This window comes from Neovison vison, chromosome 3 (genome assembly GCF_020171115.1).
Source record: "Neovison vison isolate M4711 chromosome 3, ASM_NN_V1, whole genome shotgun sequence".
Classification (NCBI taxonomy): domain Eukaryota; kingdom Metazoa; phylum Chordata; class Mammalia; order Carnivora; family Mustelidae; genus Neogale; species Neogale vison.
In genome coordinates this window covers 198,767,512-198,891,389 of record NC_058093.1, presented here as the reverse complement: position 1 = coordinate 198,891,389, position 123,878 = coordinate 198,767,512, and the positions used below count along the sequence as shown (strand labels likewise).

The following is a 123,878-nucleotide window of genomic DNA, read 5'->3' as shown; positions in this document are numbered from 1 at the left end:
GATATTTAATGACTGAGCCGCCCAGCCATCATCCTAATTTTTTAAAAAAGATTTTATTTATTTGCCAGAGAGAGCAAGCAAGCACAAGCAGGGGGAGCGGCAGGCAGGAGGGAAGCAGGCAGGGGAGAAGCAGGCTCCCCGCTGAGCAAGGAGTCCAATGTGGGACTCCATCCCAAGACCCTGGGATCATGACCTGGGCCAAAGGTGTACACTTAACTGACTGAGCCACCCAGGCACCTCTACAGTTTTAAAAAGAATGTGTGACTACCAGTTACTATCGGGGATCCTATATTTAGCAAATATAGGTATCCACTTAATTAAAATTTATTGACCCCTCTACTGTATCAGAATGTTTCTAGTAATAGAAAACCACTGGCCTAAATCATAGGGAAATACTAAATATTATTTATTTATTTAGTTAGTTTCACATTTTTATTCAAACTCTAGTTAGTTAACATATAGGGCAATATTGATTTCAGGAGTAGAATTCAGTGATTCATCACTTACAACACCGGGTGCTCATCATAACAAGTGGTCTCCTTAACGCCCATCCCCCACCTAGCCCACCTCCCCCACCCACCTCCCTCCATCGACCCTGTTCCGGTTGTTGTTCCGGAGTCTCTTGTGGTTTGCCTCCCTCTCTCCCTCTCTTTGTTTCCTTCCCATACGTTCATCTGTTTTGTCTCTTTTTTAAAATTTTTATTTTTTTAAAGATTTTATTTATTTATTTGAGAGAGAGCATGAGAGGGGAGAAGGTCAAAGGGAGAAGCAGACTCCCCGCGGAGCAGATGCAGGACTTCGGCATCATGACCTGAGCTGAAGGCAGTCGCTCAACCAACTGAGCCACCCAGCCGCCCCATCTGTTTTGTTTCTTAAGTTCCACCCATGAGTCAGATCATATGATATTGTCTTTCTCTGACTGACTTATTTCACTTAACATAATACACTCTAGTTCCATCCATGCTGTTGCAAATGGCAAGATTTCATTCTTTTTGATGGCTGAGTCATATTCCATTGTACGTACATATCACATCTTTTTGTAAAAGATTTTATTTATTTGAGAGAGAGTGTGTGAGTGAGGGGAGGAGCAGAGGGAGAGGGACAAGCAAATTCTGTTGCTGAGCACAGAGCTCGACCCAGGGCTCCATCTCATGCCCCTGAGTCCATAATCTGAGCTGAAACCAAGAGTTGGATGCCTCACTCACTGAGCCACCCAGGTGGCCCAATACCACATCTTTATCCATTCATCAGTCAATGGATGTTTGGGCTCTTTTCATAGTTTGAATATACGTTTTCTTTATAACAAGATACTCAGAGCTAGGGTTCTGGCCTCTTCCGTGTGGTCTTTTTTGGGAGCGTCATCAGCAAGATGGCTGAGCAGTTCCACACATCACATACAGATCTGACAATGTCCAGAGGAAGAAAGAGTGGCATCTCATTCCTGTGACTCTCTTTAGGAGCAAAGAAACACACACACACACACACACACGCACACACACACCTCTCCTGGAAGTCTCCACAGCCGACTTGCCTTCATTGTCCAGAGCAGGGCTACATGCTCATTCATTTTATTGCTGCTGAAACTGCTGAATCTATTTTTTAATTTTTTGGTTGTTCTTACTGCTTTTCTTCCTCTTACCCTTAGAATATAGGTGTCTTTTTTTTTTAAAAGATTTGATTTATTGGGGCGCCTGGGTGGCTCAGTGGGTTAAAGCCTCTGCCTTTGGCTCCAGTCATGATCCCATGGTCCTGGGATCGAGCCCTGCATCGGGCTCTCTGCTCGGCAGGGAGCCTGCTTCCTCCTCTCTCTGCCTGCCTCTCTGCCTACTTGTGATCTCTGTCTGTCAAATAAATAAATAAATAAAACTTAAAAAAAATAAAGATTTCATTTATTTATTTTTGAGATATATATATAGAGAGATCACAAGTAGACAGAGAGGCAGGGAGAGGGAGAAGCAGACTCCCCGCTGAGTAGGGAGCCGATGCAGGGCTTGATTCCAAGACCCTAGGATCATGACCTGAGCCAAAGGCAAACGCTTAACTAACTGAACTACCCAGGCTCCCTCTTTTTTTTTTTTTTAAGATTTTATTTATTTGTCAGAGAGAGAGAGAGAGAGAGGGCACAAGCAGGGGAAGCAGCAGAGGGAGAGAGAGAAGCAGACTTCCCGCTGAGCAGTGAGCCTGAGCCTGTTTAATACTTGGTTGTGGCATCCGAAGTAAAAATGTCTAGAGCCTTCAAAGAGCTTAAGAGGCCCTGTTCTTGTTTTTCTTTTATTAAAAAAATATTCGATAGGTGCCTGGGTGGCTCAGTCAGTTAAGCGTCTACCTTCTGCTCAGGTCATGATCCCAAGGTTCTGGGATCCAGTTCACATCGGGCTCCCTGCTCAGCGGGGAGCCTGCTTCTCCCTCTCCCTCTGCTCCTCCCCACTGCTCTGCTCTCTCTCCCCACCCCACACTCAAATAAGTAAATAAATAGTCTTAATTTAAAAAATAAAAAAAATTTGAAAACAGATTAGACTTTTTTCCACCAAGCCTTCCCTGCTACAAGAGAATCCTGGAAGTTTCGGGATAAATCATTTACGGCATCTACATGGAAAGTTTAGGCTGAAGGGAAGAAAAGTAATTACTGGATGAACAGATCACTGCGGGGCCTACTGTCTCCCTAGGACACCGACAGAGTTATAGAGATGAAATGCATTCTTTCATGGGCTCTTCATTAGTACTTCCCCGAAATAAGACAGCTCTAGAAGTGCTTGAATGACCCCTACTGGGTCTCCTAATTTGCCTGAAAAGAAAACTGAATCAAGAACCAGGTTCTGGGGGCACCTGGGTGGCTCCGTGGGTTAAAACATCTGCCTTCGGCTCAGGTCATGATCCCAGGGTCCTGGGATCAAGCCCCACATCGCTCTCTGCTCAGCAGGAAGCCTGCTTCCCCCTCTCTCTCTGCCTGCCTCTCTGCCTACTTGTGGTATCTGTCAAATAAATAAATAAAATCTTTAAAAAAAAAAAAAAAAGAACCAGGTTCTGGGGGCGCCTGGGTGGCTCAACCAGTTAAGCCGCAGCCTTCAGCTTGGGTCACGGTTCCAGGGTCCTGGGACCAAGCTTCACGCTCCCCCTGCTTGTGCACGCTCTTTCTCACTCTCTGACAAATAAATAAAATCTTAAAAAAAGAAAAAAAAACCACACACAAAGTAAAGAAAATTTTAAAAATGAAAATAATAAAGAATACAAAATAAATAGTAATACCAGACAGCAGTGAGCCGCTAGCGTCCAGCCCACCTCCAAGGCAGGGAGGAGGAGGTTTCTGTCTTAGTGCGGACAGGTCAGGACTTGGGGAGCCTTCGCTTCCCTATGTAAGCCATCCCTCCCCTCCACGGGCTCCCGCAGAAACACGTAACTCTTTACTGTGCAGAAGAGAAGCGTGGGGGGCCCTAACAGAGCCAAGATCGCCGAAACCGCGTTGGTCTGCCCACTAGACCTAGACTCAGCAAGAGCGCGAGGAGTGTTTTGGGCCATAGGAAACAGAAAGAACAAATTGAGGAGGATTAAATAAAGCGGTGCTGATTTTGTCATCCAGCAAGAAGTCTGGATGTGCATCGCAAGGGCCTGACCAGGGGTTCTGGGAGCTCCCCGGGCCACAGCTCCGGACACCACATCTGTACTCAGAGCAGGAAGGGGGAGGAGTGGGCTCAGGCACAGCCACATCTTTTTTTTTTTTTTTAGATTTATTTATTTATTTATTTGAGGGGGAGAGAGAGAGAGAGAGAATGAGCGGGAGGGACGGGCAGAGGGAGAAGCAGGCTCCCTGCTGGGCAGGGAGACCGATGTGGGACTGGATCCCAGGACCCTGGGATCATGATCTGAGCCTAAGTCAGAGGCTTTACCCACTGAGCCACCCAGGCGTCCCCCATATCTGCATCCTTTACGAAGAAAATAAATGTTTTCACGGACCCATCCTCAGGTCTCAGTGATCAGAAAGGCCAGGCTGGTCGTAGAGCACAGGTTCTCGATCTCAGTACTACAGACCTTAGGCCTCGGTCGTTCTCTGGTGTGGCGGCCGCCTGGACCCCTCTAGGGGGTTCAGCAGCCTCCCTGGCTTCTACTTACCAGATGCCAGCAGCCGAGAAGGTCACCAGGCATTTCCAAAGTGCACCACCCCTCCTCCACTCGAGAACCACTGGATTTGACCAAATCATGAGACCTTAGGCCAGCTCTGTTGCCACCTTAAAAAAAACAAAAATCACAATGAGCAAAGGATGATGGTTGTAGACATAGGGGTAGGAGCTAAAAACAGTGATGATGAAACCTGACACTTATTCTTTATATCATCTTTTTTTTTTTTAAGATTTTATTTATTTGACAGACAGAGTTCACAAGTAAGCAGAGAGAGAGGAGGAAGCAGGCTCTAGCAGAGAGCCTGATGCGGGACTCAATCCCAGGACCCTGAGATCATGACCTGAGCCGAAGGCAGAGGCTTAACCCACTGAGCCTTCCAGGCCTGAGATCATGACCTGAGCCGAAGGCAGAGGCTTAACCCACTGAGCCACCCAGACGCTCCTATTCTTTATATCATCTTGATAAAGATCAGTGTTACACAGGTGGAGACTGGTGGTTCTTAAAATGTGTGCAAGAGGACACCACCAGACTGGTTGAAAGTGCACTCCCTCGGCCCTAGCCTAGAGGCTCTGAATCAGTGGGGCTGGGAACCTGCACTTTTAGTCAAACCTGTGAAGATTCTGGATTTTTTGAAGATTTTATTTATTTGACCGAGAGAGACACAGCGAGAGAGGGAACACAAGCAGGGGGAGTGGGAGAAGGAGAAGGAGGCTCCCTGCTGAGCAGGGAGCCTGATGTGGGCCTCGATTCCAGGACCCTGGAATCAGGACCTGAGACAAAGGTAGACATTTAATGACTAAGCCACCCAGGTGCCCTGAAAATACTTAAAAAAAAAAAAAAAAAAGCCAAACAGATTTTATTTTATTTTAATTTAATTTTTTAAAAATGATTTTATTTATTTATTTATTTGACAGACAGAGATTACAAGTAGACAGAGAGGCAGACAGAGAGAGGAAGGGAAGCAGGCTCCCCGCTGAGCAGAGAGGCCGACGTGGGGCTTGATCCCAGGACCCTGGGATCATGACCCGAGCCGAAAGCAGAGACTTTAACCCACTGAGCCACCCAGGCGCCCCAAACAGATTTTATTTTTTAAAAATAATCTCTACCCCCCCCAGCATGGGGCTTGAACCTACAACCCCGAGATTAAGAGTCACACCACTGACTGAGCCAGCCAGGCACCTCAGAAGTACTTTTTTGGGATCAGTACATACAGATCCCCCTTTCCTGTTTCCAGTTGCAAAATATTCCTTTGTGTAGTTTTGCCCTAATATCACAGCCACTAGTCACACATGGCTATTTACATCTAAAATAGTGTAAATTTAACAGAATTAGTTCCTCAATGGCACTAGCCACATTTTGAGCGCTCCATAGAAAGATCTGTCGGTACTAACGTTCTGGGCAACATAGACAGAGACAGGGTCCAGCATCACGGGATGGCCCATCATTTCGTTAGGCAATCCCCTACCGTTGGGCATTCACGTAGCTCCCAATATTTTTTTTTCCAATATTTAACTTCTATGTAATCTGTGTGACAAAGGCTATTCTCATATGGAGACCTTTGCCCACACGGGCGGGTGTATCTGAAAGACAAACTTCTCAAAGGAAATTGCTGGGTCAAAGGGCACATGTGTTCAGAATTTAGACAGGCTTTGCCAGATCCCCCTCCAAAGAGCTATCCGGGGGCCTGAGTGGCTCAGTCCTTAGGCGTCTACCTTTGGCTTGGGTCTGGGGTCTAGCCCCGCATGGGGCTCCCTGCTCAGTGGGAAGCCTGCTTCTCCCTCTCCCACTCCCCCTGCTCGTGTTCCCTCTCTCGCTATCTCTCTCTGTCAAATAAATAAATAAAATCTTATTAAAAAAACCAGGAGCTTATACAAATTTACACTTCTGCCAACGGTAGCCAACCATGCCTGGTTCCCCACATCCAAACCAGCCCCGGACTTCTCAAACTTTGGTCTTGGCTGGTTGAATAAAGGGATCTTAGAGCTGTTTTCACTTAAGCATTACTTGAAGTTTCCCCCAACATCAGAAGGACCTCGTTCAGTGTTCCACTGGAACAAATCCACTTTCAGTGCGAAAAACATTACTTGAAGCCCTTTGTGCATCAGTTGGGGACTTTGCCCTTCAGGAGGGCGTGGGATGTTTATACTGATTGCCTCACGGTGTCGTTAGGTGTTGAACTGTGTGCTAGTTATTAGCTCTAGTGAATCGGGGGCAGGGAGAGGCAAAGTGAGATCCGGGATGCCCAAAGCTATGACAGACTGTGAGGGTGTATGGCTGTCACTTTTTAAGAAATGTGATGTTTCTCATTGAAGGCTTAGTTATCAGGTATCTGAGCAAGCAAAGGTCTGTCACCTGGTCCTTGTCCTTAGAGACTGGCTGAGGGACTGGTTCTTGGAACCCAAGATTTGCACAACCGCAGTTACACAGGACCTTTGACTTAGCTAAACTGTGTGACATTTTATTTTTAAAAGATTTTATTTGTTTATTTGACAGAGATAGACATAGTAAGAGAGGGAACACAAGCGGGGGGAGTTAGAGAGGGAGAAGCAGGCTTCCTGCTGAGCAGGGATCCCAAAGCGGGGCTCGATCCCAGGACCCCGGAATCATGACCTGAGCAGAAGGCAGACGCTTAACAACTGAGCCACCCAGGCACCTCTCATGGTGTGACATTTTAAAAATAATTATGTACACTCGTGTTTATACTAGCACTATTCCAGCAGCCAAAAGGTGGAAACAACCCACATGTCTGTCAGGGGATGAGCAGATAAACAAAGCTCCATCTGTCCCTACGGTGGCATGGTTACAGACACGAAGGGGAAAAGAGACCGTGACTCCTGCTACAACATGCGTGACCGTGGAGGACGGGACGCCGGGTGAAATACTCCGGGTACAAAGGACAGTGACTGTATGATTTCACTGAAATGAGGTCCCCAGAGGAGTCAAGTCCATAGAGACAAAAAGTAGAAGGGGGGGATACTGGGGACTGGGGAGGAGGAACGGGATTCAGTGTTTCGGGGGACAGAGTCTCAGTTTGGGAAGATGAGACAAGTTCTGGAGACGGATGGTGGTGGTGGTCACTCTTCCTGCCGTGAACTGTACCCTTCCAAATGGCTCAAGTGATTAAAAAAAAAAGAAGAAAAGAAAAGTGTATGTGCACAAAGGCAAGACGTGGACCAGAGGCCAAGAAACAGGTGGAGGAACAGAATAGTCATAGAGACTTTCATTCGGGAAGATTTTTTAAAAAAAGTTTATTTATTTATTTATTTGAACAGATAGAGATCGCAAGTAGGCAAAGAGGCAGGCAGAGAGAGAGGAGGAAGCAGGCTCCCCGCTGAGCAGAAAGCCTGATGTGGGGCTCCATCCCAGGACCCTAAGATCATGACCCAAGCCAAAGGCAGAGGCTTTAACCCACTGAGCCACCCAGGCACCCCACCCCTGGGAAGATTTTTAAATGTTGTCTAAAAGAGGAACCATCTGGGGCACCTGGGTGGCTCGTGGGTTAAAGCCTCTGCCTTCAGCTCAGGTGGTGATCTCAGGGTCCTGGGTTAGGGTTAGGGTTAGGGTCAGCAGGAAGCCTGCTTCCTCCTCTCTCTCTGCCTGCCTCTCTGCCTACTTGTGATTGCTCTGTCAAATAAATAAATAAAATCTAAAAAATAAAAAATAAATAAAAGAGGAACCTCCTGCCTTCGGTGCACAGCGTGCAAGGGCAAGCCGGTGCATCAGGTGTTTGAAAAAGGCCAGGTGTACCCTGCCCAGCGGGCGTCCATGACGAAGGACTGTCCCCAAGACACTCCCAACAGCTTCAGTAACCACAAGGGGGCGCAACGAGCGGCTGGACACCCCGAAGGGGTGTGAGAGAGGGCTGTCTCTGTCTCTCTCCCTTCCCTCTCCCCTTCCCTCTTTTCCTCCCTCCTGGCATTTCCTTCTTGTCCTCCTTTAAAAAAAATTTTTTTTAATAGACCTTATTTTTTAGAGCAGTTTCAGATTCACAGCAAAACGGAGGGGGTGTACAGAGAGTTCCCATATAGCCTTGCCCTCCCCACTGCACGGACCCCCCCCCTGTTGTTAGTGTCCCTCACCAGAGTGGCATCCTTCCCTTCTTCAAATTGTGGTGGCATTCACATAACATAAAATGCCCCCTTTGCAGCGTTTCAGAGCGCACCATGCAGCGGCGTCCTGTACATGTGCCACGTTGTGCAACTGTCCCCTCTACCTCGCTCCAGAACATTTCATCAGTCCAAAAGGAAACTTCGTACCAGCTAAGCGGTCGCCCCTACTGCCCCTCCCCCAGCTCCTGGCAGCGCCTATCTATGCTTTCTGTCGCTGCAGATGTACCTGTTCCAGACGTTTCTTGAACGTGGAGTCACATGTGGTGTGGCCTTCTGTGCCTGGCTGCCCCTCACCCGCACCCTGTCTTCAAGGTTTGTGCACAGCATAGCTGTGTGTGTGCCCTCCTCCTTCCTCTTTGTGTCTCAATCATTCTCCATCGTGGGGATGGACCCCATTCTGTGTATCCATGCCTCTGTTGACGGACACTTGAGTTGTTTCTCCAAAGGTTTAAAGCGGTGAATTTTTCAAAAAGATTTTATTTATTTATTTGAGAGAGAGATTGAGTGCATGTGCATGAGCGTTGGGGTCCTGGGGAGAGGGAGAAGCAGACTCCCACCTGAGCAGAGAGCCCGATGCGGGGCTTGATCCCAAGACCCCAGGATCATGACCCGAGCCAAAGGCAGATGCTTCACTGACTGAGCCACCCAGGCGCCCCGAAGATCTTATTTTTACGTCCTCTCTACACCCTGTGGGGCTTGAACTTACAAGATCAAGAGTCACATACTCCAACGACTGAGCCAGCCAGGTGCCCCAATACTGCATTTCTTAAAAACCAGCAGAGACATAAAGGCCATGACGTGGTGCACGGTCCCAAGTATATGAAATGTCCAGAATCGGTCAGTCTAGAGAAACAGGAAATGGAGAGCTGGTTGACAGGGGCCGGGGGAGGAGGTGGAATGGGTAGTAATGTTAATGGGGCCGGGGTTTCATTTTGGGGTGATGAAAATGCTTTGGAACCCGACTGAGATCTAGGCCATCGTGGTTGGACCAAATACCACTGCAGTGTTTTCCAGGAGGTCAGTGTTCTTTCATCTCAGTCAAAAAAAAAAAAAAAAAAAAGAAGCCAGTCCCCCAAAAGCCAGATACTGTATGATTGCAGTCAAATTCACTGAAACAGAAAGTAGGATCCTGGTTGCCAGGGGCTGTGGAGGGAGGAAGCTGGGGGGATGTTGTTTACCGGGACAGAGTTTTGCTTTTGCAAGATGCAGAAGTTCTGAGGCAAGATGGCAAATTTTATGTTGGTTTTTTTTTTTTGAACCTCATTAAAAATTTCTTTAAGTCTCTTCAAAAACGAGGCAGAAAGAAACATGTCATGCTATTAAGATTAGCTCTAAGCTGGACGCTGGGCATATGGCGTTCATGATATTATTCTCTGGACTTTTAGGATATTCCACCATCAGGAAAAAAAAAATCTGAGAAGACTTCCTTGGGATACATGGGCGAAAAACTGATCAAGAATTTTTTTTTTTAGCTTTTGTGCATACTTTTAGAATTTAAAAGCCACAGTCAGGCTTTAATTATGGTTTAAATTTTATTTCTAATTAATATTTAATTATCTTTTAAATTATATTTCTAAAGACCTTTTTTTCCCAAAGATTTTATTTATTTATTTGACAGACAGAGATCACAAGTAGGCAGAGAGGCAGGCAGAGAGAGAGGAGGAAGCAGGCTCCCTGCTGAGCAGAAAGCCTGATGTGAGGCTTAATCCCAGGACCCCTGGAACATGATCCAAGAGGAAGGCAGATGTTTAAACGACTGAACCACCCAGGTACCCTTCCCAATCTTAACCATTTGTTTTTTAAAGATTTTATTCATTTATTTGACAGGCAGAGATCATAAGCAGGCAGAGAGGCAGGCAGAGAGAGACGGGGAAGCAGACGCCCTGCTGAGCAGAGAGCCCCATGTAGGGCTCGATGCGGGGTTTGATCCCAGGCACGATTCCAGGATCCTCAGATCCTGTCTTGAGCCAAAGGCAGAGGCTTAACCCACTGAACCACCCAGGCGCCCCCGATCTTAACCATTTTTAAGAGTGTAGTTCAGGGGGCACTTGGGTGGCTCAGTAGGTTAAAGCCTCTGCCTCTGGGTCAGGTCATGATCTCAGGGTCCTGGGATCCAGTCCCAGATCAAACTCTCTGCTCAGCAGGGAGCCTGCTTCCTCCTCTCTCTCTGCCTGCCTTTCTGCCTACTTGTGATCTCTGCCTGTCAAATAAATGAATAAAACCTTAAAAAAAAAAAGTGTAGTTCTGTGGTGTGAAATATCTACACATTGCTGTGCTCAGATCTCTAGAACTTGTTCATCTGGCAAAACTGAACCTCATCAAACACTAACTCTCCGTTCTCTGAGCCACTCCCCGCCCCCCGGACCCTGGCGACCACCATCTGACTGTCTATGAATCTGACCACTCTAGGTCCCTCACGTAACTGAAATCTGTGTTCGACTTTTGTATCTGATAAGCTTATTTCACTTTAGCGTGTTCACAAGTCTCATCCATGTCGTAGCATGTGACGAACTTCGTTCCTAATTTTTAAGGCTGAATAATATCCCGTTGTAGGGATAGACCACGTTTTGTTGTGCATTCATCCATCAGTGGACATTTCGGTTGCTTCTACCGTTTGGCCATTGTGAATAACGCTGCCATGAATATGAGTGCGAATATCTCTTTGAGATCCTGCTTTGAATTCTTCCGGGTGTGTACTCGGAAGTGGGATTGCTGGATCGTATGGTATTTCCATTTCTAATTTTTTGAGGAGCCGCCATATTGTTTTCCATCCTGGCGGTGCCATTTTACATTCCCACCAACAGGGCACAAAGGTTCCAATGTTCCCACATCCTTGCCCATACCTGTTATTGTCTGTTTTTTGGGTAGTAGCCATCCTAATGGGTGTGAGGGGATATGTCACCGATTTGCATTTCGCTGATAATTAGTGATGTTGAGACTCTTTTCAGATGTTTGTTGGCCATATATCATTTTTGGAGAGATTTCTATCCAAGCCCTTGGTTCATTTTTTAATTGGGTTATTTATTTATTTTTATTCTTTATGTAAATTCAATTAACATATAAAGTATTACTGGTTTCAGAGGTAAAGTGATTCAGTGATTCATCAGTCTTCTATAATACCCAGTGCTCGTTACATCATGTGCCCTCTTTAATGCCCATTAGTCAGTTACCTCATACTCTCACCTCCCTTCCCTCCAGCAACCCTGAGTTTGTTTCCTTTTTTTCCCCCTCAGTTTGTTTCCTATGATTAAGAGCCTCCTAATCTTTGTCTCTCTTTCTGATTTTATCTTCTTTTATTTTTTTCCTCTTTTCCCCTATGATCCTGTTTTGTTCCTGAAATTCCATATATGAGATCATATGAAAATTGTCTTTCTCTGTCTGATTGACTTATTTCATTTAGCATAATACCCTCTACTTCCATCCACAACATTGCAAATGGCAAGATTTCATTTTTAATGGCTGCATAATATTCTATTGTATACATATCTATACCACATCTTCTTTATCCACTCATCTGTCAATGAACATCTAGGTTCCTTCCATAGTTTGGCTATTGTGGATGTTGCTGCTATAAACATTCGGGTGCATGTGCCCCTTGGGAGCACTACATTTGTATCTTTAGGGTAAATACCCAGTAGTGTGATTGCTGGGTCATAGGGTATAATTGCTATATTATCAACTTTTTGAGGAATCTCCATACTGTTTTCCAGAGTGGCTGCACCAGCTTGCATTCCCACCAACAGTGTAAGAGGATCCCCTTTCTCCGCATCCTGACTTGTTAATTTTAGCCATTCTGACTGGTGTGAGGTGGTATCTCACTGCGGTTTTGATTTGTAGTTCCCTGATGCCGAGTGATGTGGAGCACTTTTTCATGTGTCCGTTGGCCATCTGGATGTCTTCTTTGCAGAAATGTCTGTTCATGTCCTCTGCCCATTTCTTGATTGGATTATTTGTTCTTTGGGTGTTGAGTTTGATAAGTTCTTTGCAGATTTTGGATACTAGCCCTTTATCTGATATGTCATTTGCAAATATCTTCTCCCATTCTGTCAGTTGTCTTTTGGTTTTGTGGACCATTTCCTTTGTTGTGCAAAAGCCTTTTATCTTGATGAAGTCCCAGTAGTTCCTTTTTATAATTGGGTTATTTGATTTTGTTGTTGTTGAGGTGTAGGAGTTTTTAAAATGTATTCTAGGTATTAACCCCTTATCAGATATCTGACTTAACAAATATTTCCTTCCATGCTGTAGGTTGGTTGCCTTTTCACTCTGTTGACTGTGTCCTTTGATACATACTAGGGCTTGCTTCACTTTTTATGGAGAATTGTCCAAGAATTCACAGATAAGGCTTTAAGCCACACAAGTGTAAAAGGGTTTGGCAGAAAGTATGTCTTGTTCTGCACCATCCCTCCCCCAAACCCCACCTCTCAGAGACAACTTCTATCACCAGGGTCTGATGTGGCTTTCCAGATTTTCTCTGAGGCTTTGAGATGCACAGTTTCCATAGAAATGTGCAGAGTTTGTCTTTATACAAAATGAACCACAAAGCAAGTCTTCTGTGACAGGGCCCTGGGAACCTCGTGGTCCCCAGTTGTGATCTGAGTGGGTGATTTGGAGGGACCTTCCAGCCCTCTCACTTTCTGGGGAACCTCCCTCTCTTGCTTTCTTCATAAGGTTTATGGAGTTTGTGTCTTAATTTCTTTTCTTTTCTTTCTTTCTTTTTTAAGATTTTATTTATTGGGAGGCCTGAGTCGCTCAGTTGTTAAGTGTCTGCCTTCAGCTCAGGTCATGATCCAGGGTCCTGGGGTTGAGCCCACATCGGTCTCCCTACTCGGCAGGAAGCTTGCTTCTCCCTCTCCCTCTGCCCCTCCTTGTGTTCCCCTCTCTCACTGTCTCTCTCTGTTAAATAAATAAAGTAATTTTTTAAAGATTTTATTTATTTATTTGACAGACAGAGATCACAAACAGGCAGAGAGAGAGGGGGAAGCAGGCTCCCCACTGAGCAGAGAGCCCGATGCGGGCCTTGATCCCAGGATCCCAAGGTCCTTCCCCCAGTGTCCTGGGATCATGACCTGAGCTGAAGGCAGAGGCTTAACCCACTGAGCCACCCAGGCGCCTCCTAAATAAATAAAGTCTTTTGAAAAAAAGATTTTATTTATTTATTTGAGAGAGAGAGCATGAGTGAGGTGGGGGGGGCAGAGGGAGAAGGAGAAGCAGACACCCCGCTGAGAGGGGAACTGAAGCAGGGAGGGTCCCTCCCCCCACACCCCTGCAACCAGGCAAGATCATGACCTGAGCCAAAGTCAGATATTCAAGGGACTGAGCCACCCAGGGGGCCCTTGGAAGGTGTTTTCTTAAAGAAGAAAAGTGTTGGCTCCCAACAGTATCTGAGTTCGGGTCTTCTGCAGGAAGATGAGTTCCTGTTTTGTTTTACTTAAACAAGAACTGCGTTCCTGTCATCAGCTCCCTGTGGGGCAAAGCTCTGATTTCAGTTCTTTATTTTTCAGACATTCCAAGGAACGTGAAATGTGGAAACAAGATGAAAACAGAACTGGTGGGATCGCGGTCGGGGGGTAGGCGGTGTGGAAGGGGAGAGCGCGGGGAGGAGTTCGGGTCACACACCCCCCCATTACCACGTGCCCGCCTTTCCCCGTTAGCTTTGGAGAGCTGGCGTTTCAGGGGGCATCCGGCCACCCAGCTAGAGAGGGTGTATCACAACAGACATTATTCTCCCTCAGCTCTGGAGGCCAAAAGTGGAAAACCAAGGTGTGGGCAGGACCGTGCTTCTTCGGAAGCCTGTAGGGAAGGAGCCCTCCTCGCCCGTCCAGCTCCCAGCTTCTGGCTCCCTCTTCATGTGGCCGGCTTCCGTTGTGTGTCTGTGGCCTCTCTTCTGTATTGTATTGTATTTGTTATTATAATTTATTATTTATAAATTATTTATTATTATATTATAATTTTTTATATTTTATTAACATATAATTAACATATAATGTATTATTAGCCCCAGGGGTACACACTAGCCGCCAGGTTTACACACTTCACAGCACTCACCGTGGCACATACCTTCCCCAACGTCCGCAACCCACCACCCTCTCCCTACCCTCCACCCCCCAGCAACCCTCAGTTTTGTGAGACTGAGAGTCTCTTATGGTTTACCTCTTGTATTTTTTAGAAAGATTTTATTTATTTGACAGAGAGACAGCGAGAGAGTAACACAAGCAGGGGGAGTGGCAGGGGGAGAAGCAGGTTCCCCGCTGAACGGGGAGCCCCATGCAGGACTCCATCCCAGGACCCTGAGATCATGACCTGAGCCGAAGGCAGACTCCTAACAACTCAGCCACCCAGGAGCCCCCGTGTCCTCTCTTCTGACAAGGACACTTGTCGTGGATTTAGGGCCCCCCTGCCCTCATGCAGTACGACCTCACCTGAGCATGATCGCATTGGGGAAGGCCCAATTCCCAAGTAATGTCGCCCTCACAGGTCCTGAGAGTTGGGCCTGAACCTATCTTTTCAGGGGGACACAATTCTGAAACCACTCCCGATAGAGAGAAGTGAAAGAATTCAAGAACTATCAGGACAAGAGAACAGATTCAAGGAGGGGGAGTGGAAGTGGATGGAGGAGGGAAAGGCCCCACCCCCCACCTCCCCTCCCCTTCCCTTCCCACCTCCCCCCAACCCATGTGGCCGTTACCTGCCCATGTGGCCGGTGGCGTAGGTGTCCACTTCCTTGGGAGGCTCATGTTGCAGGAACCGGGTTCCCATATCTTGGGGCCCACAGACTAGTTGCTGAAACAAACACCTTCTGCCCTGACAACCTTTCTCCCTTGCTGGTAGGGCAGGACGGTGGGGCAGGACGGGGCCAGGGGAGGGCGCAGAGAAGAGCCCTTCTCCCATGGAGCCTGTCGATGACGCTGATGGGGCCAGGCGACAGCACGAGAGTCAACATGAAGCCGGAGATCAGGTGAAGCCGTCCTAGATCTCGGCCTCCTCAGGGAAAGGGTGGAGTGGGTCCCAGCCTCAGGCCAGGGAGAGGGAGCTAGAGAAGAGGTCAGCATGGGAGTCCCTCCCTCCCTCCCATTACAGGCATGGGTCATAGCATTTGCCGTCTGGGCTCCCTCCTCCCGCAGCCTATCTTGAGTGAGTATCGGAATCCTCTGGAAGGCATGTGAAAAAACAGATCCCTGGACCTCACCTGATCCGGCAGGTCTGGGATCCGAACCAAGAATTTGCATTTCCGTCACATTCCAAGGTGCTGCGGCTCCTGAAAATGCCTGGGGAGCTGCAGCCCGAGATGAGTGGCTCCCAGCCCTGGCTGCGCGCGAGGTTGGCACGGGAAGGCAGAAATGACCTCAAGGGTTGTGCCGGACCCCGGACCAGAGACTCTCCGAGGTTGGGGCCCAAACTCACCTGCGGCATCGCCCCCAGGATTCTGGGGGTCAGCCAGATTTGAGGTGAACAGCCCAGTTCGTCTTTGTCCATCAGATGGCAACTCAGAAAGCCTTCCCTGACTTCCCCCAGTGGGGTAAGTGCCCCTCTTCACCCATCCATTCGTCCATTCCTCCAGCCACCATGCCCCTTGCAGGCTGTGGGTCCTGCTGTGAGGAAAGGCAAGGCCTTTGTCCTCATGCTGCTTTCATACCAGTGGAGGAGACAGACAGTAACCGTCAGCCTGGATAACATCATGGAAATAAAACGGGATGGTGTGATAAGGAGTGCTTTTCTAGATACGCTCGCCAGGGGAGGCCTCTCTTAGGAGGTGACATTGGAGCTGGACCTCGAGGGAGCTGCCATGGAGAGCAGTTGAAAGCAGGGAGCCCAGCACATGCCAAGGTCCTGTGGCAGCACAAGTCGAACACATCAGAAGATCCACAAGAGGCTAGGATGGCTACAACTCAGGGCTGAAGGGTGAGGAGAAGTAAGAGATGGGAGCTGGCTCTGGGCCTTGTGGGCCCCAGGGAGGGGTCTGGGCTTCATGCCCGTGCAATGGGAAGCTAGTGCAGGATTTAGACAGGAAGTAACTCGATCCTGTTTGCTTTGAAAATGGGCCCCTCCGTGGCCTCTGTAATACACCCTCAGCAGAGCAGATTCCTTTCCCTGAGAGCATTTCTCTTAAGTGCCAGTATAGACTCAATGGTGTGAGAGTAATATGTTTGTCCCTGCAGGTCTGGAACCTGCATGGGGCTGGGGCTGTCACCCCCACCCCCGCCATGCCCACAGGAAACATAGTCAAACCAACGGCCCTGTGAGTGTCTGGTGATCTCCCTCAGCACCACCCTGTCGCCAGCCCAAAGCCATTTCAGCTGCTGTCAGCTGTGTCCACAGTGGGGTCGGCATTCATTGCTTGTCAGATAATGTTTTTGGAATCTGCTTCTACCTGGGTTTCAGCCCCCTCCACTGTACCCCTCAGTCTGGTGGCCAGGAATAATTCCCCCGCTCAGGAAAGCAACAGGCAACTTTGCTGGTCTACAGATGAGTGAATTTTATTTTTTTTTAAAGATTTTATTTATTTATTGGACAGACAGAGATCACAAGTAGTCAGAGAGGCAGGCAGAGAGAGGGGGAAAGCAGGCTCCCTGCTGAGCAGAGAGCCCGATGTGGGGCTCCATCCCAGGACGCTGGGATGATGACCTGAGTTGAAGGCAGAGGCTTTAACCCACTGAGCCACCCAGGCGCCCCAAGATGAGTGAATTTTAAAAAATATGTCAGGGCCTTTCTCTAGCCTCAAGGATTCTTTGTCCTGACATCGACAAGCTCCTGCCCCCCTGCACCTATGGCCAGCCTCTTGCCCTGATGCTGTGGACCACATTCCCATGCCCCACTGGGCCCCATGCGGTGGAGGTGGGTACTGAAAAGGGTACTCAGGCCAGACAAACAGCGAAACAGACGGGGACTTGCTGCAGATGAATTGTTTAGTTCAGCTGAAGCACAAAAACTTGGCTTTCATTGGAAAACCCAGTGCGGTGTCAGGCCCACACATGGTGAGAGGTTAAGTGGTTCTCTTAAGTTAAAAAGAGGAGCCTGAAAATTCAGCCCAGATTTCAACAAACGAGCGCTCATACACTTTGGACCTGGGAACAAAAGCTCTGAGAGAGAGAGCGAGAGAGAAAAAGAAAGGGAGGGGAAGGAGGGAGGGAGGAAAAAAGGGAGGAGAGAAACTTGGACTATGAGCCTTTTGTGCACTTCCAGATGCTCCCCCGAAAAGCTACTGCCATAGCCATGCTATCCTCACACTCCACCTTTCACTTCCTTGACCACACAAAGTTTGCTCTCACCTCAGGGCCTTTGCACTTGCTATGCCCTCTGCCTGGAATCCCTTCCCTGGGTCTCCACGTGGTTGGCTCTTCTTTATTCAGTTCTTTGCTCAGATACCACCTTCTCAGAGAAGCCCTACCCTCACTCTCTCTATTCAGTATTTGTTTCTTTCTGTTTTGTTTCTTTCTCAGTATTTAGCATGATCTGAAATTATTTTGCTTATTTACGAACTTGCTTTTGTATCTGGCCCCACCCTCTGGAATGCACCTCTAGGAGAGAACAGACCTCTCTCATGATCTCCAGTGCCCAGAACTGTCCTGAGACATAGAAGACACTCAGTAAACATTCCGTGAATGAATGGATCAATAAAGCTGTTGGTTGTGGCTGCTGGATGCCAGCCAGAGGGTTTCATATCTGTATTCATTGAGATGCTTTTGGCTGAAAGTACTAGAAAGCGCCAACCCAAACAGTTTAACAATGAAGACATTTATTATTCCCATATGGGGGAAGTCCTGCGATGCCCTCTGGTGAGGACATTTGGACTTCTCAGTTTCAGCGGTCAAGGATGGCCATCACTCAGGACCCAGGTCCTTCCAGTGTCCCTTCTCCAGCATTTTCTACAGAGCAGGATGGCTGCCTCCCACCCAGGCATCTCACCCAGATGGGATAACACCCAGCAGAAGGGATGCAGAAACCATCTCCTCTTGGAGCCCTTTTGAGACGACTTTTTTGAAGTCCGCCCAGCGCACCACTCCCTTGTCTTATTGGCCAGTATTTGGTCACGTGTCCACCCCCCTAAGCCAATCAGATGGGGCGTGTGGTGTTACCAAGACTGGCTTAGTTAGCATCTTCAGCAGCATCCCTTCCTGAGGAGGGCTGGGTGGGGGGCGGGTTCCTGCTTTTGGAACATTTGTGGCCTCTTGGAGGAAGGTGGGCACTTCGCCGTCAGTAGAGAAGGGGGTGGGAGAGAATGAGTTTTGGGAAGGTGGCCCATAGTGTCTATTACACATGAATTCAATGTATAATTTCCTTGTCACAATAATCATCGACCCTTGAGTGGGTCATTTAAAAAAATTTATTTGTTTATTCATTTAACACAGAGAGAGAGATCACAAGTAGGCAGAGAGGCAGGCAGAGAGAGAGGGAGAAGCAGGCTCCCTGCTGAGCAGAGAGCCCGATGTCGGGGCTCGATCCCAGGACCCTGGGATCATGACCTGAGCTGAAGGCAGAGGCTTTAACCCACTGAGCCACCCAGGTGCCCCAACACATCCACTTCAAACAACAATTATTTTCAGTAAGAATAATTATTTTCTGGATTCCTTCTTTAGTTTTGTTTTTTATTTTATTATTCCTTTTTAGGATTTTATTTATTTTTTTAAGCAATCTCTGCACACAATGTGAGGCTTGAGGTCACAACCCCAAGATCAGGAGTTGCATGTTCTATCAACTGGGCCAGCCAGGTGCCCCTTCCTTCTTTAGTTTTTAAACAATCAAAAAGAAGAAATACATGTCTATTTTTGAAGATATTTATTAAGATATTTCGGTGTGTGTGTGTGGCATCTGGAATTCTTTAAATTATATTTCATGAAGAATACAGTATTTGTTAGAGGTTAAGTAATACAAACATGCCAATTCGAAGCTTATGTACATATTATTAAAATGCAACAGTAACACGGCAACTGTTTAGTACAGGAATTGGCAAGCTTTTTTCTTTTTTTCTTTTCTTTTTTTTAAGATTTATTAATTTATTTGACAGAGATCACAAGTAGGCAGAGAGGCAGGCAGAGAGAGAGGAAGGGAAGCAGGCTCCTTGCCAAGCATAGAGCCTGATGTGGGGCTTGATCCAAGCACCCTGGGATCATGACCTGAGTTGAAGGCAGAGGCTTTAACCCACTGAGCCACCCAGGTGCTCTGGCAAGCTTTTTTTCTGTAAAGGGTCAGATGTGTGTGTTAGGCTTTTTGGGCCATAGGGTCTCTGTCACAACTACTCACCTCTGCCATGGAAGCAAGGAGGCAGATGTAAATGACATGTAGTGAATGGGCTTGGCTGTGTTCCAATAAAACTTTATTTGCGAAAACCGGCTGGGGGCCAGATTTGGCTTGTGGGCTCTAGGTTGACAATGTGGTTTAGAAAACTAAGGCTAATATAGAATTTTTTTCAGAGGGAGTATTTCATCACTGGCTTTTTTTTTTTTAAGATTTTATTTATTTATTTGACAGAGACCACAAGTAGGCAGAGAGGCAGACAGAGAGAGGAAGGGAATCAGGCTCCTTGCCAAGCAGAGAGCCCGACGTGGGGCTTGATCCCAGGACCCTGGGATCATGACCTGAGCTGAAGGCAGAGGCTTAACCCACTGAGCCACCCAGGCACCCCAACTGGCTTTTTTTTTTTAGAGTGACTGCTGGAGGGTGATAATAAGAAGCAGACTGAGTTTGAGTGGATTTTATTATGGTTTTTAAATTATCTGGAGGCAATGCATTATGAGGGCACTGAGCCCTCTGTTGCAGCCTTGGTACACCTCCGACTTTTGTTTTATAAAGAGGACATGTGGGTCTCAGAAGGGGCACCCATGGCTCAGAGGGGATTCCTGGAAAGCAGGGGATCACTGGCGTGTGTCCCCTTCCTGCCCCCTGCATGGCGGGGTCCTCTTTCTGGGACAGACCCTGTGTGGGTGTGTGTTGTTCAGGGAAACCAGTGGATTGCCCCACTCAGGCTTGGCGGCACTTCTCCTTCTGGCCCAGGATGGGTCCAGGAAGGAAAAAGTCCCTCCAGAATGGGCTTAGGGACAGTCTGGAAGCCCCCAGCCCCTCACTTCCCTCTTCTGGAGGCTGCAGAGAACTCTCCAGAAGGTCCACCAGACCTGCTTTTCCTCCCCAAGCCTTCCCTGCCCATATCTTATGTGTTGCCTCCCTCTCCAGTTCTTTTTTTTTTTTTTTTTAAGATTTTATTTATTTGACAGAGAGATCACAAGCAGGCAGGGCAAGGGGGAAGCAGGCTCTCTGCTCAGCAGAGAGCTTGATGTGGGGCTCGATTCCAAGACCCTGAGATTATGGCCTGAGCTAAAGGCAGAGGCTTAACCCACTGAGCCACCCAGGCTACCCCCCACCCCAACCCCCATCCCAGTTCTTGATCAAAGACCGACTCTCTGGTTCTCTCCAGCTCATCTTCCGGCCAGCCTCCTGCCTGCACTTCCTGGGGGTTCTTCTTCTATCCTTGTGATGCTCAGACTTTTATCATTGAGTGGATATCAGCCCTTTGAACGTGTGCCATCTGTGCAGGTAGCCGTCACCACCGTCCAGCCTCCCAACCCGAGACTCTGCCCCCAGGAATCACCAGCGCCCCAGCCCCCTCCCCCGGCCCCTGGCGCCCCCATCCTGGATCCTGTCTCTATGATGGGGACTCAGCAACTCCTCTGGCAGCCTCATGTTTTTGGAATCCTGCCGTATGTGTGCCTTAATGTGCATGACGTTGGCCTTCAGGTTTTCTTCTCATTCCTTCCTCCTTCCTTCCTTCCATTTTCTCTCTCTCTCTCTCTTTCTTTCTTTTAGTTTGCTTCTTGCCCAATGTGGGGCTTGAACTCCCAACCCCAAGACCAAGAGTTGCACGCCCTACTGACTGGGCCAGCCAGGTGCCCCCTGCCTCAGTCTTTGAAAGCCTTGTCCGGGTCCAGAGCCATCCTCCTGTGTCCAGCAGGCGGAAAACGAGGGAAACAAATAGAGGCTTCCATCCTCTTTTGAGCCGGCAGAAATGGAGCAGAGTTCTTAGCTCACGGCTGCCCTCGGAGTTCTCCCCACACCTCCACCTTTGTCCTGGAAAGTGATTTTGTGTTGGAGGCTTAGCCCTTGTCAGAGAGGTACTATCTCAAGTACTAAGAGCCAGGGGCAAAGGTAAGGTTCGGTTGCCAGCTCTTAGAAAAGGAAGGTGGCAGGAGGTTCACAAAGTGTCTGGTGATTCTGCAGAAAGCTGGGATTTCTTGGGCCAAGCTGAGTCTCCTGGGAGATGTCTGGGGGCTCTGGAGACCTCCATTAATATTTACTGTATCGTAGGGACACTTTTGCCCATTGAAGGAAAACAGCTCCTAAGATGTCATTTACATCAGTTATCAGAAATCAAATCTTCATTAAAATCTATCCTGGAGGGCGCCTGGGTGACTCAGTGGGTTAAAGCCTCTGCCTTTGGCTCAGGTCATGATCCCGGGGTCCTGGGATCGAGCCTCGCATCTGGCTTTCTGCTCAGCAGGGAGTCTGCTTCCCTTCCTCTCTCTCTGCCTGCCTCTCTGCCTACTTGTGATCTCTGTCTGTCAAATAAATAAATTAAAAAAAAATCTTAAAAACAAAAACAAAAAAAAAACAACTATCCAGGGATCCTTCTGCCTCAGGGCCTTTGCACTGGCTGTTCCCTCTGCCTGGGAATCTCCTCCTTAGAGATCTGTGTGGCTCCTTCCTGCACTTTCTTTAGGTCTTCATCCATTGTCACCTTCTCACAGAGGCCCTTCCAGCAACCCCCCCTTTGAATCACGTGCTCCCTCCCCACTGGTGGCACTTACCCTGCTCTCTTATTTCCCCTATTAAAGCATGGATCATTTTCTTTTCCCCCTCAAGGCCCCCTCCTTGGTCTGGATCATTCTTTAATACAGTGCTGTTCAAAAGAAATGCAATGAGAACCACATCTGCAATCAAAAAAGTTTTTAGTAGCTGCATTTTCCTCCCTAAAGACTTGTGGGACAGAGGGAGAGGCAGTGAGAATCTCAAGCAGACTCCTTGCTGAGAGGGAGACCCACGTGAGGCTGGATCCCAGGACTCCGAGACCAAGGCCTGAGCTGAAATCAAGAGCTGGCCACTCAACCAACTGAGTCACCCAGGCACTCCTGCATTTTGTAAAAAGGATTTTATTTTTAAACAATCTCTACACCCGGGGCTGGGCTTGAACTCACAATCCCAAGATCAAGAGTTGCATGCTCTACCGACTGAGCCAGCTAGGCCCCCTTGCATTTTATTTTATTTTATTTTAAAATTTTTTTTTTTTTAAAGATTTTATTTATTTATTTGACAGAGAGAAATCACAAGTAGATGGAGAGGCAGGCAGAGAGAGAGAGGGAAGCAGGCTCCCTGCTGAGCAGAGAGCCCGATGCGGGACTCGATCCCAGGACCCCGAGATCATGACCTGAGCCGAAGGCAGAGGCTTAACCCACTGAGCCACCCAGGTGCCCCTAAAATTTTGTTTATTTATTTGACAGACAGAGATCACAAGTAGGCAGAGAGGCAGGCAGAGAGAGAGGAGGAAGCAGGCTCCCTGCTGAGCAGAGAGCCCGATGCGGGGCTCCATCCCAGAACTTTGGGATCATGACCTGAGCTGAAGGGCAAAGGCTTTAACCCACTGGGCCTCCCAGGCGCCCCTCCCCTTGCATTTTAAAGAAGTAAAAAGAAAGAGGTGAAATTAAAATTTTTTAAAGATTTTATTTATTCATTTGACACAGAGCAAGTGAGCGAGAGCACCAGAAGGGGGAGCGGGCAGAGGGAAAGGAAGAGGCGGGCTTCCCGCTGAGCAGGGAGCCCGATGAGGGGCTCGATCCCAGGACCCTGGATCATAACCTGAGCCAAAGGCAGCCGCTTCATCGACAGCCCCCAGGAAGCCCTGAAATTAATTTTAAGCGTGTATTTTATTTCACCCAACGTACCTGACTGTTGTCATTTCAGCGTGTGTTCAGTATAAAGATACTGAGATATTTTTTTCTTTCTTTCACGCTAAGTGTGTATGACGCAGCCCCTCTCCCTTGGGATGAACCCATTTCCGGTCCTGAGGAGCCACATGTGGCTAGCGGCTACCATACTAGACATCGCAGCTCTGACATGTTGTAAAATTTACCAGTATTATGTTTATCAGTTATTGATCTCGCTTATCTGCTGGAAGGTCAAATTCTTAAGGTCAGGGAGCTTTGTCCGGTTCACTGCCAGGTGGCTGGCATGTTATGGAGTGCCCGGCATGTAGCAGATGCTCAGTTACCATTGGATGGATGGGGCCGCCTGGGTGGCTCAGTCAGTGAGCATCTGCCTTCGGCTCAGATCACGATCCCTGGGTCCTGGGATCGAGCCCCGCATTAGGCTCCCTGCTCCTCAGGAAGCCTGCTTTTTCCTCTCCTACTCCCCCTGCTTGTGTTCCTTCTCTCGTTGTCTCTCTCTCTCTGTTGAATAAATAAATAAAATCCTTAAACAACAACAACAACAACAACAACAAAACAAAACATTGGATGGAAGAAAACCACAGGCAAACGTGAACTCTGGCTCTGCCCTTGCCTGAGCAGCAACCAAGGTGGCAGACACAGCCAAACACGACTGTCTCCTCAGCCACTAACCGGCTGTGACTCTTTTTAATCAGATCGTTTCTATACATGCACTAATCTGGTTCTGTGGCCCTGAGGATAGCACTGGGTCCTCCCGGCTCGGGTGAGGCCCACAGCATGTGCCTGCCTGTCCCGAGCCGTGATTCCATCTCACGCTGGCACTTTGCTAAGTGTGTAATCAGCATTAACTTGTTTAATCCCCATGACTACCCCCACGGAGGCGGGCATAGTTGAGATCATGCCTATTGCACAGGGAAGGAAGCCAGAGCATGGAGAGCGTAAGCTTCTTGCCAGAGGTCACCCCGGTGAGTGCAGCCTCACTGAAAAGGCAGATTTTTTTCTTTTAAAGATTTTATTTATTTATTTGAGAGACAGAATATGAGAGATGGAGAGCATGAGAGGGGGGAGGGTCAGAGGGAGAAGCAGATTCCCCACTGAGCAGGGAGCCCAATGCAGGACTCAATCCCAGGATCCTGGGATCATGGCTTGAGCCAAAGGCAGGCGCGTAATCGACTGAGCCCCCCAGGCTTCCCAAAGGCAGATTTTTAATCACTGGGCTCTGGTAGTGATGGTTCCTCAGTTATGGTTCCATGAAGGATCTGGCACTGTGTGCCAGGCACTGTTCTAGGAGTCGGGGACACAGTCATGGGCAAAACAGATTCCTGCCCTTATGGAGCTTTTCCATTCGAGAAGGAGAGCCAAGGCATTACGTAGTGTGCAGGGGGAGAAAGCAAAGTAGGGCAGGGAGGGACGCCTGGGTGGCTCAGTTGGTTGAGCAGCTGCCTTCGGCTCGGGTCATGATCCCAGCGTCCTGGAATCGAGTCCCACATCGGCTCCCTGCTTGGTGGGGAGCCTGCTTCTCCCTCTGCCTCTGCCTGCCATTCTGTCTGCCTGTGCTCGTGCTCGCTCGCTCTCTCTCTCTCTCTCTCTGAAAAAAAAATAAGTAGGGAAGGGAGACAGGAAGTTTTGTGGGGGTGTGGATAGGAAGGAAGTTCTCACCAAGACGGAGTTAGGACAAGAACGTGAAGGGAGGGAGGGTGAGCTCCATGGGGTTTGAGAGAAGAGTTAAAGGGACTGAGGGGTGCAAAGGCCCTGAGGCAGGAGAAAGGTGGCAGGTTTGAGAAACACCCAGGAGCTAATGCAGGTGGGATGGGGGTGGGGCGGCGGGGGGGGGAGAGGAACACGAGGTCGGGGGATGATGGTCACCTTGTGGGTCGTGGTGAGGACTTTGGCTCTTCGGATGAGAGAGGTGGGGGCCAGAAGAACATTCTGATTTTCCCAGTGACGGTTTATTGACAGGTAGTTTGTAGAGCCTATAGTGCAGTCTTTTGATGGGTACAATTTACTGGATTTTAGTCTATTCCCAGGGTTGTGTCACCACCACCAGGATAGTTTCATCAAGAGAAGCCTTGTACCCCTTAGCTCCGGATTCTCCCCTGTCGCTCCCCTGACCCTCCCCAAGCCAGGCAACCTTCCGGTCTCATGGATTTGCCCCTTCTGGACATTTCCTATTAATGGAATCATACACCATGTGATCTTTTCTTTTTAAAATATTTATTTATTTTACAGAGAGGGGAAGGGCACAGAGAGAGATCTTCAGGCAGACTCCCCCCACCAACCCGAAGCACAGAGGCTGGTGCGGGGCTTGATCCCAAGACCCTGTGATCCTGTCCTAAGCCGAAATCACCGGTCAGATGCTCAACCAACTGAGCCACCCAGATGTCCCTGTGTGGTCTTTTCTAAGTTTCACTCGGGGTAAAGTCTTCAAAGTTCACACACGCCGTGGTACGTAGCAGGACTTCTCTCCTTCTCAAGCCAAATAACGTTCCGCTGTGTGATAGTCCGTATTCTATTTGCTTCTTCATCATCTGGGCTGTAACACCTTTTCGCTACTGTGCACAGGGCTGTAATGACCCCTGGTGCACACATTTTTGCATGGACAGAGTTTTCATTTCTCTCGTCTGTGCCCCAGACTGGGATGGCTGGATTCCCCACTCAGTCCATGCTTGGACTTTCTAGTTTCCCCCGTCGCTGCCTCATTTTACAAACCCCCCCCCACCCCCCACCCCGGCAGTGTCTGAGGGTTCCGGTGTCCCCCACGTCTTTGCCCGCACTCACCATCTGTCTTTTGATCGGGGTAGACGTTTGAGCTGAGAAGGAACGTCATCTGACTTGGTTCCTTCGGGATCCGTCCGGCACCCAGGTTGAGAATATCTTACTCTGAACTCATCTCTTCTTTCCCTCTGCGTTTTTCTCAGCTCTCCTTACCCCGGCCAGGCCTCTCTCTAAAGCATGACGAAGTCTTTTCTCAGCACCCCCCACCTGATCCTTGCCCCCGCCCCAGCCCGTCGGAAATGACTCCCCTCAGTGAGCTCAAGGCTGGTCACGTGTCTCAGACAGCCTTTCATCTCTGTTGTGTCTCTTGTCAGGCGATCGCCCTGGTCTGACGCGGGGACCCTCCTGCCATGTCCTTGAGGCTCTCTTGGGTAAGCACCACGCACATTTGGACCTTGAAGACTTCGTAATGAATAACAGTTACATTGGGTGAGAGGGTCAAGGTGAATGGGCCTCTTTGGGGGAAGACGGGTGCAGGGAGGGGGGGCGGGCATTGGGACAGGGTAGACCCCAGGTTCATTGGTTAGTTCAGTTGGTTAGTTCCCAAGAACAGCGAAGTCATGGGGATAAGACAATCCCCATAGCTGATGGCTGTTGAAAACCTTGAGGCATTCAATGAAATATGTTAATTGATTGACTAATTGACTTGATTGATTAATGCCTCAGTGAGCTAATTGATCACCTGAAGACTTAAGGGCATAGGTAACATGTGCCAGGAACTGCCCAAGGTGCTGGGGATATATCATCAGCAAAACCAGACCGGCTCGTTGCTTGGGAGCTGGGGGAGACAAAAGTAAAGAAACCAGTAAGACTATTTCAGATAAAATGGGGATGATTTGGTACAGTGACTGGTAGGTTGGGGTTCCCATTTTGGGTACTGGGCAGTGAAGGCCTCTGCAGAGAGTGAGTGCTGAGCTGGAGTCTGGAGCAGAAGTGAGCTCTGGAAGGATCTGGGGGAAGAGTGTTCTGAGCACAACGTACAGCAAATGCAAAGGCCCTGGGCAGGAGAAAGCTGGGGCTGTTCAAGGAACAGAAAGAAAGCCCAGGAGGCTGGGAGTACAGTTAGCAAGGGGAGAGGCTGGGAGATGGGGCAGAAAAGGTGGGCGAGAGCCAGGTCGTGCAGGTCTTGGGACAACACCGGCCTCAGCCATGCTCCCATGTTGCGGGAGCTGATCTAAGTAAGCCCTGCCACTGTTTTCCAATGCAGTTAAGCCTCACGACAGCCCTTGGGGAGAGGCTCTTATTGTCCCCACTGGACAAGTGAGAAAACTGAGGCCAAGAGTGGGCCAAGTGCCTTGCTCTGGGACTCTGCTGCAGGAAACCCCGGAGCATGGTTTCCCCGGACTCGTTCCGGTCTGACACCGCAGCCCTGTCCTGGCACCCCTATCTAGGTCAGGGGTTGGGCTCCTCCTGCATGCACCCGGGGCAAGGTCAGGTCTGCTGTGGGGGACAGTGGCAGGCAAGGCTCTCTGGCCGGCATGGAGTGGCTGCTGTACACAAATACTGCTTCGGCCAGATCATGCTGCTTTCTTCCACAGCTGAAGGAGAGTTTCCGAAGGCCTCCTCCCGAGCCAGCAGGGACCGGCCTGCCTTCGCCAGGCGCTGAGGACACTGCGTCCCATCCCGTGTAACCCTCAACCAGTCCCTTGTCCTCTCAGTAGTCCGATCTAGAGAATGAGGGGCTCAAAGCTCAAGGTCACCTGCAGGCTGGGGAGCCATAGGGGAGCACCTGCTGTGCTTTCTCGGAGCACCTGTTACCTGCAATTAAGCATCCTTTCTTTGCTCACTGGCTCATCATATCTCCCTCTTCATTAGAAAGCAGACACTAAGGTGTGTTCATGTCACCTCCCTGTGCCTGCTTCCTCACCTGGAAAATGGAGCCATTCTGGGCAAGGTGCTAAGCCCAGGGGGCCCAGCATTACCTGCCAGGCAGAGTGCTAGCTGCGAAAGACAAGGCAGGGGCTCAGAGAGACCAAGAGTCTGCCCGCAGCATTCTAGCTGGGGGGCTGGTCAGAATGCAAAGGACGAATGACTGTGGAACATGCCAGGTGGTTCTCAGCGATAAGGGGGACGGGGAGAGCTGGCGCTATTTTGTTTTACACGAGGTGGCGGGTGGAAGGCCTTTCTGATAAGGTGGCCGAGTGGTCATGAAGGAAGGAGCCGGGCAGATATCTAGGGGAACAGAATGCCAAGGGGGGTGGGTTGTGTGTAACAGGCACTGAGGCGGGAGTCTGCAAGGCTGGTGCCAGCGAGAGCGAGGCTAGAACGGAATGTGAGCGTGGTTGGGGGCTTGGGGGATGGCAATGAGGTCGCAGAAGGGCGGATGGGGGCTCCGGTGTTTCTGATGAGTTGGGAAACTCCTACTAAGTGTGCCCATGACGCCGGTCATGACAGAGGAAGTGGGAGAGGAGGAGGGGCAGGGGCGAAGGAGGGGGAGCAGGAGGGTGGGGGGGGCGCTGCGGGAGGACCGGGAGAGAGAAGAGGAGAGGGAGCGGGTGATGGGAGGAGGAGGAGCAGGGAAAGGGAGAGGCGGGGAGGAGCGGGGAAGAGGAGGCAGAGGGGGAGCCAAACCTCCCCGACGCCCCTGCACCCCGCACACGAGGATCCCCGCGCGGTCTCCCGCGGAAACGGAAGCGAGGGCGTGGGGCGGCAGACTACCCCCCGCGGGGCGTGTCCTCCAGACCGTCCGATCCGCGCCCCGCCCCTGCCCCGCCCCCGACCCCGCCCCGACCCGGCGCAGCCCCCGCCCCCCGCCCCCGCCCGTAGGCTCCCGCCCGAATCCTGGTGCCCAGGGCGTCCCGGGGGCGGTCCGGCTGCGCAGGCGATGGCGCATAAAACCGCCGGCCACCTGCCGGGGCGCTCCTCCGTGCGCCGCGGTCTGGGCCCCGCCGTGCCGCTGCGGCCCGCCTGCCCTAGAGTCGCCGCCTGTGTCGCCTGTGTCTCGGTCCCCGTCCCCCCAGGCGCGGAGCCACGCGAGGGCCGGGCGGGAGCCAGGGCGCGCAGACATGGGCAGCCGCGCCAGAACGCGCCGCGCGGTCGCGGTGCTGGGCTTCGCTGGGCTGCTGTGCGCCGTGCTGGGAGCCGTCATGATCGTGGTGGTGCCCACGCTCATCAAGCAGCAGGTCCTCAAGGTGGGTGAGGGGCGCCGGTCGGGGCCCGCGCGGCGTCGGGGCTGGAGGCCACAGGGCGCGGAGGAGCGCGCGCAGTCAGAGGACGGGCGAGCCAGAGCCGGGATCGACGCCCTGGGTCAGGGCCCCGGAGCAACGGGAGCCCGGAGCGCATCGCGAGGGGCCGCTGGCTGCCCCCGCAGTACCCTCCCCGACCCAGGCCGAGGCTGGGGGGCGCAGGGGCATCTGGGGGCTCTCCTGGAGGCGCAAGTCCAGGGTTGGGGAGGCCTGAATGAGAGACCTCACCCTAAGCAGTCTGGCGCCCAGGCCAGGCTGGAGTGTGAGCCCATTATGGTGTTACTTTCTCGCCTCTTGACTACAGCAGCCTGAGGCCCTATCTGCTAAAATTAGGGCTGCACTTTGCCTGTTTCCTGTGAACCCAGGACGACAGGAACCTTCCATTCATGTGCTTCTGTGAGACTCACATGGGTCCCCGGGCCTCGATAGTAGTGCAGAGCACTCTGCTGTCCAGAAGCTCCCCCTTAGAAAGCCCTTCTCAGAGACCCAGGGCTCCGTCCTCCCCCAACACTGCCTTCCTGATGCCCACTGGAAATGGTAAGCAGCTTTCCCCTTAGATTCCCACAGAAGCAGGAGCCCAAGGCTGCATTAGTGGAGGGCTTTCCTCTGATCTTAACTTTCCGCACGATTGCCCTTTCAACGGTGGAGACAAATTTGCTGGCCTCAGACCATCAGACTCTGCCCTGGGTGTCTGGACAGCCTGTTTAAATGAGCTGGTGTTGAGAAAGGCAAGGGTCACAGCATTTCAGAGCCTTGATGCCAGAGAGAGCCCGGCAGTGTGGGGAGGGGAAACTGAGGCTCATCTTGCCCAGACACTGAGCAAGCGTCCATAAAGATGTGGGTAATGTCACTTGCCGGTTGACTTCTCTTTTCCCCTTAGCCTGCTCCTTTAGGTGGGTTTTTTGAGTATGGGACTTGTCCACGTTTCCTATCTGTGCCTCCTGCCCAGTACGGGATGCCTGGGGATGAATGGATCATGGGATGAATGTGGTCTACAGCCTGCTTACACCTGAGCCGCTCCTCTCTGGGACCTGGCCATCGTTAACCATGAGGCGAGGACTGGCTTTTCTCAAGGTCTCTGGGAGTCATGTTGGGCACACGGTGTCTTTTTGTTGGTTTGTTTGTTTGTAGATCTTGTCCCAGTAAGCCCTGTAGTCTGATTCCGAGGAGGTCCTGGCCACTGGTGCCCCTGAGCCCCGAGTTCCTCTTGTGTTTTTTTGGCCTCTGGGGGTGGCCAGACAGATGTGTGTGGGGTCACCTCAGTGCGTTCGAACTGCTTTGTTCTCTCTCATGGTGGCTGAGGGGTTACACTGTTCAGAAGAGCCGTGTGAGCTTTCTCTCAGGGAGAGCCCCCGGTGGTGTCATCCAGGTGCTGTAAACATGGGAGCCATCAGGACCCTGTGCAGACAGCCTCTTGCTTTGGGGGTGCGAGAGTTGGTGGGGTTTATAGTTGAAACATCTTGTCGGCCCCATCATTCCTGGGTGAATGAATTTCGGGGTGATTTCTTCTCCTTTTCTCTCCCCTTTTTAAAAGATTTTATTTATTTGAGAGAGAGAGAGCGCACACTAGCAGGGGTGAGGGACAGAGGGAAGGGGAGAAGCAGACTCTCCCGCTGAGCAGGGAGCCCAATGCAGGGCTCGATCCCAGGACCTTTGGATCCATAACCTGAGCCAAAGGCAGACGCTTAACTGACAGAGCCACCCAGACATCCCCCGGGGTGGTTCTTTCTAGGGATGTCAGTCAGTTCTGTGCACACGGGTTCCCACGCAGGTGCCCCCCTCATTCCCCTACTCTAACTCTGGGTTTCCAGAGTGGAGACCGCCATCATCCTCAGCTGTCCTGGACCGAGAATTTCCAGGCTTAAGGTGGAGTGAGAGCCGCCCCGCATCCTCCGTGAATCTCCCGAAGATGATTGGTTTGGGTCCGAGTGGCGTGAAGGCAGGAAGGCAAGCCCAGCCCACGACAGCCACGTCTTGGGCAGCCCAGGCTGAGTCCCAGCCAAGTCCCTTCCCGTGGAAGAAGGATGTGTGTGTTCAGGGGACCGAGTGGGTGGGACGTGAAGAGAGAGGGAGGGACTGCCTGCCGGTGTTTTCTTTGGCTGCGCGTGTCCATGGGCAGCGTGAATGGGAGGCCTTGTACTTTGCTATTTTCTTATGCTTTTTGGTTAACTAAAGAAGTCTGCCTATAAGACATGAATTCTGGCTTGGAAAAAAATAAAAAATTCAAACGGAGGGGAAAAGAGATTTTATTCCCATTCTCAGATAAAAATCTCCACCGTTGTTGGCAGGTGCGTATCTTTCTAGACCTTTATCGGTGCCTACATCATAAGTATGTATTTACACACATTACTGCGTATTTTTTACATACATGGAACTACACTACGTATAAATATTCTGCAGTTTGCTTTTCAATTCGCGGATATCTCTTAAAAATGTTTCCAGGTCACAACAGATAAATCGATCATTTTTTCCCCCCTTTCTGCATGGTATTGCTTTAAATCGCTATCCCCTTGATGAGTTCCTGGGTTCTCTACTGACTGGTGATTTTCTCCGTCTCAAGCATCTGAACCGTGAGTGTCCTGGTCCATACCCCTCGGCCTACATGTTACGAATACCCGCACAGGGCAGATTTTCAGAACAGAAACCTGTAGACCACGAAGCCTGTTTTGTTTGAATTTTGACAGTTACCGCCAAATCGCCTTTCTGGAAAGCTCCAGCATTTAGGCGCCCGCCAAGAGCGTGAAAGCCCCACTCACCCTGCATGTCTGCCATCATTATACTTGACGCTGGTCCTTTTGTTGTTGTTGTGGATCTGATGGGTTTGATTTACGTTTCTCAGGCTGCTGATGGGGCTGAGTGGGGAGGTGATGCATTCTGAAACCCGAGTCAGTTTCCGGAGCCCGGGGCTGCCGAGTTGGCTGGGCCCTTTGCTAGCTGGGGACATCACGCCACTCACTTCACCTCCGAGGCACAGTTTTTTTCTTCAGCTCTGAGACGGGTCAGGTGTAGTTTGCCTGCCAGCAAGATTATGCACTACAAAGGCAGTTACGTATGTGTGCAAATACTTTGGACATGTCTCGTGTTTCTTGTTTGACTCTGACCACCGCCTTGAGAGGTAGGGTGAGGTGGTGCTTTGGTTCCCTCCTACAGGTAAGGAAACTGAGGCATAGCAGAGATCCGGGGCTTGCTGGCATCTGTACAGCTCGTGGCAGTGGAGGGCCAGAGCCACAGTCCCGAGGTGGGGTCTACGTGTCAGCCAGGGTCTAGGAAATAAGGTGGGAGTGGGAGCCGGAGCCCTCATCCGATAGATTTCTAGGCAAAAGTTAGAAAGGAGGGACTCAATGTGTATGCTTTAGCACAGAGAGTTGGCAAAATAGAGAAGTCGTTGAGATAAAACTCAGGTCACAAAGCAATAACCTGTATTTCCAGTGGGGGACCGTGCACGTTCAATCAGAAAAGGGGTGGACTGAGAGAGTGCTCACTCTCGGGGCAACGGGGGAGGCGCGGGCTGTGGCCGAGGGAAACATATTTTATCTGTAATTCTTTTTTAAAATTTATTTAGATTTAATTTATTTAAATTTATCATAATTTACTTATTTGAGAGAGAGAGAGAGTGTGAGCAGAGGGAGGAGCAGGCAGAGGGAGAGGGAGAAGCAGACTCTCTGCTGAGCAAGGAGCCCGCCGCGGGACTCAAACCTTCCATCCCAGGCCCCGCAGATCGTGACCTGAGCTGAAGGCAGACGCTACACCGACTGAGCCACCCAGGCGCCCCTGCTTTTTTTTTAAAAAGGAGAATATTCATGTGTTACGTGTTTAATTAAAAACTAGTAACCAATCCAAGATTTCCCCAGAGAGTGGTTGAACGTGCCTCCCACTGTGGGCGGCACACAGCGGAACAGCCTCGTGGGCTGAGGTTGCTGGGAGAGGTCCAGGGAAAGAAGTGAGACTCATCCCTTCTACTTTCCCTCAGTAGGTGGGAGTGGACAGGAGGTGTCCAGCCGGAATGCACTAAGGAGAGCAGTCGCCAATTCCCGTGGGCCAGGCAGTGTTCAGGACATCTTGGTGAATGCTGTCTTGTTTAGTCCTGGGACAGTTCTGGGACGTTTCTCATTACCGTCCTTGACAGATAGGGAAACGAAGCTTTGGAGAGTAATTGCCCCAGGTAACCTTCCTGGTGTGTGTGTGTGTGTGTGTGTAAATACCCTGGAGGAAAATGCCAGGAGAATGGGGACTCTTTTTTTTTTTAAAGATTTTTATTTATTTATTTGACAGACAGAGATCACAAGTAGGCAGAGAGAGAGAGAGAGAGGAAAGCAGGCTCTCCGCTCAGCGGAGAGCCCGATGCGGGACTCGATCCCAGGACCCTGGGACCATGACCTGAGCCGAAGGCAGCGGCTTAACCCACTGAGCCACCCAGGCGCCCCTAAATATAGATTTTATTTATTTATTTGACAGACAGAGATCACAGGTAGGCAGAGAGGCAGGCAGAGAGAGAGGATGCAGGCTCCCTGCTGAACAGAGAGCCCGATGCGGGGCTCGATCCCAGGACCCTGGGATCATGACCTGAGCCGAAGGCAGAGGCTTTAACCCACTGAGCCACCCAGGAGCCCCAAGAATGGGGACTCTTGTCTCCACTGCCTAGGACTGAGCCTGGCATGCATGGCCCTCCCTGTTCAAATGGATGAGGAATGCTCGCTCCAGGTCCCTGGCAGTGTGTTTCCAAGTTACCAGGTGTCTCTGGTCTGACAGGGAAGGCCCGGCAGTATGAGAAGCCCCTTGCTGCAGCTGGGCTGCAGGGGAAGGTGCTTGTATGCTGGGCCACTATGAGTCGGTGGGCCTCCAAGCCTCCTCCACATCCAGGAGGGGAGCTGGGTCCCCTCCGCCATCTCTGAGTTGATTTTCTGATTGAAATCAGTCTCAAGGGCTTTATCCACTCATTTTTTCAGCTGCTGAAGGCTTCCCCAGCTTGTGTTTCCATCTCAATAAATGACACCTCCATTTGCTCCCCCAAGTGTAGAGGTGAAGATCTTGGGTCATCCTTCATATGGTCTATCAGCAGATCCTATCGGCTTATCTTCAAAGTGTATCTGGATTTCAACCCCTCTTCTCAGCATCACCATGGCGGCCTTCTCCATCCACTGCTTGGACTGGTGCAGTAGTCTCATCTCTGGTCTTCATAGACAGCCAGAGGGATCCTGATAAAACACTCGTCAGATCATGTGTCCCCTCAGCTGACAACCCTTCAAGGTTCCCTATGTTACTGTGAGTGAGTATCAAGGTCGTCTCAGTGGCCTGAAGGCCCCCACAGTCTGGCCCTCCTTCCCTCTCTTACCTCACCGTCTCTTGGCCTCCCTGCTGACCTACCACGCTATCTCCTTGACGTCCTTGAGGCTGCCAGCCTGGTCCTACCACAGAGTCTCTGGCTTGCATTCCCCTCTGTCTGGAAGGCTCACCCCCAGATATCTGTGTAGCTTGCCCCTCATGTCCCTCATAGTAGTCTCTTATGTTACATGTTTATTTGTGCGGCTTCTTTCTCCCTCCTGAGCCTCGACGTCTGCTGGGGCAGGGCCTGCATTGCCGCTCTCACTGCAGTGCCTCCGAGGGCCAGAGCAGCCCTTGCGTTCCTGCACGGATGGTGGAATAGCGAGGTGGTCTGTGTTTTGAGGTCGGGTTGTTTCCTTATCCTCTCTCCCTGCCTGAGATTTGGACTCAGACTAGTTCTTCCCTCAGCGAGGGCCACCCAGAGAGCCTCAGGACTGTCCTCCCATGCCCCTGGGTGGCTTCGGGCCCCCTGGCAAATCTCCTCCGCCCATCAGTTCGAAGGTGGGGGTTGATGACAGAGAAGTGTTAATGAGCGCTTCTTACTGGCCAGCCGCGGTCCTAATCATCCTAAGTGTGTTAGGTGTATTACATCATCTCGTTGAGCATCCAGGGAGCTCCTGTTGCCTCTCTTTTACCCAGGAAATGGGGGAAGCACAGCGCCGTGAAGTCACTTGCCCCGGGTCACACGGCTGACGTGGCAGGGCCAGGATTTGAATCCCGAGCCCGCTGCCCCTGTAGACCCTGTCCTTCCCACTCTCTGTTTCTAATCTTTGGCAGGAGGGCAGGCCCTTCCTGTGCTCTGTTTGGATGGAGCTCCCCTTCTGCTTGCCCTGCATGGCCAGCGGGCAGCGGGCTCCCCTGCAGCCAGGGGTGTATGAGAGAGTGTGTGTGTGTGTGTGTGTGTGTGTGTGTGTTCTGGAATCGCAGACGCCAAGGGAAGCGGGGAAGGGCGGCCTTTCCAGCCCTGCTCCCGAAGCTCTGGGAAGACCCCGGGGTCCCAGCCTGGCCACTCCTGAGCTCCGGACAGCTGCGGGGGTGTGTGTGTCCTGCCTCTGGCCCCGGGGGGCCAGGCCGTGGAACTGGCGGGTGCTGGTGGGTGGAAGGCGCTCCGTTCTCGGGACCCTGGGATCGCAGGTGCATGCCCGCTCCGGGTTGTTTTGCTTCCTCTTTCCCACAGGGGGACTTCCTGGTCCTCCCGGCCTGTGGGAGGTCATTTCATCTCACTCCACGGTGACAGCTGGAAACCACGGCTATTTTTAGCGTCCCTGAGTTGGATTTAGTTTTGTTTTCCTCTCTGGTTTCCTGAGGGGGCGTGTGTGCTCACGCGAGCATTGTCGCGTGTGCCGACGGTGCGTACACGACGGGCAAACGCATGTTGACATGGGCACACGCACATGTGCGACCACAGGCTGGAGCACGTGCACATGCGTGTGGATGCGTGTAACCGGGGAGCACGGTGTCGCCGTGTGGGCGGACACGTGGACACGCGGGCGTGCATGCACACAGATTGCTGTGTGCCCGCGTGTGGCATGGGACGCGTGGTCCTCCTGTGTTGGCACGCGTATGTGTGTGTGTGGGCTCACGCGCCAGTGCTGACGTGGGCACACATGTCACCACACATGGTCACACACAGGCACACTGGTCGGTGTGCCCGGTCACATACGTGAGCACACGCGGGCACACACATCCGTGCATGTCCGTGCGTGTTGGGTGCGTGTGTAAGTGTGTGGTGACACGCCCCAGCACCGTCTGGCCTTCCGCTGGCCTGGCAGCGCCGGTATATTCCGGGTGCCCGGCTCTTCCCGTTCCATGTTCCCGGTGCCTTCCTGGAATGACTAATACCTGCCGTGCCTCCACTCGGTGATTCAACGTGATTAGCTAGAACTGGTTAAGCTCAGTTACCTGGAATCACCTTGTGCTGGCCTTCCCCTAGCAGCGAATGACACAGAGTGAGTCACGCGTTGGTGTCATCAAACCCTCGCTCGGTAAAGTGTCCCCACGTCCTGGCACTGGCCTGTCTGCGCCGTCGTTGTCTGCCGGGCGTGCTGGTGGTCACTGGTGCCCAGAAGGGGGATCTCGTGTCGCAGGGGACGGCCGCCTGGCTCATAGGGCACCCCCAGGGCTGGCTTCTGGCACGAGGCTGATGCAGACAGACTTTTCTGGTTGGTGATCTGAGAGCCAGAGGGCTGGGCGGAGGAGTGTTGGGCCCCTGCTCTTCTCCACGGAGAAAGATCTAGTAACTTTGGTCCCACCAACACATGTACTGTGTGGAGAATTCGATTGTGTGCCTAGGCCAAACATTCAAAACAAAACAAAACAAAACAAAAGGAGACCTTCTTTTATGTACCTCATTTCCCTCCCCCTTGTCAAACGTGACCTTGGCCTCTCCTGGCTCTGGGAGTGGCTGGCAGGAGCAGAAATGCAAAGAGAAGCAAAACAACACAAACAGACCATTCTTGGCTTTGGAGCCACGTAGGGCTCAGCAGCTGGGCACAGGGCGTCCGGGGTGATTCTGAGCCTGATTTGAAGCTACTGTGTGCCTAGATCATCCCTGAACCCAGAGGTCCCCGGTGGCCCGGTGGGACCCCGGTGGCCCGAGGCCCAGCTGTGGGTTTCTCACCTCCTTCCTCTTCCCCCCACCGCACTGTGTCTTCCTCTTTGCCAACAGCCTCATGCTGGGGACGGGGAAGGAACAGGAGTGGCCTGACCCTTGTTTGCTTCCTGGCATTTTGGGTGAAGTTCCTTCCACCTTTTCTGGAAGGTCCTAGAAGGACTCTTGAGACACGTCTCAAGAAATGTCTGTTCTCTTGGTTTTTTTCCTACCTCCCTGGCTGGCTGCTCTTGGTCTCCTGTGTTCGTGCCTCCTTATCTCCCTGACCCCTCGCCTACTGGCGAGTCCCAGGGCTCAGCCTTGGACATCCTTTCTGGGTCGTGCATTCCCTGGGTGAGCTCTGGGAGCCTCGGGCCGTGAGTGGCACCTTTGTCTCGGGTTCCCGGCTGATATCCCAGGCCGAGATCTTCCTCCTGAGTTCCAGCCCCCGGCATCCAGGGGCCCGCTCTGTATCTCAGTTCCGGTGGTGGAAGGCTGCTTGCACACCCCGGCCTGTGCCCGGCCCCTCTCCCCGCCCCAGGCCCCGATCCTATCTCTGTCCCTCTTCCAGGCTCTGCATTTCCATCTCCGTCTGTGGCTTTTGCGGCCTCTAACTGCCCGGGCGGAAAGGCCCGGATCTCTCGTCTCACTCTCACTTCCCACACTGGCCCGTCAGGATGTTTGACTCCCTCCTCACAGGACATCCAGGATCCCACACTGGAAGTGCCACACTTCCAGCTCCCGCCCCGGTCCGAGGAGCCACCCGCTCTCACCTGGATTCCCGAGGGCCTCCCTGCGCCGCCTTTGCTCCCTGGCTGGGTTTTCTGAACCGGTGACCTTTGCAGTCAGCTCACGGTCCTCCTCTGTTCGAAACCCCCCGCCGTGGTCCTGTCCCATCCCCTCCTCGGGGTCAGAGCTGCACCCTCATGTTGCGTCTTGACGCCTCCCCCATCTGCCTCTCACCCCGCGCTGCCATCCCCTTCCCCTTGACCTTGCACACCAGCCTCCTGGCCGTTCCTGAGACGTACGGGCACACTCCACCTTACTCTCCCCTCTGCCTGCCTCTCTCCTCTGCTGTGTGTGACTTGCGCTCCCACCTCCTTTAGGGCTCCGGTTCAGATCTCGGGTGCTCTTGGAGGCCCGCCCTGACCTCTCCCTTGTTTGAATTTGCCCATTGCCATTCCGCCGGGCTCTGACCCCTCCTTCTCCTTCCCCGGCTCTTCCTTCCGTAGCCCTGTCACCCTGTGAGGGCCTACACACTATACCTGTGCGTCGTGTTTGTTGTCTGCTGTCCCTTTCTCTCCGGGAGGATGCGGGCCCTGTGAGGGCGGGACCGTGATTTTGTGTGTTGCCCTGTCCCGAGCACCTAGAATGATGCCTCGCACAGAATCGTAGGTTCTCAAATATTTATGGAATGGATGTTTAGAAGACAAGGGTGGCTTCGCAGGGAGGTTTGTAACTAGCGGCTGGTTGTGATCCTGCGCAGGGGCCGGGGCTGGCTTCCCTCCTCTGCATGGGCCCCTGCTGCAGACCTCTTGCCAGCGTCCTCCCTGTGCTGTCTGCTCCTGCGCCTTCTTGCCGTCCTGCTGTCCGTTCTCGCTGCTGCAGCCGGAATGCTCTTTAGAAAATGCAACTGGGATCATTTTACCACTGTGATAAAAAGCTTCTTGCATGGGGTAGGAAGCCTGCCTGTCCCCACAGCCTGTAAGTCCCTTCTTCACCAGCCCCTGCCTGCTTCCATCCTCAGAAAGCTGACCGTATTCCAGCCCCGCAGGTCTTTGTTTTCCTGCAGTGCCCCTGTGTTCTTTCCTGCCCCAGGGCCTTTGCATGTGCTGTTACTTCTTCACAGAATGCTTTTCCTCTATGGTTCTTGTGCTTGGTTCCTCTTTTATGTTTCCTCTCTAATGTGACCTCTTGAAGACGATACCCCCTGACCACCAACCCTCCCCCACGAGTCCCACTGCCACTGTTTGCCCCATCTGTGTTATAGCTACCCCATGTTACCCCCTCCCAGCGACTGGGTGTGTCCCCTGGCTGGGCACTGCTGTCTTCTGATTGACCCCGTCTCAGTCCCAACATGACTTACAGAGATGCCATCAGGGCCGTCTGTGAGTGGTGGGTAAAGAAACAGCACCTGTCCTGGCTGGGGGGCTTGGGGAGGTGTGGAGGCTGGTCTAGAGCCCTTTCCTTCTGCCTCCTGGAGGGAGTGGGGATCCTCACACCAGGTAGGATGGCCTGAGCTGGCAGGTGACTGGCATGGGGGAGGGGTGTGTTTCCCTTCCTGCTGCTCTTAAGCCAAGGTTCAGCATGAAAGGGCAGTCACTTACGGACCATCTCTTGTCTCCACCAGCAGAGACTAAGTGAGGCTGGAGGGGGAGACTCGGTCCGCTCATTCCATCCCGCTGATGGTTTTACTCTGTAAGGGATCACGCAGCTGACTCACCAATACAAAATCATTTCCCCGCACTCAGTGAACCGCCCGTCAGCCTGGGAGTCATCGGGGAATTTCTCCTGACCCTGCTTTTCTTCCTGTGGGTCCTGAATGCAATCCTGGAGTTAAAGATTCATATTTTTCATATCCCGTATCACTCACTGGCGTCTCAGTCTGGGGCTCAGAAAATAAATGGTCAGCCGCACTATGTGGGGGAGAGTCTGGAGGCTTTGACGTTCCCAGGAGGTCTCCAAAGGGAGCCTTGTGGAGGGACCTTTAAGGGTAATTAGAGAAGTTTCCTAGTAGCTGGGAAAAGTTGTGCTGTGAATGCTCATTGGCTTTGATTGGCCAGGCTCGAGTTACACGCTCCTCCCTGAGCCAGTCACCAGGACTTGAGAAGTGGACTGCTGTGACTGGTCAGGATTGGATCATGTGCCCATCCCTGGAGCTGGGGGAGGAGTTTCTTTTTTCCCAAACCACAGGGAGTTAGGTGGGTGGGGTGGAGCCCTACATAAGAAGGAGGTGGAATGGGGGTGAGGGTGGGGGATGAGGGTGTTAGCAGAAAGAGGAAAAGGTGACAGGCAGAAAAAATTGGCTGAAGGGCCCTTTGCCCCAGAAGAGCTTCCACTCTGTATCTCATTGCCTCTGTGACTCTGGCAATTCCAGTGTTAGAGATTATTTTGTTTGGCTTAATTGAAGACCTCTTATGGAGGTGGTAGCTTGCAGCTCTTTGCTTTTTATCGGGGAAGGTTTCACAAGCTCTCAGATCGTTAGATCTGGAATTTGGATTTTACTTGACACCTTTTAAAAATTTTTCCTTTGGGGAAAACAAAACCCAGAGGGAGCGGGGATTTACACGAGGCCCCAGCACAAATTAACAGTGAGTCCTGGCAGGGCAGATTGTGCCAGGTGAACCGAGGGGGTGGGATGCTGGGTAGAGGCCACATGGGCCCGGGGAGCAGGGCTCGGAAGCAGCTGAGCAGTTGCGGGTTTCAGGCCCTTCACCAGTGTTCCTGTGTCATCCTGGCGGCAGGATTGGGAGGAGGTGTTGTTTTATAAACTGGGAAAGATGTCGGGGCCACGGTGTGCCGAAGTTCAGGCTTTGTCTGCTCCCGGTGGGAGGCTCCCCAGGTTACGTGCTGGAGGGGAGAGTAATGAGGGAGGGACGGCCGGAGACCCTGTGGCCTTTATCACAGTCCGCCCAGGGACAGCTGGGAGGTTGGACCTGGAGTCCTTGAGGCCAGCAGGTGCATTCTGCAGTGTGGCTCATGAGTCCCCGGAGGAACGACTGCCAGCCTGCTGGCCCTTGCCCCAGACCTTGGGACATTTACTTCTTTAGCTAGGACAGTGTGGAGGTGTGTGTGGGAGGAGCCTGCCCAGACAGCCAGGCCCTCGGGGCCCATGGGAACATCCCTGACAGCATACTCTGGGTGCCTACATGATCACCTTCCATCTGGGTGACAGGCGTGGGGCAGAGTGGGCTGTCGGGAGCTGGAAGGTAGTACTGAATGAGGGGGCGCAGCAGGTCACCGTCAAGGTCAGCCGTGAGTTCGCAAATCCCCAGAGTTTTCCCCAGACTTGGCCGAGGTTTTGGCGTCCAGGAGATTAGGTGGACCCAAGAGCATGGGGGGCTTTGGAGCCAGACATCTGGGTTCAGATCCAGACTCTGCCACATGCCCGCTGTGTGCCTTTGGGCCAGTGACGTAACATCTCTGGGCCTTACTTTTTGCTCTGTAAAATGGAATCTCCTCTCTAGGGCTCTTAAAGTGTGGAGGAGTTGGCCTATGTAAACCACTTAGGACAACAGCTTAGCAAGTGTCACGTAAGTGTTTGCTCTTGCCGTCGTCTTAGCCTTACGGACACGAGCCCGTACAAGGATTAGCCTGCCTCCGTTTCCCCTGAGCGGGACGGTACTGGGCCCCGTTTCCTGCGTCTTGCCGTTCTCACTGCGCTGTTGCTCTCTTCTCTGAGTCTTCCCGGCTCCCTTGGGGGGCTCTCGCTAGTCCATCCGGAGGCCTGGGAAGGCTCCACCGTGTGGCTGCCCCAGCCTTTCCCACAAGGGACCCAGCTCCTTAAAACAACCAGACGGCAGTTCCTGAGTTCTTTTCCCGGGTTTCTAGTTGGAAAAAATTTTAGTTTGGGGAAATTGCCAGAACCGTGCGAGGGGACTGGAGGGAGCCCTCTGCCCAGCGGTGCTCATTGCTGGCGAGGGGACCGGGCCAGTGTGTTTGGCAGGGTGCCCCGCGATGTGGGTCTGTCCCGTTGTTTCTTCATCAGTGCACGTTTTCTTCCAACCGATTCCTACACAAAAGCCTCCTTGTGTGCATCGCATGGGAGCCGAGCTCTCATGGCTCCGTTGGGGTGGGTGTCTGGACTCCCCCCCCTGCCCCGCCCCCAGCTTGGCAGCCTCACCTGCTGCAGGCCGGGACCCCAGGGAGGGTTTGAACACCCCGTCCCCCCACCCTGGGACTGGGAGAGCCACTGAGTCCTTCTGGCCCTGCCCCTCCCCCTGCTTCCTAGTCTCGCTCAGATTCCTGGCCCTCACGCGAGGCACCAGCCAAGGCCTGGGGTCCTTCCGCCGATTCCCCCTTCCCCACCCCGCCTCTGGATTAACCCCTGCACCGGGAAGTGTGACCGCCTGTGGGCTGGGCTGGGCTGGGCCAGACACCCGCCTCCTCCTCTGGGCTGGAGAGCCCAGCTGGGTGGTGGCAGAGGGGCTCCCCTCTGTTCTGGGACACCCCACCCACCCACCCATCCTTCTGAGTCCTGCAGAAATCTCGGGCCCTGTCAGCCTGGCCCCTTCTGGCCTCTGGGCCGGCGGTGGAGGTCATGCGGGTCCTACTCGGCCTGGAGCCTACTGCAGCCAGAATCCCTTGGCAGTTGCGGGGACTCTGCCTTCCTGGGACTCTGCTCAGCCGCCCATTCCCAGGCTTCCTGGATACCACCCGCTTCGGCCTCCCGCTTCCTTGTCCCAACTCCCGAGTCTTTGAATTCTCCCTGGGGCGAAAGAGGACTTGCTTCCAGGGAGGTGCCTGACTCCTGCGGACACCTGTCACACAGCTGTGGTCTGAGCATCCGTTCTCCCAAAACCGATTTCTCGGCAAAACCTAAAGCCCAGGGTGGTGGTATGAGGAGGCAGGGACTTTGGGAGGTGACTGGGTCTGGAGGGTGGGGCCCTTATAAAAGCGTTAGAGCCCTCTTATTTATCTATTAAAGATTTTATTTATTTATTTGAGAGAGAGAGAGAGAGACAAGCGACTCTGTGCTGAGCGCAGAGTCCGACACGGGGCTTGATCCTATGACCCTTTGAGCTCATGGCCTGAGCTGAAATCAAGAGTCAGAGGCTTAGCCTGAGTTCGAGCCAGGTGCCCCCCATGAGTGCCCTTTTCAGACAGTCCCCAGACAGTCCCCGGCCACTTCCACCCTGTGAGGACACAGCAGAAAGCCTACGACCCAGAAGAGAGCTCTCACGTGCCCTTGCCGCCTCCTTGATCTCAGACTTCCAGCCTCTAGACCGTGAGAAGTGAAGATCTATTGTTTCTAAGCCGCCCTACCTATGGCATTTTGATCTCGAAGCCGGGATGGACGAGGGCAGAAATCGGTCCCTGGAGTGGGGTGCTGCTCTTACCGCACCCAAACCTGGGGACGAGGTCCCAGCAGAGGCTGGGAGAATGGGGTGCCAGCCAGAATTAGCCCACACTGACCCGAGTGGACCCTTAGGATCAATCCTGGTGAGGGCTCAGAAGGAGGAGAGGGGAGCTGGCCAGAGCCCCCCATCTTCTTAGAGAACACCCGGTGGTCGGGAGCCGGGTGGGGTGGCGGGCGGACGTGGGCACCTGCTTGGAAACTGGAGGAGAGGCCATCCTTGAGAGAAAGGAGCCGGAGCCTGCCTGAGCTGGTGTCCTGTGGCAGGTCGAGCTGGCGGGAGATGAAATTGGACGCCTGAGCCCGGGGTGGGAGGTGTGGCTTGGCTTGGGCCTGGGCTCCTTGTGAAATGCCAACAGCGAGGCGACCTACAGATGGTTCATCAGAGGGAGGCAGAACCGAACCGCTTGGAAACCTCTCACCTTCTCCACTGCCTGTTCTGAAGAGAAGGCCACGGGTGTGGCTGATGACGGTTTGATAAGGGTATCTCTGTGGGTGGGAGCCAACCTTCAGGAAGGCAGCCAGCTGGAACCCAAGGGGAAGGACGGGAAGGAGTGAGGGAAGGTGCCTGGAAATCTTAGATTTTACAGGATGGATGGATGCACCGTGGGGCCGTTTAGCTGCCCATGTGCTGTTCCTCAAGACCAGGGCGGGACCCCAGGAATGATTCCAGGGTTTGGTGTGCTTTGCCCCGTTGGGTTTTAGGCTCCCCTTGGACCCGTCCACCTTTTTTTTTTTCTCCTTTCGGGAATGGGAGTGTTGAACCTGGGCCTCCCCCTCCCCCCGCCCCCGCCCATGGTATTCTAGAACCCCGTGTATTTTTTGATCTCACAGGCTCCAGACTGGGACCTTGCTCATACTGATGTCGATTTCTGGATGGGGCTTTGGACTGGGACTTTTGGGTTGAGGGCCTGTGACGAGGGTTTTGGGGTTTGTGGGGCCACTGCGGTGGGTGTGTTTGTGTCCCCACTAGATTCCTACACTGCACACCTGGTGTCTTGGGTGATGGGATCGGAAGGTGATGGGATCAGGAGAGCCTAGCGGTTTGGTGTCACCGATGGGATTCACAACCCCCTATCAAAGAGACCCCCAGCGGTCTCCTGCCCCTTCCCCCATTGAGGACACCCTGAGAAGCCTGCCGCCGGAAGGAGGGCTCTCCCCAGACCACGATGGCATCCTCAGACCTCCAGCCCCCCCCCGCCCCCCGCCCCCATTGTAAGAAACAAATGTCTGCTGGGACTAAGCCATGCTGTCGGTGGCATTTCATTCTGACAGCTCAGCCCAGACGGACGGGGACCCACGTATGTACCCTTTGGTCTGTTTTTGCTTCTCGTTCTGTTGGTGAGAGCCAGCCTGGGGGTTGCAAGAAGCCACGCCCGGTTTTCACGTTGGTGCTGTGTTCCAGGAGGCCGTCCGGGTGTGTCCTGTTGGCAGCGGCCGGTGGGCGTGCATGACCGCGTTCCCCGAGGGCCTGCAGCCGGGGTAGGGCCGCCGGTCCCCGGGAGTGCAGCTTCGGCTCTGCCCGGACGCGTCAGGCTCATTCCCAGAGAGGTTGCACCAGCATTCACGCCCCTCGTTAAGTTTTTCACTTCATAATTTGTGGAGGTGAAATGCACATAATGTACAGTCACTCATTTTAAAGTGATCTGTTTGGTGGCACTTAGTGCCTTCCCAGGGGCCTCCGTGGGCTCCTAGGACAGCCCCGTCCCTCCGCAGGGACACCTGTTCCCCCTTAGTCCTCCCTCTCTGCCTCCCGGCCCCCAGCCCCCCGTGACCCCAGCCTGCTTTCCGCGTCTGCGGACCTGCCCGTTCTTGACGGCTCCTACCCGCGGGGTCTTACAGTCTGTGTCCTGTCCTGTCTGGCTGCTTCCATGTTCTCGCCGGCCTGCCGCCCTGTGGCAGGTGTCCACGGTTCAGGCCCTCCCCTGGCCGCCCCCTGTTTTCATCCCGTGGGGAGAGCACACTTTGTCGACTCGCTCACCCGTGGAGGGACACGTGGGCCGCACACACCTCGGGGCCACGGTGACTAGAGCTGTGGAGAGCGTGGGTGTCCACGTGCCTCTGCGGGCCTGGGAGCACACGTGCGTGTTCGAGAGCGTGGGCTCACGTGCACGGTGCACGGTCCCGTGTCGTGCTGAGAGTCTGCCCACGGAGCAGAGGTTGGGAGCACGGTTCCGGATCGAGGTGGGAGGCGTGGGCTCCCCTCCCGGCTCTGCCTCCTGCTTGCTGTGTGACCTATGGCAAGTGCCCCACGTCTCTGAGCTCTGTGGATGAACCGTACCTCTGCGCAGGCTTCGGCGCCCAGTGCTTGGAGCCGGGTGTGGCCAGGCAGCCCCCCCCCAGGGGCACCTTGCGTGGCATAGCCCTGGGGAGGGGTGTTCCTCCACCTTCTGGCTCTCGGGGACCTCCGTGGGCTGTGCTGGTGGAGGAGTGCTGGGTCGCGGTGTGCCGGGGAGCCCTCCTTATTAGCCACCCACGGCAGCACCTAGACCTTCAGGCCTTCTTGAACCTTTCTGGTGGTGGGTGTTGTTTTGATGTGCCTTTCTGAGTCCGAGCCACCTTTTTTCCTTTTTTTTTTTTTTTAAGATTTTTTTAAAAAATTAATTTATCTGTTTGACAGAGACACACAGCGAGAGAGGGAACACAAGCTGGGGGAGTGGGAGAGGGAGCAGCAGCCCAATGTGGGACTCGATCCCAGGACCCTGGGATCATGACCTGAGCTGAAGGCAGCTGCTGAATGACTGAGCAACCCAGGTGTCCTGCCACCTTTCTTTTTGTATGTCAGTCGGGGTGCAGGGTCCCAGCCTCAGAGAGTGTGAGGGGCCGGCTGGGGAGGTCACACAAAGTGGGGTAGACCCCCAGGCCTCGGGCTTGGCTTAATCAGAAATCTCAGGCTCCGGATGGTGCTGGTGAACTAAGCCTGGGGTGGCAGATGACGTGAGGTTCTCCTGAGAAATCGTGGAGCAGGAGAGGGGGTGGGCGCGTGTCCGGGACCGGGAGCTGTCCCAGAGCAGTGTCCCCTCCTGCTTGTAATGGTGTGCATCTGTGTGTGTGTGTGTGTTGGTTTCCTGGGGTCTCTGTTCTCACGTGGCCATCCCCTCGTGTGTCTCTGTCCTCCCCTCTTCTTAGAAGGGCATCTGTCATTGGATTCAGGATGAACTCCTCTCCAGATCCATAACTCCCTTCCCTCTGCAAAGATGCTATTTCCAAATAGGGTCCTATTCCGAGGTCCCAGATGGACGTGAATTCCGGGGGACGCTCTTCAACCCACCCCAGTGTGTGTGCCCAAGCCTCGGACCTGCAGATTTCCAGGCTCAGACCCAGCTCCTAGTTCTTGGGTTCTCTGGGAACTCGGTTTTCTTCTGGCAGCCCCTCTGGACCCGTACAGATATTCTCAGCTCCCATGGCCTCAGCTGGTCCTGTTTCTTATGACAGGGGGACTAAATGTGCTCCCAGGGCCGGCTTGTGCCCAGAAAACCCCTGCTGACATCAGAAATGAGATAAAGAAAAGCAGGGGCATGATTTTTAAAAATTGAAAGCATGTGAAAAACTAGTCCAAGCTCAGAAAATCGCCCAGGCTAAAAAGTCACCGCTCCCTGCCCTGACGGTGGGTCCTTACTCCAGGGGGCTGCTTGGTCACTTGGTTTACTGGTTTACTAGTTTACTTAGTTTACTAGTTCCTTCCTGAGAAACATCGTGTGTGTCCACGGGGACTGGTACATCCTTCCTTCCCAGGCACACACCGCGCATGCCCGCGTGCCTTTTTCCACCTTGGGTTTGGTACCTGGGGGTGGATCTTGGAGATCCTTGCCTTGGCGATTACATCACCTCGTAAGGGCCCGGCCGCAGGCCCTCCCTCCACCCCCTGGGCTTGGGAAACAGAACATAGTGAAGGCAGAGCTGTGGCTCCCTAGTTCCTGCCAGAACCTCGCGGACGTGACCCAGGAAGTCACAGGCTGGGATCCATCTTAGAAAAGGCTTCTTGCTGGAAATGCCTGTGTGTCTTCCAGAACTTTTTCAGGGAACATGTTGGGTGCCTGGGCTGCCGTAGCAAACAATCACAGACTTGGTGGTTTAAAGCAAGAGAATGCATCCTCTCGCGGCTTTGGAGGCCCCACATCTGGAATCAAGGTGTTGACGGAGGCCATGCTCCCTGCAGAGGCTCTGGGGGAGGAGCCTGTCTTGAACTTCTGGTGGCTTCAGGTGGCCCTTGGCTGAAGGCCACATCCCTCCGATGTTTGCCTTCCTTTGCACACGGCCCTTCTTTGAATCTTCTCTTCTGTTCTAAGGACACTTGTCTTTGGATTTGGGGCCTACTCGCGTGATCCAGGATAATCTCATTTTAAGATCCTTAACTGGTCCAAGTGGAGGCAGAGAGGCTCAGAGAGGCCGAGAGACTGCCTGAGGTCACACAGCTGGCGGCAGAAGGCGAGCCTGGACCATCGCCTGCGCTCTCCCCCTTTGTTCCCAGGGAGGTAGCCCAGACTTGGTTGGAGGGGTGTTTTGTGTGGCCCACACTGCGATTAAAAATTTTACTTAAGTAACTCGGCAGCCAGCATTTAAAGGCGGGAGGATTTGCACAGAAATCTAGATTTCTAGGTGTTCATGACAGTTCATTGGGTGTGTTCCTCGGTGAGCTGATGTCTGCTTGTCTCGGTGGGACAGTGCCCTCCAGCTGTGTGACCGAGGGCAAGTGACGCCTGTCCGGGCATTGGCTTCCTCATTTGTAAAGCGGGGACAGTCCTAGTCCGGGCCACGCAGATGTTGCTCCGAGGGACGCACGGTTTGGTGAATGGGGCGTGAGCAGACCCTGCCCCGTGCGTGTTCAGCTGTGCCGGCTGTCGCCATCGATTTCCAGTCCCTTTCTGGAGTAAATTCAGAGTTCGTTCACGGAGGCTGTCCAGGGTCCTGGGGATGGAAGAATTCCCTGAGGAAAGCGGGGCCATCCGAAGCCCCTGGGGGTTCTGACCGTGCTGAAAGCTTTAAGCACAGGGCAAACATCCTGCCTTAGTGTCCCCGTCCGTCAGGTGGGGTGCTGTGGGCGTCCCCACGGCCGAGGACTGGATGAGCACAGTGCTTTGGCTGCTGCCTGCTCCCGGGGAGAGCCTGGGGTTGGTGGTGGTGGGGACGGCGAGGCAGGGCGTGTCCCGAACACCTGGAACAGGAGGGTGGCAGACGTGTGTGGCCTGGGAAGGGGCAGCAGAGGGACTGTGGTGGGGGGCAGGGGGCGGGGAGGCTGTCCTTGGCGGGCAGCCTGGCCCTCACCATCCTCTTCCATAAGACGCGAGCACTGACGTTGCTGACCTCCGGGCTCCCTTGTGGCTGGGAGCTGAGTAGGTGCGGGGGAGCTGTCAGCAGTCGTGGCCACCTGTGTCCTTGGCGAGGAGGGAAGGAAGGCCAGGGCTGGGACAGAGTCCAGCTGAGGCTCCAGATAGCCTTCAACCCTGGAGGACAGTGTTGGGAGAGGCTTCTTGAGCCCTCTTCGTGGTTTTGCACGTAATAACAAGCAGCCTTGCATTTCTGCAGCATCTGTGACTTTTCGGGAGATCTCACACCTGTCCTCTGGCTGACCCGTGGCGGGGAAGCAGGGCGGGCTCCATGTCTCTGCCGCGTGGACAGGGAGCCGCACTAGCAGAGGGCCCCCTCCTCTAGCCGGGGGGGTTTTGCTTTCTTCACCAGCTGCCTCCTTAGCCGCACCGAAGGGCTCAGGGGATTTCAGTCCCCGTGGACGGATGGGACAGGCCGGTGGAGAATGGGCTCTGGGCAGCCCTGTTTGTGAATCAGCCAAAGGAGTGATACTGTTGGTGTGGGAGTGGTGAGGGGCACCTGCTGTGAGAAGGAGGGGTGCTGGGTCCTGAGTGATCGGAAAGGTTGCTCGTTCCTTTGGCACATGTTCGCTGAGTACCTTACTGTGTGCGGGGCCCTGGCAGTGTGGGGGCTGCGGTTGTGGAGCTGACCGGGCCTCGGTTTCAGCTACCGACATCGCAGCAGGAGCCACGGCCTGTGCACAAGCAAACAGAGATGCTCACCAAGGCCGTCCGAAAGGGGCAAGGCTGGTGAGTTGACCTCAGGCTCTGGTGGGGTGGTTGGGTGGGCCTTTTCGAGGAGGAGTCAGGCAGCTTGTTGGGGAGAGGGCACAGCACGTGCAAAGGCCCAGAGGTGGGAAGTTGCTTATGTAGTGACGGAAGAGGAAATGGATGGGAGAGGCAGGCTGGGGCCTTGTAGGACATGGTGAGGGGTTTAGACTCGGTTTCAGTTCGTTTGGGACGCCCTTGGAAGACAGGAACAGATTTCAGATTTCTTCTGCGGAAAGAAGAGCTGCTTCACAGAGCCACTGGGTTGTCCAATAGACTGTTCTTGGGGTGGGAGGGAAGGAGATCAGGGAGGGCTCTCACACTTCTGTTTGAGGGGCGTGGGGCTGCCTTCCAAGACAAAAAAGACCGGCTAGGGGAACAATCAAGAGCAGATGGACAGTGTGGCCTTACATTCCTGGCGGGACAGCCCAGCAACAAAAACAAACAAACGGGGCAAGGACTTATTAGAGATTTCTCCGGAAAAGATGCACGAACAAATGCAAACGAAAACCACAGCGATTCCACCGCACACCCACGAGGATGGCTAGTACCAAAAAACCGGGACGATCGCCAGGGTTGGCAACGGTGTGGAGAAACGGGTGCCCTTGTGCCCTGCCAGTGGGGTTGCGGTACGGCGAGGCTTCTGTGGAAACCCCGGCTTGGGTTCCCGGAAAAGTTAAACACAGAATTACCATATGACGCAGCCATTCTCCTGCTGGGCATGTGCCCCCAAAGAATGGAAAGCGGGGACGTGGGCAGGTTATTTGCTCACCCGTGTTTGTGGCCGTGTGACCCCAGCAACCCCGGTGCCCGCAGACAGAGGTGTGGTCAAAGCGAGGTCCCTCCAGCTGCTGGAATGTGACTCAGCTTCGGAAACAAGGCAGTCCTGCCCCTGCCCCCCCACCCCTCCCACCACGGATAAGCTCGGGAGTCCTGGTGTTTGGTGACGAGAGCGTAAGAGGACCCACACCGCAGGAGTCCGCTCGTACGGGGCAGCCAGAGGGGTCCCAGGGACAGAGACAGGATGGGGGATGGGGGTACCAGGGGCCCGGGCGCTGGTGTTTCCTGGGGACAGTTTGGGCAGGTGAGAAATTTCCAGAGATGGATGGTGACCCGGGTTGTACAACACTGTGGATTTGCTTGATGCCACTGAAGCGTGCCCTTAAAATCAGTGAAGATGGGGGGGTGCCTGGGTGGCTCAGTGGGTTAAGGCTTCTGCCTTCGGCTCAGGTCATGATCCCAGGGTCCTGGGATCGGGCCCCACATCGGACTCTCTGCTCTGCAGGGAGCCTGCTTCCCTCTCTCTCTCTGCCTGCCTCTCTGCCTACTTGTGATCTCTGTCTGTCAAATAAATAAATAAGTAAATCTTAAAAAAAAAATCAGTGAAGATGGTAATTTTTTTTTTTTAAAGATTTCATTTATTCATTTGACAGACAGATCACAGGTAGGCAGAGAGGCAGGCAGAGAGAGGAAGGGAAGCAGGCTTTCTGCTGAGCAGAGAGCTAGATGTGGGGCTCGATCCCAGGACTCCGGCATCATGACCTGAGCCGAAGGCAGAGGCTTAACCCACTGAGCCACCTAGGCGCCCCGAAGATGGTAAATTTTATGCTATTAAAAAAAATTGTGGGGCGCCTGGATTCTAGGTAGAGAGATGAGGTCCGCTCAGCTGACCAGAAATCCCCTGGGGCATGCACCCCTTAAGCTTGGGTCCATTTTGGGAGGTGAGGGAGTGGGACTCAGTGGTGGGTCAGTCCCTACCCAGCCAGGAGGCTTCCTGGGACCCCCAGGAACACCAAGTGGCTCTGACCTCTGCTGTCCCCCTTCTGTCCCCCCACCAGGGAACCTGCTGGCTTTTTGAGAGGGGCTTTGGCCCCCCTGGTGTTGGAAGAAGGCTCCTGCTTCTTTTTTTTTTTTTAGGCTCCTGCTTCTTAACACCATCCCAGGGCAGGGGAAGCTGGCCTTCCGGGGCTCCTCGGCCCCTGATATTCCTGGCTAGGGGTGTGACTGGCTGAGATCTCTTTGGAGGTGTGCTTCAACCAAGGTTCTGACACCCTTGTGTCACCATCAAGTAAGGCTGTCCTTGTGGTCAAGCAAGGCTGTCCTTGTGGTCGCTGAAGTCAGGAGGGGGCAGCGGCGGAAAGCACTTGTCCCGACTCCTTTGTGAGAACAAAGGCCCCCCACTGTACCACTTAAAAGAAGCCACCCAGAGTGTGTCCTGCCCTGGGTTTCTTTTAAGGCAGTCAGGCTGCAAGTCAAGTGTGGGGTGGCGGGTGTGGTGTCCTATGGGGAGGGGGTGGGAGGGGATGTGGACCCAGCATGCCAGGTGGCATGCTTTAAGAAGACAGTGGGCCTCTGTCACCGTGGGATCTGGTCCACCTTGTCCGGCCGGGGTCTGGTCCTTTGGCCGCAGGCAAGAATGTTCCAGAAAGGAAGAGGCACCTGGGCCACAAATGTCATTCTGCCCTGGCGCAAGGGTGTTGCCAGGTGTGGAGGGGCCTGTGTGGGAGGAGGCCACATATCTCTGAGTGGGGTGTGGGAAGCAGGATACTTGTCCCCCAGAGTTGTCTACGTCCTGTCCTGGAATCTGTGAACCTATTAGCTCATGTGGCAAAGGGAACCTGGCAAATGCGATGAACTCACAAGTCTCCAGGTGGAAGGTGATCTTGGGTTTTCTGGGTGGACGTGTGACTTTCTTGGCATTGTCCTCATGGTCTCATGATGGCTGCCACAGCACCAGACATTACACTGTCCCATATATCATTCAAAGCCAGAAAGAGGGAGGATACAATGGGAGAGCTTTGTTCTTTTATTGTCACAAGGGTCCTTAGAAGAGAGAGGGAGGGGCGTCAGAGAGGATGTGATGATGAGGGCAGGGTTTGGAGGTACGGACCAGGAGCCAAGGAGCACAGTGGCTTCTGGAAGCTGGAACAGGCAGGGAAGTGGATTCTCTCTGAGAGCCTCCAGAAACAACCAGCCCTGCTGACCCCTTGATTTTAGCTCTGTTTTGGGGTGAGACCCACTTTGGATTTCTGACCTTCAAATTGTAAGAGGCTAAATTTGTGATGTTGTAGACGTGTACGTTTTTGACAAAAACAAGTTGTCAAAAACAACTTGTCAAAGCAGCACCAGGAAACGGAACCAATGAGTCTGCTCCCACTAATGCCAGAGAAATAAAATGACAAATGAATTCTGGTTTGGGGTTAAGCAAAATATTTAAACTTAAAATAACACTGTGGGTTTTAATATATTTATTATTGTAAGCATTTCGGTATTGTTTTCAACGACTTTAACGTTTGGGAAAGACATATGTGGGCCCACAGTTTTACTTTTGCCTCGAGCTCTGATACAAGCTGACCAGCAGGCTTGTGAGGGGGTCTGACTTGCTGTGAAATAATTTTCTATTTTAGAACAGTTTCAGATGTCTTGGAAAACTGGGGAGAGAATACAGAGTTCCCACGTTCTGCAAGCCCTGTGTCCCCCACTCACACCGCTTACTACGGTCCACACTCTGTTCGGCTTTCCTTAGGTTTTCCTTCCTACCCTTTTTCTGCTCCGAAAGCCCACCCAGGAGACCACGTCACATCTGGTCACAGTGTCCCCTTGGGCTCCTCTGGGCTGTGATGGTTTCTCAGACTTTCCTGGTTTTTGGTGACCTGGATAGTTAGTGATTTTGTAGGATGTCCCTCTATTGGGATTTATCTGATGTTTTTCTTGGGATTAGACTGGAGTTCTGGGTTTTGGGGAGGAAGACGCAGAGTCAACGTACGCCTCTCACCATATTACGTCAGCATGGTGTCACTGTTGGCGTAGGTCCTGTTTCTAGTCCCTTTTGCACAGATGAGAAACGGGGGCCCGGGAAGTTCTGCCAGGCTCCTGCTGGGAGGTGGCGAAGGGCAGGGTGAGGAGAATGCAGGGAGGCAGGTGTGGCTGTCGGGTTGGGCCCCTCTGCTTGTAGGGTTGGCTCCACGCCTCTCCTCTTCCTCCTGTGTCCCCGACAGCCTCCTCGCTGGTCTCCCGGAACGCAGATCTGGTGGGACGCCAGCATCTTACTGGGCCTCTGTGGGCTGAGGCTTTGCTTACCACCTTCCAAGTGCTCTCCTCCAAGTGCGTGCCACATTTTTGTTTTAATTTTTTTCTTTTTAAAAATCAGAATTTAGGGGTGCCTGAGTGGCTCAGTGGGTTAAAGCCTCTGCCTTCGGCTCAGGTCATGATCCCAGGGTCCTGGGATCAAGCCCCATGTCGGGCTCTCTGCTCCGTGGGGAGCCCGCTTCCTCCTCTCTCTCTCTCTCTGCCTACTTGTGATTTCTCTCAATCTGTCAAATAAATAAAATCTTTAGAAAAAAAAATCAGAATTTAACATCCGTACGGGGAAGTACACGGTATCGGTGTAGATGTCGGTGAATTTTCACAGAGGTTTGCCAAGCTCGTCTGGATCACCTGCAGATGGCTGTCCTCCACCCGCGCTGTCGGTGCCAACCCTGGGGTACTGCTGTCCCCCACCTCTGTCACCAGATCAGCTTTACCCGCTGGCCAGATCGTCGCAAGAACAGACTCCTGCTGCCCGTTCTCCTCGGTGCCACCTTTGTTGGTTCTGTGCTTGGTTCACCCGTGTCATTGTGGGCATGCGGGGTCCACTCCTTTTCTCTGCTGGGTGCCATCCTGTGGCGTGCATGTCACCTTTTCGTCCTTTCCCTTTTCTGTGGACATCTGTGTTTCCAGTTTGGGGCTGCTGTGGGCCCTGATGGACATAGCATTTGTACGTGGAGGGACTTGTGTTTTCATTCCTCTGGGAGAGGCCCTAGGAGGCGGCCTGCTCTCTCTTGTGGGGCAGAAGTCTGTTCCACTTTCGCAGATAATGCCAGTGTTTTCCAGTGACTATACCTCTTATGCTTGCACAATACAGTGTGCGAGCGTTCTAGTTGCTCCATTCCAGGCCAGCGATGCTGTCGTCAATCTTTCTTGTGTTAGCTATTCTCATGTAGGCTGGAGGATCTCCCTGTGAGTTTTATGGACACTTCTCTGATGACTAGGCTGCCCAGGATGGGTGCGGTGGCTCCATGAAATCAGGGGGTCCTAGTCTCCTATCTTTCCACTCAACCGTCCTTTTTTTGTGGTTTATGTTCTCAAGGCTGCCTCATGATCCAATGTGGCTGCTCCAGCTCTGTCCATCATGACTGCGGTCTAGGCAGCAGGCAGGGGAACTTGTCAACAAATATATAGGAATTCCGAACATCGATAATGCAAGGAGAATAAAACAGGGCGGTGATAGAATGTAACTGCGGAAGGGCTGTTTTAGAAAGGGTGGTCTTCTTTTCCTTTTCATTCACCGCTGTAGTCTGCAGACTTAGAACCGAGCCTGACAGGTAGTGGGAACTCAGTAAATATTGTTGAGGGGATGAAGAATATTCAGGGAAGGTCTCATTGAGAAGATAGATTTAGAGCTAAGAAGCGAGGGGGGGTCACCAGTGAAGTCGTGGGAGGGAAGATTGCCCCAGAGGCACAAGCATACAGTGCAAAGGCCCTGTGGCAGAAGCTTGCCTGTTGGGCTCCCCAGCAACGAGTGTGGTGTGGCTGGAGCAGAGTGAGCGAGTTGGTTGATAAAGGGAGGAGTGATTGCAGTGGTTATAGAGAGCCTTGTAAATCCCTGTCAAGGACTTGGATTTTATTCTGAGGTAGATAGGGAGCCATGGGAGGTGTTTGAGGTGACATGAGCTGACTTATCTTTTAAAAGTATAACTTTGATCCCATGGGGAGAGCAGACCAGGGGCAAGGTGAGAAGCTGGAGAACCAGTGACGAAGTTAGCACATTGGTCCAAGCAAGCAGTGCTGGGTGCCAGGTTGTGTTGGAGAGAAGTGGATGGACTTCAGGTGCGTCTCGGAGAGAGAGCAGCCAAGACGGAAGGGTATTAAGTGGGAGGGAAGTTGAGGAGTCAGGGATGGCTCAACTTCCTCACTGAAGAAACTCACCCCATTGTCTTAGCAAACCACTCGGGTTTCCTATAAAAAGCTTTTCTTTTATTTGTCTTCCCTTTAAAATCCAAGAGGTTGGAACAATAGCCAAGGGTGTGGTGTTCCCAGGTTCCAGACTGACTCAGCCCGTGCTGCCGTCCTCCCTGAGCTCCAGGGCAGCCTGGGGCAGGGCGCGCCTCCAAGCCCAGGGATGCAGGAGGTAATCCGGGGCGGGCGGGGTGCTGGTCCCGTCTCCAAACTGGGCCAGGTGTGCCAACTGGCCTCCTGGCTCCCGGGCTCGGAGGTGTGTTTCCTCTGGAGCCTGTTTCTTCTTATCACCAGGGGAGGGATTAGGTTTTGCAATTCTGTGGCCAGGTCAAGTTAATGATTGTTCTGTGAAGCTTCCCTGAGTCCCGGGAGCGGTGTGAGGCCGCGGCCCGTGTGTGGGTGCAGAACCGGCAAGTTGGTCTCTCCCTCTCCCTGTGACCTCGGGGAGGCACTTGGCCTTCAAGCCTCAACGTCTGTATCTGTGAAATGAGCCTTAGCAAATTCAGTGAGGCGAAGTCAGCAGAAGTGTGTTGTTATCCGAGCAACATAGATCCAAACGGTTGATAGGACTCGCTGGCACCCCGCGTGTCCCCCAGCTTCTCAGGGCAGAGTCCCGTGTTGTTTCTCTCTGTGTCTTTAAATTCCTACCATCACATCCAGCACAGGGTGGGTGATTGTGAATGGGATGAGTGCACAGTCATAATTAGACCAGGCAGGCCTGTTTCAGGCAGTTTTGGAGGACTTCATGGAGGAAGTGGCACCTGCTGAGTGGGGTTTTGGACTTGGGTGTCGGGGGCATCCTAGGCATGGGGGCAGGGACTGTGGGAGGCCGTGAGATGAGCCGCCTTTCCAGAGTGGATTTGGGTGGGAGAACGAGGTGGCGCCTTGAATGCCAAGCACAGGAATTCATACTTGAAGCTGGACGGGAGCCCAGGGATTATTGCGGCTGCCTCATATTGAGCACCTACTGCATGCACTTGCTATGTACGGACCCTAAATCCCATCCATGGCTCTGCCAAGTGGGGTCTGTTCCTATGCCCATTTTACAGAGAGAAAGCTGAGGTCCTGAGGTGTTCCTGGAGGCCTCACAGCTGGGAAGGTGGAGGTGGGTCCAGTCGGGTCTGGCCTCCCCGGTGCCGCTTCTAAGAAGATACTGCAAACCCAGAAAATGAGTGTTGGTGTGTGATCTGAAATTTTCTAGGGGCCTCATTTAAAAAGGGCCACATAAGGGACTCCTGGGTGGCTCAGTTGGTTAAGCAGCTGCCTTCAGCTCTGGTCATGATCCCAGCATCCTGGGATCGAGTCCCACATCGGGCTCCCTGCTCAGCGGGGAGCCTGCCTCTCCCTCTGCCTCTGCCTGCCTTTCTGTCTGCCTGTGCTTGCTCTCTCTCCCTCTTTCTCTCTGATAAATAAATAAAAAATCTTAAACAACAAAAAAAGAGCCACATAAAAAAAAGAGTAGGAAACAGGTGAAATTAGTGTTATTTACACCATACGTCCAAGATAGCCACTTAGCCTGTGGATCAAAATAAAACCAATCATTGATGAGATAAATGTATATTCGTTTGCTTTTTTTTTTTTTGGACAGAGCTGGCTTGTAGCTGACACGTGGGCCCAGCTCTGCGGGACTGTCGGGTGTTCAGGTCCGGGCCGCAGCCGGCGGCTGCTGGGCTGGATGGGAAGGTCCACGCCGACATCCCGCTGGGCGCTCCCGGCGCACCACCAGCCCCTTCTGCGGACGGGGCATTTCTGGGTCACCCGGGCTGTGCGCCGTGGGGATTTCTATACTGAGCTTCTTGAACAGAGAAAAGCCCGCCCACGTGTGTGTTAATTAAATGAAAAATAAGAGATCCCACTCCTGGAGATGGCACACCCATCCAGAATAGCTGAAAATTTTTTTTTCCTTAACATGGCAGTTGCTTCTGGAGACTGCAACTTCTCCTTCTGCCTCAGTTGGAATGCCGCCTCCTCTGAGAGGCCCTCCTGGACTGCTCTTTTGGACAGACGGGCCCCGTCCCGCTCCACCTGGCTTTATTTCTTCCCAGTCTGCATCAGGGCCGGACGTTCTGTCCCACGGGGGTCTGCTGATCAGGTTTCTTCTGCTGCTGGTTTCTTCTCTGGGGCATCTCCTGTGCTCACGATGCCGCTGGGCCCCTGGCACGTGCCCAGTGAGTCTTTGGGGTACCGGGGAATGGCTGGGGTATGTGGTGCGTCTTTCCACGATTGTCTGGGGGCCCGGAGGTCATCCCGATCTTCCCGCCTGGCAGCGAGCTGGAGGGCCCTCGTGGGGGTCCGTGGGCGTGCCGAGGAGCCCAGAGGTGGGCCCGGAGCCTCCTGCCAAATCCTTCCCCGTTCCCCCTGGCATCAGGGGGGTGTGGATCGACCCTGGAAGCTTTGGGCCAGGACGCCAAGCCGGCTGGGTCTGGGTTCAAGTGACACTCTGGTCGCTTAGCATTGCCTTGGCCTTAGCCCCTGTATTGGACTCAGTAGTGCCCACAAACCACCGCCCCCCTAGCAAAAAAGACATGTTCCGAGTTCTAACTCCTGGTGCCCGTGAATGTAACCTTATTTGAAAATAGGGTTTTTGCTGATGAAATTAAGGTAAGGAGCCCTCCCTCACCCCAGCCCCAGGTGTGCCTTTGTTAGAGCAGCCCCGGGGGGGACGTGGAGTCCTCCTGCCAGCGAGGTATGCTGGGTGAGGGTTCCCGAGTGTGGTGTTCGCCGGGGGCTCGGACTTCCTGGCTCTTGGGATCTGGTGGGAAATGCTTTTCTGGTCTCTGAATGAGGTCACATGCTTTCGCCAGGGGTGGCCAAGGGACAGTGAAGGCTCTGGGAGTCACGAGGTCCCTCTCAGCCTCTGCCTGCTCCCTGTTCTCGGCTTATCCCAGCCACGTGCTGGAGGCAAGCCCAGGGGGCTTAGTTACCCGGAGCAGCAGGCGCCTGAATCCCGGACCTCTTCCTGCCTTCCCTGGGCCTCTCTGTGAAGGGCAGGGCTGACCCAGGATCCCCCCGAGGCCTCTCTGTGAAGGGCAGGGCTGATCCACAGCTCCCCATCTCCACATTGGGACTGCTGTTCTGTCCCCCGGCAGTGTCTGGGTCTCCCCCCTGCCCAGCCTGGGAGGAGACGGGGGCAGATGGAAGATCCTGCGGAGCCCACCCTTGGATGGAGGGGAGCCTGGCCTGTGACGTTGCAGCTCACGAAGCCAGAGAATTTCACCACATTTGTAATTTTAAAGATTGACTTAATTGAAACATAGACTGATAGCTAGAAAGTAATGTATGTGACATTGTCATTTTTGCCGTCCCATGTCTCCTGAACTGCTGTTCCAGCCCAAGCTGGGCCCCAAATAGGCCATGCTCTCTATGTATTTAAAAAACAAAACAAAACAAAGAAAACAAACTCTCTCAAGGAGGAACTATTTAAAACATATTCAAAGGAGGAAGCCAATAATCATTCTCCAGCCATTTCCAAGTCGGTATTAGTTGTCCCAGAGTTCACACTGCTTGTTGGCTCCGCAAAAATGTGCGGAGTGTCTGCTGGGTACAAGCAGTGAATCAATGAGCAAAGCCGGTGAAGGTGTCTTCCTTGTGAGACTCTGTCCCAGCAGGGAGACAGAGGACAGTAGATGTAATTATAGGTGACAAGGACCAATTGAAACACAGCAGGTGAAAGGGAGTTTTAGGGTGGATCAGATGAGAGATTTGCCTATGTCTCCGCATTGGGAAGAACATTAGAGGCAGAAAGTGCAAAGGCCCTGGGGCAGGAGTTTGCATATATACAGGACAGCAGGGCGCAAGTGAATGGGCTGAGTGAATGACAGGGATGGGACCAGAGGCAAGGCCCAGAGAGGCCACAGGGGCCAGACCGGGCCAGTATTAAGATGGCAGCTTTTGTGTTCATTTTATTTTCAAGACATCAAAGGTTGCACATTAGTTTGTATGTTTGACAAATTCCTATAAAGAGGCCTGACCGACAGCGTCTTTCTGCAGCTTGTCTATTTTCACTCACGTCTTTGCGACTTCCCCCGGAGGGTCTGGTCCGTTTCTTCTGCCTGCTGGGGTGTGTGCAGAAGCCCAGCTCCGAGCGGGCTGCGGGATGGTGCGGGTGGGCGCGGCCCGCATCTTGCTGCCGGGAGGGGAGAGGATAGGAATTCCACGTCTCTCCGGACCTCGTGTCCGCGGACTCACAGTTTCTGTCCTGTGACTGGCTTCTGTCCCTCGGCGGACTGTCGTCCGGCTTCATCCATGTGCGGCGCGGACATGCCTTCCCCTTGAAGACTGAGTCACGTCCTCGGATCGCACACCTGTGCTCACACACACGCCTTTTAACAGGTGTGATGAAAACGTTCTGTCTCTTGATTTTTGGTTGTGCAAGGGAGGTGGAGGCATTTGATAAAAGTTGAAAAGCGGGCGTGTTGTGGACGCAGTTTGGAAACATCGTGGCCGGGAAGGGAAGCCCCGTGGGGTCTCTCTTGTACCTCTGCCTGTTTCAAGAAATTGGGTGATACAGATGTAAACGGACGTCTCGTATCGGATGCTTCGAGACATCCGTAGCATCGTATCTGATGTGTATTGGAAGAAAGGCAAATCCGTGGAGGCAGAAAGTAGACGCGGGCATGTGCCGGGGCTGGGGGAGCGACGTGACTGCTCGTGGGCAGGGGGTCTGGTTTTGGGGTGATGAGTGTGTTCCAGGCTTTGACCGTGGTGGTGTTTGCACAGTTCTGCACGCACATCCACACCCTTGAATTAGACCCTAGGAAGTGGGGGAATTGTATGGTATGTGAATCGTACATCATTAAACCGTCAAGAAATTGTTAACATCATGTTTTCACGGTTCATCGAGAACGTTCCTCCTTTTTAAGCAGGCTTCCCGCTGAGCAGGGAGCCAATGCCGGGCTCGATCCCAGGACGCTGGGATCGTGACCTGAGCCCAAGGCAGACGCCTAACGACTGGGCCACCTAGGCGCCCCCCACCCCCAGGATGCTGTTTTGCAGTCGGTCGCCTACCTCCACCCCGAGCCCTGTGGCCACCCCTGGTCTGGTTTCTGTCCCTGTGGTTTTCCTTTTTCCAGCTCTCCTGTGGCCGGACTCAGGCAGTGTGTCGCTGTTTGCTTTGCTTGGGGCTTTTGTTACTTAGCATGTGCCCTGGAGGCTCATGCCGGGGGTGGACTGACCAGCGGCTGGTTCCATTTGTGATAGAGCAGTGCCCCCCATTGTTGCGTTATGTGGCGGTTTATTTCTCAAAATATGTTTTGAGACCATATTTGTTATTGATGGGCATTTAGGGAGCCACGGTTTCCTGGCCCGGTCACAGGCTGCAGCACTGCCAGGAATTCCCTCCCCGTCATCTTTCCCTGGCCAAGTCCAACTCCCTTCTCCGGCGCTCGGCTCCCACATGCCCTCCTCCAGGCAGCCCTGCTGACTGTCCAGGAACAGGCTCAGAGGGTCCGGTGGGAGGAGAGGCAGTGGCGTCCTGCGAGGGCTCACGCTGGCCGTCTCTTCCAGTCTTTGTGTTCTGGCCACGGTCTTTGACCTTGGGGGAGGGGGTGGGGGTCAAGTCAGCCACATCAGGTGAAAGGCCACGAGCCTGGCGGGCGGTGCTATCTCATCAGCTCCTCTCCTCAGACGCAGATCAAATCAGTGCAAAGTCTGTTCCCACCTGCAGGTGGGGGTGGGGCACTGACCGGGACCGGGAGGAAGACAAGTCGGTCACTTCAAGCCAGGCGACTCCCTGGCTGACCGTCCAACTCCCGGGGCTCTGCCATACCCCGTTCTAAGTACTTCACCGGAACAAACTCATTTCAGCCTCACGCCGGCTCTGTCGTGCCCCTTTTGTGGATGAGAAGACTGAGGCTCACCGAGGAGCGGTGACTTATCCACGGTCACCCAGCCAGAGGGCAGAGCTGGGTCGCGGAGTACTTACTCCCTGTGAGCAGGTGCCCGGGGAAGGGGGTGGACCCCCCAGATCCTGGAAGCCCCTTCTGTTGGAGACTGAGAGGGACACATGGCTTTATCCGATGACACATTTGTCGGGCCGTGATTTGTCCCCAAAGCGGAGTGAGCGGGAGAGGGGAGGAGGGATTCCGGAGTTCTGAAGACGTCTCTGGGTCCAGCTGAGAAACAGGGCTGGGGAGCGAGGCAGGAACTGGAAACTATTCTGCTTTGTTTTATTTTATTTTATTTTGTTTCATTTTATTTATACGTTGAGAGAGTGAGAGCGAGTGGACACATGGAATGGGAAGAGGGAGAGAGAATCCTAAGTACGCTCCCCACTGAGCACAGAGCCCGATGCAGGGCCCCCTCTCAGGACCCTAAGATCACAACTGAGCTGAAATCAAGAGTTGGACGCTTGGGGCACCTGGATGGCTCAGTTGTTCAGCGTCTGCCTTCGGCTCAGGTTGTGATCCCAGGGTCCTGGGATCCAGCCCTGCATTGGGCTCTCTGCTCAGTGGGGAACCCACTTTTTCCTCTCCCACTCCCCCTGCTTGTGCTCCCTTTCTGTTAAATAAATAAAAATCTATCTATATTTATTTGTTTATTTTAAACATTTGTGTATTTTTAAAAAGATTTTTGTTTATTTATTTGACACACAGAGAAATCACAAGTAGGCAGAGAAGCAGGCAGAGAGAGAAGGGGAAGCAGGCTCCCTGCTGAGCAGAGAGCCTGATGCGGGGCTTGATCCCAGGACCCTGAGATCATCACCCTGAGCCGAAGGCAGAGGCTTCACCCACTGAGCCACCCAGGTGCCCTTGTGTATGTTTTCTTTCTTTCTTTTCTTTTTTTTTTTTTTAAGATTTTATTTATTTATTTGACAGACAGAAATCACAAGCAGGCAGAGAGGCAGGCAGAGAGAGGGGAAGCAGACTCCCCGCTGAGCAGAGAGCCCAACGAGGGACTCGATCCCAGGACCCCTGGGATCATGACCTGAGCCGAAGGCAGAGGCTTTAACCCACTGAGACACCCAGGTGCCCCGCCCTTGTGTATGTTTTCAAAAGAATCTCTTGTGTGTGTTTTTTTAAATGATTTTATTTATTTATTCATGAGAGACAGAGAGAGAGGCAGAGGCAGAGGGAGAAGCAGGCTCCCCACTAAGCAGGGAGCCTGATTCGGGACTCGATCCGAGGACCCTGGGATCATGATCTGAGCTGAAGGCAGACGCCCAACCGACTGAGCCACTGGGGCGCCCCAGAAACCGTCTTTTTAAAAACCACTTAGTTGAGGTATGACTGACATTTTAAAAAACTGTCCAGGGGCGCCTGGGTGGCTCAGTGGGTTAAAGCCTCTGCCTTCGGCTCAGGTCATGATCTTAGGGTCCTGGGATCAAGCCCCGCATCGGGCTCTCTGCTCAGCGGGGAGTCTGCTTCCCTTCCTCTCTCTCTGCCTGCCTCCCTGCCTACTTGTGATCTTGGTCTGTCAAATAAATAATAAATAAAATCTTAAAAAAATAAAATCTTAAATAATCTCTCCATATTTAATGTGTACGACTGGATGAGTTTGCAGATAAGGAGGCACCCTGGGAACCGTCCCTGCAGTCTACGTGTGAAGATACCCATCACCTCCCAAACTCTCCCGAGTGATCGCTATGGTTGTTTTAGTTACGCAAGACGAATAAGCCCAGAGTTCTACTGAACCCCAGAGTGTCGCCACTTAACAAGACTGCATCCGAGGCTTAAATATTTGCTAAGAGGGTGGATCTTACCTTACGTGTTTTTATCACACACACACACACACACACACACACGAAGGAACTGGGATGGAAGTCGCGTTTCCTCCTGGCACAGTCGCCGGGGGAAGCCAGGACAGGTGGCCGACCCCTAGTTACTAGCCCTTTGTGTGTCTTCAGTGGGGAGGGGGTGGTGGAGATGGTGGGACCACCTCCCTCTGTCACTCCTTCCCGTGCACCTGTTGGAAGATTTGAGGATTTCCATCCTGGGTCGACCACACTCCTGCCCAGCAGCCTCTCGCCTGAGGTTGAATTCCACGTGCCAAGCCTATGTCCATGGGGCCTGGAGGGTCCTGGTGTTGGACCTGCTGTGTGGGGCCGGGGGAAAGCCACCCAGCCGCGCTGCGCCTCGGTTTCCCCCTTAGAGACGCAGGAGGTCACCTTCCTCCGGGAGATCAGGCGGGTGAAGGGCCAGCAGGTGTGGCAAAGGTGTGGCCGGTGAGCTGAGGTGTGTTTTAGATTGGCTCCAGGGTGTGCTCGATTTCGAAAAACGAATTGCAGCTATTGAAACAATACCGTGATCCCACAGATTCTTAGCTGCTTTGTTCTCATCAAATTTATCAGTCGCTTTTATTTGCATGTGTCAGAGGCTCCGGTTGTAAGAGGGATCGTGCGGTTTCCGTGGCCGGTAGGAAGAGGTGTTGATCAATGAGTTATTATTATGATACCCTGGAATCCGGATTTCATGGGACATCTTCCGTTTTTTTATTCTTGGCAATGAGTTCAGCTTTTCTTCATTTAAATGTCATGTTGGTGAAATGAGGAATGGCTGGGGCTACTGGCGCCCATTGTATAGATGGGGAAACTGAGGTTCAAGAGGTGATTGTCTTGCCCATGTGGCTTTGGGGTCTAGCTGCCTCCAGATCCACTCCTTCTCAGAGTCTGCTGGCTGGGGACATGGGGCCGAGCTGGACCAGGCATCTCCTATCTTCTGCCTCCCTCCAGAGCCTCTGCCCTTTGGTTTTGGCTGTTTGGGGACAGTAGAGGTGGCTGGCTTTGTTCTGGAAGGCTGTGTTCAAAGGAACATGGGAGGTGATGTAAGCTACCCTGTACACCTCACTCTGTGGTATCGGGTGTCTATCTGATGGGCTGGGGCACTCTGCCCCACCCAGGCTTTGAGCCTTGTGGTGCCCGTGATGCGGCCAGGCCAGGTTGGGTGGGAGGAAGATTGGGTGGTCCTGGGGGGACCTCCTTGTGACACAGGGACTTGCAGAGCTGAAGAGCCAGGCAGGGATGAGAGGCCAGTGTATCTGATAGATAGGCTGCAGACCTGTTTTCTTCCGCTCTGTCTCAGCACCACCCTGCCTCAGGGCCTTTGCACTGACCTTGCTTCTATGGGGGATTACCCCACCACCACCAAATCCTTGTGTTCCACTCACTGCCTTTTGTTTTTATTTGTGTGTGTGTGTGTGTGTGTGTGTTCATTCTGTCTTTGCTTGTGTTTCCCCCGTGTGACTACTCTGTTTGAAGTTGCAAGTCCCCCTCCCCATCTCTGCTTCTCACACAGCACACATTGTACCTTCCTGTTTAATACCTGCCTTTCCCTGGCTAGATTAGAGACCCCGCAGAGTTGGGAAACGGGGTCTGTCTTGTTCACTGTTTTATCCCCAGCCCTTGGAAGAGTGCCTGGTATATATATGATGGGTGCTCAGTAAACGTTTGTTGAATGAATGAATGATACATTTGGCCACATGAAGCCCATATTCCTAGAGTCCAGCCCCAGCTACCTCCTGGTCTCTGTTCAGGCTACTAGTACTAGAACATGTTTACAAAAGTAGCAGCGGGGATATGTTCCCTGTGGACTGACCCTCGGGGGGAGCAGCGTGTGTGGAGAGGTTTCTCTCTGCCCCGGGACCATCCCCTGACATGCCAGTGGGACTGAGCCTTGCAGGCCGGCTCTGGGCAGCCATTCTAGCTGCGCTGTGGGGTGGGCCCTGGTGGTGGCCCCGCTCACTCTCTTCATGGGCGTCTTTGTTTTTCCCCCTGCAGAATGTGCGCATCGACCCCAGTAGCCTGTCCTTCAACATGTGGAAGGAGATCCCCGTCCCCTTCTACCTGTCCATCTACTTCTTCGACATCGTCAACCCCGACGCCATCCTCCTGGGGGAGAAGCCGCAGGTGCGGGAGCGCGGGCCCTACGTGTACAGGTGAGGACGGAGGGGGCTGGACTGGGCCTCCCAGGTGGGCCGTCTTAGTGGGTTTGGACCCCATTTTACAGATGAGGAAACTGAGGCCCCCAGGAGTGGGGGGGGTTGCTCAGGGTCAGTCCGCTTTCCCCAATCGCGTATTCTCGTGGTTGAGACCATGCCCTGTGCAAAGCGATCTCTTGGGTTTAAACTGTGGCTTTCTGGGGGCACCCGGGTGGCTGTCATTAAGCAGCTACCTTCGGGTCTGGTCCTGATCCCAGGGTCCTGGGATCGAGCCCCACATTGGGCTCCCTGCTTGGCAGGAAGCCTGCTTCTCCCTCTCCCACTCCCCCTGCGTGTTCCTTCTCTCACTGTCTCTCCCTGTCAAATAAATAAATAAAATCTTAAAAAAACAAAACAAAACACTGTGGCTTTGTGGTTGCAGGCAAGGGGCGTTCCTTCCCCGGGCCTCAGTTTCCCCATCTGTAAACTGGGGATGACAGGCTCCACCATGGGGTGGTTGTGAGGACTGGATGAGGTAGTGGGAAGCCCCGAGCACAGAGCCTGGCACATGGTGAGTGCCCTGTAAACATCTGTTGCTGGCGTGTTCTTACCACACCTGCCACAGCCCCTTCGCCGGATCATGGTCTTTGGGAGAGCAGAGCAGGTTTCCGGGAGATGAGGGAGGTCTGTTCCGGGATAAGGCCTAATTCCCGGCTCCTGCCCATTTTGTCCTCGGGATGGCCCCTGTCACAGAACTCTTGTCCCTGCCAAACTCGTCCAGGGAAGGCATCTGTGTCAGAGCTGGCCCTGGCTTGCCAAAGTTCATGTTTATTTCTTCATTCCGGAAGCGTTTACTGGGCACCTCCTGTGGACTAGGCACTGTGCCAGTCCCTCTTAAAGGCAGACCCAAGCCCCCGCCCCAGAGAGTTGACATCGATGGGAGAGAGTAAACTCATGGACAAATCAGGTGGCCCTAAGTGTGGTGAGAGTGGAGAGGGGGAGGCATGAAGAGTGCCGGAGGGAGGGGCGTGGGCAGGGTTGGTCTAACTGGAGGGTCATGGAGGACCTCTGCCAATGGGACACTCCCCTAAACGTGGGTGGTGAGAGGGAGGTGCCACTGTGTGAAGATGTAGGGGGCCCCCCAGGTAGAGCTGGCAGCTGGTGCAAAGGCCCTGAGGCAGGCCGAGTCTGGTAGTCTGGGAAGGAGGAGCCCTGAGTGGCTGGCATGGTATGAGTGAGGGGGAAGGTGGCGGAGAGGAGGCATGAGCGTTGGACGGGTCGGTGGTGAGGATCTCAGAGGCCACATTTAGGAGCTTGATTTGATCCTGTATGCAGAGGAGGGCTGTCGGGGAGAGAAGGACATGATCTGATTTCTCCTTTTCGAAGATTCTCTGGCTACTTTGTGGAGAATGGATAGCGGACAAGAAGGAATAAAGACGGCAGCGGCGTAAAGCAGCTGAGACTTGTGCGGTGTCTTCTGTGCCGCAGGCCGCTGCTTGGTGGCTTGACATGGGCTGACCCACTCAGGGCTCCCCACAGCCCTACAGAATGGGGCTTGTTATCACCCCCACCCCCATTTTATAGATGGGAAAATGGAGGCCCTGGTAGTAAGTGATGGAGACAAGTTGGGAGCCTGGGCCCTCTGTCTCCAGAGTGCACGTTCCGAGCCACTGTGCTGTGCTGTCTCCCTCCGAGAAGCAGGTGCATGCATGGGGGAGGCTGCTGTGAGGGACGGTGGCCCCTGGCCCGGAGGACGGGTGCATCGGGATTTGGGTGCTCTGTGGGGTAGCTCTGATGAACCTCACAGAGGCCCGCAGTGGGCTGAGGGCAGGCAGCTGAGGTCCCCAGGGCTCCCGGCGGGCACCCCGTCCCCGTGTGACTGGGGATCTGCTGATCACCGGCTTCCCCGCCTGCAGGGAGTTCAGGCACAAGAGCAACATCACCTTCAATGGCAATGACACGGTGTCATTCCTTGAGTATCGCAGCTTCCAGTTCCAGCCTGACAAGTCCCATGGCCTGGAGAGCGACTACATTGTTATGCCCAACATCCTGGTCTTGGTAAGTTTGCCCCTTGGCCGTGTCCCTTATCCCAGCCCTCATCCTTCTCTCTGGGGTTTCCATTTCTCACCCTGCCTGTCCCCCTTGCACGGGCCACCCCTCAGGGAGGGGGACGGGGGGCAGCTTGCGGTTTACAGGGCCCTAAACCCATGTGAATCCTCCTGTCTCTGGTTTGCGGGTACCGGCCAAAGTCCTTGTCTTTCCTGTCTGAGTCTACAAATCTAGACTCTCCACAGGGAGGTACTAGTTGGGGACTACACGGGGCTCCCCCAGGCTGCGTCCTCATCTGGCCTCTTTGCAGCCGGGGCCTCCGTGCTCTGTAGGTGAGAGTCACAGTTGTAGCTGGATTTACCGACCTTTGGCCCTGTGCGCCGGGATCCCCGAGCCCACCTGCGGCCTTGCTGACTCGCTGGAGGGCTCAGGTACAGCGGACCGTCCCGCCTGTGGCTCTGATTTATTACAGCGGAAGGGTGCGGACCAAAAACAGCAGAGGGAGAAAGCGCATGGGGTGGAGGCCAGGTTCCTGCCTCCAGCATCTTCTCCCAGGGGAGCCGCACAGGACACCCCTAATTCCCCCAGCAACAAGTCCTGACGGCGCCCGGGAAGGGTCGTCACCACGGAAACCACAAGGGACTCCGTGCCCAGGGTTTTTATTGGGGGTGGCCACGGAGGCACCTTCCGCCTGGCACGTACCAAAGTCCAGATCCCCAGAAGGGAGACAGGTGGTCAGCATAAAGCGTGCTGTTTGTACATACGGTGCAGACCCCGTGAGCCACCCCCGCCCCATCACTTCCTCAAAACCCCAGGGCCTGGACACTGGTTGAGGGCCAGCCTTGCCGGCAGGCCTTTCTAAAAAGAGTGGCCTCAGGCCTGTTAGGTTAATTTCTTGCTAACACTGTGTTAGCACTTAGGGCTTGGGGCCCTTATACATATTACCTGTTTACTCGTCGGTGACCCTGCGCTCTGAATCCGAGGTGGGCTCACCTGCCGAGTCCACTGGACGGACAGAACAAAGAGTAAACACGCCTCGCAGCCTTAAGCTGCACCCCTCCCCCCAGCCCCAGGCATGAGTGTTGCCAGTGCGGTCACCTGCCCCCACCGACGAGGCCGGCAAAGACTGTGTGATGGTGCCCCAGGCGGCAGGAGCATTCGTGGAAACAGACGCTCTCGCGTGCTCTTGGGACGCACGGAACCGGTGTGGGCAGTGGGAAGGGGGTGACGTTGAACAGAAATTGCACACGCCTTTGACCTCAGAAACTTCGTCTGTAGGAATGTGTCCTCTTGGTAGAACCGCACAGATAAAAGATGTTTGCACTCAAGGATATTCAGTGCCGCAACCCTGTCAGAGCAAGCTTCTAGAAACAGCCTGGAGGTTGCTCCGTTGTCTTTCATTGTGGTGATTTATTACAGGGTGGCCCGGAGGGGACCGCGAGGTCTTAGTGAGGGACGGCAAGGTGTAGAATGTACGCACGGCACTACAGCGTATTATTTATTTATTTATTTACTTATTTTTTAATGTTTCGAGCAGAGCAGGCAAACTTCCGTCAAGGGCCAAATAGTAAATGTGCTAACCTGATCTCTGTTGGAACTGCCGATGCCAAAGCCGTCAGATGCAAACCCCAAGGAAAATGCGTGGCGATGTTCCAGTAAAACTTTATTTCATATAATTTTCCTGTTTTTTCCAACAGTCTTTTTCACTTCCCCAACTATTTGAAAAAATATATATATATGTATTTTTTTAAAGATATTTATTTATTTATTTGATAGAGAGAGATCACAAGTAGGCAGAGAGGCAGGCAGAGAGAGAGGGGGAAGCAGGCTCCCCGCTGAGCAGAGAGCCCGATGTGGGGCTTGATCCCAGGACCCTGAGATCATGACCTGAGCTGAAGGCAGAGGCTTAAACCACTGAGCCACCCAGGCGCCCCTATATATATGTATTTTTAAAGATCTCTGTCTGCTTGACAGACAGAGACCACAAGTAGGCAGAGCGGCAGACAGAGGGAGAGAGAGGGGGAAGCCGGCTCCCCGCTGAGCAGAGAGCCCGATGCGGGACTTGATCCTGGGACCCTGAGATCATGACCTGAGCCGAAGGCAGAGGCTTTAACCCACTGAGCCACCCAGGTGCCCCTATTTGAAAATATATTTAAAAAAAATTCTTAGGTCTCAGACTGTACAAAATGGGTGGTGGGCTGGCGTTGGCCCACGCACCGTAGTTGGCTGGTCTCTGGTGTGGGTGTCCCTGGAGGAACACCCAAGAGCCCATAGCAGTGGGTAGCCTTGAGGGAGAAGAATGCAAACGGGAGTGTCAGGGGTTGGAGAGGGACATTTATTCTATAGCCTTTTGTGATTAAAAAAAAAAAAAATCGTGTGTTTATTCCCTTTTCAAAAATGATTATAATGGTAAGAAGATCCCCTGGTGAGTTCCCAAGGAACCAGACCTCGTTGGCCCAGGTTTTAGGAAATGCTGGCTGTGTTCACTTTCCCGCTTTTGGATGAGGTGCCTTCAAAAAAATAAACCAAGTGCCAAGATGGTATCTCCAGAGGAAAGAGGAGTTAGAAAATAAATTCACTTGCATCCTCAGCACCCAGATATTGGGGAGAACAGATCTTTGGGACACTTGGTGTTTGGGAGGGTGATATCAGGAAGTGGAGTTGAGTCTTAAGATTGTTTTGGTTGCAAGGTGACAATGAAAGGTGCTCCAAACTGACCTAAGCAAAAAGGGAACTTACGGGCTCATGTTACTGAAAGGGTGAGGTTTCAGGTATGGCTTGATCTAGGGTGCAAATCGGGTTGCCCAGATCTGTGCCCTGCTCTGGTGGACCTCAGGGTGGATGCAGCCTTCAGGGAGGGCAGCAGGAAGCTCTCCTGCAACCTGACGGCCCCCGGGGAAAGTTTCCTGTGTCTCACGGCTCTGACTGGGCCACATTACACATTCTCAAGACAGTCACTGTAGCTGGAGGGAAGAACATTTCTGATTGGCCAGGTACCTGCCATGTGCCCGCCTCTGCGATTGGGGATGGAGTTAACTTCACCTGAATCCACTAACACAGGAGGTCCTGTTACTGAAGGATTAGGGAATCTTCCGGGGACCTTCCTAGGCCTGACGTTCATATCCCCTGATGAACTCTGCCTCAGGCCTGGCTTAAAGTCCAGGATGCACGGACCCGCGGTGTCTAGCCTGTAACGTGTGCTGTCCCCTCGCCCTGCAGGCCGCGGCGATGATGATGGAGAATAAACCCATGAGCATGAAGCTGATCATGACCTTGGCGTTCAGCACGCTGGGGGAGCGCGCCTTCATGAACCGCACCATAAGCGAGATCATGTGGGGTTATGACGATCCCCTCATACACCTCATCAACAAGTACCTCCCAGATGTGTTTCCATTCAAGGGCAAGTTTGGGCTATTTGCAGAGGTAAGTGTGGCTCAGCAACAAGTCCGGGGCCTGGAAGTGGGGGCTGGGATCGGGGCGGTGGCGGGGGGCGGGAGCGATGGGTTATAAAAGGCAGAAAACCCAACTCAGACTGGCTTAAGAGAAATAGAGAATGTATTGGCTCATACGTCTGAAAACTCGAGGTAGAGATGGAGATGCAGTCGGACCCAGGCTCAGAAGATGTGATCGAGCTGAGCGCGGACTGCTGGGGGCTACTGCCGGGAGAAGGGGGAGAGGCTGCTGGGGAGGGGAGTCAAGGATGTTAACTACGACCTTGCTCTGAGCTGCCTTATTTCTTCCTTCCTTTCTAAGATTTTATTTATATATTTATTTGAAAGAGTGAGAGAGAGCACATGAGCAGGGGAAGGGGCAGAGGGTGAAGGAGAGGCAGACTCCCCTCTGACCAGGGAGCCTGACGAGTGGGCTCAAGCACCAGACCCTGGGATCATGACCTGAGTTGAAGGCAGACGCTTAACCAACTGAGCCACCCAGGTGCCCCTGCCTGCTTTTTCCTTGATCTTGACCCCTGATCACCTGGTAGTAGCTGGGCTCCTGAGCAGAGTCTGACAGAGTCTGATGCAGAGTCTGACCCCTGACCGTGGCTCCCTCCACCAAAGGTTTGGGTGAGACTCTGGGTTACTCCAGAATCAGCCTCCGCTTTGGGCTCTGGTGATGTGTCTTGGGGGAAGCGGAAGGAGAAATTATGTTTCTGTACTTGGCACGTGATAGATAGTACATTTTTAACCAGGATGACGGGTTCTGAGTTTGTGAATAAGTTGGTAAGTTTGGAGCAACAGGATTCCTTTGAACGCATCTTGTAAACTTGTTAAACACATTAAAGTTATTACAAAGTGAGTAGCGTGCTTATAATATATGTTTGGGTATAACGGAAACCCTGAAATAACATTCCAACAGTGACTGTCCAGTGTTGACATGGTGTCTTCATATCCTTTGGGGATCTAAAAGTCTACCCTGCTCTGCCATCTTTACGGTGTGGTTTTCGTGCTCCAGGTTACCACATGGCCCAGTATGGATGCTAAAGCACCAGCTACCACACCCACATTCCAGGACACACAAGAGGAAGGAAGATGGAGATGGAGAGGCAGGCAAGGGGGTTGAGGACAAAACCGCATGTCCCAGCTGTCTCCCTCCTTAGGAGGGAGAAAACCAATTTCTACTTTCCTTTGGCCAAAACTTGGTCATGTGGCCACACCTCAGAAATGTAGCCTTTTAGCTGCTGTGCTGATGCCCTGAGTAAGGTTTGGGTTTTGTTACAAAGGAACGAGGGGAGGATATTTTGGATACTAACTGGCAGTCTCTGATATACTTTGACTATACTGATTATTATTCTAGTGTCCTTCTGGGGGAGCCTTTGTTATTATTATTAATAATAAATTAATAAAGTGCAGCATTTGGAGTTCCTACTGTTTTTCAGGCACTGCTTAACAGTGTTGACACACTCACTTTTTTGCACTCCCATTGTCTCCAGGCTCCTGTTAGTGTCCTCATGAAGCTCAAAATAGGCAGGTGACAGGACACAGACATTAGGAGGCCGAGCAGGGCTTCGAACTGGTCCCTTCCCTGGAGCTTGTTTGCCCAACTAGTTCGGTAATCTGTTTCGCCATTTGGCTGGTAAACAACCCTACTGAGTTCTTAATGTGTTTTCCATTCCTTGGCCTCCTCAGGGAGAACACGGTGCTTCTAGATTTTGCCCTATGGTTTGTATGCTCTGCATGTCTTTGCTGTGAATTAGGCAGCCGTCTCTAGGAAAGAACCTCAAGGCGCCGAAGCCTGGGGCTTCCGATCCAGAAAACGCTCAGTAAGCCTTGGGTCCTGTATCAGTTAGGATAGACCAGGTCATGCTGTGTAACAAGCAGCCCCAGAATGTCAGCGGCTTGAACCAGGGAGATGATTCCTTGTTTGTATGCCACGTCCGTGTGGGTGACCAGGGGGCCCTCTGCTCTTTTTGGTCACTCAGGAACCCAGGCTGAGGGAGGCAGCAGCTTGGTACATGCTTCCACGACCCCTATGCAGTGGCAGAAAGAACGGTGACCTGTGCATGTGCTAGTCCTAAACTTTCACCCAGAAGTGGCATGCCCCCATCTGCTTCTTTTTCCTTGATTGGAGAGGTCACATGGCCATACTTCATTTTTAGTTGCAGGGAGGGAGTCATTCTGCTATCATCTGGGAGGAGAAGTCGACTCTCCTTGAGTCAGGAAGGGAAGGTGGGATGCTTCCTAGGAGGGACGCTGCCACCCAGGGAGTCTCCCTTCTAGAAAGCCCTCCTCCTCTTGGTCCCCAGGCACTGGGGATTCAGCAGTGAACATGTTATCGAGGCCCCTGTGCTCTGGGTGAAATGGAAAATGGCCTCAAAATGGGTGGGCTTGAGAGCCAGGCCCCAGGGCCTTTGCTCCTGTCCTGAGGCTTAAACATGCTGGTCTGTGTTGCCGTTCACAGCTCAACAACTCCAATTCAGGGCTCTTCACCGTGTTCACGGGGGTCAAAGACTTCAGCAGGATCCACCTCGTGGACAAGTGGAACGGACTTAGCAAGGTGAGGGCAAGGGTGTTGGCCCTCCTCTTTGGGGCTGGGCGGGAGCAGCGGGGGCGGGGTCACCCGGCTGGTCACCTGCACTGTGCCCCTTGTCCCTTTTGCAACTCAGGAAGGTGGTCACATCTGTGATGGAGAAGCCCTCGGAGTCAGGGATTCTGCCTGTGCTTAGGGCTCAACTAGCTCTTGGCTCCCGTTGGATGGGTGGGGAATGGAAACTCTACTTATTTGGTGCCTAGTGTATACCAGGAAGTGAGTTATTTCTTTCCTTTTGTTCTTTAATTTATGAAAACACTTCAAAAATACGACACTGATGATATAACCACCCACTGCGTTGAAAGATACTGCTGAGTAAAAACAAAAACAAAACACCCGAGAATCACAGGAAGACATTCACATAAAAAAACAATAGGGACACATCTCAAGTGCCCTTTGCACCTCCTCCCAAGCCCGGCCCTGCTGCTCCCTGGAGCACAGAGGCACCCACAGTGCACGATATCGGGCATGACCTTCCTGTCCACTTCGGCCCATTCCACGCCCATGTGTGTGCAGAGAAACGTGGTGGGTTTGCTGCTTCTTTGAACACGATGAAATCATATTACGTACATCGTTCTGCACCTGCGTTTTCCACCTTTATTGCTTTTTCTCGTTAAGCGTGCCCAGGAGCGAGCAGGTGCGCACAGCCGCTCCCATGTCCCCGGCGCTCACCACGGTGACCGCTGCCAAGACCTGGGCTCTGGGGTCCAGGGACACCCGCATCCGTGCTCAGAGGGTCGAGGTCCCCGTTTGCAGCTGGCAGTCACCGTTCCCAGCGGAGACCCTGCGACATCCCTGGCTTGCTGTTCAGCTGTGCCCCAGGTCGGCCGTGCAGTGCCTGAGAGCGTGTTTCTGAGAGCCGTGGCTGAACTGAAGGGCCGGGTCTCCTCGCTTCCCCGCAGGTCAGCTTCTGGCATTCTGATCAGTGCAACATGATCAACGGGACCTCGGGACAGATGTGGGCGCCGTTCATGACTCCGGAAACCTCACTGCAATTCTACAGCCCCGAGGCTTGCCGGTAATGGCTGGGACGTTCCGGGGTCTTCTGGGACCTCCCGGCAGTGGAAATCAGCTCTGTGGACGCTCAGAGCCTAATCGAGCGGCTTTTGGCGTGCCCTTGGGAAGCGGTTTGGCTCTTTGTGTATTTGTTGGCCCTCGGCGCTGTCCTGAATTGTCCTCAGTTGCGCCATGAAGAGCCAAACCGCTCGTGCTGCTTTGGCAAGACCCAGAGAGGCCTCTGGCAGCGTGGGGCTTTGCGTGGTGGTGGCGGTGGTGGCGGGCAAGAAACCACCGGGTCACGGGGCTTGCTGGGGATCGGGCAAGCCTGGGCCCTCTGGGGCATCTGTCCAGCTGCCCTCATGTCCACCTGGATGCTGAAAGATCTCGATGTCTCTCCTGCGACACTTGCAGGACTGGAGTGTGGCCTCAGAAGCTTGCTTGGGGCTGACGGATTCCAGGGGCCCCAGGGCAGGGGAGACTAGATGGTGGACCCTAGAACCCGCCTTTAGGTATTGCCCGGCCCTCAGCTCCATTAGGGCCACTCTGGAAAAGTCTTTTACTTGGGGATTCACGGACGTGAGCTCCGACTCCTCTGCCTTCCTGGCAGACCTCTGTGGTGGCTGGCTGGGTCAGGCGCTGCGGACACGGCGGGGAGGGGATGGGCCCACTCCCATTCCATCCTGACCCTGACTGGGGCAGGGGGAGACTCACCCAGACACACGTGCAGGCCAGCGTCCGGGAACCTGAAGTGCCCGTGCGTGGCGTATGTTCACTTTTTAGAATGAGACATTTCGACCCAGAGAAGAGTAGCAAGCGTGTGCCATTCCCCTTGGTTTGGGCAGTTGTTTCCTTTTTGGCCCCAGGTGCCCTGTCCCCAGACTGCCTGATGATAGCTGGCGGCTTCCATACTTAAGTGGGTGTTTTCTGGAAACAAGGACGTTCTCTTGCGCAATCACGTTACCCTCTCCGGCTGCATAAGGCTATGTCTGGGCCTGGTGCTGTCCACTCCCAACGTGGTGCCCATCCCCGTCTGCAATCTTAAATTTTCGAGTGGCTGTGTTAAAAAAAAAAAAAAAGAACAAGAAGTAGGTGACATTAATTTTAATGACAGGTTTTACCTGACCCACTGTATCCAAAATGCTACCATTTCAGTGCGTAAACGGTGTCCTGTGTTACTGAGAAGTTTCACATTTTTTTTTTCCTATCCAGTGTAGAAATCTGGAATTTATTCTGCGCTGATAGCGCGTCCCACCCACACATGCCCCCTTCCAAGAGCTCTGGAGTCCTGTGTGACAGTGGTGGGGGGTGGGGAGGGCGGCACCGTTGTAATCCACAGTCCAAGTTCAAGTTTCCATGTACCTTTGAGAAACGCAGCTGGGTGAATTGGGTCGGGGAACATGCCGCCACATCCTCAGGAGAAGTGACCGCGGAGTCACCCCTCGTCGTGAAGAATGGCAGTCTGATATGTGAAAGTGGAGGGCGCAGCACATACAAAGGCCCAGGGGCAGGCGGGAGTGTGCCTGAGCAGTTGCCAGGATGCCCATAGCGTGCAACAAAGGGCAAGCAGAGGCTGGACCTCACGGAAGCTGTGGGGCTGTGGCGAGGATGATGGGTCTTGTCCCAGACGACTCTGGAGGCAGTTGTAGTTTTAAGTGACATACTCTGTTCTCATTTTGAAGCACCATCTGCTTGGGGAGAACAGATGGGCGTGGGCCGGGAGGCAGGAAGAGCCATGAGGAGGCTGTTGCAGTTCCCAGGGAGAGAGACAGTAGCTGAAGCTCCCCTGGGGGGGCCGGGGGAGGCGGCGGTGCCTGTGGGGAGAAGCGGCTCAACTGGGGTCACATTCAGCAGGACCTGTCCAGCCACCACGTTCCGGGTGTCATGCTGCCCCTCCCCCGTCTGCCTCCCGCAGGTCCATGAACCTGGTCTACAAGGAGTCGGGGATGTTTGAAGGCATCCCCACCTATCGCTTCGTGGCCCCCAGCACCCTGTTTGCCAACGGCTCTGTCTACGCGCCCAACGAGGGCTTCTGCCCGTGCCTGGAGTCCGGAATTCAGAACATCAGCACCTGCAGATTCAGTACGTGCCGTCCCCAGCGGGATGGGTCAGGTGGGCACGTTGGGATCTGTCCCTGCCTGGTCTGTGGAATCTCCGGCCTCTTTACTCTTCATAATCCCATTAGGCCGGAGAGGAGGCAGCAGAGAGAATCTGAAATGAAAAAAAGAATGCCATGTAGGTCAGTTGCGGTCGTCAGGAAGGCCCACATCCTCAGTGGCTTAGCGATGAAAATGCATCCTCTTAAACAGTTCTGAAGTCCCACACAGGGACTCACCCGACTTTCGGCCAGGTGTCAGCGAGCTGTGCTCCTCTCTGGAGGCTCGAGGGGTGATCCTTGTGTTTGCCCTTCGGAGGCCGCCAGAATGCCGAGGCTCCTGTCCTCACCATCAGCAACACCCCATCTCCGATCCCACCTTCTGACCTCATCTCTCCTGTTCCCTCTTCTAGTTTAAGACCCCAGAGACTACCCCCGTCCCGCACCCCCCACCACGTCCCCATGGCAGGATAATCCAGGCCATGATCCCTGTTTTATTATTTACTTTTCTTTTATTGCTAAAGATTTTTATTCATGTATTTGACAGAGAGAGACACGGCAAGAGAGGGAACACAAGCAGGGGGGTGGGAGAGGGAGAGGCAGGCTTTCCACTGAGCAGGGAACCTGATGCGAGATTTGATCCCAGGACCCTGGGATCATGACCTGAGCCAAAGGCAGAGGCTTTAACCCACTGAGCCACCCAGGCGCCCCCATTCCCTATTTTATTTATTTATTTTTGTAATTTTTAATTTTTAAAAAATATTATTTATTTATTTGACAGAGAGGGAGAGATCACAAGTAGGCAGAGAGGCAGGCAGAGAGAGAGGGCGAAGCAGGCTCCCTGCTGAGCAGAGAGCCTGATGGGGGGCTTGATCCCAGGACCCTGGGATCATGACCGGAGCGGAAGGCAGAGGCCTTAACCCACTGAGCCACCCAGGCACCCCTCATTGGCGTATTTAAATTGGTTTTAATGTCATCCAGTTAAAAGGCAGCGCCTTAGTCACACTGGCCCCATTTCTGATGATCAGCATCGCGTGGGCCCAGAGACTTCTGAATGGGATAGCCTGCGCAGAAGGAGAGCATCTTCATTGGGGTAGAAAGGTCTTTGCTTCACTGGGAACAGGCTCTCTGCTCAGTGCAGCCCCATGCCCATACAGTGAAGCTATGACAATGGTCTCAGCACTCTGCAGGATCTGGCCTGAGCCAGCCTCTTCAATACCATTTCTTTCTGTACTTCTCCCACTAACTAGTTTTCAGCCCCATGGCCTGCTCCCTATTTCTAGAACATCAAGTTTGGTCCCACCTCGGGGCCTTTGCATCAACCATTCCTCCTACCTTGAGAGTTCTTTCCCCAGCTATCCATGTGGATCTGTGTGGATCATTCCCTCCCCTCCTTTTGATCTATTCAGAGGCCACCTCCTCCAGGAGGCCTGCTCTGATTTCCCATGCTAACATTGTCCCTCTTCCCCCACTCCAGCCCCTTCTTGCCCCTGCCAGCTGCTCTCTGTCATTTCCCCCTGTATTATGTTCTTGGTGTCCATCACTCCCTGAAATCACTGACTGTGTATTCTGTTTGGGTAATCTATCATCTGTGTCCTCCCACAGGCTGTAAATGTTGGCAGGGTGCTGTCCTCTGCTGCTACAATTGTGCCCTGTATGTAGTATTTGAATGTATGGACGTGTGGGTGTACCCTGCCCTTAGGAAGTTGAGGCTCAAGGCTGGGACGTGCCCAAGGTCACACAGTTGGTAGGACGAGAAGCCACTGCTCATTCGACCGGGTCTCACCTTCTGGGGACCTCTTTGGCTACATATCCGGCTGGAGATGTCCAGCTGTAGTTTGCAGCAGGGTTGGGGGGATAGACTGTCAGGCTGGACGTCTCCCCAAGTTCAGGCAGAATGGGGTGCTCTGTAGGTGAAGGGTCTGGAGCTGGGGCCTGGAGGTGCCCTCCCTGTCACCTCCTTGTGTGGCCCACCTGGCCTTGCCCTGTTTAATTCTCCCGTCCCTGGGGTCTCTGGGAATTTCTGCTTGCGGGATGGGGTGACAGCGCGGAGACCCTGCCTGGCTGTGTGCCGCGGTTGTGGGGCAGGTGACAAGAGCAGCGGCCGCCTGCGCCAGAAAGGGCATCTCATGGTTTGTGTGCCGCAGAATTCCGGAAAAGATTCTTGCATTTGGCACAGCTCCGGAGTTCAGCTCTTGGGGGAAGCTGCCTTTCATGCCGGGTGGCAACTCGGTTTTCTTCTGGGCTGGCTCTGCTGCCAGGCAGGCTCTCGCCTCTGGCTTGGGGCTCTCCCCTTTGCCTCCAAAGGCTCCTGCGGACCCCCTCACTCCAGCAGGTGCCCCACGTTCACTCTGATTGGTCTGCCTTGCGTCCTGTGAGCCAATCACTGTGGCCCAGAGCGATGCTGATTGGCTAGGCCGCATCACGCTCCGCCCCTGATTCCATGGGCGGGGCCAGCGCTTGCACAGCAGGTGAGGGGAGGGTTGGTTCCAGAGTCGGGGTGTGGGATCCTGTGGGATGGGGAAGGAGGAGTGGGTGCCAGGCAGGCCCGATGTCCATCCACTTCAGAGGGCCGGGGAGGAGGCTTATACCGCCTCATCGTAGCACATCTGACAAGATAACTTCAAAAGTGCCAGGGAATTTTATTTTTATTTATTTTCTAAAAATTTATCTATTTTAAAAGGAGCAGGGAGGGGCGCCTGGGGTCCTCAGTGGGTTAAAGCCTCTGCCTTCGGCTCAGGTCATGATCTCAGGGTCCTGGGATCGAGCCCTGCTTCGGGCTCTCTGCTCAGCAGGGAGCCTGCCTCCCCCTCTCTCTGCCTGCCTCTCTGCCTACTTGCGATCTCTGTTTGTCAAATAAATAAATAAATAAAGTCTTTAAAAAAAAATAAATAAAAGGAGCAGGGAGGGGAGGGGCAGAGGGAGGGGGAGAGAGTTAGGAGCAGACTCTGCACTGAATGCTGGGCCCAACTCGGGTCTTGACAGACACCCCCAAGACCCCTCTCAGGCCCTGGCCTGAAGTCCAGCAGCACAGCTTTGCCTGCTTTTGGCCTTTATGTGCCAAGAATCGTAGCGTGTGCTCCTGTGTTCTCTCTGGCCTCTTCCACCTGTTGTGTCATCGATGAGGTCCGTCGGCGCTGGGGCTGTCGTGGGCACCCTTTCGCTGCTGTGTGGCATGCCTGCGTGGGAACTCCCCTTAGTCTCCTTACCTCTCCTGCCCTCAAGGGCAGCTGGGTTTCTGTGTTTTGACCATGAGCCTCATGCTGCTGGAATGTTCCCATCCGTGTCCTTCAGGGCCCCTGGGTCTGCATGTCTGTGACCTTCCGTCTGAAGATAAGGAATGCCATACATTTCCCTTGTAAGGCCTTGGAGATTTCTTGGGCCCGGAGGACTCTCGCCCCTCACACTTCCCTGCTGCTCAGGGCCCTCAGAGTAGCTCGACAGACCTCTTCGCTGTAATCTGTGGTGACCCTGGGCAGTTAGGTCTGGTTGGGCGTGCCGTAAAGCTATAAATGAGTGACCACTTATTGCTCATGCTGTTTTGACATAAAACAGAGAGGAACGCATGCACGTGTGCTTGCCGTTAAAAGAATGAGGGAGGAGCGTGCTCACTGTCTGAAGCAAGGGTCAAGGGGATGGACGTTGGTCTGACCCACTGCGGCTGCCTCTGACCTTGGAGGCACGCTGGGGCTCCTTGGAGGTGCGCCACCTTCAAGGGCCCAATGTGGTGACCGCCGCCCTTACTGAGGGTCTCTGTGAACATGGGGGGCCTCGTGTTCCTTCTGGTGGTCCTTTTTCATATCGGAGATGGGAGGATGGGAAAGGAGCTTTTCCAAATTGAAGGGCGTTGTCCCTGGGCTGCTCAGGGTAGCTTCAGAGGTGCAAGGAGGTGGCTTTAAATGACACGGACTGACTTGGGAGAGAGGGCTTCTGTTTTCCTTTCGGGTTGCCCTCCTTCCAGTCACCCCCAGGAGAGAATTTCTGTTGGTGCTAAGAGGCCTTTCAGCACCCACCTATCTTTTTAAAAGATTTTTATTTTTTAAATTGATATGTGTATGTGTGTGTGTATTTAAAATATTTCATTTATTTATTTGTTAAATAGAGAGAGAGTGTGTGTGCACAAGCAAGGGGAGCAGCAGGCAGACGGAGAAGCAAGCTCCCCGCTGAGCAGCAGGCTCTATCCCAGGGCCCTAGAATCATGACCTGAGCTGAAGGGAGATGCTTATCTGACTGAGCCACCCAGGCATTCCAAAAGATTTTTATTTTTAAGTAATCTGTACACCCAACGTGGGGCTCGAACCTACAGCTAGGAGATCAAGACTTGCACGCCCCCCCCCCCGACTGAGCCAGCCGGGCACCCCTGTCTTTCCTTTTTTTTTTTTTTTTTTAAGATTTTATTTATTTATTTGACAGACAGAGATCACAAGTAGGCAGAGAGGCAGGCAGAGAGAGAGAGAGGAGGAAGCAGGCTCCCTGCTGAGCAGAGAGCCCGATGAGGGGCTCGATCCCAGAACCCTGAGATCATGACCTGAGCTGAAGGCAGCAGCTTAACCCAGTGAGCCACCCAGGCGCCCCCTGTCTTTCCTTTTAACTGAAAAGAGTGCTCAAAGCCCCGTGTGGGCAATGGTTATCTAGTTAGAATATTCAACCTTCGTGGTTTCCGTTGTATTTATTTCTATATTCACTGTCTTGTTGGGGCAAGTGTTTGCCAGTGATGGCTTGGATAGAAAGTTCGACTTTAAAATATCGCTGTTTAAAGAAAGCGATGGCATTTGGATCAGAGCAGCACATTGGAGAATCACGCAGGGGGACCCAGGTGTGGCAAAACTGAAGAGGTACTTGGCTGAATGAATCGATGTCACAAAAAAGGCAATGGGCGTTAAAGTCCTCCAGGAAAGATGAAGTCAGGTGGCAGCAAAATCCCAGCTTTTATTTTAAACCAATGCTTGGTCTTGCAAAGAAAAGTAGAAAGAACCTAGATTTGAAGCTTCCAGAAACATAACATGGATCCTGGTCACCTGGCAGGTGGTGGCACACTGTTGGTTTTCGGGAAGGAGACCTCGTGAGTTTTGTTGTGATTTTTCTTTTTTGTTGTTGTTGTTTTGAGGTGCAGTTCACGTGACATAGAATTAAACATTTTATTTTATTTTATTTTTTAAAAGATTTTATTTATTTATTTGACAGAGAGATCCCAAGTAGGCAGAGAGGCAGGCAGAGAGAGAGGGGGAAGCAGGCTCCCCGCTGAGCAGAGAGCCCGATGCGGGGCTCAATCCCAGAACCCTGAGATCATGACCTGAGCCGAAGGCAGCGGCCCAACCCACTGAGCCACCCAGGCGCCCCAAATTAAGCATTTTAAAATGTATAGTTCAGTGGCCTTTAGTACATGGACAATATTGTGCACCTACTGTCACTGCCTGGTTCTGGAACATTCTGATCCTTCCAGAAGGAGACCTGTTAGCAGTCATTCCCCATCTCCTGTCCCCTAGCCACTGGCTAGCACAGTGTGCAGTATTCAGTCTCTAGGGTTTGCCTGCTCTGGGTCCTCATGGGTTTTTGAGAGAGGCTGATTCTTTTCCTCATTAACTCGTTGTCCATCAGGCCTGTTGTCCGTGGTCCTGAGCACGTGAGGATAGCTGGCATTTGCCTTACTCGGTCAGTTGATGGAGAGGTTCGGCCTCACGTTTCTGGGTGTGAATTTCTCACAAAGAGGGGCCCGAGTCAGCCCCTGTCACACTCGCTGGCGTCCATCCCGCAGAGCGGCTGCTGGGAGAGAAGGAGCAAAGCAGGTGTGTCTTCTCCCTTCCCGTGGATGATAGGGAGACCCGGCCGCAGGCACGCACCCCTCAGCGTCTCTGACAGCTGCCGCCTTGCCTGCAGGAGATGGTCCGGGCTGCCTGGCTTCGCGATCGAGGTGCCCCTTCCCTGCCTAAGTTCAAAACTGGCCTCGACTTACCTTTTTATCCTCGACTCCCATAATTCGCCTCCACGTACTGTCTGTCCCACGTGCACGGTGCATTTCCCTGTCTCCCTGCCTTTGCTTCTGCCCAGCCTTCCACCTGGAATGCCATTCCCTGGCCTTCCCTGCCTGGCGTAGTTGAACCATCCTCCCTTCCTTCCTGTGGTCTCCCCCACCCGAATCGGCAGCTCTCGCACAACCACTCCTGCCAGCACAGAGCTCGTCCCTTCCCAGACGCGTGGCGTCTCTCGGGCACTTGGTAAACATTTACGGACTGGAGGAAAGAGTTCTCTCTGTCTAGTTATTGTTGTCGGCATCTCGTCATCATCTGGGAATTCAGCAGTGGCTGGATTCCGGCGCATGTGCCTCCCCAGGCCCTGGCAGGACGCAGGCCTCTGGATGTGCCGATGCTCTCCGTTGTCTGATGACCCCCTTTCCCCTTCTCTGCCTTCTAGACGCGCCCTTGTTTCTCTCCCACCCTCACTTCTACAACGCCGACCCGGTGCTGGCCGAGGCAGTGTTGGGCCTCCATCCCAACCAGGAGGAGCATTCCTTATTCCTGGATGTCCACCCGGTGAGCCTGTGCCTGTCAACCTATGGGGGAGGGGTATGGGGGGGATTTCCCACTGGTGCCTTCTTGGCCCCCTTCTCTGCTCCCCACTTCTGCCAGGCACTGAGCTGTTCCACGGTGGGGGTGTTGGGAAGCCTGGCTTTCCTTGGCATTGATAACTTCTGGAGTACCAAGCCATCAGAGGTGCCTACTTTGCTCAGACTCCATAGTTCAAGGGGTTCATTATCTCTTCCCAAGGGAATTGTCTTTATCAAAGGATCGTAAGATAGTAAATTAATTAGAATTATCAGTCTGCAAATTAGCCAGAGGAGCCCTCTGGCTGTGCCAGCGTATCATAAAGCTCTCTAGGTCCCAACAAGAGCCTGGGATATCTTGCAGATGAATCGGGTCCTGGGGAATTTGTCCTCTGAGACACGCTTTCTGCAGGTGACAGCCAAGAAGGTGGCAGGCCCACGCATGTGGTCCCCCCGTGGGCCTGTCTTTACCCGGTTGTCTTATCTCCCTATCTCTGCTACTGTAAAACGTGCCTGTTTGGACTAGTGACTTTTGCTGTTGATTAAACAATCCTGCGGGTTTTCGTTGCCAGCGTGGACACTCATGGTCTTGCCCGCAGACCTTTATCAGAGCTCTTCGACGTTCCACGTCATTTTTCTGTGTGCTCAGATTTTCTGAGCTCCTGACTCGACCCCACTGGCCCCTGGCACTCCCCCCCTGCCCCCGCTGTTCACTAAAAACACACGCTGGTTAAGCCAACGGTGACCGCACACACTTCACGTCCGGCAGATGCTGCTTGTACACTTATTCCGGTGCCGCCCCGAGCTAGATGCTTTGACACGCGGCAACTCAGTACACACTCACAGTGACCTGGGGGGCGAGCCCTGCTCCTCCCATTGTGCAGATGGGGAGGCTGCGGTCCAGAGAGGTCACGTGATACAGCTCGTCAATGGGATCGTTGGTGCACCGAGGAGAGGTCTGTCCTGTCTTGTCGTGTTGCTTGGATTTTAGCAGTTAGCAGACCCACTAGCATCTCAGTCGATGCGGGTTTGTTGAATGACCGAGCGTGAGTAAGGGACGAAGCTGAATTCAGACATGGGCCTTCTGATGCCTCCATCCCCGTGACCTGTGCGAATATCTGGTTAGTTTTAATGAGGTTCGTACTAATTCATTAAATTGATGGTAATTAATATTAATAAGTCATATTAAGTTTGTTCTGTATCGCTAGAAATGTTATGGCTTCTCTGTGTTGTCTTCACATTTTGACCAGTTTTTAAGAGGGTTTTTTTTTTTTTAAAGATTTTATTTATTTATTTGACAGAGAAATCACAAATAAATGGAGAGGCAGGCAGAGAGAGAGAGAGGGAAGCAGGCTCCCTGCTGAGCAGAGAGCCCGATGCGGGACTCGATCCCAGGACACTGAGATCATGACCTGAGCCGAAGGCAGCGGCCCAACCCACTGAGCCACCCAGGCGCCCCTAAGAGGGTTTTTTAAAATTTTTTGTTTTTTTAAAATTTTATTTATTTGACAGAGAGAGACACAGTGAGAGAGGGAACACAAGCAGGGGGAGTGGGAGAGGGAGAAGCAGGCCTCCTGCCGAGCAGGGAGCCCGATGCGGGGCTAGATTCCAGGACCCTGGGAGAAGGCAGATACTTAACAACTAAGCCCCTCAGGCACCCCAAGGGTTTTTTTTGTTATAAAACTATCATGGTTGTCTATATTCTTCTCTTTTAGTTCATTTTAAATAATTAGTTAATTCATTAATTTTTAAAGATTTTATTTATTTATTTATTTATTTGACAGAGATCCCAAGGAGGCAGAGAGGCAGGCAAGTGGGGTGGGGGAAGTAGGCTCCCTGCAGAGCGGAGAGCCTGATGTGGGGCTCGATCCCAGGACCCTGAGATCATGACCTGAGCCAAAGGCAGGCACTTAACTGACTGAGCCACCCAGGTGCCCTATTTTTTTTTTTTTAAAGATTTGTTTATTTATCTGAGGGGGGGGGTAGGAGGGACAGAGGGAAAGACTCCCCAGCAGCCTCCCCACTGAGCAGGGCGCCCACTGTGCGGCTCGATCCCATGACTCTGAGATCATGACCTGGGCCAAAATCAAGTCGGACACTCAACCGACTGAGTCCCCCCGGGCGCTTCTCATTCACCTACTTTGTTCTCTCTCTCTCTCTGCTGGCTTCTGGGGAATCCAGCAGGAACATGATCTCTGTTCTCACGGGTGACTCTCACTCAAGTGCACGGCTCTCCCCGTCCCCTCCCCCCATGGTGAGGAACAGGCGGCCAAGATTGGGGGACCAGACGACGCCAGCAGGTGTCTTGTCCGGGCCACAGTAGGAACTGGCTTCCACGTCTTTTGTTTCGGGTCAGCTGGAGGCACGCAGGGAAAGGAAGTGGCCTTTTGGGTTTTGGCTGCTGATTTGGGTACTTTCGGAGAGGAAGAGCCTGGAACCCGTTTGCTGCCTGGGTGGCGTTAGCCCCAAGAGCAGGACACCTAGGGGGAGCTGCTGTCCTGGAGGCTTCTCTTCCGGCGCTGAGAGCAGGAAGGGTGTGGCGAGGGCTGTGCTCACGTGTCCCTGTTTTAGTTCTGCGGGGTGCTGGGGACGGGTGGGGTTTTGCCCAGGAAGGGGCCTCACGGCCCTGGAGGAGCCGGCCAAGGAGGGAAGGAAACACATTTCCTGGGGAAGGAAGTGGGCCCGGGTGGAGACCCCAGACTAGAGAGGCTGTTCTGGAAAGAGGGGGTGGCGGTGGCAGGTTATGTCAGGGTCCCTGAGGCCACCCCCAATTTGGCTGATTTGCTCGGGGGACTCGCAGGGCTGTGCATAAGGTGGGAGCCCCGGCTGGGATGGATTACAAAGGACACGAAACTCCGTGGGCAAAGAGAAGGGCACAGGGGGTGAAGCCAGGGTCTGGGGGGGGTGGGTAGTCAGGCACAGGGCCCTCCCCCACGGCGGCCACACAGGACACACTGAATTCCCCCAGCAGTGAGCTGTGTCATCTCCCAGGGAAGCCCATTAGAGACTCAGCACCCTGGGTGTTCCCTGGGGGCCACTCCCACCGGCTCGCTCTGCCTGGTGCCTTCCCAACTCCCAGACTGCCCCGCAGGAAAGCCGGCGGTCGGCATAAATCACGTTGTTTGTTCAGACCATCCAGGCACAGTGAACCCTGCTTATCAGTTAGGGAGTTGGTGGGGGGCCCTCCTGGAATCCCGGTTCCCAGACCCCAGCCAGCGGCCAGTCCAGCCAGCAGGCCTCTCTGAGGAGGACAGCCTCGGGCCTGCCGTGTCATCGCTTCTCTACACACGGGTGGACTCCCTCCCATCCCGCCGGCTTCTGGGGTTCAAGGTCTCCCCTGTTTTCTCAGGAGCACGGCCTTTGCCTTGTCCCTCCTTGTCCCTCTGGGCCACTGGGGCCCGCCAGGCCTGCTTATCACGGAAGATAAGCCCTTTTACCTCAGATGTACCTGATAATCACATGAGAATTGATGGCCCCAAGTGTGGGTATCTTGGGTGCCTAATTGGGTGCCACAGAAATGCTGGGAAGTGGGGAGAATTAGTCCCTTTTGCAGATGAGGAGGTAGGCCTTGGCGGAGAGGCGGCAGCTCTGGCCTCCTGACCTCCAACCTCTGTCCCTTTCCGCTTCTGGAGCTCCCTCCTTGAATTTGGTCCTACATGCGTGTGTCCTTGTCTACTATTTACTTACTATTAAAAAAAAAAATGATCTCATCCAGAAAAACCCCACAAACGTAGGTTCCTGTGACAAAGGAAGTTTCCTGTCCCTACCTCCTATCTGGAGATGAAAAAGTTCTCGAGAAAAAGAAAATTAAACCCGAGGGAAAACTATCCTTAGGTTTGAGACAGGAAAAGTTGTGTGAGGAGGGTGACTTTTTCCAAATGCAAATCTATTTTGTTTAGCTTGGAGGATGGGACAGGGATGATGAAAACAGAATGTACTTCCCTGAGACAAATAATACCTTATTATGTCAATAAAATATAAATTAATTAAAATTTTAAAAATAAAGGAGGAAAATGAACCAAAAAAAAAAAAAAAGAGGGAACAGAATGTACTATACCTGGGAATAGGTGGTGGATGAAAGGGGGCTTTGGGAAGCGTGTGTTTGCCTGGGAGGGGTGGGAGCTAGTGGGGGGTCCCGGTGCCCACCCTCGGGGGCAGGACTGGGGGCTCCAGCGAGCCCAGGCCCCTGTCTGTGCTTCTTCCCACAGGTCACCGGGATTCCCATGAACTGCTCTGTGAAATTACAGCTGAGCCTGTATATCAAAGCAATCAAAGGCATCGGGTGAGTGGCTCTGGGAGTAGGAGCCTGGGTCCCAGGGATGGGGGGGACTGCGATGACCCTCCCCAGGGACCAGCAGGTGGGGAAGGAGACGGTCCTCCTGGCTGTGGGGTCTGTTCCCCACTCTGGGATCCTGGTTTTGTCTCTCAACATCTGTCCCCCAAATTCTCCAGACTCTTCCATCCAGACAGTTTCCTACTCAACAGAGAATTGAAAGAAAAAAAAAAAAAAGTCCTGGCAAGAGCGAGGATTGAACATGGAAATGTACCAAATAGTCTTTTAAAGAATGACTCTTCACTTTATGGAAGGCATTTTTTTTTTAAGCCCCGATTTTCTTCTTGTTGCTGTTTATTTGGAATAATGGCCTTTTTGGGATGTAATTCACATGGCGTAAAACTCACCCCTGCGATTCGGCGATTTGTAGTGCGTTGGGAGTCATGCACCCCTCGCTACATTTCCCTCCCTCCGCACACACCCCAGTAGCCGTCACTCCCCCCCCCGCCCCAGCCCATGGCGTCCCCTCATCTACTTGCTGTCTCTCTGGATTTGCCTGTCCCGGACCCTTCCTATAAAGGGGATCTTGCACGCACGAGGTGACCTTTTGCGTCTGGCTTCTCGCACTCGGCGTCACATCTGCAAGGCTGTCGCTGATGTCACCGCTTCTTCCCCTGCGTGGCCGGATCGTAGGCCATCGTGTGCGTTGGGCAGGTTTTCTCGCTCCCTGGATGGACATTTGGGTTTTTCTCGGTTTGGGCCATCCTGAGTAATGCTGCCAGGACTGTGCGTGTGTAGATTTCTGTGTGGACGCGTGCTTTCCTTTGCCTTGGGTGGACACCGGGGACCATAACTGCTGGCTCATTCAGCAAGGCCACGCTTAGCTACTGGGGGGGCCGCCGGACTGTTCTGTCCAGCAGCTGTCTCGCCGACCTTCCCACCAGCCGTGTGGGAACGTCCCAGCCTCCACGTCCTCGCCTGCTCTGGGCAGGATGCGGGGTCGTTTTGGAGCTGGTCGAGAGGGCGCACTGATTTACTCGTTATGGTGGCGTCTGGGTTCTGGGTTCTGGGTTTTTTTTTTTTTTTTCCCCCTAAGCATATTTGAAATAGTTTCATGAAAAAAATTCCCCTAGGAAGAGTTCTGGGCTGCAGGAATGTGAGCGTCTCTTCAGTTTTGTGAAATGCCTTTCAGCTGGAGAGAACGTGCTTCTCTCCCTCGCTCCCACCCGGGCTTTTTATTTGTGCGTTGTGAGGCTATCAGAGGGTTGGCTCCTGGAGGAGCTGGGGGTCGTGAAACGGCACGCCACCCACAAGCCTCTGGCTCTGGGGCCCATCACAGCCTTGGGAGGGGGAGTGGGTGACAGGTGACTTGGGAAGCCCAGGGAGGCTGGGTGGGGAGGGCGGGGCTGAGGACCGGCCCCTGCCCGTCCCGCCCCCCCACCGGGAGCTCCTACCAGTCGTGGCCCTGTCCCATGCGTTTTCAAATGCATTTTTCAAAATCTGGATTTTAACAGGGTCTCTCTCAATGTTCACTTGTTGGAAGTGAGTGTGAATTCTTGACAAAACGCTGTTCAAGCCAGTGGTACACTTGGGCTGCTGGATTCTGCCTGCTGGTGACCTCGGGCCTCTCCCCTGACCTCTCTGGGCCTCTGTCCCCGTCTGTTCAGCACGGGCTACGCAGCCGTCTGACCTCCCCTTCTGGCTGGAGCAGTGGCCTCAAGGGAGCGGGTCTAATAACGGCAGCGCCTCCTGCCGTCCCCTAGGGCCAGTGGGCATCGGGTGTGGGAAGAGGCCAGAGACTCAGCTGAGTTGTTTGCCTGTGGCTCCTCTGGGGAATTTTGGGGCTGTTTGCCCACGAGATAAAGGCTATTTGCATTTAATTTACATCCACTCTTACAGACTCACATAAAAGAGGCCAGTGCGGACCCTCTGTTGTATTTCTGTGACTTGTCTGCAGGTGATGCTGTGTAAATTCATTTCACGGCACAATCCGTGGCTTAGCTGGGGGCCTAGTGCGCCCCACTTCCCCTCTGTCCAGCTGTGCCTTCTTTAAGCAGAAAACCCCCACCTCCCCCCGCCCCGCCCAATAGCTGCAGAATATTTTCATCCATTTGTTTGCTAGGATTGAACAATGACAACGGTACCAGACCCGAAGTGCTCTCTGTACGGCAGGAGTTCCTCTAAGCACTTTGCTCATGTTACTGCATTTGAGACAGTAGAGCCCCAAGAGACTGCCTGTGTCCTCCCCACTTTACAGGGGAGACCCAGAGAGGAAAGGTAACATGCCGGCGGTCACACCGTTAGCTAGTAAGTGTTGTGTCAGGGGTCCCCAAGACCACTCTTAGGTTCCACGATTCGGAGGGAAGATCCACAGGACCAAGCACATAGTCGTACTTGTGGCTGTGATCCATTATAGCAGAAGGATTCTAACAAAATCAGCAAAGGACAAGGTGCATGGGGTGAAGTCTGGGGCTGGGGGTGGTCCGGGCAGAGGCTTCCAGAGCCCTCTCCCAGGAGAGTCCCACAGGATGCCCTTAATGCCTGCAGTAACTAGTTGTGACAATACCTGTGAAGTGTTTTCTACCAGGGGAGCCCATTAGAGACTCAGCCCCCAGGCCCAGCCTGTTTATTGGGGCCTGGTCACGTAGGCAGCCTCTGTCTGGCATGGGCCCAGATTCTAGACTCTCCCAAGGAATGCAGGAGGCGAGCATAAAATCTATTGTTAGTTAGCCGGGTGCATTGCCATCCCGAATAAATTTGGGGTTTTGTTTCTAAAGGGAACAGATGGACATCCGCCAGGTCCCTGGCAGCCCCTACCTTGTAGGAAACGTGAGTTTTTCATTCAAAAAGATAGGATCATATTGTCAGGTTGCTCCCGGCCAGGAAATACCCATTCCTCAAGAAGCCTGCACCAATCTAGCTGTTGCAAAATCAAATCCCTCTTGATCCTGGAGCTTGGGATCACGTGTCCAAAGCTGCCTCACAGAAGACACACTGGCAAAAACTTCTCACTGGCTTTGTCTCGCTTATTTCCAGACAAACGGGGAAGATCGAGCCTGTGGTCCTGCCGCTGGTGTGGTTCGAAGAGGTGAGGCTGCCCCCGGCTGCCTGTGTGGGTGCCCTTGGGCGCTGAGTCTGGGCCGTCAGGCAGGAGCCAGGGTGGGATTTGGAGGCAGGGGGTTCTTGGGGCGGGGGGGCTGGTTGCCGGAATGTGGGATGTAGAACGATCCGTGAGAAGCTCCACAAGGCCCAAGCACGTCCTATTGATTATCCCCCTGCTGATAGGATCCCTTGGGTGAGGAAGGCAGAAGCTGCCTGACACAGTACGGCCCTGGCCCAGGGTGTAATTTTCTGAATGTGCTTGACCACTTCTCCTGAGAGAAGGGAAGCTGCTTCTCAGCGTGTCAGCTTTTCACTTGAAAACTTTCTTTTTTCCTGGCTTTCCAGGGTTCCTTCTGGCAGAGGGCTTTTCAATCAGGCAGAGCTATAATATCCGAAGGGACAGCCTGCTCACATCACAGTATCGGCGGCTTGTGGGAGGCGGAGCTCTGCCATAGGGACACCCAGGCTCCTGCTGTCCCGTACTCCCGCCTGCCCCCACACCCCGGAGATCCTCAGAACCCTTCCTGTTCCAGGAACTGGGATCCAGTGGAGAGAATCCCGTGGCAGGTGCCTATGGGCCAGGCAGGAAGTTGTAACCTACTGGGTCCACATCCCATTGGCCAGATGGGATCACATGGCCTCACCTAGCTGCATGGGAGTCTAGGAAATGTAGTCCCGTCATGTGGCCCCCCCCCACCCCCACAAGGAAAAGGAAGCCCCCGCCCACAGGCTTCATTGCAAGCTCTGGACTGTGGTCTTGAGATCCAGAAGTGGTGGGGGACAGGGATGTGGCGTGGGACAGCATCTGCGCCCCAGGCCTGCTGGGTGCGGCACCAGCCCATTTGTTTGTCATTCTCCATCCCCAGAGCGGGGCAATGGAAGGTGAGCCCCTGCAGACCTTCTACAACCAGCTGGTGTTGATGCCCAGTGTGTTGCACTACGCCCAGTACGTCCTCCTTGCCCTGGGCTGCGTCCTGCTGCTCATCCCTATCATCCACCAGATCCGGAGCCAAGTAGGTGATGGCCAGAGTGAGGCCTGGGCTGAACAGCCCATGGCTTGCCTGCTGGGGGAAGGTGGGGCGTGGGGTCCTCTGGGCATCCCTCCAGTCGCCTCCGCAGACACCCTCAGCCCTGAGCCCACCTTGGGCAGCGGTCCTGGGGTCTCTGCGTGGGGCAGGGGAGCTATCACTGCATGCTTATCTCTCTTGCCTCCCGCATTGCAACTTCTCTGCGGGTCCTGGGAGGCCTGGGGACCCTCTCTGGGAGGGGCTGCTGGTAGGGCTCTGGGTAATGAGGCCTGGTACTTGAATGCTTTGTTCATCAAGTCAGTGTCTGCTGGGTGCCAGTCTCTGCCAGGTGCAGGGCAGCTAGCCGTGAACAAGACAGACCCGTGCCCTGCTCTAGGGGAGCATGGTGTTCTAGTTATGGGGACAGATGAAAACCGAAGGAACAGAAAAGGCAATTTTGCTGATGATAAATAGAAAACATGACAGACAAGGTTAGTCCTGTCCAGTAGAAATCCGTGAGCCGTGGGTGAGCCATTTACATTTTGGAATAAGCACATTAAAGTAAAAGAAACCAATTTTAATCATATATTTTGTTTCACCTGGATAGGTCCAAAGTAGGACATCAACATATAAGCATAAAAAGTATATAAATAAAAAATAAAAAGTACATAAAAAATATAAACGTAGCTATATTTTACATTATTTTTTCATGTTAAGTCTTTGAAATATGGTGTGTATTTTATACTTGCAGCTAGGTCTTGATTCAGACTCACCCATTTTAAAGACTTAACAGCCATATATGGCTCCTGGACTGGACATCATTGCGTTCAGGAGGGTTGGGGACGACTATAGAGAGAATGCCGGGAAAGGCTTCTCTGAAGAGATAGAATTTAGGCTTAGATGGGAATGCTGTTGAGGTACTCAGCACAGATCACAGAAGTACTCCAAGAGAAGGAATGACCAGTGCAAAGGCCCTGAGGCAGGGGTGGCTGAGGCATGTCCGGAGGGCCCTTGGGCCCCCACGGCTCCTGATTTCTTGCTTCAGCGTTGGCAAACGGGTCTTCCACTTTCTCCTCTTTCTTGGGGAGCAGCTTGCATGCCTGCTTACTTGCTTGCTGGGGTAACCATAAACCTTCCTGGGCTCTTAACTTGGGTGTCAGCCCCTTAACCAGATTTGCCTTCCAAATTCCCCATCCTGTAGGGAGAAAGGTTTGCCCTGGTGCAAGGGTGCCAGGGCTTATGAGCTCTCACCATGCCACTGCTCTGGTGTTTGAGCTCCTGGTGATCGATGGATTTAGCTAGCCTGTTGGGGGCTTAGGGAGACTGGACTGAGCGGGACTGGCTCTCCAGGGAGCATAAGGGAACTCCCTATAGTTCTTTGCCTGATTTATGCTGGCAGGGCGGAAAGGACTAGAAGCCACAGCTCTCAGCCCGAGAATCCCTCCTTGGGCATTTCCACCGCCACCGATGGGGGATCCCAGGGACTGGCTGGTGAGGGACCGGCCCAGGGGAGGAGGCCAGAGCAGCCTCGCCATCTTCTGTCTCCTCTGTCTCTCCTGAGTGTCCATCAGGAGTGGGGGTGGGGGGAAGAAGAGTGAGGAAACCCATGAAATCACTGGCTAGGACCCCTTCCCTCCAGGCCTCAGCCCCAGGTCAGTGTGCGGCCCCCAGACGCAGTAAGGATGCCTGTTTTCTTGAGGACGCAGCTGAGACTTCCTCCCCACAGGGGGCACCGGAGGTCACATAGTGGAAATGTATTCCGTGACTTTTTTGGGGGGGTGGGGGTGGGGGGGCAGGGGGAACTTAGCAGAGCTTAGGCCTCACATATTTTTATGTTATTTGCCCTGATTTTTTAAAAGAAGAGATCATATGCTGATGAACTCAATATATTTTAATTTCCCAGGAATTTTTCTTCTTAAGTCGTTCCTTTCAAATAGCAAATTTCACAGAAATTTCTGTTTCCGGCCGATTTAAAACACCGCCTGCTCGGTCCGCTGGTTCTTGGCCAATGCGCCTTGCCCACGGTGGCCCATCTCCCCACCTTGATTCCAGTGTCCAAACCCTAGTCGTTCAGGTGGCCAGACCCTTTCCTGCGGGGCTCGTCCGTCGGACCGAGCACGTTTCCCGAAGGCATTTCTGTCTCTGGTGAAGGGCACCCGCTCTCCACGTCTCTGCATCTCCAGGCGTTAATGGTTTATTGGACTTAACACCCTGCTCCTTGCTTTCCGGAAACTGAAGAAGCGTGTCAACCTTTCATGTTTGGCTATGGTGTCAACTATAAATTAGCTTGGTTATCTTCTAGGAGAAATGCTATTTATTTTGGAGTAGTAGTAAAAAGGGCTCAAAGGATAAGGAGGCCATTCAGGCCTATTCTGAATCCCTGATGACATCAGCTCCCAAGGGGACTGTGCTACAAGAAGCAAGATTGTAGGTGGGTACCAGGTAACGCCGCGCGGCCCCCTCCCCTCCCCCTCCCGTAGCGAGTAGTACTCCAGTGGCTCCAAACTCTTTGGATCTTATGCGTGTCTTCAGCTTAAACTGCACCTCGAGTGTCTACAGACTCAAAATTCGTACTTGCCTATTTTTGCATTCAGAGTGATTGGCAGTTTCTTTGGTCCCAGGCGTGGTAGGAGGCGGAGGGTGTGGTGGCGCTCTGGGGGCTGCTGTCTTATTTGCAAGGTTGTCTTATTTGCAAGGTTGTCTTAGGAAGCTAGGATGGGGGTTCAAGCCAGCTGCTTCTCCGACCTCTGGTGCGGTGGACTTCTCCGGGAAAGCTGGCTCCACGTGCAGACCCCGGACATCCTTCTGGACCCTCTGGAGTAGCATCATGGGTGGAGCCCTCGAATATGTATTTTAATGGACACCCCCAAGAGGGTTCTGGTGTAGATGGTCCCGTGTTTGAGAAACAAGAGTCTAAATAAATCTCGGATTGGGACGCTTGGGAGGCTCAGTTGCTTGAGCATCCGAGGCTGAATTTTGGCTCAGGTCGTGATCTCAGGGTCCTGTGATCGAGCCCCGCATCAGACTCCGTGCTGGGCGTGGAGCCAGCTCTCTCTGGAGAGAGAGAGGGATTCTCTCTCTCCCTCTCCCTCCATCCCCTCTCATGTGTGCTGTCTGTCTCTGAAACAAAACAAAAAACCCCCTGCAAACCGGAATTAAATCAATACATCAATGAATCTGGGATGACCAAGAAAAAGAGAATTTGAGCATCACCTGAGCGCCTGCTGAATACTGGGTTTCAGCCTGAGGGTAGGCTTGCCAGATAGAGCAAAGAGGCATGGGTCCGCTTATCCTCCCTGCCCCCCCCCCGCAAGAAACAACAACAGAAGGATAATGTCAGGTAAACTGAATGAATTTTAGGGTAGGTGTGTTCCGTGCAGTTACTGGGACATAGGTATACTGAAAACTCAGTTGTTTACCTGACATTCAGATTTAACTGGATGCCCTGATACTATCTGGCAATCTACCTCCGGAAGAAGCAGGCTCGTGCCTGCGGGAGTTCGCCTTCCCGGCCGGGATCCATTAGGTCTGAGGTCTTAGTCCTGCTCGGGGATGTGGCCGGCGGAGCCCTGGGCCCTAGACTTTGGTGTTGGGCAGGGGTGAGTCGCTCTACAGTCGTACCTGTGACAGATGGCTGTTACCTTCGTTTCTCAAAAATGGGCTGCCCCCTTGAGCTTCTGGGGCCAAATCTGCTTGGGTTTAAGTAGCTTTCTTGACAGCCACAGAGCGCGGGTGAGGCAACAGCCTTGCTCTTTGGGGCTAGTTGGCTGCCTCCACTTGGCTTTGATTGCCAGGGCTGGAGGTGGAAATAAAAGAGAAAATGCAAAGTCGTGGGCTCAGCAGCTGCCAGCCCCGTGAGCAGAGAGGGACAGCTGTGTCCCCAGCCAGGCTGGGGGTGGGGTGGCTCCTCCTGCCAATCGGGGAGTAGGAGGGAGGGGCGTGAGCACGTCAGGACTGAACGTGCCCGGATACCCTCCTTGAGGACACAGTCCCTGGGCTCGGGAACAGGGTGTCCTAGCTGGACGCTATTTTCCCTTTCCTTCCTTGTCTCCCCAGAATCCCCCAGGATGCCTTATTGTGTACAGCTTGCCTTCCGGGGACCCCTACCCCCTTCTCGCCATAATTCCCTTCTGTGGAAACTTGCTGGGCATTCTCGGGGGGCAGGGGTGGGGTCGTCAGAGGTAGAGAGGGCTTTCTTCCCTTTTAGCACAATAGGGCTGGTGGTTCTGTCTCCCATAAGACAAACCAAAACTTGGGGTCTCCTCTTTATTTATTTGGGAAGTTTTTGACTTAGAGATTCTACAGCCCTGCCTTCTGGAAGGCAGCTCAGCCTCCACACCAGTCGTGTGCTTGGGGAACACAGTGTCCTGTCATGTCCCATAGGATTTGGTTTGGGGTGGGAGGCAGGCACCTGGGAAGTGACCAGTGGTCCTGGTGACCTAGAATCCCTGCATGGTGGTCTCTACCCCATGCTGAGCCTAGGTGTGGGTCCCCCCACATCTTGCCTTGCACCTGAGCATGGGAACAGTCTTGAAGGGCTGCCTTGTTTGGGGAAAGCAGGAAATGGGGCCTGCACTAGCCAAGAAGAACATTTTTATGTTGATAAGAAAGACATCCACTTTGTGCAGACCTGGCCTGCTTGAGGGCAGAGGGTTTGGCAAATGGATGCTGACAGCTCATTCACAGCCCCCTTGGCTAGGCTCACTTGTGCAGTGAACATCTTGGGCAACTGTACACGGAAGCCCTTCAGGGAAATGTTCCTGGACTCCTCATTAATTTCTCTCTGATTCCAAGTCCTCATTCCTCAGGCAAACTAAGGTGGAAGGGAAGAGGAAGAGGAGGAATCTGGTTCATGTTCTGGTTCCTTGGGGATTTGTTACATGTGTCTTCCTTGGGATAGACCAGGGCGTCTTTTCAGTCTGGGACTAATTTTCCTTTTTACTTACGAGCAAGGCTTTCTTAAGCTGTGGCTGTTTGGGTCAAGCTGCTGAGCTTGTGACCACCATAGGTGTCCCACGCTGCCTCTCTGTGGTGGTGTGTCGTGGGGTAGGCTGGTCTCACTCTGGCCTGGCCTCATTGTACCCCCCATTCCTGTCCCTGGCTTGAATGGGCTCGCTCAATCCCGGAAGCCTTAGAAATGTCTCAGAGGGAGAGGGGCCAGAGTCCAACCCTTCCCCCTCCCTCTGTTCTGCACAGAGTGGGGGTTTTAATTCTCTTCACCGCCTGGAGATGCAAGCCCTTGGGGTTGCAAGTGGGCCAGGGTGCTCGGGATATCCCAGCCCCAACTGCTGCTGGGAGGCCTCTCCCTTCTTCAGGGGAAGGAAGGCATAGGGCTCAGAGGGATGAAGAACCCGGTCTCTGCCTCCCCACCCGCCCCCAGTTCTTATCATCATTGTCTTTAACGACTTGGTTGAGAAACTTTAAAAAAAAAAAAAAAAAAAAGTAAAAGATAAATTACAGCATCTGCCGTTTCTTGTCACCCAGACTCAACAACATGAATTGTGAACATTCTGTTCTGGTTCACCTTTTCCCCCAGAGGCCGTCCTTGCCAGGAATCTGGTGTGTAGGCTTTTCCCCTCTACGTCTGTATAAATATATCCGGGAACAATAGAGGATTCAAGCAATTCTCATGGGTCCCTCGGCCACTGGCTTTTCGCCTCAGCAGGTCTGGGTTTGTGAAAGCTGTTCAGGTTCAATGCCGTCTTGTGATGCTATTTAAAAAATGCACTCTCCGATCGGTGGACCTTTAGCTGGTTTCCAGTTTTGCTGCTCACAGTATTGCAGAGAAGGCCTGGAGCCCTTGCTTTGCTCTGCTCACTGTGTTAGGCAAATGCCTTTGGGCCTTGGTTTTTCCCACCTCAGAAATGGGGTGAGGGCAGGGCACGATGGTGTGTAGTGAGAGAGGACGCCCTTGTAACTGCATTTCAGGGGTCCGTACGTCACTCTAGCTTTTTCTGATCTTGAGCTTGATGAATGGGTGTTTCTGATGGGGGACGTGGAAGGGGTTGTCTCCTCGCCGGAGGATGTGGGTGCAGGGCCAAGGGTGGGGCTGGGGATGCGGGTGGGCCTCCCTGGTCCGGCTCCGTGATCCAGCTCCTGTCTTCCTCCTCAGGGTCCTGGAGACGCCACGAGGCAGCCCAGCACGGCCGCTCAGCCAGACCGGCTCCCCGGCCCCTGTACCCCGCTTCTTCAGGACTCTCTTAGCGGACAGCCCACCAGTCCTAAAGTCTGAGCCCCCCAGTTGCCACACGCGTGTCCACACACTGCACACCCCCTAGCACGTGTACACGCACGCGTGCACAGACGTGTGCAGGCACACTCAGGGATGGAGCTGCTGCTGAAGAGACTCAGAGAGCTGGTCAACGAGGACAGTCTGGAACCTTCCGTCCAAGTGACCCGCAGTGCCGTGGGCACGGGGTCCCCTCCCTTGAGAGAGCCCAGCCTGACCTGCTCATCCAGGGGGCCCCAGCGCCTGCTGTCTCCTCCCCGCCCAGCGCCCTCTCCACCAGTCACAAAATACTGCAGTCACCGCTTGGTGGCTCAGCCACACGGGACAGGCCTTTTACTCTGAGGGGCCGGCTACTGTCCCCAAACCCATTCCGGGAACACAGACTTCTCATGCCAAAGCCGTATGGGCAAGGGGCTGCCCAATCCTGCCCAGACCCGGAGCTTTGGCCCTCATCCGTCCGTCTAGGCTGGGGGCGAGGCCCTTTCACACAGGCCTCAGTAAACACGTGAGCTCGAGATGCGTCTCAAGGCTGCTCCCACTGTCTCCTCATTCCCCAAGCAGACGTTGACCTCCCTGAAGTCCGCACGGGGACCAGGCTTGGGTGCCTGGGGCCCCCTTCCTCCAGCCTAAACTGACGCCTTCCTGTATACTGAGCCGGCCACTCCCCACTGTGGGTGGTGGGACGCTCCGCCCCAAGCTGCCCCCCCGCGAGGGCCCTCGGCTCTTAGGTGCCGGGGCAGAGGTGCGGAAGCCTGGCCCCATCAGTCCGGGGGTCCGGTCTGGTCGGGTGGGAGACCCATCCACCCGCGACTCCCGCTCTGGGGCAAGCCTCAGCCTCTTTTCTACTGCAACAGAAGTGAAATTTATCATCTTTTAAAAGTAATTCACTATTGAAGTAATAAACCTTTTTTTAAAAGTTAAAGCTCGAGTCTGTGACAGCGTGTTTGTGGGGAAGCGGGGGGCTTCCTGGGAAGTTCTGGGCTCTTAGTCAGTAGCTCCTTTCTGGTAACTGCCAGGAGCAGCTGGGCTGCTGACTTGCCTTTCTATTGTTTTAAAATTTCAATCTTGTTTATATTTAACATTTTACATAAATACTGCATGAATGCAGTTCTCGTTTAGAAAGAGTAGGCTCTCAGGCTGCTGTGATCCGTGTCCCAAGGTAGCCTGCCACTTTGGCATGGTGCCTGGCTACGCTCTTTTTTTTCTGTGCCTCTATATACAAATCGAGGTGCCTGTAGGAAATGCTCAGTATTGTTCTGGGCTTTTGCTTTTTCTTGTTACGGAAGAAGCAGAAAAGAGCAGTGCGTAACACAAAGTGTGGGAGCCAGACGGCCTGGGTTTGAGTCTCCGCTCTGCATCTTACCACTCGTCACTGCAGGCAAGTGGTTTGACAGCTCTGTGTCTCGGGAGTGGAGAAAGTAGCTGGCTTTGTTGGAGAGTGGCTCTGTGCGGATGCAGGGACGTAGGACATGGAATGCTTCTAGAACACGGCTGGCACATGGGAAGGTCTACGTAAATTGGCCATCATGATCTTTCCTGTGACGATGTGTCTTTCTTGGTTTTTTTCCCCACCCAAGCAGACCCTCCAGCTGTTCCTGTCTTGGACACCCTCCCCTGCTCCTCATTATTGTAAATGACAGCACAGTCTCCCTGGTACAGATGCTCACACATTCCCTCTTTTTTTTTTTTTTTTTAAATTTAAATTTTTTTTTTTTAATTTATTTGACAGAGACAGAGATCACAAGTAGGCAGAGAGTCAGGCAGAGAGAGAGGAAGGAAAGCAGGCTCCTCTGCTGAGCAGGGAGCCCGATGCGGGGCTCGATCCCAGGACCCTGAGATCATGAGCCGAGCCGAAAGCAGAGGCTTTAACCCACTGAGCCACCCAGGCACCCCCCTCTTGATGCACATCTAAGCTGAGTCCAGTTTTCTCTTTCTGCAAACACACAGCATTCTGAAGGTCCGTCTTTCCCTGCCTAGGCAGCATCTGCGCTCCATGGGGCACCGCCTGGGGAGCTGGGATGTGTTGCCGCTATATGGGCCCTGGCAGCCTGTCTCTGGTGTGTCTCCAGGTGTGGAGGCAGACCCCCACCGTCCCTTGGGTGCCCCTTCAGCCTTCCACCCCTCCAAGGTGGCCCCCGCCAGGGTCAGGTAGGCACAGGGCAGATCCCGCAGCGAGCCTCCGGCCCACAGTACTGTTGGGGACCCACAAAAGCAATAGCATTTCTTGGAAGATCAGCAGAAACCCAAAATTTTAGGTCAAAAAGACATTTTCGAACCGCACATTCATCTTTTAGCAGTACTGTTGCAAAATGCAACTAAAAAATTTTTTTTTTCAATTTGAAACATTTTTCAATTAGCAATAATCGCGCCTCGGATAAACCTCATTGGCTACGATACTGCCACTGCGCAAAGCTAATTTGAAACATTTTTAATGCTGGATCGGGCTTGCGGAGGTCACCTGCAGCCCCGCCCCAGGCCACAGGGGCCCCTTCGGGCGGGCGCAGCGTCCTTCACGTGGCAAAGGCTGCGCGCCCGTCTGGGTCCAGGAGGACGTGCGTCCCCGTCACAGGCTGGCCGGTGACGTCAGAAGTGCCGTGATGGTGTAGGCGGTGCCCGGTGATGATGTACACGTGCTATAACACGGAGAGGCCTGTGATGGCGCTGGAGGCGTGATGATCGCCCTGCGAGAAGTCAGAGGCGACGTGATGACGTCAGAGGCAGCGTGATGACGCCAGCCTTGGGCTGGAAGCCTTGTCTTCTGACTTCTGCGCTGTGGGCGGCTGGCGCGGCAGGTGCAGACCCAGGGGTTGGGATCCGAAGGCCTTCACCTCCTCCGCGCTCATGTGCCACCTGCCCTCCCCGAGGCTTTTTGTGGAACCATCCACCCGTTCACTCCAACGTGGACATCGAGAAGCTTTCATCTGATCTTTAAGTAGCCACCCAGGATGCACTTTCCCACACGCTGTGGTCCTGGACCACGTCAGGGGGCGCCTGGGTGGCTCAGTCCTTGAAGCATCTGCCTTAAGCTCAGATCATGACCCCCCGGTCCTGGAATGGAGTCCCGCGTTGGGATCCCTGCTCAGCGGGGACCCTGCTTCTCCCTCTCCTCCCCTGCCCCTCCTGTCTCTCTGTCAAATAAATAAAATCCTAAAAAACAAAATAAAACCATGTCATCACTCTTTAAACAGCCCACTGGGTCCTAAATATGATACAGCCCCTGAAAAAAACACACAAACTAGCTCTCCGTTAGTACATGTTGGGTCTTGAATGCCTATTTCCTTCTCCCCTAGAAGTTTAGCAAAATGTTATAGAATTTATGCCTTTAAGTATTATGAATCGCTCTGTTGTGCTTCTTTGCAGCATAAACATCTGTAGAAGTTCGAATGAGTGTTTTAATTTCTTCCTTTGATCACAAAGGGTAACGTTTTGTTGGGTCTGGACTGCCATTTTCTGTAGGTACACCACTGACGGACAACATCAGTGTTTCCTATTTGCTAGCTACCCCACAAACAAGCAAGACTCTACTGAGGGGGCACCTGGGTGGCTCAGTGGGCTAAAGCCTCTGCTTTCAGCTCGGGTCATGATCCCAGGGTCCTGGGATCGAGTCCCACATCAGGCTCTCTGCTCATTGGGGAGCCTGCCTCCTCCTCTCTCTCTGCCTATCTCCTCTGCTTACTTGTGATCTCTGTCTGTCAAATAAATAAATAAAAATCTTAAAAAAATATATATATATAAAGACTCTATTGGAATGCGTCCCCCTTTTTACACATATTTTGAATTTTCTTAAACGCACAGAGTGGAATAGCTGAGTGTACGGTTCTAGGAATTGTAACGTACACATTCCGGTAACCACCAGCAACCAAGTTACAGAACAATGTTATGTTCCTTCCAGATTTCCTCCTGCTTCTCCTTTGCAGGAAAACCTTCTGCTGAGGCCAACCCCTGGCAACCGGATAGTTCTGCCTTTTTGACAATGTCCTCAGAACGGAATCACACAGGATATGGACTTTTAACACCGCCTCTTTCACTTGGCATCCGTCCTGAGATTCACACATGTCCTTGAGTGTGTCAACAGTTTGTTTCTCAAGAAAACAAAGCAAAACAAAAACACTTTCTCTTTCTTGCAGAGTAGAAGGCCGTTGTATGCGCAGTTTGTAGGCATTCGGGAGTTGCAAGATATTTAAAAGGGTTTCCAGTTTGGGGCAATTAACGATGAATACCCAGGAGGAGTGGGATTGGTGAGCCCTATGGTGACTCTGTGTTTAACCTTTGGAGGTCGTGGCTGACACAGTCCCTAGCAGCTGTCCTCTTCTGCAGCTCCACCGGCAAGGTATGAGTGCCTCCCGTGTGGTGCCTAACCACCACCACCAACATAAGCACCTTGGTATTCAAAAAAGTTTAGTTCTTCATAGTGGAATCTCATTTTTAAAAAAATATTTTATTTATTTCTTTTAGTGAGAGGGAGACCGAGCACTTGCAAGTTATGGGGTACAGAGACAGAGGGAGAGAGAAAACTCCTCCCATAGACTCCCCACTGAGCGCAGAGCCCAACACCAGCCAGATCCCAGGACCCCAAGGTCATGACCGGAGCCAAAATCAGATGCTTAGGACTGAGCCACCCAGGCGCCTCTAAACTGTGGTTTTTATTTGCCTGGAAATATATCTCCTAACGAGGTGAATGAAGCTTCCCCAACTGATTCATGTATCCTCGAATGACGAAACTTTTTACTAGAAGGAGACCAAATTTGCCATCATTTCCATTCTTATTTTTGTAGACGTAAGATAGAAAAAGCTTGTTGACAAAAATAAGCAACACAAAGAGGAAGGAACGCCCCAATAGCTGTGTCGCTCAATTCTCACACCCTTGAGTCATGGGCAAAAATCAGAGGGCCATCTGTCACCAAAAAGTCTTTTTGCTGACCGGTCAGCTGACAAGTCTGTTTGACCTCTCTGCACAGTTGTCGAAAGCAACAAAGTGGAAAGCACCCATTCGCAACAGGATTGCAAAAGGATTGCTCAAGCTCAAGATTCGTTCTGGAAACCAGTATTTGGGACGGTCCCTCTGGTGGGGGCGGGACAGCGGGGCTGGGAGAATGGTCTCTGCTGCCTGGGCCTGCCCTTGGGTAGACCTGCTGGTGAGAAGCTCCAGGGTCCACGCCTCCGAGTTCCCTTAAAACCCCCATTTGTTCTCTCCCAGAAGCTGAACCCAGCATGCCCCAACTTGAGTTGATAACCATTGAGGACTGTAGACTTCCCTGTGCCTGAGCCTCAACACAGATGCTTCTAAAAATTCTTGCATGGAGTTCTACACGCTTCTAAAAAAAAAAAAAAAGGGCAATTATCCATAAAGCATTCTGCTGGGTACGTGTCTGTCCCAAAGGAACACTGCACTGTGAACATCTTGGTTCTGAATAGTTTCGTAAGTTTTAAGTTGATTTGTGTTCTGGTACAACCTTGGTTCGTAAACACATCCAATGACTTCATTCAGGGCTCAGTGAAGAAAGTGGCCCAGCGCTGGAAGGAAGCCTTGCCGACGCTTCAAAAGACCCTTGTCAGACTTCAATGTGACATCGGTCTAAGGAATTTTCTGAGGCGTTTCCCCATCCGCTCACTTTACATCCTAACCCCTACCCACCACATGATTCTGTTAACTTAATATTTTTTTAAAAATTTGACTCATTTTTTTAAAGAATTGTATTTTTTTAATTTTTAAAGATTTTTATTTATTTATTTGACAGACAGAGATCACAAGTAGGCAGAGAGGCAGGCAGAGAAAGAGGGGGAAGCAGGCTCCCTGCTGAGCAGAGAGCCCAACACGGGGCTCGATCCCAGTACCCTAAGATCATGACCCGAGCTGAAGGCAGAGGCAGAGGCTTTAACCCACTGAGCCACCCAGGCACCCCTTAAAGAATTGTCTAAAATAAAAAAGCAGTTGTATCTCAAGTTGTGGGTCCAATGGGGCAAGTTACATGTTTTCCAGTATCCATTAAAACTGTAACTGTTAAAATTTAAAGCTATTCATGCAGGTACCACTAGACCTGCCCCATCTGAGAGCTCTGCACTGTTCCTTGTCGTGAGACCTGAACTCCCCCCCCCTTCCCACTCTGCTTGTGGAATAAGTGTTACCCCTGTACGGAGGGAGGGTTTCCCTCTCCGTCTCGCTCAGTCCTGGCCACCATCAAAGGCTCAATTCCAGCCATGCCCTCTCCTCCAGGAAGCCTCCCTGATCACTTCTGCTCACCCAGATTTCCCTCATCTTGGAATTCCCAGGACACTGTCTATATCCTAAATAATACCAGAAAGAATACCAGAAGTCTTAATTGTAGTTGCCATAGGCCCATTGTTCCTTTGCTGGCTCAGACGGTCACTCTTCCAACATTGGTTGAGAGCTCGCCACGCATGGTGCATAAAATCACTAAGGTAGGTTTCGTCATCTGAAAAAAACGAGGATCATTTTTTACCTGCCATGCAGTGTGGAGCTCAAGAGTTGGTGGCCCCACGTGAGGGGTTTGGGGCTGGGGACGCTGCGTTCCAGCCCACCGTTTTGATGCTGTCTGGGTGATGCAGTGGGGTCCCTCACTCGGAGCCTCAGCAGCCTGGCCCACAGTTCTCCGGGCTCTGCGTGTCCCAGGCAGTCCGTTCTCCAAGGGTGGCCCGAGAGGTCTTCTTCTGAAGTGTGAGCCATCACAAGGTTCCTCCCCCGCTAATGAAGCCCCTGTGGCTTTTCCCCCACCTTGATGATCAAGGCCCTCTTGGGGGCTTGGAGGAATATCCCTCCCCTCCTCCTGCCAGCGGGCATGACTTCTGGGCAATTCCAGGCTGGGCCACTGGAGGGCAAGCTGTGCGCACAGGTTGTTCAGAGGCCTGTGGGGGTCCTGCGAATCTGCCCCGAGGGCATTCCTTAAATTGGAGGGATGTTACCTGGGGTCACAGCCTGGCTTCAGAAAACGTGTAACCTCAAGAAATGGGATTTGGTAGAAATGGCATTTTTTTCTAAGAAGCGTTTCCTTTAATACTTTTCAGATTTTCAAAGGGGCCTTGACCCTTTCTAGGGTATTATAGGCAAGAGGGACACCCCAAAAATAAAAACCAAAGTCATGTGATGTTTGCTTTCCCTTTGCACGCAACAGAAAGGGCTCTGGCCTTGTGTGCTGTCCCCTGTTCTTCTCCAGGTGCTGGTCACCTTTGGAGAAATCTGTAACCTCTCTGAGCCTTGGGCTTCCCACCTGTGAAACGGGAGTGAAGATTGCTGCTCCATGACTGTTTGAGAACTCCCAGGCGGGATGGGGGTTGGGGATCAAAATGGACGTGTGAGCATTCTCTATGGGGTCGGGGACTATTACAAAATTGTAAAGCATCCAGCTAGCGTTTATTAGGTATCTATCCTGTTGGGCACTCGCTGGATCTTAAGGGGGGTCAAGCTGAGAGGGCTGTGTCCACGCATGCATGCATTCCTTCCTTCAACATATTTTTTCTGGGAGCCCACGATGTGTCGGGTACTCATGTATATACTGGGAGTTGTCTTTGGTTGGGTCCCTCAGTAGGAGAGGCCGAGATAAAGGAGTGTCCTGAGTCAAGGGGTGTCCCAGGAGGACAGAGGGGGCTCTCACAGCCCAAAGGCAGTATTCCAAGGGTTTTGGGCTTGGAAGTACATTGAAACCAGGGATGCCCAAAAGCAGTCAGAAGGGATCTACCTGGATCTGTTACGGTACCAATGTTCTCCGCCTAAGAAATGTGGTGATGGGTAAAGCAGGAGAGGTCCTGCCCTCACAGGCTTGCATTCTAGTTGGGGAGATAGCAAACAAGTGAAGGACAAAGTCAGATACCTCCAGAAAGTGATGAAAGTCAGGAAAGTGATAAAAGCAATGTGGCATAATGAGAGAGGGCTACTAGGAGTGTTTCTAGAAGTGCCCTCTGAGGGTGCCATTGATGCTGATCCCTGAGGGATCTGAAGGAACCAGGAAAAGAGCACTTTAGGAACTGGGACTAGATGTGCAAAGGCCCTGCGGTAGCAAGACGCAGACCAGAAACGAGTGGGCTATGGCTGGAGTGTAGTAAGCCACGAGGGTGGGGAATTAGAAGGAGATGAGATAGAAGGTCAGGCAGGGACTTGATCCCTGTAGTTTAGATTGTCAGCATAATGGGAGCCACTGGAGGGTTTTAAGTTGGGGAGCGACGTGAGGGCTGTTCTGCTGTGTGGAGAGAACAGTGGGGATAGGTGTGGTGTAGAGGGATCCAGCAGGATGCACTCTAGGCTATAAAACCTCTCCAGCCCCCTGCCCCTTGCTACAGGACCCTCAAAGCACCCCTGCAACGGCTGGGGCAGGAGAATCAGGCCGCTTTTGCAGGTGAGGAAACTGAGGCACGTCGTATGCCTCTCCTGCTTTCTGGCTTCCTAAGTGACCTCCTTAGGGGAGGGTGCATCCTTGCAATCCAGGCCCCCTGAGGACCTGTCCTTCCCAGTTTGATCCCTGTGTGTGAGCATCTGGTCCCGCTGGTCCTCCTTCCTTGGACTCCACGCTCCTGGCTGGGCCCCGGGTCTGTGGGGTCCCCGCTGCGTCCCCAGCACCTGGTCAGGTGTGTGTGCCAATGAGTCTTTGTTGAATAAAGGGAGTAGCAGAGCTGGGGGGGAGGGGGCGTCACCTGGAGGGAGGAGAGCGCGAGTGCAGGCCTCGGCCACCAGGGGGCGCTGCGGGACCGAGCCACGACTGTACTTCAAGACTGGCTAAATTGTAGGTAAAAACCGAAAATGTGATGGATGGGGACTGCACAATCTGTGCTCCCTTGTACGTTTGCGTTGAACAAGCCGACAGTTTTCACACAGAAAGATGCCCTGCAGTATATCTGTGTGACGTTAAGGGGGCCGTGAAGATGGAAACTAGCGAAGTCTGCAGAAGCCAGGATTGGCCAACGGGAAGGGATTGTGATTCTTTCAGTCTGGGGGATGGGACTCACCTCCAGAGGGGCTCCTGTGTCTGCCTGTGGAATTCCCATGAGCGCAGGGCCCCGGCCGCCAGCTGCCCTTGGTCCCCCTGTCCTGATGAACACTTTCGATGCCCATCAGATAGAAAATGTCAGAGCAGAGCCGGGCCCTGGTGTACGGCTTCCTCTCCGAAAAACAGGTTGTTGCTAACATTGACTGAGAGCCTACTGTGTGCGGTGAGTATTTTAAACCCTCGATGTGAGCTTGCTTGAGTCCCCTCACCACCCAAATGAATGCCTTTGTCGTCCTCATCTGGTTTTACAGATGAAGAAAGTAGGGCCACAGAGCAGGGGAGTAAATGTCCAAGGTCTTACGGCGGGTCAGAGTCCCAGCCGAGATTTGAATGTGGACAACTGTGTCTGCCGCTGCCCTATACGCTCCCTTTTTGTCCCGTTCCGCTAACCAGGACTCATCACTGGTGTGTGCGTCCAGGAACTCCTGCTTTCTCTCATCCCTCCTAGAATGCCACAGGGGAAACCAGCTTGGAAGAATGCCCTTTCCAACCAAAGGGACAGGCAGGTCCTGGTTCTGGAGAGTCTGTGAAGGTGGAGAAGTGAAAGGGGATGGCAAGGCTCGTGTCTCCCAGCCACGACCCCGAGTCCATCTAGCAGGAGGCCCTGCCCACCAGGGATGGTCCCGACCACTGTGGAAAGGCTCCCAGCAGGGGAACATTCAGGCTCATCACTGAGAGGTTGAGAATGGAAGAAGAGGCGTAAGAATAAACATTTCTAAAAATAGTACTTGGCTCTCCAAACCCCACAAGGAAACTTGAAAGAGAGGGCAGCCAATGGGGGCAGGCGGGGGGTGGGAAGCCGCCCAGGACTCCTGACTAGGGTCCGCTGCTTCGGTTTGGAAGGGGGATGTCCTGCTTCTCTGACCTCCTTCTCTGTGGGTCAGAAGCCAGCTCCCCGGGGGGCCCGGGCCGGCTGTGTCTTCCCAAGGGTGAAGGCCAAATGGCAAGATCTTGAAGTCCAGAGTCATGAGTGCCTCCGAATTTCATGACACATTTGTCACAAAGCCTTCGTTACACCCCAGTTGACAACATTCAGAAGTGCTTGGCTGGGGAAACAGGCGGGCCTTCAAGACAGAGCCGTGTGCATTCCGCATTAAGCCACAGATGTGAGCCACCCTGGCCATGAGGCACGTTTCTGCAAACGAGGTCTCATTTACCTCCTCAACTTCCATGACAGAATGGGACTTCCTCTCCCCTAGGGAAAGCATTTCAGCAGATGGGTTGGAACGATGAGCTGCAGAGGCCACGAGAGCGGAGGCCGGGCCCGCGGCAGTTTTCCAGAACCGTGGAACATTCTTCTGGTTTCTGGGATCTTCTGTCTGTTTCCATGACCCAGCCCATCTGCTCATCCTGGGGCAGCAAGATTTCTTCCATTTTAGGGGACGGAGCCTCCCTGAGGAGACACTAGCATCTCTAGATCCTGTTTCATGGTGTGCCCTGATCTGTGGTCTCTGGCCATGGCCCCAACAGCTGTTTGAGGGAAGGACATGGCTTCTCCCATGATATCAGCCCTGGAGATCAGGCAGGCGGTGGTGCCTGGAGGCTAGAGCCATTTGCTGACAAGCCTGGATTCACTGTGTCCCTCGGGCAAGTCACTTTGACCCCTCTGTGTCCCGGCCAACTGGAATTAGAATTCCTGCCCCGTTCATTTCCCAGGCCCTCATGAGGATAGTCAAGGAGGACATTTTATGAAGCTCAGGCTGGAAAGAGTTTGAGAAGGTTTTGAAACACGTTTGCGAAGTAGTCTTGGAACAAACCCGAACACGGAAGACGCAGTTTCCCGAAGCAACGTCGAGGTCTAGTGGAGCTGAACTGTAATACCGGCCGTCACCAGGAGGCGTCACTGTCAACAAGAGCAGGTGAGTTCTTCGTGTGGCTTTTCGCTCTGTGTAAGACCATCATCTTTCAATGACGGACGTAGATCAGTGCAGGTGAGTTCAAATGCCCACAGACCCAGGCAGCTGTGTTAATAAGCCTGGAAGGCCAGGTGTTTGGTAGGGTAGCTTGAATGCTAGCCAGACGGTGGAGGTATGTCCTGCACAGAGCTTGGCTGGACAGCCAGGGGTGTGGGGGGTTAGCAGATGCTTTGCCTGCCCCAAAGCAACCCTTTGTTGACATTTTTAAAGGTACACAACTGACACCATTATGGCTAAGACTGATGGAAATACGCAACATTGTGGAAGTGTACTGTCCGACCCGTGCTTGTGTGTTGTGCTCTGGGTGAGTGACCCCCCTCCCATCCCCCCTGCTCGCCAGCCCAGGGCTGCCTTTATGTCATCTGAGAACCTGGCTTTGCCTTGAGTCATGCTAACGGCTGCCTTATTAGGATGCAGGCAATTGCTGCCAAGTCTTTCAATTTTTTTAATTTTCAAGAGAAGATGGTTTTTAAAAATGTAAAATTTCTTGATTTTTAACTATTGGCAAAAAATACCAATTAAATAAAGTACCATGTGGGCCAAATGAAATGCATCCTGGACAACACTTTGTCAGTTTTTGAGCAGCACGTGCCTTTACTTGTTAGTTGTATGATCTACGCATGCATATTTGTGGCCAGAAACCCCTTCCCGGAGGTGCGTATGTGGGTGTCTTTCATTAGCCAGATTCATGGGATGTGTTTATCTTATATAAAACCGGTAAAATAGATAGATCCTACTGTGGGGTTTATCAGCAGTAACAGTGAACACGCAGGTTTCTAGAGTCAGAACTGGGTGTGAATCCCGGATCTGATATTTACTAGCTGTGTGACCTTGGGGAAGTCACTTAACCTCTCTGAACCTCACCATCTTCATCTGTACAAAGGGGGCTAATACAAATACCAATGCAGTAGCCACGGGTAGTGTGTACACCACATATTTCTAATTTTCGTCTTCCAGGCACATGGGGGGATGATGTTTTCCTGACCCCCTTGTGGCTGGATGGGGTCCTGTGACTCCTACGAGAGTGGGGTGTTATTTGTCATGCTATGTGGGGTGTAGCATTTAACTGCTGGTGTGTGATCCTTCAGAGCGCCTTTTCCCTCTGCTCCATCAGTGTAGGTCCCGGAATGAGAACTGTGCAGGGCACAGCCCCAAGCTGACTTCTACAGAATGAGCAAGAAATCAACCTTCTCTGTTTCAAGCTGTGAAGATCCATGGGGTTGTCTGTTACCACAACATGCATAACCCGGACCGTCCCAACTGGTACAAACTGCTTCCAGAAACGCAGGGAGGGTTCAGTGAAATAATGCCCCGAAGGGGGTTAGTGAGGTGTCTGGCACGTAACGAGGACACAATAAATGGGGGGAGTCTTCTCGGTTCATTCAAGCCATGTTTGGCCCTATTCTAGGCACCGGGGATAGAGAAGCAAACAAAACCGACCCAGATTCCTGACTCCCTGAGCTGCCAGTCTGCTGGCATGGGGGCGTCTCCTCCCTTGGCTGGGTGCACGGGGAAAATGGGGCCACTCACTTTGCTCTGGGCCCGGGGGGAGTGAAAGCAAATCTGCAGATACCATCGGTAGCGCAAACTGGGATTGGGGTGCTCCTCCATTTCAAGGAGGAGTGGGTGGATTGTGACCGTTTCCAGCCAGGTCACCCCGGGCTGCCCACAGTGACGTCAGTAACAGAGCCCGGCCTTGGGCAGAGGCCAGTATCGACTTTGCCTGGGGAGCAGGCAGAATGGCTGGGTATCTTTGCTCCTAACCCAGAAACTGTGCTGAAAAGGGGACATCAGGCATTTCTAAAAGGGCACTAACATTTTTCAAATGCCTTTGTATGTGCTTAGGGCTCGCCTTATGTCCTTAGTCCCACTAGATTCCTCCTCCAAGGAGGAATTCCCCACATTTTACAGCTGAGGAAGTTGAGGCTCAGAGAGGTCAAGTGAGCTCTCAAAAGCTGCACAGCAAGGTAGCTTGCTGGCAGCTGGGATTCAAACGCAACTCTTCCTCCAGATCCTGTGTGTGTCCTCTGTGCTAATCTCTCACGATACTCTTGGGGACAGAGGAAAACGCGGACACCATAGTCCTGGCCTCCCTTCCCTTCTCAAGGAGATCCCCAGCCAAGGCGATCTTTGTGCATTCTGGTTTTGATTATTTTTACCCTGTTGACTGAGCACCTCCTGTGTGTCTGGCCCTGCAAGTCACTGGACCTGTATCCCCTCGTTCCATGCTCACAGCGACCCATGGCTGTCACTGTCCTTATCCCCACTCTTCAGAAGAGCCCACTGAGGCTCGCAGATATGCCCTGTCTAGCCAGGTGGCCAGATGGTATAGGGCAGCCTGGGGAGCTGAGGCGGTCCAGAGCTCTGGAGGCAGAGAGGGAGGTCAGAGGGAGGTAAAGGGTCATCGAGCTTCAGGTGCACGTCCCCTGGGGACCAGTTGGCAGGGATCTACCTTGGCTTGTTGTCTCTGGCCATGACCCCTGGGCAGTGAGAAATCTGGGGTAACTCCAGGTCATGTCCCAGGGGAAAGGAATGGCCTTGGACCAGACCAGAGGGTGCAAGCTAGTGGCCTATAGACATGTTGACTTTGGCTCACACAGTGTTTAAAGTGGGGGGGAAACAAAAACTAAATTAGTGGCCAATACTTAAAACTCAAGGGATTTTGTATAAAATCTGCTTTTCAGAAATGACAAGATCTAGCCACACAGGGCCCTCATGCGTGCCTGGCCGCTGTTCCTGGGTAGTCGCAGCTCAGAAAGGATGGGGATTCTGGGTCTTTGCTGGGGCCAGTCTTGCTTCTAAATCCTGCCTCATGGGCCTTGGAGCCCACACCTTGCCCTGAGCCTGACCTCTGGGAACAGACTTGTAGAAGCCGGCGGAGGGCTGGCCCAGACTCAGGAACGCGTCCGCAATGACACAGGGGGTCCTGAGTCAGGGATGGAGATGGGGATGGAAGCAGCGGTCAGAGGGATGGACGTGAGGATGGGGAGGGGCCGGGAGCCGAGGGACGTGGGTGCCTGGAGAAACTGGGAAGGACAAGGGACAGATGGTTCCCGAGAGCCTCCCAAAGGAGCAGTCTTGGTGACACCTAGATTGTGACCTCTGACCTTCCGAACCACAGGCGAATAAAGACACGCTGTTTTAGGCCGCTGAAGGCATGGTTGCTTGTCCTGGTGGCCTTAGGAAATGAGCACGCGGAGGGGCCCACGCGGCTGGTGGCGTAGACCCGAGGTCCCACCCCCGCCCAGCGTAGGCACCTCTCTCTGCAAAGTCATTTCATCTCAGTGACGCTATGAGAAGGTGAGGCACAGAGAGGGCAAGCCACCTGGCCTGGGTCACACAGCCTGTGGGGGTTCCGTATGGACTTGAACCTGGACCGTGGGGCTCCAGGCCTGCCTTCATGGCTCCCGCTGCTTTTTATCACTCAAGGTCAGAAGCGCTTCATTTTCTCTGTGCTGGGCCTTGGCCATTTGTCCCTGGCTCCCAGCCCCTCCTTCTCTATCTTGCCCCTAGTCCCGGAGGGTGAGGCTGTGGCCTGCCCCTCCTCGGGCTTCTGGCGGGGTTCACCGATGGACGGCATTGGCGGGAGTGGGAGGGGATGGGAGGAATGTGGCTCCCAGGGCCCTCCCTGCTCCCGTGGCCTGTGGCTGGTCCGGCCTCTGCAGGCCTGGCATCTGCCCTGCCCTTGAACTGCGACCAGCTCCTGCTCGGCCCCCTCCTCAGGCCCTGCACCCGTGGCCCAGCATCGTGTCCTCTCCCCCGGCCACTTCTCCCACTTCCCCGCGGCTACTGGTCCCTGGGCGCCTCTGTGTCCCTGCCCAGCACTGCCCACATCTCTGTCAATAGTTTCCTTGATGAAAACTTCTCGAACCATGAACCCCAGGCCCTGGATTCCATTTCCTGCTTTGGGGGGGCATCGCAGCTGGTCCCCACCGTCCCTTCGTGGGGTGGTTTTATGAGCCCATTTTACAGAGGAGGCAACACAGGCCCAGAGAGGTTGAGTCACTCCCTGAGGTGACCAGCTGGCTTGTGATAGGGCCGGGATCTGAGCCCAGGCCGGCCTGTGGCCCCTGCCCCCAGCCTTGGGCTTCTTCCTCTGTGAAATAAAGGGGAAACATAATAACTACCCGAAGCGTTGCTCTGTAGACAGGGCTGGTCTTCGTACCCACCCCACACCCCCGCCTGTCTAGAAACGACGGCTTGGCCCCCTTTGCTCCGAGGCTGACCCCGAATGGTTAAGCTCTAGGCCCCGGATGGTCCTCACAAAGCTGACACCTGTCCGGTCTTCTCGCATCTTCTCAAGCCCACCCAGGCTCCTCGCGTCCTCCAGCTGTCCATCAAGCCTTCCCTCAGTGCGGGGCAGACCTCCGGGCTGTCCTGGCCGTTGTCAGACACTCCGCGGCATTCCTGGCCTCGGCCCACTAGATGCCAGCAGTGCCCAGCCGTTGGTGGCGACAACCCAAAGAACCGGTTCCAGACAGTGCCCGATGTCCCCTGGGGTAGAATCACCCCTGCCTGAGAACCACCGGTTTTGACTCTGACATTTCACTGTGTTTGGAGCAAAGAGGTTTTTCAAAGTGGGACTTCACCGGGCCCTCCTCCCCGCCCCAAAGTGTCCCCAGAAATATTCGTCGTGTGAGCCCGACTTCTGGTTACCCCCCTGACTCTCCAAAAGCCCTTTCTGTCTTTGCAAAGGGGGTGACCGCTGTCTCTTTCTCCGCCCACCCAAAGCCTGGGTTAACCCAGCCCCCGAGGAGCCCCTCCCAGAATCCTGTTCCTTCTGAACTTTGGCAAATGTTTCTTCCACTCCCAAGGACCCAGAGGAGTTGCAAAATGGGATTTCCTCCAGACGCTCTTCCTCGACCTCCTTGCCCCTGGAGGGAATTAATTTCCTGAAAGAAAAAAAAAAAAATCATTGCCTGTCTCCTCGGTGCCGCTAGCTCACTGTGTCACGGGACTGGAGTCAGTGGGCTGCTCCTCGGTGCCCCCTGGTTTGGGGGAGGGAGACGGGAGCCCAGCAGCTGTCCTGAAACCCTCTCCCTGCCACTTTCCAACGCCCTGTGAGCTTTGTCATTGAAGAGGCAGGACACACATAGGGCCCCAAGATATCCATTTGTCTCCCTCATTTGCAAGCACTGAATGAAATCGTTCAGCATTTCCCGACAGCGCAGAATGCAGCAACTCCAAATGAGCTGTTTATGGGCCATTTTTTTTCAGCATTACTTGCATATTATAATTAAGAGATAATGTCAGTGGAATAGAACATTGTCACCGGGTAATGGTCTCCCGCTGCTTCCGAAATGTCAAGGCAAAGTCACAGCATTTATCAAAAATAAATGTTGGCGGGAAGACGCGACGTTTGTTTTCACAGCAGGGACATTAATCCCGGGACAACGATATGGCAATGTCTTTATTTCTCTTTTCCGGAGTGATGGATGCCAGCGATGAGCCCGTCTGATGGATGTAGGGTCTTGCCAGGTTGCCGGTGGGGGGGGGGTGCATTGGGGCAGAGGTGCCCGCGGCCTGGCCGGGTGGCCACGTTTGGGTGGGGTTGGCTGTCTTCAGCCGCAAATTCGCTCTGCACCGGTGTGTGCCGGCAGTGGCCTGTTGGGGGTTGGGGGGGGGCTCCTGGCTCCCGATTGGGCAGGGCGTCTTCTGCAGCTGGAGGCGGCCTGCTGATTGGGTGGGGAGAGGGTGGACATTTGGCAGAGGTCCTCCTTCCTGCCCCTGCGCTGGTCCCTGGGGAGTGGGCACGATGATGGAGAGGCCTACCCTGGGGCAACCCCAGTTTCTGCATCGCTGCCCAAGTGGGAGCCGGCCTGAGAAGGGGCCACTGAGACACTCAGCCCCCTGCCGCTGCTGGCGATCGGGGACCCGCTGCCCTGAACTTTGGCACGGGGACCTGTAGCTCTGCAGGCAGCCTGCAGGGCTGTGCCGGCCAGGTCGCCTGCCACGCTGACGGCTCCTCAGCACCGCTGCCCCGAGTGATCTTTCTCAAGGGCACAGTTGATCCTGCAGCTGATCCTGAAATCCCCGTGGGCCCTCCAGTCAAAGTCTCACCCTCTCGAGGGTTCCAACACAGCTTTCCCAAAGTCCGTGCAGTTCCTCTAAGGGCTGGCTCCGTTTCTACCCCAGCAGAGGCCTCTACCCCTTCTTTCCACCTGGAGCGTCCTTCTATGCTCCTGCCTACACACAACCCTCAGCCTGGCTGCCTCCCGTTTCTTCAAGCCTCCATTCCATCCACTCCTCCTCCAGGAAGCCCTCCCTGACTCCCAAGCCTTGGATATGTGCTTCCCCCCGTGGCGCCTACACTTTAGCCCTTCTCTGAATCACACCAACATGACTGCTTGGGTCTCAGTCTGTGTACCCCTTTTCGGTTCTGGATGGCACGAGGGCAGCTCTGTTCCTGGAGGCACACTCGGTGTTGAACACGTGTCTGTTGCCACAGGTGAATCATGAATAAACGGAGTGAGGCCTTTTATGTGAGTTTGTATGAGTCACTTATCGGCAGAATAACGCTGCGTAACAAATTGCCCCAAATATTTTGACCTCACAAGAGAAGCATTTCTTTGACTCATGAGTTTGCAGGCCAGCCATTGAGGTGGGGCATGGCTGGCTGTCATCTGTCTCAGCCGGGCACAGGTGCACGTCTGGGGTGGCTGGCTGGTGGCTGACAGAGAGAGGATGACCTCAGCTGGGGTTATGGGTGGGGGGACTCTGCACTGCTCTCCCGGTCTCTCCTCAGTGGCAGGCCTGGTGTGGCCTTGCGGGAAACCAGCACCCCTGCCCCGTACATCCATGGGCAGGGGTCAGTCTCCTGGTTGGTTCAGACCCGAGGGCCAGGGAAATAAACTTTCCCTCCTTAGTGCGAGGAACCGAAAGCCACGGGGCTAAGGGCACAGAGACGGAATGGGACGTGGAAATTCATGGCATTGGGATCCTCAAGGCGATCTGTCATGGTTTGAGTCAAGTTCTTACAAGACACAGCAGGTGGCTAGAAAGTGCCGCACACCTGCATTGATTCCTCTGATGGCCGCGCGGACGGCGGGGTGCTGGCGTGCGTAGGTTTATCGTGGTGGCACAAAACGTGTCGTCTCTCCCCTATGTAGCGCAGGCCAGCAGTGTTAGATGCATTCACAAGGTTGTCAAACCTCCGGAACCCTTTTCATCTATCAAAGCGACACCCTGTCCCCACGAAACACCAGCACCCCAGCCCCTCCCCCACTGCCCTCGTGCCCAGCCCCCATCCTGTCTCTGTGACCACGACGCCTCCGCCTGCCTCGTGTCTCGGTGCAGCTGCCCCCTTCCTCCCTGGCTTCTCTCACGCAACACCACGTCCTTCAGGTTCATCCGTGCGCCTTCCTTTCCGAGGCTGAATCACATCATGCTGTGCGGACAGAGCACGTTCTCCTCGTCCATTCGTCCGCCGACGGACACTCGGACAGCTGTTGTGGCCAGGGCTGCCGCCTACGTAGGTGTATGGATACCCGCTTGGGGATCCTGCTTTGTTCAGCCCCTCTGCGAGGAAGCCCGAAGGCAGCGGGACTCCCCGGTTGGAGGTGCTGTGTTGGAACCTCGTGGCGGGAAGCCTTAGGGACAAGAACAGGGGTCCGCACACCTGATAGCGCATCGGGTACATGGGGCGAGCTCCGGGGTCCAGTGGACCTGCTTAGAGCCCAGCTCTGCTGCCTCCTCGTTGGGTTTTCCCAGACGAGTCACTTGCTCGGATGCTCAGTTTTGTCCTCTGTGAAATGGGTATACTAATGGTGTTGCTTCGTAGAGAGGAAGGACGAAATGAGCACAGACAGTGCCTGGCACATGAACTGAATCAAGAACACCCACGTGCTGTTTTAGGCGAAGTTCTCATCTGCTGGTCATGCCTTGGACTCCTCCCCCACGGCTCCCCCACGCCATTCCCAGGGGTAGCATGTGTTGTAGCTCACAGGTGGCTGAGGGAGATGACTGTATTCTCTATCAGAACAGACCCAGAGTGGATCGGTGCCAGGGAAGCCCCAGGGAGGGCTGGGCTGGAAATCGGGGGCCAGCCTGGGGGTCAGGAGGGGTCAGGGCTGCTGCCAGTGGGGCCGTGCCGCCGTGGGCAGGGCAGGAGGGAGGTTTCCTGCCTCCGCAGATTTTCAACGCCCTGATTCAGAGGCCTCCCCGGCCAAGCCTCCTCTTCCCCTGCGCAGATGCAATTTGGGCCCGGCAGGAAGAGAGAAACGAGCTTGCATAATAGAGGAACATTTGGTTCTTTCGGCTGGGCCTGGAGAGGGGGAAGGTTTTTTTGTGCTGAAGTGTGCAGCGCGGGGGCAGACTGGAGAGGTTTCCTGCTGCCAGGCAGGGGGGGAGCCCAGTCCACCCGGGGGTGGGAGGGGGGTGGTGCCGGTGCTGAGGGCCAGATGGACGTGGTGGGGAGGGGGGCTCCCCCACCCCGCGGGGGAAGGGCGGACAGGGAGGGGGTATGGGGCTCTGCGACTTTGCTATTTTCAGAGACAGGAGAGAGGGTTCAAGGCAAACCACACAGAGCAGCACTGTGGCCTCAGGGATGCTGGGCCAAGCACGCAGCCGCAGCCGGCTGTCCGTCTGTCTTGGGGCCCTTCAGGACACTTCCTTCTCAGCCCAGAGAGATCTGTGACCTCAGCGCAGAGTTGACCCTGAACGTCCTGATCCAGGGGGATGGGTTTGAGCCGCCAAGGTGAGCTTTCCCCAGGACCACAGGGCTGGGCAAGAGAGAGAGAGAGAGAGACAGACAGACAACTGAGCATAGACTGGCCAAGGTCAGTAGGTCAGTCCCCATATGTGACAGTCCCCAGATGTGACACCCCCACCCATTACTGGACCCCTGGCTCTGCTGTTTGTCAGGGGATTGAGATGGGACAATCACCCCTGCCACCCAGGGGTGGGGTTTGAGGCCAAGAAGGGGACACAGTCATGACTCTCAAAGGGCTATTGTAATTCTTGACGCGTTGTTCATGTCCCTGACCTGGTTTAGGCCTTGTGACAATGTAGAGAGCTTGGGGGCAGTGTCTCCATCTTCGGATAAGTGTTTGCTGGGTGCCCTCCCACCCCCGGGCCCTGTTTTATGTGCTGGAGGAGCCACCGGGAGCAGAGCTGATGAAGAACTTTGTGCTGAGGGAGGGGGGAGGTGACGTTCTGGGGGTAAAGGCAGGTGCAGAGCAAGGACACACCTTGCTAGCAAAGACCATCCCATCTGCACAGAGGGCACAGCTATGCCCTTTGCCTTCTGACTCGGCACTTCTCCCCACCAACAGAGCTGGATGCATTTCCCTGCCCCTTGACTTTGGGTGCAGCCGAGCGACTTGCTTTGACTTGTTTTGTCCGAATGAATGAAGAGGAAGTGGATTTGCTCCAGTACCATCCCTAGCCCTCAAGGGACCTTGTCCTATCCTGCAGCTTTGCCATCATGGGAGACACACATATCCTGGATTGGCACTCAGGGATCCAAGGAGGTGGAGGGATGGGTGGAGAAGCCAAGCCCTGCCTGGGTCTGCCCACGCGCAGAGGTGTAAATGATAATGCGTGATGGGTTTCTTTTTGTTTTTGTTTTTGTTTTTTTTTAAAGATTTTGTTACAACAAAGTCATCTCTACACTCAATGTGGGCCTTGAACTTACAAACCCATGATCCAGACTGGCTTGCTCCGGGATGCCTGGGTGGCTCAGTTAGTTGGGTGCCTGCCTTCGGCTCAGGTTGTGATCCTGGGGTCTTGGGATCGAGCCCCACGTCTGGGTCCCCACTCAGCGGGGAGACTGCTTCTCTCTTTCCCTCTGCCTGCTGCTCCTCTGCTTGTGCTCGCTCTCTCTCTCTCTCTCTCTCTCCCTCCTAAAGCCAGCCAGGCACCCTGCGTGATTGTTGTTGTTGTTTTTTAAAAGATTTTACTTATTTATTTGACAGACAGAGATCACAAGTAGGCAGAGAGGCAGATATAGAGAGAGAGGGAAGCAGGCTCCCTGCAGAGCAGAGAGCCCGATGTGGGGCTCGATCCCAGCACCCTGAGATCATGACCTAAGCCGAAGGCAGAGGCTTTAACCCACTGAGCCACCCAGGCACCCCATGATTGTTGTTTTAAAGCCACTGAGTTGAGGGATTATTTGTTATGCAGCATACTGGCGGCAATAGCTAACAGATAAAACCAGCTCTTGGTAAGTGCTATTATTAACCTTGGTCCATAGACACGGAAACAGGCCCAAAGAGATGAGCAGAGCTTCTCAACATTATAGAGTGAAGATGTCCAAGCCCAGACAAGAACCTGGCTGGTTTTTATTGAGCAACTACTGTGAGCTTGTGATTGTACTGGAAGCCTGAGATCATATAATGAAAAAGACATTCCTTCTGCAAGCAAGCTCTGTTTAAAAAGGACTTGGCTTTTCTTTCTTTCCTTTTTTAAAGATTTTATTTATTTATTTGACAGAGAGGCAGGTGGGGGGGGAAGCAGGCTCCCTGCTGAGCAGAGAGCCCAATGTGCAACTGTATCCCAGGACCCTGGGATCATGACCTGAGCTGAAGGCAGAGGCTTTAACTCACTGAGCCACCCAGGTGCCCCAGGACTTGGCTTTTCTCAGAGTCTCCACCAAAGGGGAGACCTGAGTCCCATCCCCTGGTGTGTATGCCGCCTCCGCCCCCACCCCCGCCTCCACCCCGTGTCCTGCGCCCCCAACCACTCACAGCGGTGACGAGATACAGGGCTGCGATTGGCCAGGCTGGATCACATGTCCACCCCCTGTTGCTGGGAGAAGGATGTCCTGATGTGAACTGTAGGGACTGACAGCAGAGGAGAGGCTTACCTGAAGAAGCGGGTGCTATTGAATCTTCAGAAGTGAGCAGAGTTGGGGCGCCTTGGTGGCTTAGTGGGTCCAGCATCTGCCTTTGGCTCAGGTCCCGATCCCGGGGTCCTGGGATGGAGCCCCGCCTCGGGCTCCCTGCTTAGTGGGCAGCCTGCTTCTTCCTCTGCCCCTCCCCTTGCTCCTGTTCTCTCTCTCTCAAATAAATAAATAAAATCTTAAAAAAAAAAAAAAAAAGAAAGAAAGAAGAGCGCAGGGGGAAAAAAAAGCAATGCTCACTCCAGACATCTGGGTCCTAATTGAGAACTGCCCCCCACCCCCCACCCCCCATCAGCCCACACCTCCCCCCTACCCCTGCAGTTCTGCAGTCCTCAGGGAAGCCCCCTGGGTCCACAGCTGCTCCAGGCCTCCCCCTACCTCCGCCGTCCTCCCAGGAGCCCTGCCCGCCTCTCAGAAGATCAGATGTGATTTATTCCTGGCATCTGTGCTGCCACTTGCTGCGAGGGGCTCTGCGGTGGGACAATAAGTTACAGGGCCATTTATCTTGTTGGCGGCTCCTGATAAAATGAGCAGCCTGAGCAGACAGGGCCTTTAACGAACACGATCAGGGCTGTTCATTTAGAAACCAGGAGACCTTGAAATTGGCTTTAATTGAAGGGGTGAGCAGAGAGGGGTTTGGCGGGGGTGGCTCAGGTTGGAGACACCTTGTCTCCGGAAAGGTCGCAGCGGTGGGCTGACCCTAGTTTTGGGCACGCTCTGTGGTCTCTTCCAGACTTGGTTTTCACTCCTGTGAAGTGGACCTGTGTCGGTCAGCGCTAGCTTACTTATGTTGCAAGTAACAAACAACCCCCCCCAACCCCCGTGAGCCCCCCACCCCAATCTCCCGGCTGGAAACAGGCAACATTCGTCCCTCACTCATGTTCCGTGTTTCCCCGGGGGTCGGCTGCAGGCTCTGCTGCGGGCTCTGCTCCATGCGTCTGCACTCGGCCAGCCAGATGGACCGAGCATCCCAACTGCAGAGTGGAGCGTCCCCAGGCGTGGGGCAGATTTTCCAGGGGTTCTTACGGTGCCTTCACATGAGCAGTTTACATCACCCCGCTCATGTCTCACTGGCCGGGCCAGACTGCTGGGGCTGGGCTGGGCGTAGAGAACGATCCTGGTGCGTGACGGTGAGCATGAAAGCCCGAAGCATCCTTATTTATCAGAGGGTCGTCCTGCTGGGCCATTCTAGAATCCAGGGTTTGTCTTCTCCCTCCCGGAGATGCTAATTTTCTGCTGCTAATCCATGCCTTACCTGCAGGCCAGATTGGTCACCCTCCCTCACGTCACTCCCTCTGCTGCAAACCTCAGTGAATAGCTCTCTGTTGCTCAATGTTAAAGCAGGTCAGGCTCCAATTTAACGAACACCTAGGGTGGCTGCTCTCCAGGCCCTCAAATCCAGCCTGATATTTACCTCTCACTGTATCCCCAGATTCTAGAACTGTGCCTGGTACACAATGAATGCTCAGTAGTTACTTGTCGCAATTGCTAAATGATGCACTGACATCACATGCCCTGGAAAATGTCACAGGCAGGCTTCTCAGTGCCCAGGGCTGCTTTCCCCAGGGGTCATTGTTTAGTGCTGGGCACTCACCATGTGCCAGGCCTCCTGGGCCAACCGCCCCACGTGCATTAACCCCTTAACCCTCCAGACAACCCCCGCTCCACCATGGTTGGCACTACTGTGGCAGGATTCTTTTAAAAATTTTTCTTGAATTTCCCCCAGTTTTATTAAGATGTAACTGACATATGACATTGTTGTAGTGTTGAGCATACAACTTGAACATCTGATATGTGTGTATATTACGAAATGATCACTAATAAGTTTAGCTACATCCAGCACCTCACAAAGCTACAATTGTTTTTTTCCTTAGGATGAGAACTTTTAAAATTTACTCTTTTAGCAACTTTCAAATATACGATATGATATTGTTAACTTCAGGCAGGAATCTTTACTGAGGTATTCATTCATGTTTATTCCCCCTGTAACTTTCCTTCCTCTGATTCCAAGATGGTATCTAACCCTTCATCTTTATTTGGGGCGCCTGGGTGGCTTGGTTGAGCATCTGCCTTTGGCTCAAGTCATGATCCCAGGGTCCTGGGATCGAGCCCCTCATCTGGATCCCTGCTCTGTGGGGAGCCTGCTTCTCCCTCTTTCTCTGCCTGCTGCTTTCCCCACTTGTGCTCTCTCTCTGGGTCAAATAAGTACATAAAATCTTTAAAAAAATGGAAAGATTTTACATATTTATTTGAGAGAGAGAGAACATGAGAATGAGGGGAGGGGAGCAGGCAGAGGGAGAGAGAAAGGCAGACTTCTCACTGACCAGGGAGCCGGATTCCAGGCTCGATCCCAGGACCCCGAGATCATGACCTGAGCTGAAGGCAGATGCTTAACTGACTGAGCCACCCAGGCACCAAGCAGTGGGTAGAAGCTTCTGGAAGACAGCCCACCTATCTGCTTTGTGTTAATTTGGGCTCTCTAGAGACACAGACCAACAGGATCTCTCTCTCTCTCTCAAAAGAGACTTACTTTTGGGCACATGTGGTTATGGGAGCTGAGAAGTTTCAGTCTGCTATCTGCAAGCTGGACCCAGGAGAGTCAATGGTGTAAGCCTCAGTCCAAATCTGAGTCCAAAGACAGGGGAAGACCAAGGTCCCAACCTGAAGACAGGCAGAGAGAGCAGATTTTCCCTTATTCACCCTTTTGGTCTATTCAGACCTTCAACTGATTGGACAAGGCCCACCCACCCTAGGGAAAGCAATCTGCTTTACTCAGTCTCCCAATTCAAATGTTAAACTCAGGGACGTCTGGGTGGCTCAGTTGGTGAAGCAACTGCCTTCGGCCCAGGTCACGATCCTAGAGTTCTGGGATCGAGTCCCACATCGTGCTTCTTGCTCAGCAGGGAGCGTGCTTCTCCCTCTGCCTCTCTGCCTGCTTGTGCTCTCTCTCTCTCTCTCTGGCAAATTAATAAAATCTTTGAAAACAAAGCAAAACAAATGCTATTCTTATCCAAAAACACCCTCATGGACACCCCCCAGGTTAATGTTTAGCTAAATGTCTGGGCAGCCCACATTCCAGTCAGGTCGATGCATTAAAATTAACCATCACATACTTTTACGAAAAACCCATGTATTAGGGTAGAGGCTCGGCTGCTGTAAAAGAACCCCGCCCCAAAACACATGGGATGAAACAAGAGAAAAGCTTGTTTCTCTTCAGTGGAAGACCGCTGAGTGGGTGTGGACCCAGGGAAGCCGGGAGTTCAGTTCTGCGGTCCCGGGAGGGGGGTGGGGCTGGCCCTCCCGTCTCATTCCAGCACCCCTAGGACATGGTCCTTCATGGCGTGGGTTGGGTGGAGACAAAGCCAGATCCACATCCAGCCCCCAGAGAGGGGGTGGGAAGGGGGCAGCTGGCATTTCCTGGTAATCGGTTAACACGGAAACTGCGCACATGGGAATGGCTTCTGCTTGCCTTCCGACCGGAGCTAAGGGGGCTGGGAGGTGTGTCCTTGGTTTAGCAGCCATGGTCCAGTGGCAGTTTGTTCACAGCGGGACAGAAAGCACCCTGAGCTCTTGGAGAAGCGGCTGTTGGCTCTGGAGGCGGAGCAAGAGAGGGAGCGAGGTTTTCACAGGCTGGGGTCAGCAGGGAAGAGGCAGTCCTGTTGCCCTCATTCCCTGGACTTGCCCCAGGGAGGTGACAGGATCTAGAAGCTGCATCAGGGGCCAGGAAGGGGGTGCTCTAAGCAAGGAGGCCCCAGTGTGGACAAACCCCTTCCTTGCTTGTGTGGACAAGACCACACAACGCAGAGGCTAGAGAGTTTCACACCGGGTGGGGCTGCATGGGCCCTGATCGGAGTGTTCCAGGGTCCTCAGTGGGGTGCAGTGACCAGATGGCCCTGTCAGACGTTTGGTCTCGGATGCAACCCAGCGTGGAAGAGTCCTAGTCTTGGATGGAGACTGAATTTCCTATCATCTTGGAAGGACGAAAGCTTGGGATTTGCTCTACGTTGATTGGAAAGAGGTAGAAATTTGTGTATCTTGAAAATATGGATCAATATTCCTATTTTACTGAGTGAGGAGATGTGCTCAGAGACGTCAAGTCCCCGAGCCTGAGTCACACAGCAAGTCCCTGAAAACAGTGTGATTTGGAATGAGGGCTGCAGTTTGCAGACCTTACCTGTGCTTTGCTTGGGGTGCAGGCATTGTGTGGGTTTGAGTGTGGGGCAGGGAGGAGGAATTGGGGTGGCAGCAGATTCTGGGGGCGTAGTGGATGGCTGTGATGTGTGAGCTAGGTGTACCAGGCCTTCTCGAAATCCTGCATGCCGCCCCCTGGGAAGCCTCCCTGATGCTCTTCATACATATGTCTCAGAAACAAAAGCTATTTTCTCAACAAGTTGTCACCCACTCTCGGCCCTCCACTATAGGCGGGGCTGGAAGAGGCTGTGAATTCTTCAAAGCTGCTCCCGGACCAGGCTCCTCCCTGCCAAGCACCTGCTTGGAGAAGAGAAACCGACTGTCAGGCTTGAAAGGGAGATAGCCCCGTAGGATGTGTGGCGAAGAGCTCGATCTGTTCTGCCCTTTCTGGGCCAGGGCGGGTAATTCACCTCTCTGAGCCTCAGTGTCCTCATCTCTGAAATGGACCCAATAACACCATTGCAGGTACAGTCCAATGAGAAAACAGGTGGATATTTTAGCCCCACGCCTGGCACAAGTAGGAAGAGCTCAATGTAAGACTGGCTTTTTTTTTTTTTTTTTAAATAAAGTTGAATTTTCCTATCTCCTGCCAC

At 53.3% G+C, this 123,878-nt stretch overlaps 1 protein-coding gene and 1 pseudogene across 3 annotated transcripts; one reads left to right on the top strand and one right to left on the bottom strand.

Moving 5' to 3' along the window:
• Positions 1 to 24,101: 24,101 nt before the first annotated feature.
• Positions 24,102 to 98,264, top strand: SCARB1 (scavenger receptor class B member 1). Of its 3 annotated transcripts, XM_044243531.1 has the most exons (15): positions 24,102 to 24,117; positions 25,382 to 25,597; positions 26,242 to 26,298; positions 64,884 to 65,041; positions 66,940 to 67,081; positions 70,292 to 70,495; positions 72,971 to 73,066; positions 74,002 to 74,117; positions 76,011 to 76,177; positions 82,602 to 82,720; positions 86,940 to 87,013; positions 90,041 to 90,092; positions 90,973 to 91,119; positions 93,416 to 93,544; positions 97,226 to 97,315. In XM_044243531.1, the coding sequence occupies exons 3-14, from the start codon at positions 26,278 to 26,280 to the stop codon at positions 93,542 to 93,544; spliced, it is 1,425 nt and encodes a 474-aa protein (XP_044099466.1). In that variant the 5' UTR covers positions 24,102 to 24,117; positions 25,382 to 25,597; positions 26,242 to 26,277; the 3' UTR covers positions 97,226 to 97,315. The 3 variants fall into 3 exon arrangements, with proteins under 3 accessions (XP_044099466.1, XP_044099464.1, XP_044099465.1); XM_044243529.1 differs by lacking the exons at positions 24,102 to 24,117; positions 25,382 to 25,597; positions 26,242 to 26,298 and adding an exon at positions 28,781 to 29,058; XM_044243530.1 differs by lacking the exons at positions 24,102 to 24,117; positions 25,382 to 25,597; positions 26,242 to 26,298; positions 93,416 to 93,544 and adding an exon at positions 28,782 to 29,058 and having other exon boundaries at positions 97,226 to 98,264.
• Positions 98,265 to 99,645: 1,381 nt separating this feature from the next.
• On the bottom strand, positions 99,646 to 99,756 carry LOC122903714 (annotated as a pseudogene).
• Positions 99,757 to 123,878: the final 24,122 nt, after the last annotated feature.

Excerpts from the sequence above, each read along its gene's own strand:
- SCARB1 (XM_044243529.1), top strand. The coding sequence starts at position 28,933 with ATGGGCAGCCGCGCCAGAACGCGCCGCGCGGTCGCGGTGCTGGGCTTC. Across the intron at positions 76,178-82,601 it reads CATCAGCACCTGCAGATTCA|ACGCGCCCTTGTTTCTCTCC; the intron begins GTACGTGCCGTC and ends TCTGCCTTCTAG. Across the intron at positions 90,093-90,972 it reads CGCTGGTGTGGTTCGAAGAG|AGCGGGGCAATGGAAGGTGA; the intron begins GTGAGGCTGCCC and ends CTCCATCCCCAG.